This window comes from Vipera ursinii (assembly GCF_947247035.1).
Source record: "Vipera ursinii genome assembly, chromosome: 10".
Classification (NCBI taxonomy): domain Eukaryota; kingdom Metazoa; phylum Chordata; class Lepidosauria; order Squamata; family Viperidae; genus Vipera; species Vipera ursinii.
Genome location: NC_139520.1, coordinates 18727456 through 18871083, shown reverse-complemented (window position 1 = coordinate 18871083; position 143628 = coordinate 18727456). Strand labels below are relative to the sequence as shown.

General features: G+C 41.2%; 4 protein-coding genes and 1 long non-coding RNA gene across 21 annotated transcripts in view; 3 read left to right on the top strand and 2 right to left on the bottom strand.

The window, feature by feature from the left end:
* Positions 1-19199, top strand: part of RPGRIP1L (RPGRIP1 like) — a 52901-nt gene extending 33702 nt beyond the window's left edge. For 6 of the 7 annotated variants that reach the window (XM_083370371.1, XM_083370373.1, XM_083370370.1 and 3 more), the window contains 4 exons: positions 7597-7780; positions 12352-12436; positions 17247-17380; positions 18975-19199. In XM_083370371.1, coding sequence (XP_083226497.1) covers positions 7597-7780; positions 12352-12436; positions 17247-17380; positions 18975-19138 — 567 coding nt within the window. In that variant the 3' untranslated portion in view covers positions 19139-19199. Of the gene's footprint in view, positions 1-7596; positions 7781-12351; positions 12437-17246; positions 17381-18974 lie in introns of those variants that run through there. The other variant, XR_014493396.1, reaches the window with a different exon arrangement.
* A 20103-nt stretch (positions 19200-39302) lies between these two features.
* On the top strand, positions 39303-52895 carry AKTIP (AKT interacting protein). 3 transcript variants are annotated; one of them, XM_083370333.1, is made up of 10 exons: positions 39303-39493; positions 44247-44364; positions 44881-45086; positions 47401-47465; positions 47555-47655; positions 50016-50104; positions 50201-50299; positions 50645-50752; positions 51678-51738; positions 52442-52895. In XM_083370333.1, exons 2-10 carry the CDS (start codon positions 44323-44325, stop codon positions 52547-52549), a joined length of 879 nt encoding a protein of 292 aa, XP_083226459.1. In that variant the 5' UTR covers positions 39303-39493; positions 44247-44322; the 3' UTR covers positions 52550-52895. The 3 variants fall into 3 exon arrangements, with proteins under 3 accessions (XP_083226459.1, XP_083226457.1, XP_083226458.1); XM_083370331.1 differs by having other exon boundaries at positions 52439-52895; XM_083370332.1 differs by lacking the exon at positions 39303-39493 and adding an exon at positions 39632-39720 and having other exon boundaries at positions 52439-52895.
* Positions 52896-53115: 220 nt separating this feature from the next.
* RBL2 (RB transcriptional corepressor like 2) lies at positions 53116-73989 on the bottom strand. 2 transcript variants are annotated; one of them, XM_083370329.1, is made up of 23 exons: positions 73631-73989; positions 70701-70831; positions 69841-70041; positions 68996-69060; positions 67269-67397; positions 66486-66646; positions 66328-66392; positions 65951-66167; positions 65021-65187; positions 64511-64620; positions 64100-64203; positions 63399-63536; positions 62869-63033; positions 62592-62703; positions 61640-61918; positions 61167-61435; positions 60292-60468; positions 60122-60193; positions 59255-59357; positions 58220-58425; positions 57042-57206; positions 54201-56492; positions 53116-53898 (listed from the first exon to the last, which is right to left on the bottom strand). In XM_083370329.1, exons 1-22 carry the CDS (start codon positions 73934-73936, stop codon positions 56322-56324), a joined length of 3513 nt encoding a protein of 1170 aa, XP_083226455.1. In that variant the 5' UTR covers positions 73937-73989; the 3' UTR covers positions 53116-53898; positions 54201-56321. The 2 variants fall into 2 exon arrangements, with proteins under 2 accessions (XP_083226455.1, XP_083226456.1); XM_083370330.1 differs by having other exon boundaries at positions 65951-66137.
* Positions 73990-75396: 1407 nt separating this feature from the next.
* CHD9 (chromodomain helicase DNA binding protein 9) lies at positions 75397-124153 on the bottom strand. 8 transcript variants are annotated; one of them, XM_083370783.1, is made up of 42 exons: positions 123919-124153; positions 118424-118521; positions 116824-116912; positions 114221-115797; positions 106281-106615; positions 103337-103448; positions 103050-103196; positions 102819-102887; positions 102669-102724; positions 102039-102156; positions 101626-101712; positions 101006-101143; positions 100430-100551; positions 99957-100200; positions 99059-99235; positions 98017-98160; positions 96627-96882; positions 96015-96225; positions 95164-95359; positions 94897-95064; positions 93780-93959; positions 93185-93295; positions 92616-92812; positions 91927-92126; positions 91627-91786; positions 90784-90873; positions 90469-90572; positions 90268-90385; positions 89126-89183; positions 88122-88164; positions 87790-88009; positions 87483-87685; positions 85841-86752; positions 84049-84212; positions 83232-83522; positions 82100-82268; positions 80849-80988; positions 80252-80473; positions 79774-79902; positions 79244-79348; positions 78655-78888; positions 78290-78563 (listed from the first exon to the last, which is right to left on the bottom strand). In XM_083370783.1, exons 4-42 carry the CDS (start codon positions 115628-115630, stop codon positions 78537-78539), a joined length of 8067 nt encoding a protein of 2688 aa, XP_083226909.1. In that variant the 5' UTR covers positions 115631-115797; positions 116824-116912; positions 118424-118521; positions 123919-124153; the 3' UTR covers positions 78290-78536. The 8 variants fall into 8 exon arrangements, with proteins under 8 accessions (XP_083226905.1, XP_083226906.1, XP_083226907.1 ...); XM_083370779.1 differs by having other exon boundaries at positions 75397-78888; XM_083370780.1 differs by having other exon boundaries at positions 75397-78888; positions 82100-82241.
* A 16489-nt stretch (positions 124154-140642) lies between these two features.
* LOC310645297 overlaps positions 140643-143628 on the top strand; it is a 13881-nt gene continuing 10895 nt past the window's right edge. The window contains exon 1 of the long non-coding RNA XR_014493467.1: positions 140643-141117. This is a non-coding gene — a long non-coding RNA (uncharacterized lncRNA). The remainder of the gene's footprint in view (positions 141118-143628) is intronic.

Below are 143628 nucleotides of genomic sequence, written 5' to 3'. Positions count from 1 at the left end.
TTTAATAGGTGGAACTGCCTTATGATTAACGGCGTCTTCCGTGCCATCCATTTCTTGAAAGCCGTAACAATAGGAGCCAAACAGGAAAATTACTCATTCTTAGGCAGCCTTGCAAAAAAATCCTGGGGATCGTTGTGCTCCGTTATATCGAGAGTGATTTAAAAAGACTTAAAATACCTCACAGGTTCAGAAAGATTCACATGGGACGATCTTTCTGACTTTTTCCCATACAAGGGAAGTTTGTGGGACACTGCCAGGAGGAGAAGAGATGGGGGGGGGGGACAAAAACATGTCTGATCAGGTATCTGTCATGACAGATAGTCCTCAGCTTACGGCGACAATTGAGCCCAGTGGTTACGTTGCTAAGTGAGAAATTTGTCAAGTGAGTTTTACGACCTTTTCTTGTCACGCACGTTAACCGAATCGCTGCAGCTGTTAGACGAGTGACACGGTCGTTGAGCCAATTCAGTTTGGCTGGTCAGAAGCTCGCAAGAGCTGGTCCTGCTGACCCCTGGGGCGCTGCTGCCGTCATAAAGGCGAGTCGGTGGCCAAGCGACCGAATTCGGATCCCGTGACCGCGGAGCTGCTGCAGTGGTCCTTAAGTGTGGGAAAATGGTCATCGGTCACTTTTTCAGTGCCGTCGTCACTTAGAATGGTCACTACATGAATTGTTGTAAGTTGAGGACTATAGACATGATAGCAGTCTTCCAGTATCTGAGGGGCTGCCACAAAGAAGTGTGGGGGGGTCACGTTATTCACCAAAGCATCAGAGGGAAGGATGAGAAACAATGGTTGGAAACTGACCAGAGAGAGAAGCAACCTGGAACTAAAGAGAAACTTCCTAACAGTGAGGACAATTGACCGGTGGAACAGCTTGCCACCAGAAATAGTGGGTGTCTCCATCACTGGAGATTTTTAAGAAGAGACTAGACCAGGGGTCAGCAACCTCAGCTCTTTTATGACTCGTGGACTTCAACTCCCAGAATTCCTGAGCTATGCTGGCTCAGGAATTCTGGGAGTTGAAGTCCACGAGTCATAAAAGAGCCGAGGTTGCCGACCCCTGGACTAGACAGTCACATGTCTGAGATGGTGCAGGTTCTCCTGCTTTAGCAAGGGACTGGACTAGAAGACCTCCAAAGTCCTGTCCTATCCTATCCTATCCTATCCTATCCTATCCTATCCTATCCTATCCTATCCTATTTCTATTTCTATTTCTATTATTTAGTTGACTTGCTGCAATATCAGGGCAAGCCGATGTACACACAGGCATTAAATTAACAGTCAGGCCTGAGGTTTCTCTCTTATTGCAACCAATGAGGATAACATACGGTTATGAAGAAAGAACTCAGGCAAATCCCTGAGTATTTAAGCAACTGGTGGAAGAAAGACTGCCTTACAGGAAGGTAAATCCCCTGAACTCAGGGGACTTGCCTCAGATTAGTGGGAATAATCCAGCCAAAGTTAACTACTTGTAAATCCCATTGATTCTAGTGTGTCAATATGAAAAATGGGCTTCAGCGCTCCACTTGAAATCAATAAGATTTAAGTATTCTTAACTCAGGCTCAACGGGGCAAGAAGCTAAATTAAGAGAACTAACCGTACAACGAAGCAAGGAAAGGCAACTGCTCCTGACTAATGTTAACAGTGCTTTCTACAATCAGGAATTCTAACGTTCAGGTTGTGACTATTCGCTCAGTGCCAAGAAATATATTATTTGTGGCTAAGACCTCTCGACACATAGACCGTTATCCCAAGGTGGCATTCTTTCTCCGTGCAAACATCTACAAACATTGTTAACATCTAAAATGTTGAAACCTTCTTAAACTCTCCCAACCATCCTCGCTTTATGGATGTTGAGTTTGTATCAAGAAGAGTCACAAATTAGACTGGCCTGTTGTTTGCATCGGACCATACAGCGCATCAAATGCAAGGTTTCTCAACCTTGGCAACTCTTTAAGGTGTACGGATTTCAACTCCCAGAATTCTCCAGCCAGCCAAGGTTGAGCCACATAGATCTAACGTAAGACGTAGCCATATAGCCCACTTAAAGGGACATGGGGAGAAGCCCAATGCGATCGAAAGGAAAAAAATCCTGCAAATAGACCAAAAAACTGCCATTTGCCATCAGTACGTCTAAGATAAAGGAGTCCATGTGGCTGATTCAAGCAGCCCATGAGGTTGGACAATCTTCTGGTTCTGCTATTTTACGCTGATGACCAAGCAGATATTTTTCCCAAGGAAAGGAATAATTCGCTTTCCCATTTTCCTCTTTGCTGTTTTGACAATTTGTGTCAATTTGGAGCAATTCCTTAATGGGGAAAAAAAAGTGTCATATCTGAACATGAGCAACGAAGGTGACCGAAACATAATGAATGGAAGAAATCAAAGGGTTTTTTTTTGTTTAATGCTCAATTGGCATCAGCTTTCCAGATCTCTTAAAAACCCTGGGAAGGAGAGAACTAACAAGGATCCCTATGTAAGTTAACTATATTCTGTCACTTTAACGTAGACTGTGATTGAGGAGCTCTGATAAAAACCTTTCACAATGATTCGAATCCAAGTCCGAATTATGTGTTCTCTTCACTTTCCTCTGTCTGGGGAGAAATCTAGACTTCTTGCAAGCAGAATGTCTGTTTTTTTCCAAGGAATTGCTGCCAAGTTTTGGGAAGGTTTGGATTTATATTCCGTCGGCTTCTGCTAAGCTCAGCTTTGATTTCAGCATCCAGTTAATTTGGTAATAATAATTTTGCTCCAATCTAACGGATGCTCTTAGTCCTAGTTCTCAGAGTGCTGGGAAAAATATTAATAAACCCCCCAAATATTGAAAGATTCTTCTGCTAATTTTATCATGAAACTGAAATAACCCACCCCAGATGCTCTTAGTCCTAGTTCTCAGAGTGCTGGAAAAAATATTAATAAACCCCCCAAATATTGAAAGATTCTTCTGCTAATTTTATCATGAAACTGAAATAACCCACCCCGGATGCTCTTAGTCCTAGTTCTCAGAGTGCTGGAAAAAATATTAATAAACCCCCCAAATATTGAAAGATTCTTCTGCTAATTTTCTCACGATTCTCAAATAACCCACCCCATTGTTTGAGCCATTGACGATTACGCCTTTCCTTTAAGGAAGGAAAAAAAAAACAGGTTACAAATTAGAGCACCAGGTATTACTTCTTAGATCATAAAAGAAGAAACCTTAACGTGTTTTCCTCCAGAATTTAGCTTTACAATCGCTCTTTCTTCCTCCCCACCCTCTCTCTCTCTTATACATACACACACGCACACTATCTCTTTTTGTCCGTTATGTATAATTAATCGTAGATTATTTCATTTCGTTTACAACATTTATGAGCTCCACTTCGTCAGCACGAAAGGCTTGTCCCCTTCTTTTTCTTTCCCAAAGTGGCGTAATTAGTGTTAGCATCTTTTTCTAGCAGGCTACATAAAGTTTAGTGGCTGGATTAAATCATGTCATTAACATAATGTGCTACACAATTTGCCCCTATCTCCCTGCGTTTCCACTACATCAAAGCGCCAGCGAGTGCCAATGTAATTGGCTCTTGCTAGCTTGTCAGCTTGATTCAAGATGACGACTACTGCTTTTGCTTAAAAAAAAGAGAGCTTCTAGGCATGATAATTAATGGAAGGAGGAGGGGTGGGTGGGGAGAATCAGAAAAATGTAAAACTTTGGACAGTTCTTTATGAATATTTCATACGTGTGAATATAATCGGAAGTTAGCATTATCAATTTGATGTATAATACATTGATTAAAAGCCTTGTTACAGTCTCCCGAGCTAGGCGTGGGGCATTTGAGAATTTGCACGGGCGTTCAGAAAGGCTAAAAATACAGCCGAAATAAAATTAAACAATGCTTGTTCTCATCTCTCCACATCTCCCCGAGATTATTTGAGAACAATATAGCTTTCAATTATCACAATAAAATTTTACTGCTGTCAGCTCTCGAGTTATCTTCAAATGTGCCCGCGGGCAGAGTCTTAGCAAAACCAATTTATTCTGCGGTGGCCTCATTCTCCTCTAGGTGTGTTTACATCTTTTCCACTTCGTTATATATAGTCTCTCTTTTTCTTTTCTTTTTAGCACTAATAGCATTTTAGTGAAAACTGTCATCATCATTTTCTTTAAACGAGGTTCTAAAAGTTCATAATTAATGTTGACATCCAGCTTTAAAAAAAAAAAAACAGCTTCCAAAGTCCAGGTGGATGTATCTCTGCTATCCAGGAACATATATGGGAATTTTTTCCCCTCCCACAGTATAGCAAGTAAAATTCTAGGATCGGGGAATTGAAAAGCTTTTCTCGATGTATCTGGGGCTTAGGCTATAGGCGGGAGAATAAGATCACTCTAGAAAAGTAAAGCAATAATAACCATCGTTTATTATTTGGTTTGACGCACAGTCAGCCAGATGTCCAGGCTGGATTTGGCTTTTTTGTCCACCTCTTGAGTCCTTCCCATGCTCCTGGGATAGGCATTTATTTTATTTTTTTATTTATTTTTATTACATTTATATCCCGCCCTTCTCCGAAGACTCAGGGCGGCTTACAAGCTTAGCAGTAGCCTTCATTCTATGTATATGCCTGCTTGTTAGGGCTTTCACACACACACCCCCAAGCGGCATTATTACAAAGTCAGCTTAATTGCCCCCAACAATCTGGGTCCTCCTTTTACCTACCTCGGAAGGATGGAAGGCTGAGTCAACCTTGAGCCTGGTGGGACTCCAACCTGCACTAATTGCAGGCAGCTGGTGTTACTTAAGGAGGCATTAGCCCACTGCGCCACCAAGGCAGTGTTAGAGGTCCCGTCGCGGGATGGGAGCTGTTCCAAGGAAAGCCGCCTTTTGCAATTGACTAATGGCGGATTTGTCAATGCCGATGTGATTCAAGTTGGTGCTCCAGCTGGTTTGGGATTGCACCAAAGGCACCTATATGGCTGTTGGGTCTTACCTTTGCTTTCTTTTGTCCCAGTCGTTCTATTTCTGTTTGCAGGTCTTTGTATTTTGCTACCTTCTCCAGTCCCTTCTCTTCTGTTCTGTCTCCAGGGTGCTGCCGTGTCCACCATCCAGACTTTTTTTGTCTTTCTTATCGAGAAGTCTGGATGACCTTGGGACCAGTCCCTTTCAGCCAACCCACCTCACAGGTTTGTTGTTTGTCAGGGTCTGGTAGCCACCAAAAGAAGTCAAGATGGCGGATGGGAAGTCTTTCTGCTTCCCCCCCCCTCTTTAATATGTGTTCTATCCTGTTATTGCATATATTTGTTTATATTTGGACGGCATTTGTAAACCGGCGCCTATACCCGAGCTGTTTTTGACGGCCGAGTTAAGTATTCGGCAGGGAATTACTCTGAATTTCACTTTAAAAAAATACTTCCTATATATACATGCGACGGGAAGCGAAAGAGGCTGTTTCTAAAGTGAAATTAGACAATGGAGGCAATTTCATTTTTTATGCATGTGAATGTAGGGTGCTTGAGGTTATTAGTTGAAACGAGTAACCTTTCCAAGCCTTCCGCCTCTTTTCGAATTTGAATATGAAAAGCATATTCAAGTCAAAGACCATCACTTTAATGACATTTGGCAGTCATTTGATTTATTAGGTTTTTACGAAAAGAAAATTCCTTTAAATATTTCATCATACTATGCTAATCCTGGTAATATTGCCAGCTGAAGCTGTGTACCTGCATTAGTGGAGACAGAACGGTGTGGAATATTTGCTGTCATCCTGGTAAAATTTCCATGAATCTACTGAATAATAAAACAATCTTATTGAAATATTCAGATTTGAGTTTTTAGTTAAGGTGTCTTAGGATACATAATAAAAGAAAATGCCTTTTGAAAACAGTGGGAGCAAGATGGCTTCATCCAATATTGAAGGAGGTTGACAGCAAGGATATTGTTGTGTAGAAAGGATATGTATTTATTTACCGGGGAAATCCTGGGGTGTTTTCAACGGCTTAATTATAGAATATTCTTCCGAAAAATGTCAGTTGCTATGTCTCACTTGAAAGATTGCATGAATGTTTGGTTTGAAGATAAGCCCAGCATTATGGGTTTTTGTTTTTGTTTTTTTACGTTGTTTAATTTGGTGACTATTAGTGCAAGGTGGGTGATGGAGATAGGAGCCATCAGATTGCATGTGGGAGATAATTGACTTTCAAGTCAAACAGGAACCATCATGAGAGAGTTGAGAAGAACTTGACAGCTGAGAACCTCCAAGGTGTTCAGTTTGTTTCTTGAAGAGACAAATCTCACCCTTCAAGTGTTCTTCAGCCTAACCTCATTTTGAAATCGCACAGGTTGTGCGTCCTTTGAAAACCACCAACTTAATGCAGGAGAGGTTCCTTGCGCGCTTGTCTTTTAATATTTAACACGGAGTGCCTTCCACCTCATGGACAGTGTTATTTTGAGCGATAACACGTTAAGTGGATAGTGCAATCAACACGCACTTTTTTTTTACACCATCAGAGATTTCCTTTTAATCTTCAAAAAAAAATGAAGACATCTTGTAAATGCACGCTCATGTATTAAAGATGGTGATTTTTTTACTACACCCAGAAAAGCTAGCGGTTTCAAGGGCAATCATGTTACATGATGATCCGAGAAGATCTACTTTGTAGTGTGAAAGGTGTGGTGGTTACACCAGAGAGTAGTTCCCCCGGACATAGGTTGGTTTCATGTTTAGTGGATGTACCATTTAGCAAATGGCGGAAAGAAGTGTAAATGGCGGATCCAAATGGAGGGAAGAAGTGTAAAGGGAGGTAATAATTAAAGAAGAAAAAATAATTATTTATTATAGGTCACATAAAACATAAGTTGGTTGCCTCTTGGAAGGACTGTAGGATTTCCCAAATCAAGACTCCTTTGCAGCTCTGTCACCCAAGACCTTCTGTGTGACATGTCTACTTGTGGAACATTGATGGTGACGATGATGTTATCCATTCAGTTGTGTATGACACTTGACAATTCTGAATCAGAATCAGAAGAGAGCTGGAAGGGACCTTGAAGATCTTCTAGTCCAGCCTCCTGCTCAAGCACTTATACCATTTAAGACATGTGGCTTAAAAATCTCAGGTGATGGAGCACCCACGATTTCTAGGGGCAAGCTGTTCCACTGGTTAATTGTTCTCACTGTCAGGAAGTTTCTCCTTAATTCCAGGTTGCTTCTCTCCTTGATCTGTTTCCATCCATTGTTTTTTTGTCCTGCCTTCTGGTGCTTTGGAGAATAACTTGACTACCTCTTCTTTGTGGCAGCCTCTCAAATACTGGAATACTGCTATCATGTCCCCCCTAGTCCTTCTTTTCTCTAGACTGGCCAGGTCTAGAGAGACCTTCTGTGGGGCCAAGTCTCTCCCCATCTTCCGATCTTGCACTGCTTCTTTGAGTTGTTCTATGCTCTGGCTGGTGTCAGCTTGGATGGTGTCCTGCCTCCGTGTTCTTTGACGGCCTGGTTTCCTTTGACCGCTATCTCTTCCAAACGTAATTGCTTTCTTCGGTGAATCCCGCAACATGACATGGCCCAAGTAAGCGAGACTGTGGTGCATTTCAAGCTGAAAGGTCCTGTGGTTTGTCTTTAACCAGACTGCTGAAAGAATCCGAATCGAAATAGTGTCGCTCAGCCTCACGGACCGCCAGATTTTGATGGATGAGATGATCCAGCGGCTTTTCATAGAGTCCAAGTTCTCCAGTTTCAAAACAGCTGAAACTCCTGTGGCGCTTCCAAAACCCAGAAGCAGGCAGCGGGTGTATTATAACTACAGCCATGGTAGGAATTCATTTAATATTTATTTCATTTCATCTTTCTAAATCACTGGTTTTGTGTGTCTCTTCTTCTTCTTCTTCTTCTTCTTCTTCTTCTTCTTCTTCTTCTTCTTCTTCTTCTTCTTCTTCTTCTTCTTCTTCTTCTTCTTCTTCTCCTTCTCCTTCTCCTTCTCCTTCTCCTTCTTCCATCCGTAATAGATTTTATTCATTTTGGCCAGTATCCTCCCGTCCCTGATAACCAATCAATGTCCTCCAAAAAAAATCGCAACAAGTATAAACTGTAGAGATAACTTGGTATCCACATTAGGGGAAAATAAGCAGTGGGAATTTGCAAATCAATGGCTCCAGTTTGAAGGCCAATGTGATTTTTCATAAGGGATTAAATGTCCCTTCTTGTAGATTGTGACATTTTAGATACTGTTGATTAGGACAGGAAGAAGCAGAAAGAATCTAGTGGTGGAGATGGCTTCTTTCAGGTCCCTTAGCATATAGCCCAAAGGAATATGTTACAACAAGATGGATTTTGAAATAGGATATTTCTGGTCAATATAAACATAAAAAATAAGATAGCAAAACACGAATTGGATAAAATCGGGGCTACTTAAAATGTCCGCAATTGCATGAGTACCAGTGCATAATTCCTGGTGTTTATTTATTTTGCTCATTAGCTTATTTATGGACCAAACCTGGATGCAATATTCCAGGTGTGGTCTTACTAAGGATTTATAAAGTGGTATTAATACCTCACATGATTTTGATTCTATGCCTCTGTTTATACAACCAAGGATTCTTGCATACAAGCATATTACAAATCAGTTCTCTAACCACCTGAACTTTCTCTTGGGAAATAATTTTTCTGCCTTTGCCACGAAGTTAGCAGAGAGAACTCTTTTCTTTGCTGTTCCTAGGATATTACTTAAATAACTGGTCATCTAATATTTCCTCTGTGCCCGCTCTCCTTGTAAAGAAACGTCATTCCACAGAAAGTGCCCTAATGAATTTGGTGTTTCATAATGTCGGCAAGAAAGCCAATAATCTAATAGTAATGAAGTCAGAAACGTGCGTGTTTACTATAGCTTTACTCCATTTCTTATTCAGGCCTAATTAGATTTGGGTATGTAGAATATTTGAGGTTAATTGAATATTTTCTTTAATAAAACTGAGATTTACATGGTGGGGAAAGGAAGTGTACTTTGAGCTTAGGGAGAAACTAGCAGCCCCACGGATTTTGTATGAAAAAAATAATCATGATAAACTCAGGTGTAATTTGAGAAGTCATTATTTCTTGGTAAATAAATGCCTTTTTTATTGGATTCTTTTATTATATTTATGTCTCAAGCATTGTGGCTGGCTTTTTGAGAAACTGCTGTTTCCATCTTAGCTGAGACAAAGAGATCTTGTGAAATTCTGCCTTAATAAGCAACCTTTCATATAAGAACTGAGTATCGTTGGGTCCCTAGCCATTTGCTTTTCCTTTCTAATCTATAGATAGAAGGAGGAGAGAAGTCACAGTTAATAAATTAAATGCTCTTAGTAAATCATAATACTATAATGGGCCCAAGCTTGTCTGTTAATTAGGGACATTATTTTGCATATAGCTTTATTCATGTTAAAAAAAATCTGTCTAAAGAATTATGCAAAGAAGATGGACAGTGGGCTTCAGAAAGGAACATTTGGATATTTTCCCAAAATTGAAGAACTGCAGTTTCCAAGCTCTCCTATCATTGACACAAGAAGAGATAGAACATCAAAACTTGGAAGTTGGGACATATGGTAGGACTTGCCTCTGACAGTTACTTAACCATAAAATCATATAGGCGGATGGTTTATGACACTAGTGGTGTGAGCTTAGTTGTTTTCTTGGAGACGTTTCATTATCCAAGTAGGTGACATCATCAGTCCTTAGAAGGTGCTTCTAGCACTGATGATGTCACCTAGTTGGGTGATGAAATGTCTGCAAGAAAACAACCAACCTCAAGAGAGAGCACCAAGGACTTCCCATAGAAGAATGCTATTACCTGCTTGCCTACATTGCCATTTGCCTCTAGATAAGTAAATTGGTAGTATTTTCCTATCCAGATAGCATAAAATCTGAATCTTATTTCTCCTTTCCCCGCCAAGTCCTTCTACTTATAACCTGTTGACATATCAAATAGTACTTCAGAATAAAATATATTTTTTTAGAAAAGAAACAAATATTTGAGAAGGCATTAATTAGCACACAGACACTATACTAATCATTTTCAGCCTGAACTCAACAAGACTTTTAATTCTCAAGAGTCAAATATTAAGGGTGTAAGCAAGTTTGTTCACTAAGGTGACAGATATAAAGAGCGACACACAAATGGAGATGCTTAATTTCACCTTGAAAAATATTATTCCCTCCCTCCTTCCCCTGGTCCCTCAATCTCGTTTTCTCTCACTGCCTCTTTGGACTAAACCACCCTAATTGAAATGAGAAAGATTAACTTCACTTGATAGATACCGATAACAAGGAAATAGCATTTATATTTCATAGAGCTGAAAGAATATTGCCTCAACTACGCTGAGAAAGCAGGAAAAACAGCCTAGAAACAAGATTAATGATTGTGGGCCTAAAGAATGTTATCTTGGCTGTGTATAAACCTGCTTGCAAATTGACAATCGGGCAAGAAGCGTAAGATTAATGAAATATTCCCAAACTTTTCTTTTTCTTTTCGAGACTTACATAGAGTTAATCAGAAGCCTTGAGCTTTGAGGAACGAATAGTGACTGAGTACTCTTTGGATTCAGAGTAGTATGATGGAAGAAACATTCTTTCCACATACAGGTAGTCCTTGACTTAACGACCATGACTGAGCCCAAAATTTCTGTTGCTAAGTGAGACCATTCTTAAGTGAAATTTTGCCCCATTTTTACGACTCTTCTTACCACAGGCGTTAAGGGAATCTTGGCAGTCGTAAAATGAGTAACCCAGTTGTTAAGTGAATCTGGCTTCCCCCATCGACTTTGCTTGTCAGAAGGTTGCAAAAGGGGAATCAACGCGATTCCCCGGGACGCTGCAACAGTTGTAAGTACATGTCAGTTGCCAAGCATCCGAATTTTGATCACGTGACATGGGGATGTCGCAATGGTTGTAAGTGTGAAAAAAGGTCACTTTTTTATTGCCGTTGTAATTGTCACTAAATGAACTGCTGTGATTCAAGGACCGCCTGTATAGACTACAGGAATTATGTCAAGTTTATTTCTAGGATTTGATTCAGAAAAAAAAATGATAAGACCACAAACCTTGTTTGGACCGATTTTGGCACAACTGGTTATCCGGGAGGCGTAGCAGCTTTTGCAAGAAATCCAGTTTGACTGTTGTTAGTGACTGAGACCTCAGTTCCCACGACCACCCCTGAGAGTATGTGTGTTCCATCTTCTCTGTTCCAGCTGAGGAGCTCCAAGCTGGAGAAGAGTAAAGGATAAGTAAGGAATGGACAGTGTGGGGAATTCTGGGAGTTGAAATCCACACCTCTTAAAGTTGCCAAAGTGGGACAGCCCGTTCGCACCAGTTCGGCAGAATCAGTAGCTAATTTTTTGTTGCCCAGGCCTAGAATAGACTTCTGGGAGCGGCATCCAGACAGAGAACTGGTTGTTCACATATTTGAGTCCCACCACTGGACGTGGCCCTCAACCACCAAAACATCGCCTGCTGCTCTGCCTAAATCGAAATGGCTATTGCTCGACTTGCAGAAGCCTAAGCTGAGAGCGTTGGACATCATTTTTTGATGATGTGCATTGCTAGAACATCCAAGCCTTGGGCACCAAATAAATGCAAGGCCAAGACCAAACTCAACCCCAGCTCAACCTTTCTGGTAGCTTATTTATCAGTCAAGGTAGCTGCAGTCTATGTCTCTCTTTTTTTTCCTCATTTTTATTCACTTGATTTCAAAAAGAGGGTTCAAAAGAGTCTGGAAGATCTTTTAAAAGTCTGATACTCTCACCTGAGGGCAGGTGGTCTTCACTCAATATCTCACATCAAGAACAGTCCAGCAAAGGGGTCCGCGGTTGAAATAATCTTTTTTCTCCCTTCAACTGAACAGCGGGTCCCTTTGAGCATTATCAAAACCACGAGGAAAGACCTCCGTGTTGAGGATTCAGAGCCATCTGGGTTTTTGTGCTTTTTTTGTTTTTTGGTTTTTTTTTAATAATTCCACCTTTTCTGGAAATATTTGTCTCTGTCTGAGAATAAAGCCTGCTCATCTGCCCTCCACATTCTGCCTTCTAGAATTGGCTTCCAGTCTTTATTCCCGTTTTATGTTGCGCATCTTGTACCAGATGGGAACTCTATGTGCGTACAAGTCATTGCAGAAGAATGCTTGGCCTTGTGCTATCGTTTCTTTCTAAAAACAAAAACCCCCCAAAAAAGGTGAATGTGAATCAGGGCAGCATTTTATTTCAGGGGGTTTCAATCAACACCGAGGGATTATTTGAGGTTGCTGAAATCAACACGTAGGATCAGCCTGTGCAAAAGACGTCATGTGTCGTAAATGCATTTATTTAGTTGCTGGCACTTAATGACTTAACCGTCCTTTCTGTTCGATTTTGCAGTAATATATGTCGATCAAGCCAAGCACAAAGCAAGGTGGGATTATCTCAAGGCTGTACTTTGTGGATCTGAGCCCAGGCATGGAAGGTAAGGTTTTGAGAAGACACTTTGATTTATATTCCTTAGTAATAATTAATAAATGGAATGGAATGGAAGGTAAATGGAATGGAATGGAATGGAATGGAATAGGAGTTGGAAGGGACCTTGGAGGTCTTCTAGTCTAACCCCCTGCTTAGGCAGGAAACCCTATAACAGGGGTAGGCTGGCTCAGGAATTCTGGGACTTGAAGTCCAGGAGTCATAAAAGAGCCAAGGTTGCCTACCCCTGCCCTAGACCATTTCAGACAAATGGCTGTCCAGTCTCTTCTTAAAAACCTCCAGTGTTGGAGCATTCATCACTTCTGGAGGCAGGTTGTTCCACTGGTTAGTTGTTCTGTCAGGAAATTTCTCCTTAGTTCTAGGTTGCTTCTCTCCTTGATGAGTTTCCATCCGTTGCTTCTTGTCCTGCCTTCTGGTGCTTTGGAGAATAGCTTGACTCCCTCTTCTTTGGGGCAGCCCCTGAGATATGGGAACCCTGCTATCATGTCACCCCTAGTCTTTCTTTACTAAACTAGACATACCCAATTCCTGAAAAAATTTCATCATACGTTTCAGCCTCCAGGCCCCTAATCATCTTTGTTGCTCTTCGCTGCACTCTTTCTAGAGTCTCAACATCTTTTTTAACTGCAATAGCAGGAAAGGAAAAAGGAGCCAGTGAGGTCATAAATACTTGGGAAAACGTGACTTTTGCTTCCGATACTCCAGCAGCAACATGATCAACGTGTTATTTCTATCCGGGTACTTGACAGTAGCGTGGATGCAAGCAAGCTGTTCTCAAAAAATGTCATTCTAATGCCCGTGATTCTTCTGAGGAAATGTAAATCCACCCTTCACGGTATCTGAATGCGGCTTACACTTTTCAAAAGCAAAGAACTGTTTTCCTTTTTCACGTCCACCCAGCGTGCGTTGTCTGTATGTGGAGAGAGGAATTCATTTCAATTTCAAAATCTCTGCTATTTTGATCATAGCTGGAGCAGTTGCTGGCTTAGTTGGTTTCAGAACCGCTGATTAGCTTTATGCACCCTCAGATTGTCCATGTGTTCACAGATAAGCAGCTTCAACTAACGGGATATTAGCTGGCAATAAGGCAATAAGCTTACCTTTCCTCCATTTTATTTCCAAACTGAGCTTCATATGGTGGCTGGCACGTAGGTTTTTTTTTTAATGGAATCCAACAGGAAGTGCCATAAAGTCATCCCTTAAGAGCGGGCATGTCTCACATCTAAAGCACTTTGAAGTTCAGAAAGATTATTTTTTCTTTCCCCCCCCCACACACTTTTCTCATTTCAGCAAACAAGCAAAGGACTTCCAGATTTACTGCATACATTAGTCAGATGAATAACATGCCAGGCCTAGTAAAACTCCAAATAAAGTTGAAGATATCCCGGTAGTCCTATAATCCATGGCACAGATGATTGATTTATATGACAAATTCAAGCCTAATGACTAAGCGAAATCTTCTGCTTAATATTCTTTGCAGTTAAGCCTGTCTTTATGTAGAAGCCAGCTAAAAATGTCTGGGTCAGTCTAAAATGGACAATTTTTTTGATTCTGGACATCCTTACTCATAATATCCTGCCAACATTATGCATCTTTTTTTTAAATAACAGGGGAGGACATCCATATTTAATTTGTGCATGGTGCACCAAACATATTTCTATAGACCATTTTCCCCAATTGTCCGTTCTCAAGAACCATTGCCAATCGAAGAAGTTACTCATACGAATGGATCCATGGTTGGATTCATTAAGTTAGACCAATGTTATTATTTATATCACGCCATTATTATTTTTACAAACAACTCAAGGCAGGGAACGTATCCAACACAATTTCCTCCTCCCATTTTCCGCACAACAACCCTGTGTGATGAGTTGGGCTGAGAGAGAGGGACTGTGTCACAGTTGGCTTCCATGCCTAAGGCAGGACTAGAACTCAACATCTCCTGGTGACTGGCCCAAAGTCACCCAGCCAGCTTTGATGGCTCAGGCAGGACTAGAACTCGCTGTCTCCTGCTTTCTAGCCTGGTGCCTTAACCAATTATAGCATCTTCTCCTGGTTTGCCCCTCACAACTTGTCCCCACGTGTGGACCACTTGAAGATGTGAATCGTCCCTTGCTCCCTCGTCCGATTCGAGAGCCTTCTTTGAAGCCCAGCCATCAAGAGAGATGGGAAATGCATATTATTGTTCTCAACTACACAGATGCCGCGGATTGTGAGGTTGGCGGCTTTGCTCCGCTGGCACATGTTTCCTATCACAAGGCCCTGTATAATAATATCAGAAGATTTCTTCCCTCCCCCCCCCCACCCTTTCATTTGAAACAGGAACCAAACTTTAAAGTTTAGGAAACCAAACAACCCGGGATAAAAATATCGCTCTAAATTGGCCACGTATGTGGGGAAAGGAAATTTCAGGGATAACTAAAATTACAGTAAGTTGCACTGCACCAAAGACAGTGAGAATTAAAGTTATGCTTAGGTTGCAGATTGAATTTCCCAGGTGCCCGCAGAGATTTCCATCTTCTGGTCAATGGGGAAAAGTGATTTAATAAAGAGCAACCGGGTTGCCGTTCTAAACATTGTCCCAATTGCAGGTGTGAAGTATTTTTTTTAACTCTCCAGATGTGCTGTAGAATATACCATATGAATGCAGTGCGTTTGTTGGATTTGGAAATTGCCCATTTCCCTCGCAGAGCAACTGCAACTTCCCTCATTCTGCAACTGAAATATAGGCTGAATTTGTGCACTCAGTCCCAAAAATAATGAGAAGGCTGGAGGCAGTTTCTAAAGAAAAGAAACAACCATGGGTTGTTCAGCTGGTTTGTAAATCAGCTCTTCTGTCAATAACCAGAAGAAATGGACATAATAAGTAAATAAATTAAGGAGTTAGTCACAATTCTGAATTCACTCCTAATAATAAGCTCTCGACAAAACCATTCAGGATTCTTCAGCCAACTCTGGTTTGCTTTCAATATTTTAAGCAGTTATTTTATCCTGATTAAACTAAAGACAACGTTGTGGCTTAATATCCTGCAAGAATCAAATCACAAGGTGATGAATAATAAACCACAATGTTAATGCACTTACGTTAACGCCTATAGATCTGGGTTAAGGAGGGCTTTGTATGTTGCCCCAACTTACGTAAAAAGATTCTTGCTGTTGCCAATAACGTGATCTTTTGGGCCAGCTGGGAAGCTAAATTAAAGATTTTCGAAGCCACATCTGCTCTACCCAGAATGGTGTTAATTTGCATCAACGTCGATGTTTTCTTTGTTTGGTTTGGTTCGAGAAAGGAACATGCGCAATGTGCTTCACAATCTGCAAAGCTAATTTTCTGCGGTCTGGCTAAACTTTTCCGAGTGTAGTGGCTTCGCTGAGGCGCCAAGGAAAGTCGTCCTTGCCACTCGCCTTTGTACTTTGTGTCATTCCACACTGCCAAGTAAACAAACAAGGCCGACGTATTGTTTAATGTTTATTCGTCGAACGAAAATTACGAATTTGAACCAGCAAGATGAAAAAAATTAAAATGTGGCGGGAGGAACGACAGGCGCGGGAGTGTACTTACGCACGGCCCCATTTTGGAATTTGTTTCTTGGTCTGTTGTGTTGTTTTTTTTAAGAGGGGTAGCATTGTTTTAAATTGGTTCTCCCCAAAAAGGGTTTCCTTCCATTCTTCATCTAAACATAAGCAAGCACGCGTTCCAAAATAATATTTCATCCCAGAACGTTTTGTACATGAATTAATAGTTTCATTGGCAGAACGTCAAATGCCAGAGCCCACCACAAGCAATATTTACGGCTCAAGGACATTCTCCTATATTATATATTGGAAACTTCTGAAATAGCACATTTTATCCTAGTTTTTTTTAAAAAAATGCTTATGGATGGGACAGATTAAAGAGTTTCCTTTTTCTGTTTGAAGGAGAAGCCAGAATGCTGCAAGACCCCTTTTCCCAGGCCCCGTCTACCATTCCACAAAGTATCTTAGATAGGAATGCTAACTTATAAAATAAGAATAATACATTGTTTCTGGTCTTGCGTGATACCCTGTTCCCCCCCCCTTGATGATCCTTTTCCTCCTTCCTCCCTACAATTTTTTTTGTTTCTTTGTTTATTTCCAAGGGCCTAGTTCTGGGTCTGTTAAACAGAGCTAGGAATTGTAAACTAACCAGACTCATTGATTGAGATGGGCAGCTAGAGGGAGGGAAGGAAGGAAGGAAGGAAGGAAGGAAGGAAGGAAGGAAGGAAGGAAGGAAGGAAGGAAGGAAGGAAGGAAGGAAGGCACTATGAGGCAGGGGCACCCTTAATTCAGCTCTGAGCAGTTTCCCACGATCATAAGAGCCAAATGTGTTGAGAGCATAAATGAATGTAGCTACCAGCACTCTGATGCTACGTAGCACATTGTTGATGCTCTGTTGGAAGATGATCTAAGTACTAAATTGCCCCTTATGTTAGCCAAATGCATCATTAAAGCAGCCGCTTCCCTTCCGAACAAAAAGCAACTCCTTTCTCTTGATCCATAGGGATGTTCCCGGTCCATATCAGAGCCTCCCCCAAAGACCCCAAAGGACCTTCTTGGCCCAGAAGGTGCTGTTGAGAACAAATCAACCATGCTCTTCTCTTGACTCCTGTGGCCGGTTAAGGCTGGGACTGGATCCCCTCCTGGCCCTGAACTGCGAGGGATCCAAATCTATTTCAACCTCATTGAACCCAGCTGAGGTTTCATCTAACTTTTTAAAATCCCAATGCAATGTCAGAAATAATTCTCCTCCTTCCCCCCCCTTCTTTTTTCGTCTTCTCCAGTATACGATTTACAGTGGTCAGCGACCCACCGGAGGATCAGCAGGATCTGGAATGTGAAGATATTGGCTATGCTTACGTGAATTTAAGCCAGATCTTCCAGCAAAGGCAAGACCTTATTGACCGGGACATTGATGGTAAGTCCAGGGTGGTTCTTCTGACACCAGTGTCTCCAGCTTCCCAATTCACAAACCCTTAAGGATATTAAGTACCTAAGATCTAATATTATGGATGTCTGTGCTCAGTCATCCAGGTTATAGTTATCCCAAAGATGCTTTTTTTCACGAGGCAGCTGGACTTTCTAGTTTTTCTTTGAAGACGTTTCGCTTCTTCAGCTCCGACAGGATGGTGGGGTCAGAGTGAAAGAAGCTTCTTGGACGAGAAGCAAAATGTCTTCAAAGAAAAACTAGAAAGTACAGTTGTCTCCATAAAAAGCATCTTTGGCATAATATTACGGAAGGTGTCCACACATCCTTAAGCAAAAAAAGGCATTAAGAATCGTTGACGGTTGATAGTTGGTTGGTCCTACCTTGAAAGAAAACATCAAGACGCCTTAATTCAAATGTGGGTTTTCTTGACCAACTTCCTTCTAAGGCGTCTCAAGTACAGGTCATTCTCAGTTTACAACTGAGTTTGTTTCGTGACTGTTCGAAGTTACAGCGGCACTGGACAAAATGGCTTCCGACAGCTTCCTACGAGCAAAGTCAAGTGGGGGAATTCGCTTAACGACTTCATGACTAAATCTAAAGAAACTGGTAGATCAAGGATCTTGTTAGTTCCAAGCAACTAGTCAGAATGATTCTTTCTCGTCAGTACCAGAAGAACAAAAGTAACTTTCGAAAAAGACTAATCATGTACATGTAGTCCTCAACTTATGACCCCAATTGAGCCCAAACTTTATGTTGCTAAGTGAGTTTTTAAAGTGAGTTTTCCCCATTTTACAACCTTTCTTGCCACTGTTGTTAAGTGAATCAGTGCAGTTGCTGCATTAGTATCATGGTTGCTAAGCGGATCTGGCTTCTCCGTTGACTTTGATTGACCAAAGGTCGCAAAAGCAAGTCATGTGACCCGGGGACATTCAGTGCCAAAGGACCAAAAAGTTCAGAAAATTGGGCACGATTCGTTTTAACGACCCCACGGCTTAAGCAACGGGGGATTCTGTCCCCAGTGGTTGTGATTGTCCGTGGAGGAGCTATCCCGTCACGTGAGAGAGTCAGATGGAAGCTGCCTTCCGAGACAATCGAAACGAATGAGCTAAAACATTAATCTCAGTTTCAGAAGGAAACCCTTTTTTTTAACCGATGTCCTTTCAAAGATTTTTTTTTTTTTGCTTTTCGAAAGAGAGAGAGGGAAAGGGTTTCCCCAGAAAACCCGGCAGCTTGGCTTTGGGTCTCAACCCCGTCACCTCCTAAACAGACCACCGACGCTCCATGGTTTGGCCTGGGATCCACGTTGCTCAGGGTGGGCCATCGTTTCAGCCTCTCTCCCCAAGAGCAGGTCCCGATGCTCCTTAGAAACGTGGAGCTGAAGGCTTGCAGACATTAAATCAATCTTCCTCTGCCTCCCTCTCGCTCCATTTTTTTAATTTTTAATTTTTATTTTTTTGTAAGCCTGTCCCAAGTCCTTTTTCGGTGCCCGGCTGAAGCTACTCAGAGATGCAGAAGTGAAGATGTCCGTCAACCTGCTTCTTGATGGGTCATTCTCTTTTCTGCCGCTTTTTCCCTTCTCTAGTCTTCCGTTCGCAAGACAACAGAGCGGTGATCGGGAAGCTGAGAGTGACGGTCGAAGCCTTGGCAGCCCTCAATTCGGTCTGGAAGAAACGCACCAACGCTCAGGAACCTGGAGGCCTGGGCCTGTCCGATGGAAAGCAAGAGAAGAGAGTACCTTATATTTAAATGTATCGTTTGTATGTAAAGCCTGCCGGGTTTTGCAGTGTAAAGTTTGTATATTTTTGTCTTCTCGGTTTGAATTTATGTTTTTCGATTTCTTTCCGTCTGTCCCCAGCCCAGGGCTATCATTCCAGCCCATCAGCCTGTAAATAATTAATATCTACATGATTGAACGATGGACGTTTTTGTTAATTGGATATATGTATATACAGAGAGAGAGACTTTTGTCGTGTGTGTGTGTGTGTGTAAATATATTCCACATACAAAAGTCATGAAAAATCAAGTAATTATATAATACTACTACTACTAATAACAATACACTTAAGCCTCAGAAAACTGATTAAAAATACCTCTATGTTATCCCTAATCACCCCACTAAATGGAATGCATGCAATTAGCCTCATTAAGAATTTTATACTGCAAAGCTTTTATTAGAAGCAATATATGAAAATTACTTGGATAAATGTGTTAATCTGCCTCTTTAAAATGCTAATATCCATTTTATGCACATTAAGTCTCAGTATGCGTTTTCTTTGATGCATGCCATTTCTATCAATTAAATACAAAGAATGAGGCTAGTCCCCAGATTTATTAAATTACTGCAAGCTTTTATGAAAAAGAGAGAGAGAGAGAGAGAAAGAAACACACAACTTTTGCCCTTCTGCTAACAGTTGAGATTATCAAGTTTGGGTGTGTGTGTGTCCCATAAATGGTGCTTATGGATGTGTACGTGGGTGTCTAGAAAGGGAAGGTCATCTGTAAGCAAAAGAGAATTACATATATATCAACCATGTATTAAAGTGTTTTATACTTCAGGCTTAGCTCCTCCTCCCCTTCTCTGCTTGGTCTGCGTTCTCCCATTTAGATCATATTTATGTACATGATACAAAGTAGTCCTCGACTTACGACTGTTCATTTAGTGACCATTCAAAGTTACAACGGCACTGAAAAAAACTGACTTAGACCATTTTTCAGAGTTACGGCCGTTGCCGTCTACCCAGGGTCAGGTGATCCAAATTCTGATGCTTGGCAGCTGGCTCATATTTATGACGCTTGCAGTGTCCCTCTGGATCATGTGATTCCCCTTTTGCAAACTTCTGACAAGCAAAGTCAACGGGGCAAGCCGGATTCGCTTAACGACCCTATTACTAATAACTTGCAGCTATTCGCTGAACGACGGTGACAAGTAAGGTCAGTAAAACGGGGCCAAAAATTCACTTAACGGCTGTCTCACTTAGCAGCAGAAATTTGGGAGGTAGATTGGGGACTACCTGCTTAGCCTGGAAATTTACAACTTTCCAGTCACGTTGATGAAAGATTTAAACGAAATTTGCAAGGAACAGGTAACATTTTAAAAAAAAACCTCACAGGAAAATAAGAGTCGGAAGGAGCTACTGTTAACACTGGGTCCAAAGCCCTCTGCTCACTTCTGTGAAAGAGAAGTGTATTATTTCCATAAGCAATTTGTTTGTTTGTGTGTGTGTTTGTGCGTGTGCGTGTGTGTGTGTGTGCATGCATTATTTTCAATTCTTTAACTGGGGATTTTGTCTGGGAAGAGCGCCCCCCGCCGTTTGCAAAACAGGCGATCTTTCCTTTTTTGTGAGCATATGTAAAGTATTCGGGAAGATAAGTAATTTATTAAAATCCACCTAATTTGCCATGATATATTAAATCTCTGCTTCAGTGATCACAGACCATTTCATTTAGAGAATTAGGCATTCCCTCTTTGTGTGATTAAAGGTCTGGAAAATGAGTTCTTTGCTGCTATTTGTGAACACTCCGAGCCTGCTAATGGCGAGGAGATGGAATAGATTATGAGACAATTCATTACCGTTCAGCAGAAAGAGCGAGCAGGGGAGGGGAGGCAGACAAAATATGGTGGGGGGGGCGTTTAAAAAGAAAGAAAAGAAAAGCACAAGGGTGAAGATCTGCATATAGTTTGAACCATCCGGGCCCAGAGTTAGTCCTCAACTCCCAACTCTTCGTTTACTGGCCAAAGTTACAACGGCACTGGAAAAAGTGACTTACGGCTGGTTTCCATGCAACCGTTGCAGGTTCCCTGCGGTCACGTGATCAGAATTTGGGCACTTGGAAACTGACATGTTATGGTGACAGTTGCCCTGCCCCGGGGTCACGCGATCACCATTTTGTAACCTTGCCAGCTGGCTTCCAACAAGCAAAGCCAATGGGGGAAGCCAGATTCATTTAACAACTGCACAATTCACTTAACAACAGTGGCCAAAAGGGTTGTGAAATGGGGCACAACTCATTCAACTGCCGTCTTGCGTAAAAATGGAAAATTTGGGCTCAGTTGGGGTAGTAAGGACTCCCTGTAATAATGGCTTCAGTTATGTGTCTTCCTAGAGTGGGTTTTGAAGCAGCAACCTTGCAGGATTAATTTGTGGATGTATATCAAGAGGCCAATATCTTGTTAATTAAGTTGGAACAATTAAGCAGCAGAACAACTTGCCTCCAGAAGTTGTGGAGGCTCCATCACTGGAGGTTTTTATGAAGAGACTGGACCATCATTTGTCTGAAATGGTACAGGGTTTCCTGCTTCAGCAGGGGTTGGACTAGAAGACCTCCAAGGTCCCTTCCAGCCCTGTTGTTTTGATTTAAGCTTGTCTGCTACCCATCTCACCAAAGATGACTTGAATATCTTGGCCACAAAAACTCCAGAATTCTGCCTTTGGAATTTTTTACTCCCTCTTTCTCACTCATAAGGGATTGTTGAGTATCTCAGAGGATTAAACTTTGCAAGTTCCCACAAATATTTGCACCGTCAAGAGACATTCTAGAAACCTCAGATGCCGACTCTGCAAGGTCTCTTCCATTCTTCTCAAACAGACAGACGTTGGTGTTCTCGCTCTGGATTCATCTCACTGCCGTTGGCCCATATTTCCTCGTATTCTTTGGCTTCCCACCACACTATTGTCATTAAGGCTCCTTCTTATACATTACGATAATTAAAACCAGTTCGATTTGACACCAAGATTAACCCCGAGCTTTTCAGAAAGGCAGTTGTGGTATTTCAACAGGAGGTTTTGATTATTTGCCTAATATTTTGCAACCTCCAAAGAAAATACTTTCCAAGAAAAAGAAATTAATCAGGACACTTAGACCTATTCCCAACTGTGGATCAAACTCTGTGATGCGGCTATGCAGTTGAAGGTTCAAGGCAGAGGTGCCCAACCTTGGCAACGTGAAGACTTGTGGCCTTCAACTCCCAGAAATCCCCAGCAACCATGCTCCACATGTTTTGTTGGAGGTTGTCAAGTTGCTGAGGTTGAGAAACTCTTCTGAGGTCTTCTGCTGCCGCAACAGTCCGACTTTTCAAGTTGATAAGACTTCTTGATAACCAATGAAAATGCTGGATGGGTACAGCAAATATTCTAGTCTACTGTTTACATTGTGGTAATTAATAGCTCCCAGCTGTATCATGTCAAATGAGAGAGAGATGAGGACTCACAATTTTTTTCTCATTACCAAATGTGTTTTGTTTTTTGTTCAGTTTGCCGCAGCACCTTCTCATTTATATTAGTTTGCTGCTATTCTGCTTTTATAAGGGCGTTGGCTCAGTGGGTTAGGACACTGAGAAGATCGGCAGTTTGGCGGGTCGAATCCCGAATGCCGCATATCAGAGTGAGCGCCTGTTACTCGTGCCAGCTTCTGCCAACCTAGCAGTTCAAAAGCATGTAAAAATGCAAGTAGAAAAATAGGGTGGGAAGGTAACAGCGTTCTGTGCGCCTTTGGCATCTAGTCATGCCGGCCACATGACCACGGAGACGTCCTCGGACAAAAGGCTCTTCGGCTTTGAAACGGAGACGAGCACCGGCCCCTAGAGTCGGAAACGACTAGCACGCATGTGCGGGGGAACCTTTACCTTTACCTTATTTTGCTTTTACTTCTTAAGGGTGCCTTTGGAAATTGGTGCAAGGGAATGACGTTTATGTCATTGCTCTCAAGTTAGGCATGTCTAACTTGGTGAAACGCCCTGGAGGAAAAAAGGGGGATTTAAAACACAAAACCTACAAATATTTTGTCACGTGCACAGAAAGAATTGACTTCCTAACTCATCCGAAGTCCACCGGGCTGGGAAAATGGTTAAATTTCATTCTGTGTGAACCAGGATTTCTACAGCCACACATTTTCATATTGGGAAAAAATGTCACTATTGTGAGCAGTTCAACCTCAGCACTTTGAAATATAAAACACTGTACATTTGAACAACCATCTTCACAAGATTGATTAGGAGGAGGAGGAGGAGAAGAAGAAGAAGAAGAGGAGGGGGAGGAGGAGGGGGAGGAGGCTATTTGGTTGCGTCTGACTCTGCCAGGTCCCTCCTCATCTTCTGATCTCGCAGTACTTCTTTGAGTTGTTCTATGTTCTGGTTGGTGTCAGCTTTGAAAGCGTGCAAAACCCATTTTCTTTGGCAGCCTGGTTTCCTTTGACCTGCTAACTCTTCCAACTATAACCGCTTTCCCCAGTGAGTTCCTCCACATGACATGGCCAAAGTAAGTGAGATGTAGTTTCGTGATTTTTTGCCTTCCGCTGAACTGTCTGCTGTTATGTTCTCCAATTTTCTGTACAATAGCACAAATATTGTCCCTTCTGGCAAACTGTTGACCATTGTGATTTAAGAATGAGAAGATAAGAGGCAAGGGAGAAGATAAGAATTCTTCTGCGGCATGAATTGGGCATAGGTTTGGGTGATGGGCTGGCAACCCAGGAGTCCCGCCACAGTGTGCTGTTACTAACCGCCTGCCCTTATGTGTACACACTTGAAAATAAACCACAATCTACTCCGATTTATTACAAAGCCGCACAAAAGGGCAGCATGCAAGTTAAGTTTTACAAACTCTGGGCAGAAGTCAATTCTGCTGAATCTGCAGCCAAGGACTTTCTGCCCTTTAAAACCATCAACGGGGGAAGTAAGGATCCCCAAGCTGCTTGTAGACCTTTAAACCTTCTGCATTTCAGAAATGTTTCCCAGCAGAGGTCCATGTTTTGTGTGAACACGCGCGAAGCACTTGGAAGCTCTCTTCGATGGGGTTTGGCACTGGATAAGCCCTAAATTAGATTGTATTTGTTCTTTGAAAATACCCACAAATGTTTGCCTAATTAAACAGAAGCATTATCATACGGATTTATTAGCTTACACTAAGTATAGATTAAGCAAAACCATTCCAGCTTGATTTGCAACCGAGGCAGCAGAGATTTAATCCGAAGCATGCACTATAAACATATGTTAATTTTCCTTTTTTTATAAAAAAAGAAGAAGATATAAATTAAAGCTGGATTCCAATAGAAGGTTTTGATTTGGGGGTGGCTTTAACCCAGGGGTCTTTCGTCCTTGACAGGAGAATGAAGGATAGGGAACTGTGTTTACATATTCTTCACTTTGTAGAAAGCACTTTTTGGATTGGATTCTGATATGTAGCCTTAGCTTTTCAGAAAGCCCCAAAAACCCAAATGAAGGGGATTTTTTTTAAAAAAAATATTATTTAATATATATATATGCGTGTTTCTCTTTTACTTCTTCCCTCCAACGGTTTACCATCTCTAAATCAATGGTAAAATTAACTGTAGACAACGCCTAAATGAGCTAAATAAAGGAAAAAAGAGCTTGAAAGTTTCTTAACCATTTTAAGAGGTGGGGACCTCAACTCCCAGAATTCCTCAAGTAGCCATTAATTATCATATAATAATATAATAAAATCGATTATAATCAGAATAACTTGGCTAAATCAAGCCAAATCTTTAATAGGTGATAGACCAGCTTATACCTACATCTATGCCTTTTTTGAAGGGACGCGGTGGCTCAGTGGGTTAGGACGTTGAGCTTGTCGATCAGAAGGTCGGCAGTTTGGCGGGTTGAATCCCGAGTGCCGCGTAACAGAGTGAGCGCCTGTTACTTGTCCCAGCTCCTGCCAACCTAGCAGTTCGAAAGCATGTAAAAATGCAAGTAGAAAAATAGGGACCACTCCGGTGGGAAGGTAACAGCGTTCCGTGCGCCTTTGGCGTCTAGTCATGCCAGCCTCATGACCACGGAGACATCCTGGCACAAACTCTGGCTCTTCTGCTTTGAAACAGAGATGAGCACCGGCCCCTAGAGTCGGAAACGACTAGCACGCATGTGCGGGGGAACCTTTACCTTTACCTTTATGCCTTTTTTATGGCAACAAAATGGAAGTGGGTGGGGTTTTGTTTTCCAGTCCATCTTTCCCGTTCTCAGATTTCCTCTTGGTCTCCTTTCCTATACAGACTAGGCTCATTCTGATTATCTTTAAGCCTGAACAAGATCCACCAGATAGGAGAGTTTTACATTCCTTTCCACGACCTCCTTCCAGCCTCCAATCTTTTTCTTAACTATTTTTTCCCTTTCTTAGTTGCCAATTTATGAGATCAATGTTATTTCTGGCTCAAACGCCTGTAATGTCAAATAAAAACGAACCCTGGAAGCCCTCGACAATCCACGTATGGCTTTGGACTTGTCACAATCTCTAATTTGAAATTCAGGTATTAAGAAAATTGGATCCTTTTTCGAAAAGAAAGGAAAAGAGGGACTTAATAAGCATTTTCATAATTAATCAGCAGGTTCTTTGCAAAGAAGAATGTAATGAACTTCTGGACGACAATAGCCTTAGATCTATGTATGCAAATGCTAAGAGTTTTGAGCCCAAAATTTCTCTCGCTTCTTTGTGACTTGTTAATAATATGCAAGTTGGAAAACTCCCCAAAGAAGGGAGAAGGAAAAAAGCACTAATGAAGCAAATATCTTTTCCAAATATTTATTTTATTTTATAGCATTCTAAATAAGACAATCCCGGGCACCAAATCTTTATTTGGACCCACAACCTCAAGACCACCCATTGTTGCTAAACTGGCATTTTTAATGAGGGATATTTAATCATAAATGCTTGGAGAATAAGCTTATTCACTATATTTAATTGTAATTACAAGCAGATGAAATGAGTTTTTCTTTTTCTTTTCCTTGGCTCCAACTCTTACCTTTCGGAACACAGCCCCCATCAGCCACCGATGGTCAAATATGTTCCTCTACTTGGAAAAATAACTCAACTAAACGTTTTGAGCAAGCTTTATTCAAAGAATTTTTGTAGTTTGTGATTTCTCTTACCATCCTTCCCCACACGAGGGACAAAGGTTTATTTCCTTTTATGGATTCACATTATTTCAGCCATTTCAATATTAGAATCTTGGTCATCATAATCCCGATCAGCACAACCGGTGCTTTTGTTAAACCAGGTTGAATCCTGAAGCTTTTGAAATTGCTCCTCAAGCATAGAGCAGTTTTCTTTGAATCCATAAAGAGAAACGTGTTGCCTCGTTTTATAGAAGCGCTTAATGACCGCCTTGACCCAGTTGTCTGGTTGTGAAGTGGGAACACCAGAGAAACCAGGAAGGCCCCAAAAGAGACTTCTGTTTATTCAGCTCCTTTTGGTAGCCTAGATGGACCCAAGGAGTCAACGAAGAGTGAACTACATCAAGGCTTCTTCTGCATGGCTGAGGCATGCGTCACGCTATTCAATTCAGCATCAAGGTTTCCATCAGGATGCACAGCCAAGAACACACAATTGCTTGCCAACCCCTGGTCAGCATTATGGGAAACGTTGTGAGATTATGCTCTGGAGTCCCATGCTAAGTAGGACTGGCACCAGTCCCTGTTTTCTACAAGTCTTCACATTCCTCCCAAACCAGATGCAGCGGATGGATTATTTGACAAACAGTCTGAGAACAAGAACATCTTGCTACAAGATGTCTTAGTAACTCTGAAAGGACAATGTAAGAGAATAACAGAAGAGTTGGAAGGGACTTTGAAGATCTTCTAGTCCAATTCCCTGCTCAAGCAGGAAACCCTACATCAGCCCAGATAAATGGTTGTCCAATCTCTTCTTGAAAACCCCCAGTGATGGAGCACCCACAACCTTTGGAGGCAAGCCATCAATTATTTGTTCTCACTGTCAGGAAATTCCTCCTTAGTTCTAGGTTGCTTTTCTCCTTGATTAGTTTCCATCCGTTGCTTCTTGCCCTGCCTTCAGGTGCTTTGGAGAATAGGTTGACCCCCCTCTTCTTTGTGGCAGCCCCTGAGATATTAGAAGACTGCTATCATGTCATCCCTCATCCTCCTTTTCATTAAACTAGACATACCCAGTTCCTGCAACCAGTCTTCCTATATTTTAGCCTCCAATTCATAATCAACTTTGTTGCTCTTATGCCCACTGAAGTCAGTTGCATGATTGGACCTACTCCTGGATAACAACACTTTCCCAGCGCTTTCTACCCCAGGGCAAGGCAATGCACATGTCATGTCTGCCTCCAATTTATCCCTTCAACAACATACCTGGGAAGTATGCTGGGCTGAGAGCAAGTGGCTGAGTTCACACAACAGCCTAGACAGAGATTCAACATGTTGTGAGAATACAGCCACTGGCTTAACATGTTGGATGAAGCAGCCATTAAACCATGTTTTATTTGCTTTGGGTAAGGCCTGATAGATGAACATTGTACAATGGAGTTTTGTTAACTCAGATTTATGATGAAAAGCATGATTTCATGGCTGAGAATGTTTTTTAACTGAAGCCTCTCTAGTTTTAGCTTCGCATCAATATCTAAATATTCCAATGGAGAAGGATGCACATGAGAGGAAGGGGAAAGAGAATGATCTTTATTTGAATGTCACTCTACAATCTTTACTTTCCTATTTAATGAAACTCAGGGCGGTGGTTTTACCTCTTCATTTTTTAAAACCAGCAAAAGCTGAAAGGTTATACTCAGGCCGCTGAGAATAAGCCTTGTAACGGCATGACTTATTTCTGAGTGGACATGTAATAAAAATGGCTCGTGTAAATAAAAAAATGGAGTGCAGTGCCGGTGGTGACAATAAAGACAGGAAGATAGAAAGAAAGAGAGAGGTCATTTACAAATTTAGATCTTGGCAAGTTTTTGTTTTTGTTTTCTTGATCGCACATGAAATATGTAATGCACTGCTCTAAAGAATTAGCGCATGGCTCCATCTACAGTCTGGAATCAAATGCATGCACAGATCCCTTGTAGTCTGCTTGAAATTCCCAAATCAATATCTTGTCTATCTGTCTCTCATCATCTGTCATGTATCTGTCTTTCCATCCATCCATCCATCCATCCATCCATCCATCCATCCATCCATCTATCCATCCATCCATCCATCTCTGTCTATCTATCTATCATCTATCTATCTATCTATCTATCTATCTATCTATCTATCTATCTATCTATCTATCTATCTATCTATCTCATCTAGAAATAAGTCTTATCGCTCGTTTTCCAGGAAGTCCGTTGAACTCAAGGTGGCTTATGAGCAAGTAAGCGCTGCTATTTATTGCCCAACAAAGCAGCTTTCTCTTACCCTGATTTTTTTTTTTTCCATCCAGAGGGCTGAGAAAACTCTCTGAAGGATTCGTTTGGAAAGAAAGAAGGGAGAAGCATCAAGTTGCCCACAGCTAACGCTGACTTCAGATGAGGTTGATTCTGCAGACTCTCCAGAGGGCGAATAACTTTCTGAAAATTATGATCTTCCTGACCTCACAAAATTGATTCAATAGAAGAGAATATTTGTAGCTCGGGGTTGAAATGAGGGGTCCATGGTGCTGACTGAGCTTTGTGTTTTTCTTGCAAATATTTCAGGACCCAAGAAGGTAACATCATCCGTGCCGGAAGGCATTGGGCTTTCCTCTCTTTTTCCACGCACATGGCTTGCCCTGCCAGTGTTGACGGGAATCAAGGTTTCTTGATTACGCTGTTGTTTATCCAAATTGGTAGTTTGTTGTTCTGTTGTTTTTTTTAACATACCCACACACATCTCTGTCTAGAACTAAAGGGGATTCTCTTTGCAGGGAACATTAGTTTAGGAAAGGACTTTTCAAAATATTTATTTGAAGATGCAAAAACTCCCCTTCACCATAATTTATAGTTTACATAGGAATAAAATTACAATACTATAATTCTCTCTCTCACACACACACACACACAAACACATATTTTGATTTGTATCTCCTGGCATCTTTATTAAACACGATTTGCTTTTGAAATTAATAGCTATATTTCTATCTGTGGACCACCGACTGTATGTATACATTCATCTCCTGTCTATCTCATCTTTCTAATATGCAGTGTTGCAGATCTTCAAACTCCCATCATTTTTAAAAAAAAAAATAGGTAGGGCTTATTACAGGTGGAGAACTTTTAAAATCAAATTAAGCCACAGAGAAGATAGAGGCCTAAAGTCCTACAGTGATTTCAAAAATGAAAATGAAACATCCCCCCTGTACATTTTCAAAGTACAATAACACAAGTTGTAAAATTACCCCTGATTAATATCAAACACACGTTTTAGGCGAGGCGATTTGATTATAATTTGATTACCTGACCTTGTAATTAAAGTTTATCAGGGTGTCCTGAGCCTCTCTATATGTAATAGCTTATTTCAGCCCAGTAGGAAAAGCGACAGGAAATCTTAAGTCTCCAGTTTTGCATTTAAATAGGTGGAAAAATGTAGTAATAACGTGACAAACAGGTCTGAGTTTTTTTGATCATTAATCGTGCTAAGCAATATTCATAAATTCAATTTTGAAGAAGTTGGATACTTTTTTCTCCCCCTTTTATTAGTTTCGGGGTTATTAAATGAGATTGTTTCTGACTAATATATTTCTCGACTCAAACGGTAGCTCCCAGCTGTTATTCAAATCAAATAACATGCCCCTTACTTGTGCCTAGCACTCATAAATGCCAAGTTGTGATACATTTCTTGGTGATGGTCACGAATATTAAAGGAGGCAATAAAGCTTCTAATATCTCATAAGTAAGCTGATTTTTCTAAAGGACTGGAATCAGCCGCTGCGGGAAAGGCTGGAGGCATGGGGGACTTCTGGACTACAAGGCCACAAAGTCTTTCTCTTTTTCTTTCTTTTCTTTCTCTCTTTTTCCTTTCTTCCTTCTTCTTCCTTCTCCTCTTCCTCCTCCTCCCTTTCTTCCTTCCTCTCATTCCTCCTCTTCCCCTCCTCCCATTTTTGCTTTTATCTCTGAACAACAGTTTAGCTTACCATGATTTAACAATAGGAAAATAATTTCAATGTTTGAACAGGAGGGAACAACTACAGTAGATTCTAACTTCAGACTGAAGGGAAAAAAAGGAACAACAAAATAGACATGAAGACGGGTTTGGACAACGGGTGAAAAGCGTCACAGGGTGCAAGTGTTGTGTGAACCTCAGCCAAATATGGCTTGTTCCATAAACCATATTTAAAAACCTCATTGTGCAACATGTAGTTTCATCCAAGACAGGAGGAGGAGGAAGAGAAGATGATCATCTCCCTTCTTTGCATAGGGTTTGAGATATATTGAGATAAATTTATCCAGCTGATTTCTATGGGACAATTGTAGAGAGGGAGTCTATGCAGCTGAGTTTTTTTTAAAATTTATTTATTTGTAAAACCCATTGGCCACCCATCTTAATAAAGGGCAGCTCTTGACAGCTTGCAATCTTAAAGAGCTGGACCGCTGGGTTGTGTTTCTCAACACCGGCCCCGCCATCCTTAGTCACCTTGGCAAAGATGTGAGCACGGCTGGCTGGGCAGCCCCGGCTTTGTGGAACCAACTGCCGGTGGAGCTCCGGACGGCATCGGACCTCCGAACTTTCCGTCGTGGTCTGAAGACCCATTTGTTTGAATTGGCCGGTCTGGCCTGATGGGGGAGCTGGGTTTTAAATTGTCATTTTAGAGTGCATTATTGTTTTTTATTGGGCACTGATTTAATCTTTGTTTTAACTTTTGTATAGTATTGTATTTTTATTTATATGCCCTGTGAACCGCCCTGAGTCCCCAGGGAGAAGGGCGGTATATAAATTAAATAAAACAAAACATAAAACAATCTGTTGCAAGTCTACGTAACTTAAAGTTCCAAGGTTGAGAAACACCCGTTGGGTTCTTAGCCTTTGTGAACATCAACGCAAACCAAGACTGGAGGAGAAGGCTACCTCCACCACACACCCAGGTCCTCGGAGACTGCAAATAACGATTCGTGAGACATTTTCCCTCTCCTGTTATTTCACTTTATTTAGTTATTCAATTTACCTGTCACCCATCTCACAGCTGAGCGAGTCAGCGTCATTAAAAAAAAAAGGCAACATGAAACAATTAAAAATTTAAAGCCCTTTTATGACTTTTCCTGCCACGTTTGTTAAGTGAAGTTGTTAAATTAGTCACCCGGTTGTTAAGCGAATCTGGCTCCTCCATTGACTTTGCTCGACAGAAGGTCGCAAAAGGGGATCACATGACACCCCCCCCCGGGATGCTGCAACGCTTGCAAATGGGAGGCAGTTGTCCAGTATCCAAATGTAATTCATGTGACCGTGGGGATGCTGCAATGGTCGAAAATAAGTGCAAAAAACGGCCATAAGTCACTTTTTTTCCCCAGGGCCCTGGTAACTTCGGTCACTAAATGAACTGTTGTAAGTCGTAAGGACGACGCATACCATTATGGTGAGGAAAGGCACAACTAAACAGCCAGCTGGAAGTTGGAATTTGGTGTTCCTGGGCGAAGAGCTGCTTTTTAGACCTTCTGCTTAGGACTGGGCGTAAATTGGGTGCCTCTTTGCAACAAAAGCCTTTAAATGGGTCCCTTCTCCCCCCTAAAAAAGCTGCCTCACCCCCCAATTCCTTCAGTCTGCAGCGTCTCTTTTGTTTTCTTCTCCACTTCTTCATAAAAGATGTTGCTGATGGAAATGCGGAGCTGAGGGAGCTTAACCGTTATGTGCAATGACCTTTACTTTTCTTATTAATATATTATTGCCAGATCTGTACGGCTCGCGAAGGCAGTTTGAAAATTCAGATGAAATGCCAACACGCCGTGGCGTCTTTCATCCAGGCCCTTCTCCCACCCACCCATCGACACTCCCCGTCACCCGGCTCGGGCATCTAGTGGTGGCAAACCTGGCGAATTAATATGTATCCTTTCTGTCTCTCTTTTCTCCCTCCCTCTCTCTCTCTCTCTCTCCTTTCTCTTTTATTGACTCGGCGAGATTTGCCCAGGCAACTTGATCAAGAGTAACATTATCAAGAGCTTTGCAAGGCGCGCTTCTTTGTCATTTCCACACCCGTGTCGGCTCCACACTCGTCACTGTCAATCAAACCGCAATAAGACGCAGATGAGTTGCTCATTTGGTTTAATAAAATCTCCCTGCTTATTTGCAGTGCAGTCATTATGCCACATAATTGCCGCACCGCCGAGGTGAACAGCAGCCAGTTGCCTGGGGATATGGGGCGGGGGGGGGGAGAAATCTGCGATATGAAGGCGTTTGCTCCTGTTGTATCCCTCCCTAGTCACTCATATCCCTAAAATTAATATTGTATTTGAATCTGCTCCCCCCACACACACACGTACATAGACACCCGTGCCGATGCAGGCTAACATTGTTATTACTTATTATTTGGACGTGAAGTCATTTATTTTGAATTGCCTTGGCAAGTCTGCCAAGCTCAATTGCATTCAGGAGGGCTCGGTGCCATTTTTAATGGCCGTTGGAAAGCAAGAATCCAGAATTAGGGAAAGAATTCTGTTCAGAGGTTAACCTGCCATGCGGTACCTAAGCTGGAGAAAATCAAAGCATTGGGCCTCTGTTATTGTGCTTCCATGGACACCATCTTAGGCTGAGTGGTCACTGGAGTTTGCAAAAGGAAACAAACTAAGATAATTCCTTTGCTTGAGAAGGGAACTTAAAGGTGCAATGTTGAAAAGAACAGGTGTCCAAGATGGTTGAGTAGGGAAATTAATTCACTGGTCTACAAAACTTGGTTTAAGTCAGGTTTGCACCATCTGCTAAGGAGTGCACCAAGGAATTCTCGAATCAAACCTTGGTTCATGGAAACAAGCCTAGCATACTGACAGAAGCTAATATTCAACATATTAACATTTTTAGTGTTGAGTTATGGATGTCCCAGTGTAAAAAGGACAGGTGGAAATTGGAGCCAGTTTCTGAGTAGGACTACTAAGATGGTGAAACATCTGGAGAACAAACCCAATGAGGAATAACAAAAGATTTGGCCTATCTCGTCAACCCCAAAAATGACCAATTATAACAATTTTCAAATATCTAAAGCAGGCATGTCAAACTCGCGACGTCACGTGATGTCGCGCGACATATCGGAACTTTTTCCCATTGCCGAAAATGGGATGGGCGCGGTTTCTCCATGATGCTCCGGCCCGCGGGCCGGCAGTTTGACACCCCTGATCTAAAGGATTATCCCATCAAAAGGCAAGACCAGATCCAATACATTAACACTGCAAGTAAGAAGCTGGGTCAACCATAAGGAGAACAGCTAGATCAAGTTGACATATGAAGCAGTCCATTCTCCTTTGTTGGAGAGTCTTCAACCAGAGGTTGGATGGTCATGTCAGAAACTCATATTGACAGAAGAGAATATTTGTAGCTCGGGATTGAACTGTGAGGTCCTTGGTGCTCTGTAAGTTTGTTTTCTTCAGATGTTTCATTGCCAAACTAGACAATTACCAGAGGTAGGTAACATCTGATGATGTTACCTAGCATGGTAATGAAACTTCTGCAAGAAACAACCAAGCTCAGAGAGCTCCAGGAACCCCACATGAAACATTGAGTCTTGCACTGAGCAAAGAGAATGAACTAGATGCCTTCTACTTTAAGATACCTTGCAACTGATTCTTTGCAAACAATTCCCACTGAAATCCAAATTACAGGAGTACCCTCACACTTTTAAATGTGACTTTTGGATACCTCGCCCTCTGACCTTCTTCCCCGAAAGGAATACTGAGCAAAAAACAACAACTCTAATTTGATCTAAATTTCATTAGCAAAGTAATCCAAGCAATGACATACTGGAGAGCATTTTATTCTTGCTTTTAACTTTAGCTTGCAAAGAGGAATGCTGCATTTGAAGTGTCGTAATATTAGAGCACAAGCATTTTGAAGAGAGGAGGGGGAGGGAGGAAGGGAGGGAGGGGAGAGAGAGAGAGGGAAAGATGCTTCTTTATCATGAGATGAATATTATTTTTGTCCATAACAAATGTATGCAAATTGACCTGATAGACTGAAACTCAAATGATTAAGTGATTCATATTTCTTTAATTGGGATGAAGCCCCTTGTGGCTGCTTCAAACACAATCTTTTTCCAGACTTGGTTTTCCCCCCCTCCTATCTGTGTGAGAGCTGCTGAAACAAAGTCTATATGAGTCGTTTTTTTACAGGGGTTCTGTTCTAACCATTTTGTTTTCTTGAAGGAAACTCTTGCTTGTTCATCAAATCTTCATGCAGCATTTCTGCATCACACTGACTGCCTCGGGCAGTGTAACCTTTATTTTTTTTTTTTTTTTTGCCCATTCAGATTAGCAAGAGGATGTCTGCCGAGAGCAAAATAAATATTAAACCCACTCTGAAAAGTTCCATCCAGAACCTTGATTTTTTTTTTTAACAAAGAAGCTGATGCTTTTTTTTCCTGCAAAACTTCTCATACTTTATAGGGTTTGTCAACTGATTCGGAGGCATCTTTGCTAATTAAGCAGAGGAGTTTAATAGATTAATTCATTGGCCGACATCTACATATCTGGTAACCTACAAACAGGACCGGTGCTTGGAGTCATATAACTGAGTTATTGTAAGCCGTAAGCCGGAGGTTCACTGAGTTTGAGGATAACATATTTTGCCTGTAAGACAGCGTGGTTTGGAAAAAGTTGATTGGGTGATGCACATTCACAGCTAGTTTTGATCTCTTCCTCCTCCTCCTCCTTCTCCTTCTTCTCCTCCTCCTCTCTGTTTCTGATAGTAGCCGACATACCAGCAGATGGGCTGGGCTCTGAATATCTCCACATTCACACAGCATGTTGTTATCCACTAAGAGCCTCCACTTGAGCATGTTGGTTTTACATTTAGGCACTCCAACCCTCAGCCTATCCAGGGTCCTCCAAGTAGTATGAGAATTCAGATCCTTCAGCCAGATCCTCCTTTAATGTTATTCCTTGCTCGATGGTCTCCATCTTTGAATTCAATTTTGTTTTCGTGTACCCTCAAGAATGTCTGTTGGTGCCATGAAGCTGTTCCTAGCTCTTGGCTTGGGGGACATGTCCATTCAGAGGATGTTGGGGATCATTCTCTTGGTTTAGTTCTCTCTCGTTGACTTGGGGAATCAACCACACAACACAAACCGTGCTAGCGTGAGGAGACAGTGGGATTTTTTACTAGAGTTTTGCATGCACAAGAAGAAGCAAAGGAATGGAAGAATGCATGTCTTCTCTGCTTTCTCTGTTTTTTTTTAAAGGTCCTGTTAGCCCTTGACTTACAGTTGTTTGCTTAGCGACCGCTGAAAGTTATGACACTGAAAAAAAAGTGATTTACAAATAGTTTTTGCATGTTGCAGCATCCCCATGTTATTTTAAGATCCAAATTTGAGCACTTGGCAACCGAGCATGTATTTACAACAGACGCCCGAAATTTACATTGCTAAGCGTGATAATCGTTAGGTGAGTTTTGCCCCATTTTATGAGCTTTCCTGCCATAGCTATTAAGTGAAGCACTGCAGTTGTTAAATTAGTAACACTGTTAAGTGAATCTGCCTTCCCCCTTGACTTTGCTTGTCAGAGGATCGCGAAAGGGGATCACATGACCCCGTCATAAATATGAATCAGTTGCTAAGCATCCAAATTTTGATTACGTGACCATGGGGATGCTGCAACAATCATAAGCGTGAAAAACAGTCATAAGTCACATTTTTCAGTGCCTTGTAACTTCGAACTATCACTAAATGAACGTTTGTAATCAAGGAGTACCTGTGTTTGGAAGGACTACCCTTCCAAATCAAACCAAACTGGGTTCTTTGAATTGGTTTGACAATGGAATGTGATCCAAAGGGATATGCCAAATACATGCCTTTATCAAACTGAGCCTATTTTAGGTAAAGATCGGCTGCTTTAACGGAGGCAATTATTTTCTGCCAAGGAAAAACCGGTGGAGGCCTCCATCTAGTGGTGTCTTTTATTTCCCATCACATATCAGAAAGTAATCAGGCTGGGATCTCGCAACTGGTACCCACCAGAGATCCGGGGCCTATAAGAGTAATGATTGGCAAGGCAATAAGTCTACTGATTTGTGGCAGTGGTCTACTGATGCAGTCTGAACGATAATGTGGTTTGATTAGCATGAGCTTAAATGTGTTTTTTGCCAATCCAAGCATGCATAAACTGTAAGCTGTGATACAGTGTTGTGTCAACCAGGTTATTCAGCTTGTTCTAAAAATCTTGATTAAAGCACCTTATTGTTTAGGGCAATGTTTTTTTTTAACTTTGGCAACTTGAAGACATGTGGACTTCAGTTCCCAGAATTCCCCAGCCAGCTTTGCTAGATGAGGAATTCTGGGAGTTGAAACCAACACATCTTGAATTTGTCAAGGTTGAAAAAAATACAGGTTTAGGGCAAAGAGCGACCTATAACAGCAGAAATGTAATTATGCAGCACCACATCACTAAGAAAGGCGGAAGAAAAGCACCTTTTTATGTCTTTCTTCATAACAGCTACCCAAAAAGCTTCATACTCCGACATCAGTCACCCAGACCCCGTCGCACCACACAGTCAGCCATAGCATGGAAACAAACCTTATCATGCGCCAGTTGCGACCCTACCTGGACCCGGATGCCCTACGCACAGTCACTCATGCGCTCGTGACCTCCCGTTTAGACTACTGCAACGCTCTCTACGACCACCCGGAGGCTTCAGCTGGTGCAGAATGCGGCCGCGCGAGTCGTGATGGGGGTCTCCCGATACTCCCATGTAACACCTCTACTCCGCGAGCTGCATTGGCTTCCGGTTGCCCTTCGGGTGAGATTCAAGGTGCTGGTGATGACCTATAAAGCCCTAAATGGCTTGGGTCCGGGATATTTGAGGGAACACCTGCTGCCAGCATCAAGCTCCCTTCGTCCAGGGAGGGTCTTCTCAGGGTGCCACCGGTAAGAGATTGCCGGCGGACGACACCCAGGGATAGGGCCTTCTCAGTGGGCGCACCTGCCCTTTGGAACCAGCTGCCCGTGGAGCTTAGCACTGCCCCCCGACCTCTGTTCATTCCGCCGGGACCTGAAGACCTGGCTCTTCGAGCTCTCTGGCCCAGGCTGAGAATTTTTTAATTTTTAATTTTAACTGGGTTTTTATTTTTCTCATGGTTTCATTTAATCTTTTTTAATTTGTTTTAACTTTTGTATTGATTTTCTTTTAAATATCCTGTAAACCGCCCTGAGTCCTTCGGGAAAGGGTGGTATATAAATTTAAATAATAAATAAATAAATAAATAAATAAATAAATAAATAAATAAATAAATATGTCAAAGGAGTGTCAGAAGTGGCGGCCAGAATTCTTTTAACTTCTGGGAATAATGGCGACCCACAAACCAACATCAACACTCTGACAAGAGCTGTCCAGAACCAAAGACAAAGTACAGAAACGAGAGAATAACCACGTAATCTGCAAGATCAAATGCAACAACTGCAACCCATTCTACGTTGGACAAACAGGACAACCGAGGCCAAGAAGCCACAAAGACTGACCAGCGGTCAATTGACGTGACCACAAATCCCTGATCTCGACTCACATCGACACCGAACGTTAGTTCGACGGAACAAAAATCGTTGGTCCTGTTACTACACCCATGCATGCGAATTTGTCGAAAGGCGATATTCAACGAACGACGGATCAACAAACACATCGATCTGCAACCAGCCTACAGGTCTGTGAGAAGCCGGATCAATTGAGCAACCAACCAATGACAGCGTTGACCAGCAGCCAGCTCGCATGACCTCCAGGCAGGAGGACCTCGGCACCAGGTGACCCTCACCTGGCGCAACCAGTCACATGACCAACTGACCCCCTAAGACCTATACAGGTATTCTTCGACTTACAATTCATTTAGTGACCATGGAAAGGTACGACGGCACTGATAAGTGGCTTAGGGCCATTTTTTTCACACTTTACAACCGTTGCAGTCACCTGATCAAAAGTTCAGACGCTTGGCAACTGACTTGTATTTACGACAGTTGCAGGGTTGCGCGATCCCCTTTTGCAACCTTCTCACTAGCCAAGTCAACAGGGGAAGCCCTATTGACTTCACAACCCTGTTACTAGCTCAACAGCTGCAGTGATTCACTTAAGAACCGTAGAGAGGTCGTAAAATGGGGCTTAACAACTGACTTAACAACCATCTCGCTTAGCAATGAAAAATTTGGCCTCAATTGTGGCCATTAAGTCCAGAACAGACCCTTATTAGACATTAATGTGCTAGCCAGAATATCGTTCCCCTCAGAATCATCAGCACTTGAACACAGAAACGTTCTTTCTTCTTGGGGCCTGGTCTGGCATTTTCATTTTTTCCCCCTTAACCGTTTCTTCTTTCTTCCCCAGAGGTTCTTATAAACCAGGGGTCTTCAAACTCGGCCCTTTTATGACTCATGGACTTCAACTCCCAGAATTCCTCAGCCAGCCATGCTGGCTGAGGAATTCTGGGAGTTGAAGTCCATGAGTCATAAAAGGGCCGAGTTTGAAGATTCCTGTTATAAACTGTTGAGTTTCATCGGCCTGGCTCCTGTTTTATCGGCCGTGAAGAATAATTCTGAATAAATTGTGGCCGTAAGTCGGGGACCGCCTGCACACACAGAAGAGAACCGGGCCAAGACGCCACAAGCGCCGAGGCGGCTCCCCGGCCTGCTGAAGAAACGTTCCGAAGTTAAAGAACGAGCCACCCTCACCCTCCACCGCCCCGGCTGCAGACATTTTCCCGCTATTTCGGAACGGGAATTAATTTGGAGGGGAGGGAATCCTTCAGGCGTGAGGAATAGGCTCCGCCAACCAGCGCCAAGGACGGTGGGATATGTAGTTCCATCCCGTCCGCCGAGTGAGGCAAAGCAGCTCCTCCTCTTCTGGTCCACCAATCAACGTCTCGCTCTGTTCAGCCCGAACGCTTTCATTGGCTAATCAGCCCTCTCTCCCTCCCCCCCAGCCTCTGGTAAGTCATTTCCCCGCGGTGGCACGATTGGTGGCCTTCTCTCCAAATGGGCGGCTGCGCCATCCAATGCGGATGCCCCGGTGGGCGCCGCCCCTTAGCAACGGGGGCCGCGGCCTCCCCAAGCGCTGGTGGAGGCTGCCGCGGAAGTCACAAAAGCGGCTGTGACGAGGGGCGGGGCTGAAGCAGGCGCTGGCCAATCGCCGCGTCCCCTCCCCGCCAAAGAGCCTCGGCCGAGGTCATCGGGAGCAGTCCAGATGGGGGTGGCGAGGCAGGCAGGGCGCCAGCGGGGCCGGTCGAGGTGAGTGTCGCGCCGCGACGGCGGCGATTTGGGGGAGGCCAGGCCGCGAGCGGGCGGGCGGGCGGGCGCCGGGGCGGCCTACGCATGCGCGCTCCGGCTTGCGCGACGGCGGCCGGCGAGGGCCAAACTTCCCTGGCCCTTCCCTCGGGAGCGGGCGCGCGTTCGTTGGCGCTGACAGCCGGCCTGCGCGGATGCGGCTCCGAGGCTCTGCGCCCCCCGGGCTGAAGGTGCGCGGAGGGTCCCCGCCGGGGGGCTCGGCGGCGGGCGGGCGGGCGGCGGGGGGAGAAGCGCCGGGCCCGGCTCGGCTGGCCGGCGTCTGGCAGGCTGCCCTTCGCCGGGTCGGGTTGCTGGCGTCCAGCTTCACCTGGCGGACTTCCAGGGCGGGCGGGGTGGAGGAGCGGCGGCGGCCGCAGGGCCTGTCTGCATGGGCAGCCCCGGAGGGCGACCCGGCACGGTCCGCGCCTGGCAGGCGGCGGTTCGCCCGGTGAAGCGCTGCCTGGCAAGGGAGGAGAAGGGCGGGAGTGGGGGGGAAGGGGTTCACCTGTTGAGCGTCTGCCTGCCCTGAGGGTGAGGCTCCTGCTGAGCCTTCAGACGTTCGCCAGGCGAAGCTGCTGCTTCTCTCCCTTGACGAGAGCTGCTTGCCCCCCCCTCTCTCTCTCGTGTGTGTGTGTGTGTGTGTGTGTGTGTGTGTATGTATATGTATATGTATGTGTGTGTGTATATATATCTATATCTGTCTCATGTATATGTATATGCATGTATATATAGTGTGTGTGCATATATATACATACATAATATACATGTAGGCCTTGGCGTGTATATATATATATACACACACACATACATACATATATATTTAAAAATTTACACAAATATGAGCTGTCACCGGTGTGACTACTGCCTGTCGATGGCCTTCAGGATAGGCTGACACAGGAAATAAAGATTTGTCCCATGTTTGGGGCCTAGCAAGGTAATCTAAAAAATAGTTAACAAGCATTTGTCATACATTTTATATATATATATATATATATATATATATATATATATATATATATATATATGTATGTATGTATGTATGTATGTATGTATATATATATATATATATATATATATATATATATATATATGTATGTATGTATGTATGTATGTATGTATGTATGTATATGTGCATATATATATAAGATACACACACACATATACCCACACACAGAGAAATACCCACACAGAGGATAAAAATATAATAGATATAAATAACATAATAACCACCCAGCATATGTGTGTGTGTCTGTGTATGTATATGATGTGTATGTATTTATACACAACAACAACCTTGTTAGGTGGGTTAGGCTGAGGGAGAGAAACTCGCCCAAAGCCACACCGCCCAATCTACAGGGAATGTATTATTATAATATGGTTATGACCTATTATTATGTTTCGGGGCATAGTCAGCCAAAATATTATGAGTAAACTGTAGCTAGGTTTACAATCTCAGGCTGCTGAAAACTTGGGAATTGAAGTCCTGACCCAGGACCTAAGACCTAGTAAGGTAGTGCCTAAGGGTATAAGAAGTTCTAAAAAAAGAGGTGTGTGTGTGTTTGTGTGTGGGGGGGGGGGTTGGGGGGGTTGTAGGTCCAATAAATTCAATTTTTTCAAATATTGAAGGAGTCCTTTAGCTAGCGCCTAGAGGACTGTAATCATGATGGGTATAACAGATTATTATGTCATAGTTGGTCACACAATCAGCCAGATATTTAGTCTGGATTTGGTGTTTTTTTTTTCCACCGAGGGAGCGTTGTTATATTTTTACCCACTTTCTAAATTAATTTTGATTTTATTTATTAAGAAAATGCATAGGGCTGCCCAACTCACTCACCCTACCAACAACCCTGTGAGGTGGGCTGAGCCGAGAGAGAGAGAGAGAGAGAGAGAGAGAGAGAGAGAGAGAGAGAGAGAGAGAGCGAGCAGCTGATCCAAAATCACCCAACTGGCTTTCGTGTTGACCGTCTCTTGGTTTCTAGCCAGCACCTTCATCAGTGTATTGTATGTTTGCCATCCGTTATAGAAGGCAGGCAGGTTATTACGACCTTCCGTGGCTAAAGGTGACTTCAGAAAAGGACCGTCTTTTTCCTTCCTATTAGTATAAAGAGGAAGTGTCAAATGTCACTTGAAGTTCAGAATGCCTTTCTTTTCCTTTGGTTTATATGTACAAGTTAGTCAGTCACTGGGTTTTAATCGTCTGTGGTTTATGGCCCTCCATTGTGACCTAGCCATGGTTAAAACATTATTTATGTATTACCTTTGTATAACAGGTGGCAAACTTGAGATTAGAAACAAACAAAAAGATGCTGTGACATTAAACATTCAGCTAAACCAGCCTTTAACCATAGTTCCTACTTTAAATCATATAATCTCCAGCTAATTGGGCTGATAGAATAGATATTTCTGGGACTGGCTCTGGTTAAAAACGAGTGAGAACTGGTGCAAAGGGAGATGATTTCTTCAGAAGGTTTATCAAAGGCTTCGCCCCCATAGGCTTTTAGGGTTATACAGGTAGTCCTCAACTTATGGCCCCAATTGAGCCTGAAATTTATGTTTCTAAGTGAGACAGTTAAGTGAGTTCTGGGAATTGCTGCAGTTTCTTAAGTTAGTTAACCTGGTTGTTAAATGAATCTGGCTTCCTCATGGACTTTGCTTGTCAGAAGGTCGCAAAAGGGGATCGCATGACCCCGGGACACTGCGACCGTCATAAATATGAGTCAGTTGCCAAAGTGTCTGAATTTTGATCACGTGTCCAGCGGTTGCATGTATAAAAAAGAGTCTTAAGTCACTATTTTCAGTGCTGTTATAACCTTGAATGGTCCCTAAATCAGGGTTAGGCAACCTTGGCTCTTTTATGACTCGTGGACTTCAACTCCCAGAATTCCTGAGCCAGCATGGAAACACTCCCTGTCCCCTCGGCATGGCTGGCTTGGGAATTCTGGGAATTGCAGTCCACGAGTCATAAAAGAGCCCAGGTTGCCTACTCCTGCCCTAAATGAACTGTTGTAAGTCGAGGGTTTACCTGTATGGAGAGAGGGAGAAGGGTAAAAATTCCCGCTTAAGCATTATGGGAAACGACTTTTTTCGGCTTGAAGCTTCCTGTAAAACTGCGTCTTCCCGCAGCCAGCAGAAGAATTTCACATGTAGGAATGGATTACTAGCACGTAAAATCCAGTACATGCTTTGGTAAAGGTGCAGAGTTGATGAGATTGTATAAAGTTCAGCAACAGTTATTTTTTTATTTTCTCCCAGTGAATTTCCTGTAGGAATCTGGTTGGTTGTAGCGGAAAACCAAATAGATCTTTGGAATTTGGCCTTGCCCGGCTCTCCTTAAATCACTTCCTGATTTCTTGACTAACCGTGTTTATGACGGCTTCTCTGGATTCTTCTGCAAAGCCGTTCCTGGTTCTTGGCTGCCCCTGACATTGTCTATGACGTGGTAGGCCTTATGGACAGGAATTCTGTCTGCTAAGGCAAGGACTTTTCTTGGACATAAAGAATAAGCTCACTGCTTAATCATAACCCTAGACTTGTAGTTCTGCATCTCTCTTTTTACAATAGATTTCCCCCCCCTCCTATTTCTGAACTCTTTCCTTGTTCTCTGTCGACTGCTTCATCCAGCACATTTCTGCTTCTATTTTGTGCGGCCGTCTTAAATTGGATTGAAGTCGTGCACCTCCTTAAATTTCTTAATCAGATAATTTGAGGATGGAGGAACAAAAGTATCCACAGCCTTTCAGTGGCCATAGGAGCCACAGGAAGTTGTTAGGTGTTCAGAAAAAGGTGCGCTGGCATTTACAATGGAGTGGGCAGACTAGTCTAACCTGCTGTTTGTTCCTTAGCTGGCCTATTTTTGTTTCACGCGTTCTTTGGGTGAGATCACATCTCCTGAAGACGGTATTGGGTCCCTGATTTCTGAATAACACAAATACATTCCTGGGAGAGGGCGGGGAAAACTTATTAAAGATAATTAAGAACACGCTAGCCACAACAACAAAAATTAGCCTCAACCAAATCTGCTGGAATCTGATTTCAGAAACCAGGATGTTAATGACTCTGTGATACTTCGAGTTCAGTCCATCCTGTAAACTAAGCAAAATCCTTGTAGCGTTTTTGCCATTCTGATACCCCCTTTTTTTTACAACATTTTATAAATGGAGCTTCCTGTGACTCATGCAGGGAAGCATTGCCTTAGCATGCCAACCTCTAGCTAAGAACATCTGGAATTTCTCTGTAGCTTTCAGTTTAGCTCTGTTATTTTTTTTTTAAATGATGGGAATCAATTCTGGAAAAAAAACATCCATGAAAAGAAAAATGCTGGGCATTGGATACTGATCCTACCTTTCCTGTAGTGTTATATACAGGCAGTCCTTGACTTATGGCCATGAATTATCTCCTTGACTTTATGTCTTTATCTCCTGTTCCAGACTGTTGCAAGGGTCCTTCCTTAGCTGGCCAATTTTTTCCAGCAGCAACCTTGTTTCCAGCATATTTGTTATATTTCCAAAAAGGGATTTGGAATATGAGTTTGCCAAGAAAGCTAGTTGAGTTCTATTAATTCATAATCATAGGTTTGATGAGGTTTGCTCTGTGTGAAATATTGGAGAGTTAAAAGAGTTAAAACATATAAATAGGTAGGCAATTACACTAAGAATACCTCTCTTGATTAGAGCAAGGGGGAGCCGAGTCATTAACTTCACTTTCCTATTTCCAGGTCAGAAAGTAACTGTAGAAAATCGGACACTTGGGAAGTATAGTACAATTCCATCTGGTGTTTTGGGCTACACGTTATGAACCCTTTCTGGAGCATGTCTGCAAATTCTACGCGCAAGGTAGAGTATGTGCTATTTTTTGTTGTTGTTGGTTTCACCTGTCCTGAGCGATAAACTTCACTAATTTTAAAAACTGTAATTCCCGTGTAATTAAGTAGAAGCATAATAATAAAAAAATAAGACTCTTCAATCCTATAATCCCAGAATGACCTTAAAGGAGAATTTGCCTATTTGTGCTTTTCCCATCCTTTACAAGAGGGGTCTTCAGACTTGGCCCTTTTATGACTTGTGGACTGCTTTAGAACTAGGCAAGAGTTATTTTTTTTAAAGGATCTGAGAAAGCAGATAGATTGATAGTGACATTCTTATTAAAAGTCAACTCGGGGTGTCTTGTTTAGTTAACAGGCCTATATTTGGCTGTAGTTATTGAATTTGTTTGATCTAAGTCTTAGAATCGTTGGGACAAGCTGGATGCAAATCTGCTTAATCGCTACGGGAGTGAGTTTGAATGGGGTTTACTCCTGCTTTCTGGGTGCAAGTGGAGTTCAGCTTTTCTGCTTTGCCTCCCTCCTGCAGAAACCGGAAACGGAAGAGAAGACTCTGGTTGGTGAGCTGAAGACTAGTCCTCCACGCTCCGCTCCCAAGAAACAGCTGCCTTCTATTCCCAAAAATGTCATGCCAATCAACAAGCCTGCTTCTCCTGCCCTGTCAGCTCAGTCTACGAATGGAACCCACGCCTCCTATGGACCTTTCTATTTGGAATATTCCCTGCTGGCAGAATAGTACGTCCGTCTTTCAAGGCAGCGTGCGGTTGTTGCTTGGTGGCTTAATTTGTAATAGGATCATTTTGTCTGGGAAGAAACACCCCATTGCTGAGTTTGCCTGTTGCAGTCGCTTTAATAGTGGGTGAATCAGGGCAATCCCGGGCCTTGATCTTCTCGAGCTGATGGGCAGATCTCTGAAGAGTTGGAAGACTTTCACGGAGCTCTTGAAAAGCCAGGGATCTGATAGATCAGCGATTGCTAATACTGTACTTTATTTTAGGGGTCCTCATCCGCTAGTTCAAGACCGACAAAAGGAAAATTTCTCGTGCTGCCCTTAGCTTCCCAAGATGCAGTTGGATAATGGTTAGGTTGAATCTCTGTTTTGCATTCTGCGGGGTTGTGATCAAAAAAGATGGAAGTGAGACAAGGCAAATGAGAGAGAGTGTCCTAGGCAGATCAAATCTGGCTCGGATCTCACTGCTCTCCCACCACCTCTGTTGGAAGGGCTGCAGGATAGTTCATAGTTTAGGGAAGGTTGCCCAGGATTGGTGAGAGTTGGGCAGCATACAATTTTAATAATAATAACCAACTCTCTTTAGCCTCCAGTGGGCAGAAGTCAACTTCAGAAATGTCTCCTTTGAAAGTTGTATAGCAAATTTCCTTCATGTGTTAGATTTAACTTCCAGAATTCAGGGCAGCACAGGGAGAGGTCGGACTAGCTCAAAATTATGTTCTCCAGGAAGGGAAGGAGCGCGTGATCCGACTGGGAAAATCTCTTATAATTAAGGAAAATCCACATGGTCTTTTCTTTGATCATCTGCTAATCTATATCCTAAGTATGTGATTGAAAAAGAGAAGGAATTGATCAGCAGAAGTTCAAATCCCTTCTGAAAGGCGATTTCTGAATATGCCGCTAACAAAGAATGCATCAGGGTAATTTCCCCCCATGACATAAGTTCTTATACTTTTTATATAAATGAGTTTATTTTAAGATGGGCTGCCATGTAACAACAAACTAGGTGAAGGCTGCCCTCTGCTTTTGTTGTGTCTTTGTTGCTGCCATTGTTGGCTTAAGAAAGACTGCAAGTTGGCCCATTTTAAGAAATTTGTTTCCAGGTCAATGTATTCTTGGCTTAGCTTACAAAATTACTCATTAACCTATCTGAAAATTACGAGTTTGCCTATTGAGTCAATGTGAATCTATACAGGCCTTGACCCTTTGTGGTCAGTGAAAAAACTAAGTTTCTCAACTAGCTTTGTTCAGGCGAACAGACGTGCATTTTAGCTAATCAGAATCTTATTTATGGAATCTTTTTGTCTCCTTGGTCTGGCAAACTGTGCCCCTCCCGCTCCTGTTACTCGATGGCTGGGTCAGATTCTGCTGCTGTGCTGGGAACAGATCTCCCTCTTGTTCTCACAAATGCCCTCGTCAAGAAAGCATTGGGCGTCCTCTTCTCCAGCTGCAACAGGATTACGTGATGTAATCTGCTCCCAAAAGTTTAAAAAAAGAAATCAGAAATGTCATAAGTCATCCTTCTGTATCAGGCAAAGGGGTTACAAAGGACTTTGAAATTTGTTTGTCTCCTGCAACCGTTCTTGTTACGCATCTGGTGTTTCATGCAAAATATTATGGGCTGGGCAGGAAAACAAGATTTTCTCCTCTGTTCTCAGCTAAACGACAAAGGACCCCCTTTGTCTACAGAGTAGCTATGCTAAAACTCTTGTTCCTTCATGGAACTCAAGCTTGACCAGTATTGTCCATCAGAAGCAGACCTGGTTAGTCTTCAACAAGCCTGCAGGCTTTAGGAAAAAACATCTATTTATTTTTCTCTGTGGTCATTTTCATCCCTTATTCCCTTGCTGAACTTCAGATTTTCTTGGCACACCTGCTTTTTATGTTCACTTTGCTAGTCCTCAAAGCCAGACTCACAAAGTTTTACTATCTATCTGTTAATGCTTTGGGTAACTGGGCCCCTAGTGTTGAAAGTATATCCTGGTTAATAGTGCCCTCTGTAAATTTCTATAGCGGTGTTTTCTCAGCATTGGCACCTTGAAAATATGTGGACTTCAACTCCCAGAATTCCCCCAACCAGCCTTGGGGATGTTGAAGTCCTGGGAGTTGAAATCCACACATTTTCACATTGCCAGCATTGAGAAATACCGCTCTAGATTTGCTTGTAGCAGATGAGCAGAATGTAACATCTCTGCCTTTGGCTTCTAGGAAGAAATTTCTTAAAGGGAAGTGCAAATAGTGGCTTTATTCCCATGAAGGTGTAGTTGAAAAAAATTCTTTTGAACGCCCTCCAAATCCTAATTGTGCTTTTTATTTCAGTACTTTAGTTGTGAAGCAAAAGCTGCCGGGAGTCTATGTTCAACCTTCTTACCAGTCCGCATTAAGTAAGTCTGACATTCCTGATCTGTTTCCCGCCATACAGTGTTATTTCAGTGGCTCATTTTCCTAACTTTTTTTGTTTGTTTTTTAACAGTGTGGTTTGGAGTAATATTCATAAGATCCGGGCTATACGAGGACGGTGTGTTTAAGTTTACAATCTACATCCCTGACAATTATCCTGATGGAGAATGCCCAGTAAGTAGCCCCTGTGGGATGAATCCTGAATATTACTTGAACGTGTCCCTGACCAGCCTCAAGATTCGTCTCAGTTGAAAGCACAGGAAGAATCCTTGTGTTTATTGTGTTCTTTATTGACGGACAGTACCCTATCCTACTCTTCAGCCAAAGAAATGTCAAAATCGGCTTACCTCTGGCTCCTGAAAAGAACACCTCTGTGTTTCCGTGCTGAATGACACAGCCTAAAAGGAAAAAGGGATGCGGAGGGAAGAGGAGGAAAAATTAGGTGGCTTGGAGAGTAAAGTCTGGTAACAATTCTTAAAATGTAATCACGACTTCTAAAGAAGCGGACTGGGAACTTTGTGGAGACTGGAGATGTGACAAGGGTATCACTTGTGCGCCAATAAATGTTGTTGGGTGGCATCTGAAGAAGGGAAAGTCTGGTGGAGCTGATCTTTCAGTAGAATAGATAAATAGGAGATAAGCAGTAGCCTTTCCAAGCTATAACTTTGTTTAGGAAGCAGGCGAATAAACTACCTGCCACAAATGTTTTCCTGTTTATAAAGCACTTGGCAATGCTCAGTAAGGGAGTGGGCTACACATACTCTACCTTACCTAAATAAATAATTAGATATTAGAGACACAGAGATAATGGCTTATCTAAGCTAGGCCAATTTTGTAAATTGGTGGCCGAGGTGGGATTTGAACCCGGGATCCTGTACATGAGCTGATGAATATCGTTAAGGTTAGGCTGCTATCCTATTGAAATCCTTAAGATTCCCAAGCCAGAAACTTACTAGTTAATCCTTGCTGAGACTTAAAAAAGCATTCTCAGTTCAGGAATTTGTTCTGCATGCTAGCCTCAAAGTATTCATATAAAAATCTGTCCTTGTTTACTTGGCGCCTTCTCCATCTTAGGGTGGGCAAAAGGACAAATGTTATTTTTCTGCATTTAATTATTAAAGAGTCAAAAATCCTGGTGGATTTATTGCAGTCTGGCAAAAGATTCTGATATTCTCTGTCTTTTATCGTCAGATGGCATGAATTTTAAAACTCATAGTTACCTGTAACAATTCTGGCTTTTCCAGTGGGGCCCAAGTCCAAACCCATTAATAAGAATATTTTGAAGTCACCCACAACAGATGGTAGCCATTTACCTTTCTTCTTGCATCGCGTAACAATGAAATGCATTATAGTTTTTTCCCCTTAGTTCCTGAGCTTACAGCAGTGCCTTGTTTACCATTTCTGGGTTGACTCTGGCAGATCTCGAGGGACCAAGAAATCCAGCCAAACTTGGAGACGTTTATGGCAGCAAAGTTATTGTCAAAATATCTTTCGCTTCCTGGAACTTCTTTGCTGGGAAAATTAAATACCTTTTAATTTAGAACAATACTGGGCGAGAACCAAGCCATATGTAAAACATGAATAACTTAAAAAATATAATTAGAAGAGTTTGGGACAATAACACATCTAAACTTTTTTTAAAAAAATACGGTATAATACTGTAACTCAACTCGTGACCGAATTATTGCATAGTCATCTTGTGGAGCTAAACCTTTAAAGGTACTGAGTTTTTAAAAATGTTTTCTGTCCTGTCGGCCTATCAATCATCTATCTCTACCCCTCGTCTGTCTGTCTGTCTGTCTCTGTCTACCTACCTACCTACCTAACCTGCCTACCATCTATCTGAAAAGAAGTCTTATCCCTCATTTTCCAGGAAATGAGGAATAAGACTTATTTTGGCTTATCATGCTGCCCATCTCGCCCAAGACGACTCTAAACTATTCCTGCCTCTCTTCTCCACACCCTAAGGAAAATCCGGGATACATTCCCAAACTCTTAAGAACTCCTCAAGTTTGCGTTTACTCACAAACCACAAAAAATAAAATGTGAATTTGATTGCAATCTGTTCAGAGTGCATTTGTCTAGGAAACTAATGCCTGACTTGGTTGCCGTTTAGTGAAAGGCAGCACAATAGCCTGCTGAGAAATTTTAGTCTCTAGGGTTGACATTGATTGATTGGTTATTCATGCCATCAAGCTGTTCTTGACTCTTAGTAAGCACATGGACAGATTTTCTCTTTGATGAAGGTTGACGGTTCCACTAACCTGGCCTTTCAAATCTTCCAACAGCACATTTCTTAAAGGCTCAAAAAAAAAAAAACAGTCCAAAAGGGCTCTTAACAGCCAGTGTGCAACATGACCCTTGCACCTAATAATTGTTTATTGTGTCATGCACACAAGAATCTTTCCTCTGATGAAGGAAGGAAATGTTTTTTTGGGAAAAAAAAAAGCTGGCTCCTTTCAATGGACTTCGTAAACCAATCTGCATGTTCGGCATCTGTGTTCTTCTCTCCCCCCCCCCTGCCCCCCTTTCAGCGCTTGATTTTTGATCTGCCCATTTTCCATCCGCTGGTGGATCCTGTCTCAGGTGAACTGGACGTGAAAAGAGCATTTGCCAAATGGAGGTGAGAGCGATGGGCTGGGTCTAGAAGCTCGGTATTGAACAGAGAGAGATGGGCCTCTGACGAGGCCTCTCACCTGCCTTTCTCTTTCTGCCAAAGGCGCAATCATAACCACATATGGCAAATACTGATGTACGCGCGCAGAGTTTTCTACAAGATTGACACAACCAACCCTCTCAACCCTGAATCTGCTGTGCTGTAAGTTCCTTTTTCTTGAGGGGAAGGGAAGGTTAGAAACTTTTCCGAAAGCTGCAGTCCATCGTATAAATTGTTTTGGAGTAGACATGTAAAATGCCTTAAGCCAAATGTCACTGGTTTATTTTCACTAACCATGATAATGTATAGTTATGCCTTTTTTATCCTGTCAAACGGGACATTCAGATTTCTAGGTATTCTGTTTATATAAAACAAATTTTGTGGCGGGTAAAATGTAGCAGTAAATCTGCTTATGGTTTTTTGTTTTTTTAAAAAAGACACTTGGTGGAAAGCTTCTGTTCCTTCCAGGAGCATTCTAAGTTGCATTCTTCCTCTTTCTCTTCTTAGGTATGAAAAAGATATTCAACTCTTCAAGAGCAAAGTGGTTGACAGTGTAAAATTATGCAGCAGTCACTTATTTGATCCCCCCAAAATTGAAGACCCCCATGCAATCAGGTAGCTTAATAGTGGCTATCAAGTCCCATGATGTCATTTTGGACCAAGTACAGAGAGCTCCATAGGGATGCGGTGGCTCAGTGGGTTAGGATACTGAGCTTGTCAATCAGAAGGCCGGCAGTTTGGCGGGTCGAATCCCGAGTGCCGCGTAACAGTGAGCGCCTGTTACTCATCCCAGCTTCTGCCAACCTAGCAGTTTGAAAGCACGTAAAAATGCAAGTAGAAAAATAGGGACCACTCCGGTGGGAAGGTAACAGTGTTCCATGCACCTCTGGCGTCTAGTCATGCCAGCCACATGACCACGGAGACGTCCTTGGACAAGCGCTGGCTCTTCGGCTTTGAAATGGAGATGAGCACCGGCCCCTAGAGTCGGAAACAACTAGCATGCATGTGCGGGGGAACCTTTACCCTTACAGAGAGCTCCAATTTAGCGATAGCCTCAGTGACTGTTCAGCTACGGTGGTGATGGAAAATGTTGGGATCTATCCTTGCATTTATGACCTCCACAGATCTGTAAAGCCATGGAAGCTGAACTAGGACTGTAAGGAGTTAAGGTTTCACGTAGTGACTACTTCACTTAATGGCCAAGTTACTAATTCCATTTTGCCGCTAAAAGAGAACTTCCTGTGTTTCTCTTAATCCTATGTAGATTTAGGCTTTCTAGTGTTTACAAGCCCATGCAAACTGGAGGGTTTCCCCCCCCAGTAAATTACATTCATAGATGTCCTGTGTGGCACCCAAAAAAATATTGCCAAGTTTTTAATTCTTAAGACATTGTAAATGTCCAGTAGATGTGCTTAGGACTGTGGTTATTTAACTTCATGTTTTACCTCTGCTGGGCTACTGTACTTCCATTAAATAGATGTTCTGTCTTTAGCTTTGGGAACTTGGGAAGCCCGGGTGACATTTTGCTTGCTTCTTGCAGCTTTTCTCCCTGGAATCCAGCTATACACAATGAAGTGAGAGAGAAGATGTTGACTCAGAAGGTATGGGAGATATATCTTAATTTATAGAAATGGTTAAAAAGTAATGGGGAGAAATAAGTCCTATTGCATTGAAAGAAACTTGAGGCAAGCTCCTTATTCTGAAAGATAACCAAGCAGAAAGTTCCTTGTGTAGCCTTGTTGTGAGATAAGAGACATTGTTGGGTGGGGGGTGGGGGTTGTACATCTTTGCACAGCGGGTAGGATGAAACAATGGCTAGAAAAGCACATGGCTGCACACTGCTTAAACCAGGGGTGTCCCAACTTTGGCAACTTCAAGACTTGTGGACTCGCAACTCCCAGAATTCCACAGCCAGCTATGAATTGAAGTCCACAGCTCCTGAAGTTGGCTATGGAATTCTGGGAATTGAAATCCGCAGCTCTTAAAAGTTGGCTGTGGAATTCTGGGAGTTGAAGCCCACAAGTCTTAAAAGTTGCCAAGGTTGTGCATCCCTCGTTTAAACCATATTGTGATACTGTAGCTGCAGAGAAGTTAAAGCATTTAACTCTTTTAGGACCCAGCTGCATTCTGGATTTCTCAACCGAGCAAGGACGGGCGAGTCTCTTTCGGGGTGTGGGTGGTGTATGTTTCTTTAGAAGACAAAAGAACGGAGAAAGGAGACTCGCCAAAGACAACAAAATGACACAAGTTCTCAAGAAAAGCTGCTTTTTCCCCCCCCTTCTTTTTTATGTTCCCTCCTAGAAGAAAGGAGATGACCAGCAAGGCAAGAATATGCAAGTCTCCGGCCTGTCCTGGGTGAAGCCGGGCTCCGTTCAACCTTTCAGCAAAGATGACAAGACTCTTCCTACTTAGCTACCGAAAAGGATGGAAACACTCCCAACAACTTTTGACCGGAAGGAGGAGCGTAAACAGAGCCCGACAGCGAAAACTGTGGTTCTCCTCCTCGACTTTGGATTAGTAAAGAGTAAATGCTAGCGATGACTAAAGTAGCCCTGTTCAGTGGGGTTACTTGGGCTCTTCTTGATGTTTTACGTGCGTTTTAATTGCAGCCGGCAAGTAGGTTTTTATAAGGCCGGGCTTCTGTACGGAAGTCCGTTGCGTGTGGGTAACGAATGGCTCAGGAGTCAAATGTAGCTTGAGGTTCTCAATGGGTTCCTTTTTAAAGTTTTTTGTTTTTTAAATGTAAAGAATCAGGCCAGAAAAAACTCATTCCAGAGATAAATCTGTCTTTGTGTAAACTAATATAAGCAGAGTAAAATACTATATTTAAAAACTTTTAAATGCATTGGTTTCTATTGTAAATATATTAGGATATGGAGTTTGTAAATACTTGGTTCCAATCCCTTCTAGCCCTTTTAGGGGCAGAAAGGCTGAGACTGATTATGTATGATGTGTACCGATTTTTTTTTGGGGGGGGGGGTTCCTTTTCTCCTTTACAGATGTTGCCATTACTGGCTGCTTCTAACATAACTTGCCCCATAATCTTTAGGGCTACAACCAAATTGCCTGCAAGAATCATACAGGAGGAAAGATTTTACTGCAAAAAGGGAGACTTAAGTAGAGAACTCTTCCATTGTGATAGTTGCATGCATCTTAACTCAAATAGCCTTAAGATGTGTCAAAGTAATATTAGAGGCAGCCCTAAATAGTACATTAGTCAGGAAAGGTGAGGGTTTTTTTTTAATGAAAAAAGAATCAAAATCCTTTAGAGTTCTTGGTTTTAATAAAATCTTAAAGAGAACCTAGCGTAGGTTGACTTAGGAATCATGCTTGAGATGGCTTGACTAATGTGTTAATAGTGACATCTTAAAAAAAAAATAAAGACCAATCATGGCAGAAAGTCTGTGTTGTAGTTCTCTTCTTTGGATAAAATATTTGCAAATTAAGTACGATTTCTTTGGAATTCTGATTTTACAATTAGAGTTAAGCCTCAAGTTAACGGGCCATTTAACAGAAAAGGGCTTCTATTATGCCCCCCATTCTGTTAAATCAGGAAATACACCATCTGTATAATGGTATTTTGAATCCAAACTCTACTAAATGCAGGAAAGATTTCACAGTGTTTAACAATGGCTTAATCTACGGGACACAATTGGGTTCCCCCCCCCCTTTTGAGAAGCTATGATAGCAAGAAGCAGAGCTGCCGATAGTGCCTGAAGGCTGAGTTAGCAGGGTTTGTTTTTTCTTTTTTGAAATCAGACCTTTGGTGTTGTTGTTTTTTATAATTCCATTTATATCCCGCCCTTCTCCGAAGACTCAGGGCGGCTTACAAGCTTAGCAGTAGCCTTCATTCTGTGTATATGCCTGCTTATTAGGGCTTTCGCTCCCCCCCCAAGTGGCATTATTACAAAGTCAGCTTAATTGCCCCCAACAATCTGGGTCCTCATTTTACCTACCTTGGAAGGATGGAAGACTGAGTCAACCTTGAGCCTGGTGGGATGCGAACCTGCACTAATTGCAGGCAGCTGGTGTTACTTAAGGAGGCATCAGCCCACTGCTCCACCAAGGCTCTTTTGTTCCTTTATAAAACTTATCACACAAACGGACAGAACTTGCCTGCACCAAAACATGCCCTGTTTCATGACCCTGTCCCTACCTTATGTCTAGTCCATCATTTCATGAAGCTAAAATCCCTCTTCCAATGTTTACATTTAGATCCTCTTGGAGCAATTTTAAGAGCAGCACAGCATATCTCTTCTAAATGCAATCCAGGCCATAAAGCTCTGCACAATAACGGCAATGCTCAATAGGATCGTATCAGTCTTCAAAGAGATTGTCCAATTGCCCGAACACCCATTTTGCACTTCTCTACACACTCACTTGATCCTTTATGGCAGGAGTGTCAAACTCAATTTCATTGAAGGCCGCATCAGCATTGCGGTTGCCCTCAGGGGGCCGGGTGGGTATGGCCAGGGTGGGTGTGGCCTACAGGGTGGGCGTGGTTAGAGTGCGTATGGCCTACTGGGTGGGCGTGGCCAGCTCTACATCGTTCGCATCAAGGGTGCCTATGGGGGCCTGGGCAGGAGTGGGACAGATCTGAGGGTCTCTGGCAGAAGGAGGGTCTCTGGGCCAGGGCCAAGGCAGTGGGGGCCGTTCCCTCACTGTTTCCAGGATGGCTTCGTGGGCCGCATGAAACCACTTCGCGGGCCGGATCTGGCCCCCGGGCCTTGTGTTTGACATGTCTGCTTTATGGGGTAAAAAAAAATGGATTTTTTCAGCATGTATTAGAAACCACATGAAAGCCGCCGTCCAGTGGCAGAGCACACATTCTTTGAATGCAGAGAGTCTTGGGTTTAATCCACGGCACCCCTAAGAAGGCTAGGAAATGGTTTTATTGCATGCTAGTGAACCACTGTGATCACAGATAAGACAGCTAGGCTAGATGGGGGCCGGTTCAATAACAGGTTTTTTTCCATGTTGTACATCATTCTTCCTGACCTCCATTTAAAGCAGTTAAACACTGCAATGGACCAAAAAGCTACACCGATAATCCAGGATGGCCAATCTTTCCCTCATTTTGAAAAAAAGACCAGTGGGAAGACACAACCAACTGCCACGATAAAGCAAAGAAGCTGGGAAGGCCAACAGTCCTGTCTTAAAATATTCATACACGAGAGTTCAGTATGACTTCTGTGCACTTCCAGAATAAATATAATTCAAGCAGTTTAACACAGCTTTTCATCTTAGGGTTTGCTATTTAATATATATATATATATATATATATATATATATATATATATATATATATATATATATATATATTTAAAAGTGCCACTGCCAAGGTTGCAAAACTAATTTGCATTTCAAAATGTTTTGGGAACTAGTGAAGTGCTACCTGCTGATAGAAGATGACTTGAAACATTGCAGAGCTAAAATACAACGAAAGTGTAGTATATATACATAATATTTCCATATCACCTGAAGGGCATAGAAGGAGAGGAGCGGAGAGGAGAAGGAAAGGGGGGGAAGGCTTAAATCCTCCCCTCCATTTCAATTTCTCATCTGTCTCCAGTGTGCTTTAACTACTGCCTGACAAATGGGCTAGAATCTTCACTCCTAATTTAAAAGGAGGTTCACAGCAGTTCTAAACTGGGTCAGGTCATTAATTACAGAACTGATTCTATCACTGCTGACTGCCTCATTTCCAAATCCGTAGTTAAAATACTGCCGATTCTAAACATGACACTGGATGAGATCCAACTAGCTAAAAAAAAATAAAAAAAAAGAAATCTTAATGGGCTAACGTAAAAATGTACTGGTCTTCCAGTTCTGAGTTTAAAACCAACCCCTTCTACCAAATAAATTAAAAAGGATGTAAACAGCATCCATCAATGCTTTATGGGATACATCCAAGCAAAGCTGGTGTGACTCGCAGTGTGACTGGCAGGAAATCCTCCTCCTTCTCAAACTTTCCGATTGTCTTTGAGCAGAAGACGTCAGTGGTATATATTATATATATAAGCAGAAGATTCCTCTTTTTTGATGTCAGGAGCATCAGATTTTTTTTTAAAAAGTACTTCATTTCTGCCCCCAAAGTGCCTTGGAGATGTGGAAATCACAGCTTCTACTATTACTGGTCAAAGCCCCGATAGCAATAAAAAAAATTCTCGGTGAGTCTTTGACATCAGTGAGAGCCCCTGTCGTTTGCCACATCTTGCAACCTTCTCAGAAGCGCTGTGTGGTTTTCCGGGCACATGCGCTTGGCTGGTGATTCCGCCCCCTCCTCTAAGACGATGCCCCTCTTTTTTGTGGAGGTCTCGCCAGTTCTAATCATGCTGTTAATCTCTTCGAGTCTCTGAAACATGCAACGAGCAAGAAAAACTGGTCATTTTCCTCCCCATTCTCCTGAAAATCCAGCTGCAAATAACAATCTCCTCGTCGCTCGTTTAAGCCTCTGACATCGTGTTGAACTTCAGTACTTGTAATCCCCATTAAGCAACATGGCTGAGGTTGCTTCAGGTCCCTACTCTGTAAATTAATATTTCAAGATTACATCTCAAATCCCCACAGTTCAAATAATACCGTTTTTGTCTCAATCATTGGACTCATTTCTAAAGAGGCTCCAATCAACACTCACCTTGACAAATACAGCTTTGGAAAAATATTAAATACTTGAATAATACGATTGAGAAACAAAACTTTGCATTTTGTCTTCCAAATATTTTCTCTGTGTGTGTCATATAATGACATTCATTGGCAATCTAGTCAGCCATGAATATTTAAAACGAAAAAGGATATACAGTTTGCTAAATCATGTAGTTACTGATTTATTAAAACGACATATAAGTTTTCGAAACAGTTACTGGGTAATAGCACCACTGAGTGATCAAACGGCAGCTCTTACCTTAGATGGGCTGCTGCTAAAATAGTAGAATATTTTCTCACGTCGAGAGGTTGCACATTCATTTTTGTGGGGGGAAATGTAAATTGGGTGGTTTTGAGACAGTTGGATTCTGCGTGGAGAGCCACTTCTCACAAACGGATATGGAGACAATGGAGGAACATCAGTCTGATGCAAACAGCAATAAAACATGTGTACAGTTAACAAGCAAGCACAAAAAAGAGAGAGTGGAATGCATTTGGCAACTTAAAAGCACCACAACACATCCTCTTGATTTTTATATTAATGGCCCTGAGTGTTCTGTACCAGCCTGCTACCGGCCCTGCAGAAAAAGCAGGGAAAACCCCTCCACAAACGGCAAGAGGCTGGAATACGCTTGCCAAATTTATTGCAACAAAAACAAACAAGACACAAACCAAGAAACAGAAGCTTAAAGAAACATGAACCATCCCAGCGGTTGCCTTCAGCAAACCAGCCCTCCCAGACATTCCCCTTATATAGAGTTCAGGGTGTGGCTTCTCTCTGCCTCCTTCCGAGAAGCCCCATTGCCTTCCTCTGTTTACTCCTAATTGACTGCCTCCTGCGTCGGGCGTCCTTGAACAGGGCCAGCTGTGGGTCATCTTCATCCACGCTGTCAGGCTTACACAGCTGGGTCTGCGTCGTGACCAGGTGGGAGGGGCCTGGCTGAGGGCTATCATCAGCAAGATCTTCAACCCCCTCAGCAAGGTCTTCAACACCCCCCTCCTCCTGAGTCGTCCGACCCAACTGCCGAACCCACAGGCTGACCCTGAATCACAACACTGAGCAATTTGGATATTCTATAGTAGGAGAACCGTAACAAGTTTTCAGAGTTATCAGTTTTAAAAATTTAGCCTACAGGATACAAGAATCCCCTGTGTCAAATACAAGATGGTTCCATTTTTTTTGTAAAGGCAGATGATTTGGCTTTATTCATCTTTAAGATTTATTTGCAACACTTAGGTTTAAGAGAATCCTCTTCTTTTAATTTCCAGTTTCTGCCCAGATCACAAGTCAATATGCACATGCCCAAAAATTAGTGGTTTTTTTTTTTTAAAAAGCAAAATATTATAATGGCAGGACAACCTGAGTAACTCCAGCTGTTAATCAGACAAGTAGTAGCTTAGCTATTGCCAAGAAGGAAGGCAAAAAGGGCTACTCACTCCATTGGCTGAGGAGTACTTCAGGGCAAAGTCTTTGATCCGGTCTGTGTAGACATTATTATAAAACTGAATCAGGTCTCCACGCTCCTCTTCTTCAGTGTCACTGCTGGCTCCCGTGAGTCGTGTGGGGGTAGGAGGGGCGCTGCTAGGCTGCGGGACAGGCAGGGTGCTACTCGACCTCATGACTGGGCTGGAATCTCGGCTTTCTGCAAAGACAGATCGAAATGCACCGAGTCAGTTTTATGAAACCACTGTTTATTCTGGCCTTTTTTTCTCTTTTTGTCTAGCATTTAAGACACCAGGTGAGAAAGTGGTAAGACTCTAAGTCTTTGGGCCAATCTCCAGGAGTTTAGGAGTTCTACTCCCTCCCTAGCTATGAAAGCCAGCTGGGTGACTTTGGGCCAATCACTAGCTGAGTTCTTGTCCCCCTTAGGCATGAAATCTGGCCAGGTGACTTTGGCCAATCACCGGGAGATTGTGAATTCTAGTCCAGCCTTAGGCATGAAAGCAGGCTTGGTGCCTTTGGGCCAGTCAACCTCTCTGTCCAACTCCCTCACAGGGTTGTTGCGGTGGAGAAAATAGGAGGGAGGGGTGTGGGATACGTTCGCCAGGAGGTATTTGGAAAAAATAATAAAGGTGGGATACAAAGAAAGAAATGAACAAGAAGTATTCTTCTTTCTTAAAAAATATCTTGCAGGGATTTATCGTCTTTCTGCTAACTCTTCCGTCAGCGATGTCCTGATGAGGCTGGGCTCCCTTTTGCTCGCGGCCTTTGTCTGAAATGGATGTGCTGTGTTCCTGAAAGCTCAGCAAACAAGGCCCCTTTTTCCAAATGTACTTTTGAGATAACATCTGTAACCCAGGAACTGAGGTGTTTTGACTTAAGCACTAAATCCACACTTGATATACCATCTTGGGCCACAAAACTGTTACACTGTTTAGCCAGGTACAAAGTCTGATGAGTAACTTGCCAGAATTTTTCACCCAGGTTCGCTTATTGCTCCTTCTAGTGTTCTACTAACTACACTCGCTTACTTCGGTCCTTATTTTTCTCCACCGGGGAAGTCTGTGGATTGTTGGTCTCGCTGGTGCCAGAATTCCTTCGTCTTCTGCCTTTAATCAACACACTACGGTACACCTTAAAAAAAAAGAAAAGAAAAAAGGCAAAATTATTTCAGAAGAGAAAATGGCCTCGCTGGATAAAAAATAAGCTTTCCACGGGAGAGTTGTTCTTGGGATACTTTTCAAGGACAGCGCCAAGCCCCGCTAGATGGAACCCCTGCAAGTCTAAGTGGCACCACCAATCTGAGATGTCTTGCAGGATCCTTTTACGGAAGGCTCTTTTTTTCATTAGGTAGGACATATCTGAAGGGACACGGTGGCTCAGTGGGTTAGGACGCTGAGCTTGTCGATCAGAAGGTTGGCAGTTTGGCGGGTCAAATCCCGAGTGCCACGTAGCAGAGTGAGCGCCTGTTACTCGTCCCAGCTTCTGCCAACCTAGCAGTTCGAAAGCACGTCAAAATGCAAGGAGAAAAATAGGGACCACTCCGGTGGGAAGGTAACAGCGTTCCGTGCGCCTTTGGCGTCTAGTCATGCCGGCCACATGACCACGGAGACGTCCTCGGACAAGCGCTGGCTCTTCGGCTTTGAAACGGAGATGAGCACCGGCCCCTAGAGTCGGAATCGACTAGCACGCATGTGCGGGGGAACCTTTACCTTTAGGACATATCTGACCTCCTTTTAACAGAACTGGGTGCTAATCTTGAACACTATGCCAATATCTGGAATTTTCCGCCTTAAGGCTGAAAGTACTTGGACTGAAACAGCTGACTGAAGAAGGAAACAAAATCAGTAAAACCACTGGATGCAGCATGAATACAGGAACAAAGAAAACGTTCTCACGTGGCTTTTGGCCTGTGGCTGCATACGGTAGTGGCGCATGATGTTCTGAAACGACGTGTCTTCCTTTGTAACCTGGAGTGCAAAGGCGTCCATTAGCTGGCACGTCAGCACTTTAGTTAGCGCTAGATATTTTTTACCTGACAAGTTAAATGGGATTTGCGAAGCTTTACCTTGGCAATGACATAAATGGCACACATTAACAGCTGATCTAGATGTCGGTCCATCATGAGCTCCGCGCATTGCACCAGTGAAAATTCAAAGCAGGTCCAGATTTTCTTCCTTAGCTCATCGGAAATATCCAGCCTGATGCAGAGATCCCGCAAACGAACACTTGCCAAATAAAACACCTGTTGAAGCCAGGAAATACTGTCAGGGCCAGAAGACATAACTATTCATTCGTAGAACGATGTTTTTCACCTCGGAGTGAAAAAGTAAATTATGAAAACGCTTCACAGAAGTTCAGCATTCAAGAAGAGACAAGGAGATGAGTTTTCCTTGGAAAACATCATAAAGTGACATGTCCTTTGATTTATTTTTACCAGTACAAGAGAATATTTGCAGCTCAGATTGAACTGTGGGGTCCTTGGTGCTCTCGGAGCTTGGTTGTTTCCTTGCAGACGTTTTATGACCAAACTAGGTAACATCATCAGGGCTAGAAGGGAATTGGGGTTGGAGGAGGAGGAGGAGGAGGACTGTGGGGTCCTTCGTGCTCTCCAAACTAGGTAACATCATCATTATGTTGGTGGGCATGGTCTTGGTGGTTCCTTGATTGGGCTTAAGGTGTTTATTTTTATTTATTATTTTACTACCTCAACTTTATTGTATTTCATAAATAACTCAAGGCGGCAAACCTACTTAATCCTCCTTCCTCTTCTCCCCACAGCAACAACCCTGTCAGGTGGGTTGGGCCAAGAGAGAGTGAGTAGCCCAAAGCCACCCAGCTGGTTTTTATGCCTCAGGCAGGACTAGAACTCACCGTCTCCTGGTTTCTAGGCCAGCACCTGAACCACTAGAGCAAACGGTCTCTTTTCCAGGGGCGAGATACCTTTCTAAAGAAGAGGGAGAGCGAGCCTGCTTTTCGGCACCGGCTGCCACCGCTGCTGATCTGCTGCTTTTGCCGCCGTTCTCCAGGATGGGCAGCCTGCTGGAGCTGGCCTTGCAACTGAAGGGTGGCGCCGGTCATCTGCTGAGAACTCAGTGTGCCCGCCAGGGCCTGCGCGCTGAGAGGCGGGATGGAACTGGTCAGGGATTGAGCCTGTCCACCCACGACCTGGACCGGAATGAAGGTTATGCTGCCATTTTCATTGGCAATGCCTGACAAAAGAAGTGGTTAAAATACATATATATATATGGAGAGAGAGAGAGAAAGAAGGAACAGATTAGCTGATTGGTATTTCCCCCCTTTGGACAGGAAAACTCCCCAACTTATTTTACATTGGAAGACTAGATGTCTCGGGGGTCCTCCCTTAGCCACCAGCTCTACCGTGGCTGAAGGAGCCGTGCATCGCTCTGGCTCACCTTGCACTGGTATGGTAACCGTCTGCCCGTTATTGGCAGTCACGGTGGCGGTTGCCACGGTTACCAAAGTCTGTCCAGGCACCGGAGTGACAGGGATGGTTTCAGAGGAGACGTTCTGTACAGGCAGGGTGCTGATCACAGGCGGCTGACAGAGCCTCACAGGAGTCCGGGGGGGCTCCCCGGGAGCGTCGCTGTTGTCGACAAACAGCCTCCTCCTAGTCGGATTGCTGGTGGGAGAGCCGTACCGTTCATGGAGGGGGGCTGGAGAAAAGGAAACGCCTGCAGAGGTTCCAAAAGGAAAGATGCCACAACATCAAAAAGATGGGTGGTGTTTGTTTTTTTTTACAGGTGGGCCTCGCTTAATAATCACTTGTTTTACAGCTATTCAAATTCAAATTACAGTGACCATGGAACAGCTACTCCCCCCCTTTCAGCCGCCCCCCCCCAGGTGGTCCTTGGGCCGCATGTCAAGGAAGCCAATTGAGGACCTCTTGCGGCATTCTGCAGTCGTATGACTGCCATTTGTGGTGTTTTTCTGACGATTTCTGGCAATATATATATATATATATATATATATATATATATATATATATATATATATATATATATATATATATATATATATATATATATATATATATATATATATGTATGTATGTATGAATGGGTTAGCTCAACCACCACTGTGAAAAAAGCCCCCAAATTACTTCTGGTTATGCACGGTTAGGGTTAGGGCCACGTAGGTGCCTCGATTTACAACTGTGAGGATTCACAACTGTAATCTGGGGCTCAGTTGTAAGTCAAGGACTACCTGTATTAATAATGCACATTTTTCTCAAAACAGGATAATTTTAAAGATAAGCTTGTCATGTTTCTACACATTGGGATTCACCCTTCAGAATTTGCCATTTCGGCTCCGCTGCTTCTCTTCTGTCAATCTGGAAAGGCTTACCTTTTCCCTGTGTTCCACTTTCAGCGCGAACTTCACTTAATCTCCTCGGAGTTAAAGGGGAACCGGCCACGCTGTTCCCATTCGATCTTTCAAAGTATTGAGGTGGCATTACCTGAAAGCGCAAAATATTTTGTCACGATATTATAGGTATTTAATTAGGTATTGCTGCCTAAGAATTCCCACTGCTCCAAGTCTTTTGGACATTTCTAGTTTTTGGTTTTTTTAAAATCTTTGTACTACTGACAAAGAAGCCAAAGAAAAGAACCTTGTCTTTTACCTCTTCACAGGTAGGAACTTTATTTTCATTTTCTTTTATTTTGTCCCAGAGCGGAGATTCCATTTTCCACGCCAGACTCTCCAAAATCTGTTCTTCAATGTGATTGAGATGCTTAACCACCTCCCTGGAAAGGCCGTCTTCTGCTCTGATTAGGATCTCTATCACCTGATCAATATATCAAGTCAAATCTTTATTATGGACAAGGATCAGCATGAGGATGCCAGTCAGTTAAAAAGCAGAGAAAATACACCAGTCCATCGTGAGAAAAAGCTCCAAGAAAGAAGTGCACAAAAAAGACAAGGGAATGTAAAAGAAAAGGCCTGAACGTTAGATGGTTATAGGGTTAATATTTTCCCTGACCGTTAGTAGACCAGGTAGCATGTCTATTGGCAGTGTGAAATAAACTCATCGTAAACTCCATCCTGGCTCCTGATTTCTTGCGCCGGACTTATGCCCCTCTGTTTCCACTGCCTGTGTCTTCCACAGCAATTACGCTAATTTGCTAAGGGCACTTGACTCAAAGGATTTACCTTATAAAATTGGAAGGCAGGAACCTCAAATACATCCGTGATGAATGGGAAACAGTCCACTGCCTTGTAGGAGTAAATAATTATTTCAAGGCAGCAGGCCATGAGAGACTTGTGAAAGACATCATGCTCCAAGATGGCCTAGAAAAAGAGGACAATTTCAGTACAAAAATCAAGATATTTCTTGCTTGCTAACATCACTGTGTGACTAAATCGCCAAGCATAGTTTTAAAATGCACGTGCAATGCTATCTGTCCACTAAGAAATGTCTACAAAGCGGCCTTAAGTGGAAGGGGACAATGAAAAGGCTTAGTAAAATGTCCTGATTACATATTATGGTGTTCTAAACCTTCTGATGATCAGGGTGGAACTTTTCCAAGTTTCTTTTTCTGCATGTTTTTCAGCTGTGGGCTCCTCTGCTTTTATCTGATGGTTCCCTAAGCAGAATCTCTTACTCTCATCTCCATCACAGTTGGTTAAATCACAGTGGCCCTCTTGACACTAACCCTTTGTCAAATTATTGTGTTCGTTGATTTTTCTGTGGAAAGCAGTGGATAAACTGAAGGCTCAATGCATTAAATTGGTGTAGTTAGGTATCAGATTCTGGGCAGTTTTGCATCTTAACTCAGGTGTTCTATGTTGCATTTTCCTGTAGATTCTTTGTTTAAAGAGAACATTTATGCAAATCACTGGACATTACGTACAGATAAGTCAGCTTCCTCCAGTCTTCTCTTTTCCTGTTTTATGACAGATTCCAAAACCTTATAATAAAGGACCTCAGCGAGACGGAAGTGTTTACCAACAAGATCTGAAATAATTGTGTAATATAAAATAAGCACTGTTTTCCCATAATAAAACAAAACAGAATTCCTATTATATATTATCTCTCTCACACACATATATATAGGAAGCTGCCCAGAGTTACTCTTTTGTAAGGTGGGTGGCCAAATGTAATAAATTATAATAAATGATAATTCTTATACTGTCCTTAGATGTAAGAATATACCAAGCAAAAATGTTAAACTAAATACTTAATTTAATTCTAAATCTGGAGTCTTTTTGGGAACACAAAACATAGCAAAAGTGCTTTTACAGATAGTAGATCACATCCTCACCTTTGGAGAAATTCCCAGACTCTCCACAAGAGGGCACCTTTTGTAAATAAACTTCATACATTTCTTTCACTCTATTAGCAATTGACAGAGAAGGATCCTTGGAACACGCCCTGTCAACGAAGAAGTGAATTACGTAGATTTGCCATTTTTGAAAGCAAAATGTCTTTGTGTGTAGTTTTATACGGGAGGTTTTTAAAAAGAATGGCATTATATTATCCAAGCACTTATCACAAAAAGAAACTGAAACCTGTGCTTAAAGTGTCGAAGGTTTAACATCATAGGATGACGCATTCTTCACAAAATTGATTTGTTTATTATGCATTGAACAACTCTAGAGAATAGATGCCACTTTGGGTTTTTTTTTTAAAAAAAAGCACATAGAATCACAGGGAATTCTTAAAAGAGTGTCACTTCACCAGCTGAAGCCTGAGAAATTTCAGCCAACTGCCCAAATTTGAACCATCCTATAGCCAGCGATTTGCAAAGTGCATGGAGGGCGATTCTACCGACCTCAGAATTTGCTCCAGATTCTCACTAGGGGCGTTCTTCAGCCCTGCCAACATTGTGTGAAGCCGTGTCAAGCAGTGGGTCGCGATGGAAATGGGGCTCAAGTAGGGATCGCTATCCTTGATGTATTTTCGGCCAGTAAGAGGCGTAGATATTCTAAAAGATTTTGTCTGATCAAAAGATACAAAGATGAAAGATGTTTCAAGAAAGCTCCTGTACTTTCAACCAAAATTTGGATTCAGAAAATCACCTACATTAACTCCAACAAGGCTTATTCCTGGTTATTGCCTTCTTAGGACTGAAATCTGCCTCTTCTTCTAACCCAATAGTCTCCCTATTAATATATTTATACAGAAACAATGCCCCTATAAAATGCACAAGAAAAAAGAACAAGTTCAGGATCAGAGCTAAACTAATGGCACTTTTGGGTAATCTGGGGTGAGACGGGGCACTATGACTGCTTTAAAGAGACACAGCAATTAACTGATAGACCAGTAGCTCTTAATCAGGATATAAGCCTGAGGGGTAAGTGAGATATATGCTAAGTGAGATATATGCTAAGCTAATTAAACTTTGAGGGGTCTCTTAGCCGTTTTCCTGCAGACATTTCATTACCCAACTAGGTAACAACAATACGATGATACCTAGTTTGGATAATGAAACCTCTGCGAGAAAACCAACAATCTGAGAGCACCAAGGACTCGTCATTTCAACCCTGAGCTACAAATATTTTCCTTTACTGGTAATTAAACTTTAAATTTTAATAACCTACATTTAGAATATTGAATGTCAACAGATAAACAACTTCCTTGGAATAAGTGAGCTTTTTCATTTTGTCCCCTTGGATGGGACCTAGATTCTGTGTTGGATGAAACTTGAAATAAGGCTGAGCATCATGGAGTTAACTTCAAACCAGACCGTGTTTATACTCACCCGTTCAAAGTGCTCCTGCAGGTTATATTTCATTTGTACCCTTTCGGCTGTTTCCATCTCCGAAGCTGTGTTTAAACATCTTCGCAAGGTTCCAATTTCCTCGTCTGCATCTTCTCCAAGAAAGATCCGCTCATCTAGATTTCCAACTGACAATATGTATTCCTCATAGGCTTTGTTGATAGCCTTACTGGAATGAAGAATGGAAGAAAGCCGAGGGCTGATCGGAGTATAAATGTTTGCAAACAATTGCTAAAAGCTTTCATAAAGTTACGGAACCCAATGGCAAGAGACTGAGAGTTATAGAAGCTATAGACTAGTGGATCCTTTGTACCCAGAAAATCCTGAAATTACTAGTATCGTTGTTTTATGGTACTTACAAGTTTTCTGTAAAGTTTCCAGGATCCAAAAAACCTGTCAGGTTCTCCTCTTTTCCCTTTAGAATCTACAAAAAGGAAGGAAGGAATTGAAGTTAACCATAAATAATGGAGCTGTAGCGATTCTGAAGATCAGTTAGAATTGTTATCCAATGACATACCTTTTTCTCAAAGAGTTTTTTCACATAGGGCTTCCAAAAATGTTCTTTTATTCCCTTGGCTTCCAAAACCAAGCCATCGTGCAAGGAGCAGAGTTTTTCAATGATGCATGGGGCTTCAGACGAGAGCTTAAAATCCTTACTGTGAAAATCTTCAGGCAGCCCTTTGTAATGGTTAAAGTGGGAAGGGGATGAGAGAAAGTGAATTGGGAAAGGAAAAAAAAACCCAACCCACACACAATCAATTTCCTGTTGTATGTAAGATCTGTTGTTCTTTTAAAAATATGAAAAACTGGTCAAGGAGAGAAGCAACCTGGAATTAAGGAGAAACTTCCTGACAGTGAGGACAATCAACCAGTGGAACAGAAGTTGCCTCCAGTAATCATGGGCGCTGCATCACTGCAGATTTTTAAGAGGAGAGTAGACAATCACCTGTCTGAGATGGTGTAGGTTCTCCTGCTTGAGCAGGAGGCTGGACTAGAAGACCTTCAAGGTCCCTTCCAGCTCTATTCTATCCTGCCCTGCCCTATCCTATTCTTTCTTCAATTTTCATTAGGTCAATTTTGTTTTCTCTTAAGTCTGAATACGAATAATTTTGCTCTATGGCATTCTACATTTTTCTATGATAAATTTTTAATAAATGACTGGATAACACAAGAAAGCAAATGGGCGAACCCTTTAGCACAATATTTATACAACATTTTGCTAACCACATTTTAAGGTTTAAGTTCATTAAAAATAAATAATACTCGGGGAGCAGCATAATAAAAAGGTAATTAAATTTACCCTTAAAACCTGGATTCAGAATCTCCTTACGGTTAGGGCACTGCAAAGAATTCCCATAGACTAGATCAAGGACGCACAGTAAGAGATGGTATGAATTTACCAAATCATCACTGATCATAGGGAAATTGCCTGTGAGAGTCAATATGGAAACACATTATAGTATTCAGCAGAAATTGGTTTTTAATCTAAACTAATAAATTTGCATACCACAGATGCACATTTTTTTTAACAATAATCAGATGAAATCTTGAGAGCGTATGCTTACAAAAATCAAAATTAAATCAATTCTTTAGTTTGTGGTTTGTTTGAAACCTGTTGTAAAAATATATTAAAATGCTAGGATGAGTATTATGATGCAATGCACAAATACTGTTATGCGCTGACCTCGATAGAGCGAGGGGAAAGCAGTAATACGGTAAATTTGAACAAAGCCATATTCTGTAACAATTCTTTTCTTTTAGCATCAGAAGCTTGAAATGAAGTCTTTCACTTCTTAAGTGAGCCTGTTTCCATTCAAAATAAGTAGTCAAACTAGAGTATCACATCTATTTAATACTGGTTTCAAACAGCCTGGGTTCTAAGTTTAGACAAGCTGAAGATAATGATATATTATTTAAAAGGGGAAAGAAGAATACAGAATTGATCGTCAACACTGCTAAAAACTGGTTTATGGGATGTTACTGGTTGTCCTACCGTGTGCCTTCGTGGGGAAAGCAGGCAAAGCATCTGCAGATTTTCCACGCAGAAAAAAGGAACCTGTGATATCTTCCTTTAAGCTAGAAAGCCTGTCACTCAAACAAGCCCAAACTTGCCCTTTGAAGTGTGGTTGCTACGATAAAGAGGGCAGAAACCACTTCCCCCAACTAAAACAAATAGAAACAAATTGAGCCCGTGTGTATCACATTTTGAATTCCTGGTCTTACAAGTAGCATAAGTCACTTTTCTCATGTTAAGGCACTGCTTATTTATAAGGTGGGCTTGTGTTGTTTTTGTGTTGTGTTGCATTCACAGAAGAAAAAAAAAGTTAGTTCTACGCTTCTCACTGACAGAACCTCTACAGTAAATTTTTGTGTATGCCTTCAAGTCAGTGCTGGCTTCTGGCAGCCTCTTTAATATTACTGGGATTTCTTTCTTAACTGAGGGAAAGGATTTTTCTAACTGTCCATTGATGCGTTGTGTTTCACCCAATTGGAACATCATATTTTACTGGTAGTAACTTTAACAAAACCTTATTTAAGTGTTCCCCCTCCACCCCAAAGATATTTAAATAAAAAGCTTGAAATTGTAGAGAGATGTTTTTCATGCTTAAAACCTCTAGGAAACTGCTTTGCAGCATTATGTGACATGCTTCTTTTCTAATACTTACCACTACAAACTTAGGAAAAAGTCTGCAGAATATTTATTTTGCATACGAAGGTATGTAAAGTGCAAGTTTGTCAACGTAACAATTTGCAATGGGTATAAAGCCTGTTCTATAAAACCATAGAAACATTTTATACCAAAGAAATTTCATGATGATAATAAAAATAAAACTGATGTGCTCGTTTTAACACTAAAATGATTTTTTACTAATTTATCAAATCTATGTATCTGTCCTATTCCAAAAGATGTTTTATCCCAATCTTTTTGAAAGCAAGGCAGAAAAATAATGGGCTGGTTGCTACCCTGCATCAGAGCAAATGCATTACTGTTCTTACATTCTGATTAATGAAAAAAAACATTCTTACCTTTTGCATAAACAAAAAGCACCCAGCAAAACTGGAAAACTTCAGAGACAGTGCAAGGTTGTCTCCTTTTTAGAAATGTAACCATGAAAAAGAAAGAAGTGTATTATGTTTCAATTATCTAATAAAACATTTTAAAATGTACACCCCAGAAGATGCTTATATACATTCGGGCTGGACCACGGAAGTAGCATACATACATATTTCCTCTTTAATCTGAGAGCCTGGAACCTTTAGGCTAAAAAAAAATGAACTATTTGTGCAGATATTGTAGCTCTTGCATTTATTAAATAAAGCAATAGTAATAGGCCATTAATGAGCATGTAGTCATCAGTTACAAGCCTAGTAGAGTAACAGCAGAGTGATCAGCGGAAATACAAACTAGCACAGATTAATTCAGCAAGGACATTTCCTAAGGAAACAGTTATAAAGGAGACAAACTATGAATTGCAATATAGTACAAATACCCCAAATCAGAAATAAATGATTTAAAGTTGAAACAAAGTCTTAAAACTATAATGTTTGGAATATGTCAAGGAAACATATGTTACAGGTGGTCCTCCACTTATGACCTATGACTCTGGAATTATGGTCATAAATCATAGAGGTCCTTAAGCTAGAACACCCACACACTCTTGGCTCTGCCTACTGTGGTGGTTACAAAGAGTATGGAGTACTTAAGGGGTGGGGGAGGCCCTGGGTTGCTGCATGAATGGCCATAAGTCGAAAGGTATCTGCACTTAAATCAGTCTGGAGTAGTTAATAAAGACTAAGAACTCGCTTGTGCTCAAAGAATAAGAAATGAAATCTCCTCAGTGGAATCTGGAGTGATCAACTTGAACACCTACCTTTGTTTTCTCCCTCTCTGCTGTCGTGGTTGGTCATCTTGAGGGTACTTGAAAATGTCCTGAAAAATGGGTTCATACTTCTTAAAAATTACAGCAGAAACTGTAAAGTTTCTTTCTAATCTCGTGGTACGTTCTCTGAACTGGGAGGGTAGGTCTGCCATATCTTCCCATTTCTTCATCTTGTTAAAAAATTCTATCAAACTGAAGACATTGGCAATTATCAGAAATTTAAACTTAAGAAATGTTTACATTCCAAAACATTTTGTAGAACACCGATTCTAATTTATCTGTCTCCCCATATCTATTACTTCTGGGGAACAAGAATAAGAGTAGAGATAGTCCTCGACTTCCAACATATCAGTTAGTGACCGTTTGAAATAATAGTACTGAAAAAAGTGAGTTATGACCATTTTTCATACTTACGACGGTTGCAGCATCCCCATGGTCATGTGATCAAAAGTCAGACGCTTGGCAACTGACTCATACTTATGATGGTTGCCGTGTCCCGGGACCATGTGATCCCCTTTTGTGACCTTCTGAGAAGCAAAGTCAAAGGAGGAGCCAATGAATCACTGCAGTGATTCACTTAACAACGATGGCAAGAAAGATCATAAAATGGGGCAAGATTCACTTAACTGTCTCACTTAGCAACAGAAATATTGGGCTCAATTGCAGTCGTAAGTCGAGGACTATCTGTATGCAATTAAGATGCTCTCTAACCATCAGGAAGTATCTCTTAAGGTATGACAAGATTTCACTAGTAACCATAGCAATTTACACGTTAAAATCAAAATATAATGTTCTGCAGCAGACTTTCTAAACTGGACAATCTCAGCACTTCATAGCATTTTAGAAGTTACCTTTGTCCTGAACAGCGCAGTATCCTGATTAAAGACACATAATTTCCTTCAACAGTCCCTCTGCTAACTGTTGGGACGGCTTTCCTGCAAGCCACATATAACGAACATGCTAACCAGTGAAGATCATTTCCCTGTTAATTGAAAACAGTAAAATAAGTTCACCCATCTCCGAAATCATACAATTGCAAGAAATTTGTTCCTGGCTGGGAATTAGCTATGTAAGCTAATTAGTTAGCTACTAACTTAGGTATTATGAACATTTTTAAAAAGTTTGCTCAGTTTAAAACAGTTATCATGTTCTATGCTATTGGAAGAAGCAGCTGATCCAAGGAAACAAGTGATTAACATCTTGGCTCTGCATAAACTGGAGCAGGACTTTGTGACCTCCAGTTTACATATTCAGAAAGGATTTACAAGACTCACATTCACATGTGTCTAGATTACTTTTGCAACAAGCAATCTGGTTTAAATCTGTTCCAATAGAACTAATAGCCACTGGATTTCTCTAAACTCTACAATTATATTTCAAAGGAAATATTTATCCCTTTGAATTTTATGATTGCTTAAGTATAGGCTTTTTTGTTTAAAATGTTTTTCCAGCATGTAGTGCGTTATTACTCTCTTACCACTGAAAATGTCTACGCTATATCAAAATAACTTCAGGTTCAGAATAATAAGTCTGGATTAATTAACAATGTACTAAGCTAAAAACAGTATACAGGTAGTTCTCGAGTTATGACAACTGAGCCCAAAATTTATGTTGCTAAGTGAAACCATTTGTTAACTGAGTTTTGCCCCATTTTACAACTTTTCTTGTCACAGTTGTTAAGTGAATCATTGTGTTAGTTAAGTTAGTAACCAGGTTGTTAAGTCAATGGCTTCCCCATTGATTTTGCTGGTCAGAAAGTCGCCAAAGGGGGTCATGTGACCCCGGGACACTAAGACTGTCATAAATATGAACCAGTTGCTAAGCATTTGAATTTTGATCATGTGACCATGGAGATGCTGCCACGGTCATAGGTGCGAAAAATGGTTCTAAGCCACTTTTTCAGTGACTTTGAACAGTCACTATATGAACTGTTTTAAGTCGAGGACTACCTGTATATTCTATAAGACACAGATGGAGATTTCAAGGTTACAGAATGATAGGCCATGAATTCAGGCAGCCATTCCTGCTGGTAAATTGCAGTGGAAATTCAGCCAACTCAATTCAATTCAAAAAACAAAGCATTCACACTAGTCTACCAAGAAATGTATTACTTTTAGTTTGTTTATCAAGTGGCCAAATATATAGATCTATTTACCAAACAATACTATAATTTAATCATGATACATATCCTGTCAGCCTAATTCACCAAGCAGAGATAAAAAAAACTTGTCTTTCATATAGATTCAATATTTAATTAGGCAAAAACAGGCAACCAGCTTATTTCTGATCAGGTGCATCTTTTGGCAATTTAAAAAATTAAATACTGTATTTAAAATTACAGTATTCTGAACACATAACTGCAGACTATGTGCCTCCACAACTGAGTGCACGAACGATGTATAACTGATTTGTAACTATACCAAAGCTGTTATGTAAGCTTTAAACCCTCAGGCTAAAATCCATCATTCTCACTGCTCACTGATTACATGTTTTTTGTACATCCTTCTTTCAGCACTGAAGGCCTCTTATTTTGTTCATTACTCTTGTCTCTTCGATGCTTTACTACTGTCTATCAGATGTATTGGTGGTACAATTTGCTAAAGGGAGCATTTATTTATTTCAATTTACAATAAATGATATGATTTAAGCAACATCTCCGAGAACATAATAATAAAACTCATAAAAATAAAACAAATCCAGGTGGATCAATCATCCCCTTGAGATGCAACACGACCAACTCCAGACATCCTAGGAGTTCTAGCCCCGCCTTAGCTATCAAAGCCAGTCAGATGACTTTGGCTAGTCACCAGGAGACTAGGAGTTCTAGTTCCACCTCAGGCAGGAAACCCAGCCGGGTGACTCTGGGCCAATCACCAGGAGACTGGGAGTTCTAGCTCCGCCTTAGCTAGCAAAGCCAGCCGGGTGACTCTGGGCCAATCACCAGGAGACTGGGAGTTCTAGCTCCGCCTTAGCTAGCAAAGCCAGCCGGGTGACTTTGGGCCAATCACCAGGAGACTGGGAGTTCTAGCTCCGCCTTAGCTAGCAAAGCCAGCCGGGTGACTTTGGGAAAATCACCAGGAGACTGGGAGTTCTAGCTCTGCCTTAGCTAGCAAAGCCAGCCGGGTGACTCTGGGCCAATCACCAGGAGACTGGGAGTTCTAGCTCCGCCTTAGCTAGCAAAGCCAGCCGGGTGACTTTGGGCCAATCACCAGGAGACTGGGAGTTCTAGCTCCGCCTTAGCTAGCAAAGCCAGCCGGGTGACTTTGGGAAAATCACCAGGAGACTGGGAGTTCTAGCTCCGCCTTAGCTAGCAAAGCCAGCCGGGTGACTTTGGGCCAATCACCAGGAGACTGGGAGTTCTAGCTCCGCCTTAGCTAGCAAAGCCAGCCGGGTGACTTTGGGCCAATCACCAGGAGACTGGGAGTTCTAGCCCTGTCTTAGCTAGCAAAGCCAGCTGGGTGACTTTGGGCCAGTCCCTCTCTCTTTCTCTCTCAGCCCAACCCACCTCAAGGGTTTGTTGTTGTGGGGAAAATAGGAAGAGGAAAGCGTGTTGGCTACGTTTGCTGCCTTGAGTTACTTGCAAAAGTAGTAAAGACAGGATAGAAGTAAATGAAATAAAACGCAATTTTGCCAGCCAATGGCAGGCGTTGCCTTGGAGGCATCCCGCAGGGCCCCCCCTCCTCACCAGGAGGGAAGGGCGCTGCGAGGCTTTGCTGCCCCCTGGCGGCGGCGTTCCGTCGGCCAGCCCACCGCGCAGGCCCGGCCCCGCCCCTGGCCCCACCTCCAGGGTGTAGTTCCTCCTCATACTCTGGTAGCTGAGCCAGGCCTCGGCTCGGGCGCGCTCGTCCATGTTGAGGCTGCTGCACAGCTCCTCGTAACGCTGCCGGGTGGCTCGCTCCGCCTCGGCCGCCGCCGCCTCCTCCTCCTCTTCCGCCTCCTCTTCTTCCTCCTCGGCCTTTTTTTCCTCAGCGTCGCGGGCAGCGGCGACGGCCAAGGCCGGCGCCTCCGCCTCAGTTGCGGGAGAGGCCGCGGAGACGGGAGCGCCCCCTCCGGCTGCGGCCTGGCCGCTCTCCTCGCCGCCCAGCATCGCCTCTGAGGGGAAAAGGAGACGAGACAGGAGGATGGAGGGGAAGGGCTCGCGCGGCCAGGCCCGCACTGCGCCTGCGCCGCGGCTTGTTTGTGCGCGTAGGGGCAGCTCGGTCCCTGCCTGCCTCCTTCGTCGCCTCCGCCGGCCCCGCCCCTCGCGGCGTCTCCCATTAGGTGGGAGGTGAGGCGTCCGAGCCAATCAGCGGGGTCCTGTGCAGTGGCGTTAGCTCTTCGGAGGCGGGGCGTGGGAGACTCCGGAGTCTCTTGACCTTTCGGGTCGAGCCTGCTCTCGCGGGGAGTTCTGGGAGTTGAAGTCCACACGTTCGAAACGCTGCTCAGTGTAGTTTTATTTATTTATTTATTTATTTGATTTGATTTGATTTGATTTGTATACCGCCCTTCTCCCGAAGGACTCAGGGCGGTGAACAGGGACATAAATACCAAAATACCCAAAATACAGAAATTAAAAACCGTAGTGCCCAAATGCAGAAAATAAATTACATTAAAACAATAATTAAAACAAAACCCATCAGACCTGTTCAAGGATGCTTTGAAATAAAGCAGCGGGCTGGACTAGAAGGACTTCCCAGGTCCCTTCCAGCTGTTCCGTTCAGTTCTAAACACCTGGCTGCAAAACTTCATCGTGACTGAGTGTAGCCTGCAAGGTTGGCTACACCTGCGTCAAAAGCTGCTGGAATCTCAGGCCCTGCAGAACAAGGCTAAATCCACCCCACCCCCGCATGGCTGAAACGATGCTATTATATTTAGGCCTATTAAACGTTAAAAGTATTACTGATGATGTCCTCTACCTGGTGTACTGCTTTAATACAAAGATGGAGATATTTTGCCCCTATGGGATGCAGTCATGTAATGGATGGTACAGCTGCCTATTTATCTATCTACAGTAGGAAACTTACATGTTACATCTGTCTCGCTCTTCTTCTGAAATTATGCCCCAGGGGGGAGGTTTTGCATGAAAGGATCCTTGAGCAGCATCATGATGTCCGCTGCAGTTTAATTTAATACAAGTGCTAAAGCTGCTTTTCCTAACGTGCAACATTCACTAAATGTTCAGTCTTCCAAGTCCCTAACTTGGGAATTTTTCAGCCCCAGTGGATGTGGCCAATGGAAAGGGCAGTTATCCTGGGAGTTGTAAAATCTAGACATTAAGAGTAAAAAAAATAAATCAGATGTTGCCCAACTGATTTTTATGATCACATAATTATTTTCAATATATTTCTGGAAGTTTTTAGCTAAGTGTTCCCTCTAGCTAAATCTCAAGTATGTAACTAGAAACTCACAGAACATACACATTTTGAAGTGACGTGTCATGAATTTGCAAGCATGATTTGTCAAGAACCTCCTTCAAAATTAATGCAGAATTGTCTCATTGTCAATTTTTGTTGTGTGACAAGTAAGGTGTCACAAAAAGGTATTTTCAATGTAGTGAGACCAACATCGTGGGTTGTCAAAGAATATGTTTAATAAAAAATAATTAAACTTCCATTTGCTCTATAGAACATCATAGAAAGTAATTCAATAAATTACAAATAACTTTTAAGACGCTTGTTCAACTACAAGAAAGCAAATTCAGACTACACAAAACACAACTGGCAAATATTGCAAAATGTTCAAGAAAAATAAAACAGGACTAAGACGGATCATGAAGCCTGAAACAAGGAATAGGAATACAAGGCAATAACAACTAAAGTTATTTTAGTCACTACCAACATACACTTCTTCACCATCCTGGATGTTTGTACTGAAATTTCAGTATTGTAATTTTAATGAAGATTCTTACAATTCGTTGTGCAGCCACACTTGCATATTGTTTTAGCTGACAAGAGTACGTATTTCTCTTCTTTCAACTGATATTGATTTAAAAACAATCTTTACTTCATATTCAAATCTGTTGTACCAGCCATACTGCTGAAACTGTAAAATTGCCTTATTATAGATAAAGATCACTAGACTGGTAAGTAAATTCACTTCACCATAATTAGGAAAATACTTTATTTCATAAATTTATTAAAAATTATGCTTAGGGTTTTCTTTTGGGGGGTCAGGTATGTTGGGGGGATGGTACAAAGTGGTATTGTTGAAATACTCATTGACTAAGTCAACAATTGTGTTTGGAAAACTTTGGCTATATTGTGGATACATACAAGAAACAAAAGTGCTATATTACAAAGGGCAAAATATTAAATATGTAGTAATCATGATGAAAAATTGCTACCCCTTTCCTCGTGACATGTTTTGACTATTGCTAAGACACTGTATGAAGGACCAGACAAGTACTATTCTGAGGAGGAAATACAATAACCAGCACAATTCAAATGATACTTTTATAATTGTGTAAATTACATGTAATACTGCCTTCTACCCAAGGGAGTTACAATTTTGCATGTACAAATTTTATTTTTATTGATAAAGATTTGGTAAAAAAAACAACACAGTCTTGTTTACTGTACAAGCAAGCAAATAGAACCATATCAAAATACAGCTTTTGTTAAATTATTCCCTTTTGAAGAGGTTTGTCATTGACTATACTGCCGGTACGTTTTATCCATTCCATCAACATTTTTGCCTATTTTGGACCGCAAATGAGATTAACACAATCCCACACTTCATCTCAGTCAGTTCCACCATGTGGTGTGAATCTATGATTCTACCATGTCAGAGTAATAGCAGCTTCAGCAAAAAATAATAATAATAATAATAAATCCTATCACACTTCAAATGTTAAGATTAATTCTACTAGTAAGATTCTAAGGATTTATATTAAAACAGACGCTTTTAAACACTGTTTATATCATGGTTCCATGGTATTCTTTCCTCACATTATAATTAAAAGTGCTTTAAAAGTTACAGGGCAACTCAGCATTATTAAAATTATCCAATATACCCTAAAACTTGATTTTGGGGGATATGTATATATACACACACACACGAACACACACACACGCACAGATATATATATATCTGTATATGTGTGTGTATGTGTGTGTGTATATACATATATATATATATAAATCTGTAAAAGTGAGATATTTTTAAAATGTCTACATTTTCCCTTACCATTATGAACTAGTAACTACAAGAGGTTACATGACAAACACGAAATAGAAACCTGGACAAACAGAGCAAACAGTGTAACTTTGCAAGGATCTAATCCTTATATGCGAAGTATGCAGTGTTTAGTGTGGCACTTCTGAGTCATTTCAACATGTGGATACAGCTCCTCAACAACATGAATGCTGTAGATGGAGCGAAACTTAAAATCAGTACCCATGGTGCTGAAGACAGGAAAGGGATAATTTAAATAAAAGCTTTCCCTTTGCTAATAGGAAAAAGAGTGCAACTGGTAATGATAACTTCCCTTGCCAAATTTAACACACATAGGATGCTTTTTAAAAAGCGAAGCATATAGGAAAACAAGCAGAAAAAATCAATGTAAACTTTCTAAACTAACTCAGCTGAGGTAACAAGTAGCCAATTTAATTGGCTGAATGGGAAACTTTTTATTTCAAACACAGTTGTACCTGAACTGGGAACATCAACAGTGCATTATAACACCAGATCATTTCCATATAATTAAAGCAATGGATGGTGATGTAGATTCTACAGCTTTCATGACATTCATTAGCTGCCCAAATTATTGCTGAGTTTTGATCTGTAAATTATAAGTGTCAAGGAGGCTGTAAAACTATATTCAGATTAAATCAATAATGCGCATAAAGAACTGTGTTCACCGCAAATATATTAAATATACAGCTCTTACTAAGCTTTCTTTTAAAAAAATCCCCCCCCCGCCCAAAATTATAATGCCTTTTCCTGTAATTTTTGTTTTTGTTTTTACACCATTGTGTATTTGATAGTACACAGAATTTCAGGAACTAAGGAACCTCAAGAAATATTACATGCAAAATGGTTTTTTTGAAAGCAGTTTGCACTCCTAAACAATACTGAAATGTTCGGTCAGTAAATTACTGATGCACTCACGCAACACTGTGTTATTTACAACAAAATAACGAAAGAACAAATTGAAAACCAGTTTATAATTTAAGTGCAGTCTGGGGGAAATCAGTCTTCATCGCTGGAGTCTGACTCCTCCTCCTCCTCCTCCTCCGAGGAGATACTGTCACACCCGGAAGAAGCGTCTGCTTTCTCCGAAGCTTCGTCTGTGCTGTTTCCGTTGCGAGAGCTCGGCTCCGTTTCCCCCTTGCCTTCTTCATCTGCAACCCTGGAATTCTCTTCTTTTTCTCCCAGAGGCTTCGTGAAGCCTGTGCCATGATTTTCACTGTTCTGTACATCAAAAATATTCGACTGGGACAAAGCTGGGATGTGGAGATTAAGGCCTGGCGTGAGAAGCATTCCTGGGTAAAGTATATTGGACAACAGTAAAGGGTTAAGAGCTAAGGAGCTGGCCGTGGTGCTGGCCGCCGAGGATGTCGAAGGAGAACCCGACACGGAGTTTTCTCCGCCATTATGTGCATGTGGGCTTTCTGTCCTCTCTCTCTTTCCATCCAGCTCTCTGGGGTCCTGTCCTTTCTTCTCCTCGGAAGCAGATTCAGTAGACTTGGTTAGGAGTCCTCGCATCCCTAGCAAATTTGGTAAACCAGCCATTCCTGAAAGCAACATGGGAAAGACAGCGGCCATGTTTTTCGCATCACCCGCTGTGTTCAGACCAGCAGAAATCCCCATTAAACCCGTGGTCACCTGTAACGACTGAAAATTTTGTAGGTTTTGCTGCAAGGCCTGCAGGGTTGAGAGATCCACCCCCGGGAGCAGCCCGTTGGTCAGCAAAGGGGTGACTGGGACGTTTGCTGTCGACGTAGCTGCAGCCGCTGCCTTGGCAATTTCGCTTTTAGGCCGTCTTCCTCTTCTGCTGACTTCTTCTCGAACGACGGGTCCTGTGAGAATACGGTCAAACATGCTTTCTGGAAGAAATCCCTGGTGGGAAGAGAAAAAATGAGTAATTTTATGCTGTGAAATTGTCTGCTCTGCATCACGATTCAGTGCAATTAAATGCAACACTACCATGAATTAAAACAAGCAACACGAAGCTAATACAAAGTCACATCTATTATCTCGGTAATCTTTGAGGAAAGTCAATGTCATTTCCATGTACTTCAATTTAAGACCTAAAAGCGCTTTTTATGTCTGTTTGTTGCTTTTGTCAGCAGACCAAGTGAGGCCCAGAATTTTTATCAAACTCCTAAAAAAAACCCCCAAAACCAAGGATTTACAATGCTTCCGTTAATCTTCTACTTTAGCTGCTGAAACACCTATTAATTATTATACTCACCGACTGCTTAACAACGTCTGCCCATTCAGGAGCTACACCATATTCAGAATTTTCTTTCAGGAATCTGCAGAGGTCTTTCAGAGGTGGAGCAAAGGCACCACCTACCTAAATCAGAAACAAGGAGGATATTTCTCAGTTTACTTGCATTACATACAGGGAGTCCTTGACTTACAACAGTCCATTTAGTGAGCGTTCGAAGTTACAACAGCACTGAAAAAAGTGATTTATGACCCTTTTTTCACACTTACAATGCAGCATCCCGGCGACAAGTGATCACCTTCTGCTACCTTCTGACAAACAGTCAATGTGTAAACCAGACTCACTTACCAACTGCAGGGATTCACTTACCAACTGTGGCAAGAAAGGTCATAAAATGGAGCAAAACTCACTTAACAAATGTCTCACTTAGCAAAAGAAATTTGGGGGCTCAATTTTGGCCTAAGTCGAGGACTATCTATATTTAGTTGAACAAAGAGCCTAACAACTATTTGTGGTCTATGGTAAAATAGTTACTCTAGCAAAGCTATTACCTTTCTTGCATTTCTTCGGTTTATCAACTGAACACGTTCTTCCCCAGTAAGGCTATTGATGTCCAGTTTATTAGGATTGCGGCAACGGTGCCTTTTTTGTTTCGGTCTTCCTTCGTGAAGCTGCATTTTCTGTTATTCAAGATTTTTTTTTAAAAAAAAATGGTAATAAAAAAGAGTCACTAAATGCTCTTCAATCTGTTTTCAAGTATTTCCAGGCTGCAGGATGGAACTAAATCACATTGAATCCACTGGAACTTCAATTCAGAATATTTATGCAGCATAACATATTTGATATTGCATTTCATAAGTTAAATAGTTCCAAACTATGCAAAATCCAATTATGTCTATACATGCCCACAATTAAAAATCTACATTAAAAGATGTGACTCACACAGAAGGCAGGGTAAATTCTCAAGACCACCATCAGAGGTGGAAAAAAAACCCCACTGTTTTCCATTACACCAATAAAACTACTCACAGGGATAAAGGCTCCTAAATCTTCGACGTAGTCAGGATGTTCATTAAGCCATTTTTCCAAATCTTTTCTCTTAGGGGCATCGTCACCCGCAAGCCTTGTGCCATCTTTTAAATTAATAACTGGAACGGGGCTTTCTGCATCACACAGGCCTTGCGATGGTGGAAATGGAAGAGGGGGCATTAGGCCTAGACCAACCTGAGGGGTACCAACACCATGACAAACCTGCAAGAAAATAGAAAGGTGCCTTGTGAGGAAAGGCAACTACTGTAATTACACATTCGGCTTTTAGTTCTGTAAAAAATCTCCTCTCTCTCTCTCTCTCTCTCTCTCTCTCTCTCTCACACACACACACACACACACACACACACAGACAAACACCAAGTTGAGGATGAGGCTGGCTGAGGAATTCTGGGAATTGAAGTCCACAAGTCATAAAAGGGCCAAGTTTGAAGACCCCCGTTCTAAGGGTTAATGCCAAAATTAATATGACATATTAGTTTTGCTGCATATTACTAAATTCCTTCTTGTTGGCCTTATGATGCCAAAGCCCTCATTAATATTTCAATTTGCTTCAAATACCAGCCCAGATTTACTCACATGGTTAGGCGTTTTGCTTTTATTTAAAAATAAGATATCAACTCCTTCCACATTTTTTCTTCTTCCTCTCCTCTTTTTCACTGCAGGCTGATCACCGGCAATTACTCCATTTGCACAAGCTATCGACTGGTTAGAGGTTCCTAATGAAATTGAACATAAAATTATCAGCTGAAAGAAAACAAAAACGATCAAACCTCTAGACAGAATCTAGGACAGCAACAATACGCCTTGGTCGGGCTCTACAATTGATTTGTCAAGTGGCTGCCTAAAATATAGAAATGTGAGTGTTGCATTTTTCTGCAAATTATTTTATCAGCCCAGCCTTTTCCCAGAGTGATCTGACTGCTGCAGGGCTACTAATGAAGCAAGACTATAAATCTAAAAGTTAAAATTAACGTTTTCAGAAATTACTTGTAGAATCAACTTTTTATTTTTCCAGTTGCTTTCTGGGGTGCCAGGCTTGGCATAACACTAAAAATAATAATATCTGACTAGCTGTTATGGGATAGATTGATTCAGTGCCTCTTATCCCTGGTTTTTATGGGGGGAGGGGGACATGGGAGGGTGGAGATACATGTCAACAATTTTAGCTACACAAAGGATTTTTTCATCACCGTCAATACTTGGCTGTCCTGGTGGTGTGGCTTCTATGCCAGTTATGTTACAAGCATGCTGACTCATATAGCGCTACGAACACTGGTAGTTACATCAAAAAAAACAGCCAGTGCAGGAAAAAGTAACCTTGCTGTGACCCATTTTTAAAACTTGTAAGGAAGTACAAGGCAGAGAAAGAAAAGCTAGTGCCTGGCCACATGAAAGAAACTGAGAAAGTTCAAAGAAAGGTTAGCCCTGACACCAAAGTAGCACTGATAGGCACCGAGATAATAAACCCATTAGCTGGCTACATGTAACAACACTGGAGAGCCCATGACACCAGTCACCTCCACTTTGGCATTTTCTCTCTCTCTCTCCCCCTGTGTGTGTGTGTGTGTGTGTGTGTGTGTGTGTGTGTGTGTAAGAACATGCAGCACTTTATATTGCCTGAAACACTCTATGAAAAACCAGTGAATCTGTGGGACTTTCCAAAATGCTATGAAGTCTTTGAAGCTATCAGAGACTATGACTCAGCGGAGCTTTCTGAAGCGTCCCTTCCCCATCTGATAAAAGCCATCCTATTAAACTACTGTAAAAATGGCAATAAAAAGTTACAGGCACCATTTCCTGCAATTTCCTGACCGCGTTGGTCCTTACCCGACTCTGACAAAGACTTTGGAAAATTGGCAAGGCTCGTCTCTGAAGCATTCTGGAGCTCGTGTAGCCTGGCGAGGTACTGTTGCTGTCCTAATAGGCCATCTTCGCTTTCAAATGGCCTTTTCTGAGGAAGGCCCTGCTTCTGAAAAATTAATTTCAAACCACCTTCCTGTTAAGCAAATGTCAAGAGTTAGCCGATTTCCTTGGGAAGAAAAAAGGATTTTTCTCTGTTTAGGATTTACATGCAGAATTTCTTCCAGGCCCCTCCACATCCCCACAGGACAACACAGGTAGTCCTCGACTTAAAACTATTCGGTTTAGTGACCGTTCAAAGTTACAACATCACCGAAAAGACTTAGGACTGTTGCAGCCTCCTCAGGGTCGCGTGATCAAAATTCAGTCGCTTGGCTACCGACTCACATTTATGACGGTCGCAGTGTCCCGGAGACACGTGATTACCTTTTGTAGACCTTTGACAAGCCAAGTCAATGGGGAAGCCAGATTCACTTAGCACCTGCAGTGACTCGCTTAACAACTGCCTCGCTTAGGAACATAGATTTTGGGCTCAGTTATGGTCATAAGTCGAGGACGACCCGTATTAACCATTGCACTTAGCCAGTTTCAGTATCAAATGCATTAGGTAACTTTTATAGATATGCATCGAAAATGGAAATCCATAGCAATCCAGAGACCAAGCTGGAAGAGGTTGAATTAATTAATGAGTGTGTTACCTGCTAACTCGAGTGTACAAACCTAAGGAGCTACGGAAATTATTCTGATGGCTTGCTAAGGGTACTTGAAATTATAATTAATCGAAAACTCCCCCCCCTTTTTTTAAAAAAAGGTAATTCTAAAATAAAAGATGCCATACTTTGGAAAGTAACTACAGGGCCAGAAAAAGCATTGAGAAAGACTGCAAAAGAGCAAGAAACGATGCTAGGTCTTGAAAACGAGATTCTCAAAAGAGAAAGAGAGAGAGAGGAAAAAAAAATAATTCCAAAATTGCTGCTTCAAAACACCCGCAAGTATTTAGGCCAAGGAAGTAAGATTGAGAGCAGGCAGCCACTTATAGATAAAGCATGCTGCACACCGCAATCGCAATCAGGTCCTAAGGCGATAAAAATAAACATACGTCATTGATTTTCACTGTAAACTCCTTTTCCTGCACATGCTTCTTCACCTTTGACATCTGTGGTGATTGGTCGCTTTCTTCTTTAATGTCTGCGCTTGGGGGGGTCGGGAGGCCGGGCTCGTTGTAGTCAACAGCAGCGGCTGCCGCCGTCGCCACCCCTGGGCTGTCTAGAAGCTTGGTGGTGTAGAAGGAAGCCACAGGGTTGGTCTCGTAATTTCTCCTTGCTAAAGGCCATTTACCTTTCAGGACCGTTTGGCAAATGCTATCCAGGCGGTTAATCATAACCCGATCCTAAAAGAAACAGGAGGCTGCTTAGGAATGTCATCTTCCCCTCTCTCAGGACTAGCGTGACTTGCAAACCATCAGCGCGTTAACAGCACACAGAAAAGATGCCTCTGAACAGTTTAGATCCGGAAGGAATTCTTTCCCGTTTTACACTCCTTACTCTAGCACTGATGATGTTACTAGTTAGGGTCAGGAAACGTCTGCAAGGAAACACCAAGAACCCCTCATTCCAACCCTGAGCTGCAAATATTCCCCTTCATTTCCTGCTTTACCCCAAAACTACCCAGAGAGAAATTACAGACTGTACTCAGTCAAAGGGACGAAAGCACGCACCTTACTAATAACCGTTTGTCTGAAATGTTACAGGTCTTCTCGCTTCAGGAAGCGGTTGGGCTAGAAGACCTCCAAGGTTCCTTCCGCTATTTTTTTATTTTTATTTTTTTTTTGAACTACGACATGATTTTTAACCTGAAGTGGAAAAATGTTTCAATTTTCATTTCATGGCAGTTAAGCATTTGGCTACAACTTTTACCTTGGGCCAGTAGGAAGCAGCTAACATGTATCCACCTTGTAAGAGACAATTAGAATTTGGTGTTCCGTTATTCATTTGGAAACTGTCCTGGGTTTCATCCTGCATGGTGCTTATGGAAGCTACGCTTTCTTCATCGTACACTTTCAGGTGAGCCGTTCCTTCGCCTGGAGGAAATGTTTAAGATAATCAGTAACAACAGTACACTCCAAACCTATGCAGAGGTTTGACGGGCACCATTGTACAACACGCTTCCTCGCCCTCCCTGCCCACCAAATTCTGAAGGACATACAAATAGTCCTCAATGTCTACGGAGGCGCTCAGTCATCCAGGCCATGGTTCTCCAAAAAGGTGCTTTTTTCCAAAAGGCAACTGGACTTCCTTACTATTTTCCTTGGAAACGTTTCACTTCTCATCCAAGAAGCTTCTTCAGAACTTTGGATAAAGCACCCTTTGGGATAGATAGCCCTCGATTTAATTAACATTGGTTCAGCAACCAGCCAAAATTACGTCGGCACTGAACGAGTAGCATTTTTCAATGGTAGCACCAGGGACAGGGCCTCTCCTTGGCCAAGGCATCCCTCGCGCTCCTTACCCGACGCTCCATCTGCTTAACAACCTGTGAGATGGCTTGACAACCAGGAGTGCAGTCACTGAGTGGTCGCAAAGCAAGGTGCCAATGGCCACCTTGCTCAATGACCGAGATTCTGGTGCCAACTGAGGTCATAAGTCGAGGGCTATTGGTAAACGCATTTTGCTTGACAGATGAGAGAAATTAAGTTAGAAGGAATTGGCTTGAGATGCAGGACAACAATAATACTGGTTTTTAAATCATAGGACAAATAATGCCTGCTCCGCTATACACCATGTCACAATTGCAAGAAGAAAAAAAATGAGAATCTGTTCACCAAGCACATAAAAATGAGCACAGGAACATTAAAAAGTTGTACCTAAACAATTAAAGGAGATTAAATTGCACTGATGAATGTTTCATGCTAGCCACAAAACGTTCTACCAATTTCTTTTGCAAGCCATCTAGGAAAGCAGAATGTGGCTTAATGGCATAAATTTCTGGTGATCGTATCAGAAAAATCTTAGCTCCATACTGGATGGAACTGTAAGAAATGATTAACTAGCTATTGATATATTGTCTTTGTAAATACATAATTACCTAACCTTTTTTTTTTTTTTGCTCTATAAACGTTATTCTTAAAGAGTAAAAAAAATAATAATTCCGGAGTAATCTGGAACTTATTTTCCCATCCACAAACACTATGGAAGATTACAGTGCAGATACATTTTCTGACTGTGCAGCTTTCCCGGATTCACACTGCAACTTTTAAAGATGGGTTTCTATATCCATATTGAAAATGTACCAATTTTCATGCGAATTAAAAGAACAACCTTACATCAAAAGAGAGGTCAGCATGGAACAAATCTGAGAATGAGCAAATGACATATTGAAAATATTCTGTACAAATAGGGAGACATTGGGCAAAGAGAAAAGGGAGGCCCGTAATGCAGAAAGTTGTTGTCTGTATGGAGTACAAGACTAATGACAGACCGAACTCTCATTCTCTTCTGACTATAGACGACTTCATCAGATATTTTCCTTGTTCTTCAAGCAAGATTAATTTCCCCCCAGCCAGTCTGGTTAGATAATTTCTTTGTCCTTCTAAAACACATTACCTATGACTCAAAAGACCACGCTTCGTCTGAAAATCTGTGAAAAGGTAGTTTATGTCTTTCTCTGAATCAGCTTTTGAGGGCTTTTTTTTTTTTTAAAGGCACTTACGTCTCTTTTGTGCCTCCTCTTCATCACTGTCACTCTCTTCCGATGAAGAGGAAGAAGAGGAGGAAGAGGAGGAAGAGGAGGAAGAGGAGGAGGAGGACGATGACGCTGAAGAACAAGATGAAGAAGATGAAGAGCTGGATCCTGATCTGGAACGAGAGCAAGAGGAAGAAGACGACGATGAAGACGAAGAGGGTCTGGAAGAACAAGACGATCTATCTGAATCGGAGTCTGAATCAGAGCTAGAGGCCGATCCTCTCTTCCCAGATCTTGGCTTTTTGGAAGCAGCGTTTAGCGTTAAGGGTTCCGTCCTGGCTGCAACCATGCGCCTGTCGCTATCTGCCTTCGGAACAGGCTTGTGGTCTGCAGCCTGGAAGGGTGAGCCATTCTTTGGACTCGGCGGTTCGGCCTTCACTCCCATCGGCATGTTTTCGGGAGACGCAGACTCTTCGTCGGAAGAATGAGGTTCTTTGTGGTTTTCATCATGAGGTTTTGCGTCCTCAAGCACGTTCCCTTTCACGTCAGGCAGCCTGGCTTGAGGCACGAGAGGAGACGCAGACAACGCCGCCTGGTACTGCTGTAAGAGCGGAGTAGGAGTCCTCGAAAGCGCTACTTTACTGTGGCTGTAGTTCCTCTGAGCTGACATAAAGGAAAGTTCAGGATCGCGGAGGATGTGGTAATCCGTCCTGCTAACGCCGTGTTTCGCAGCGCCAACCAATAAATCCCAGTCATGGGTCCCACATTCCCACCAAACGGGCAAGTCTGGATTTGGCTGACAAAGTTTTAATCGCTCACAGAGCTGAGGATGGCGGACAGCTTGCTCTCGTACCTTTCTCAGGAGCTCAATACGGTATAAGGTTCGAGATGCACGTTCTTCTGTTATTGGCTGAAGGAAAAGATTGGAATCCACAAAGTCTGCACAGGAAACACACCAAGAATTAGACTCGTAACAGGATCTTCTAAGTTCCCTTGGAACCTTGGACATTAAATATGTTTTTTTTATTTATTAGGAAAATATTACTTATCCATCCAACCCACCCACCCCTCCGATCTTTTTTTCTTTCACTGAAGACTTAATGCTATCTTCTAAGGTTAAAAAAAAATCTAGGATCTAGCATTTGCTTTGGGGGAAGAATTTCTAAACATTGCAATATATTAAAATATGCATTTCATGATGTAGGTCAGGGGTGTCAAACTCAATTTCATTGAGGGCCGCATCAGCATTGCGGTTGCCCTCAGGGGGCCAGGTGGGTATGGCCAGGGTGGGCGTGGCCTACTGGGTGGGCGTGGCTAGAGTGCGTATGGCCTACTGGGTGGGCATGGCAGCTCTACATCGTTCGCATCAAGGGGGCCTATGGGGGCCTGGGCAGGAGTGGGACAGATCTGGGGGTCTTTGGCAGAAGGAGGGTCTCTGGGCCAGAGCCAGGGCAGTGGGGGCCGTTCCCTCACTGTTTCCAGGATGGCTTTGCAGGCCACATGAAACCACTTTGCGGGTCGGATCTGGCCCCCGGGCCTTGAGTTTGACATGTCTGATGTAGGTTTTCTCTCTTAGGGCAACTTTTCAAGCATGTGTTTTATGTTTTTACTGCTCCTAAATCAGTTTTATTTTCTTTTTTTTGGGGGGGAGCAATTATAAGCAACTCACCATCTTTTGAAGGGAGGCGACAAACTCTTCTGCACATGGCCATGAATGCGTACAGATATTTCTCTAAGCTTTCGTCCGTTTTTTTATGTAGCCTCGCCATTGCTCTAAATTTTGTCCAGTCAAACTGGGCTCTGTCTGGATCAAATACTACACCAAAAGTAGACACCACTCTGTAGAAGTCAGCTTCTTCTCTTCTCGTCCATCTATATGGAAGGGCAAAGGGGAAAATTGATCACAAACAAACCATATTTCCAGAACACCATGAAGGAGTCAGATTTTTTTGTTATCTGCAAAATTCAGAGTCTACCTTTGTTGTCTTTCAATTTTGGCAGCCACTTTTGGATTTAAAACAGCTTCTTCAAAGGCAGATGGCATCACACATGCCTGGACAGAAAACGGTGCTTGAATTGGCTGGCTTTGCCTGTTCTTGCTGGTACGTTGATATGCTGTTATGAGGCGACGCAACCGTGTTGTTAAGGCAGACTGAGTTGGCCAGTAAAGCTTGTCTCCTTCAATCAACTGACCATCTGTAATTGACAGAGACGACTGTAATAATTGGTACTGTATCAAACAAAGTGGAAGGTTGTATTTCAGAAGTGCAATTGTTGAAGAAGAAAGTTAAAACTATGAGATTTTTACCTCCGTCTCCTATTACAAGATCCCCAGGCGATGAGGCATCATCCTAAGAAATAACATTTAGAATGCAAAATGAACAGAAGCACCATTCACTTACAATATATGCCGCATTTTGAAGTTGACTCAACCCACCAAAAAAAAGCACCAGTAACTTAAGTTAACTAGGGACGATGGACAACTCTCATTTAAACATAAACTCATGAATTCTCTTTACAAAACCCATGATTTCTCTATACAAAGTAAGAAAAAAAAGCATCATATGAAATGAATGCAATTGTAAATAATAGAGCAATGAATGTAAATATTTACAGGGCTTATAGGCTGCTCCAATCAGAACTGGTGTGAATATTGGGGAAAATATTGTCCTGGGGGGGGGGAAGCATTCTTCCTTGATTTATTGGGGAGGCAGATGTTATGGGCAGAAAGCTCACCTACAGATGTTCAGACCCTGAACTATGCTGAGCTTTAAATGTGCAACCAGTGTCTGGATTTGCACCTGAAAGGCCACTGGTAACCAGTAGAGCTTTCACACCATTGGTGTTATATGGGAGTAATGAGAGGAGTCCATAGCTACTGGGACTGCTGTACTGGATCAGCTGTAGCTCTGCATACTCTTCAAGTGCAGCACCAAAGTGGTCACACTGGAACAGACCAGTCGAGAGGCGATTATGGCCTGAGTGACTGTGAGCAAAATCTCCCGTTCTAGGATAGGTCACAACTGGCACATCAGATGAAGCAATGAGAATGGCCTCCTAGCCATTAATAGCCACTCAAGTAGGAGTTGTGAGTCCAATAGGAGTTATAAGCCAGTTCAGGACTGGGGGGACGGGCGGCATGACCCCATCCAGAATTAAATTAGGAGTTTCCTTGGAGTCAGATGCCTTGCAAACGCAGAGTCATTCTATCTTGCTTGGATTAAGCCTTAACCTGATCCTCCCCATCCAGATCCAAACAAATTTACCCAAACTGTAAAGAAACAAATGAATGATGAACTGCAAATGTGTTACCTCCATATCGTCTTTAAACAAGGCTGGGGCTGGTTTGTATTCTGGGTCTTCTACATCCCTAAGAAACACGTTCAACACAGAAGTGTAAATGATATGAAACTGAAGAACTATCTTTTAGTTACTAAAAAAATGAGAATGATAAAATGAGTTTATTTGCAGGGAAAAGCAAAGTATTACCTAAAAAGTTTGATTCTAATAATCTGATTCCTTTGATCTTGAAATTGTTCTTTGAAAAAGACCACTTGCTGAAGTTACATGTAAAATGTTCAAATTATCATAATTATCAGATTATGGTCTTAAAGCCTTCTGTTTTGCGAAGTATATCATAACTTGATGACACAGTACTAGATGAATCAACATAATTGTTAATATAATGTTTATGGATTTGCAGGGCTGATTATGTGTCATCAAGTCATTTTTGACTCCTAGCGACCACCTAGATTGCAGGGATCACCCAGACAGAGATACAGAGAACTACTCAATGATAATTCCTTAAAATAACCGGCTATTGAATTGCTTTTTCATTTAACGGCGTATTGTTAGTTTCCCATTAATCTCCTGCTTACACAAATATTTATAGAGCATGATAAACGAGAGAAAGCTTGACTCCTAAGGACCATGCAGATACCTTCATACAGTTTCTTGGAAACCATAATTTGCTGTTGTCTTCTTCCAATAACTTTTTTTCAACTCCTTAATCTATAGTCTACGGCTTGACTAGGCTCAAATGATCCTATTTCATTAGGCAAACTTGCTTTCTGGAAAGGAGTGTAATGCTGAGATAGATGGAAGTAAAGGAAGGAGGACGAGCAGAAACAAAGTGGTTTTACAGTGCTGATGGGTGCACAGCTGGAGGACTTGAAAGATCAGGTGAGCGACAAATTGTCATGGACAAAATCTATGGTTGCCAACAGCAGACAATACCTTAAGAACACATGCCCAATCAATAGCTAAAAGCTTTGGTATCTTCCAGGAAAGTAATCTAGCCTGTTTTCCCCCCACAAAAATCTAGCTATCTTTTCTTATAGGTCCTAAAGGATTTGTCTCAGCAGAGTTAAAATCAGATTAATTACTAAACGGATAGTATTTGCATGGCCACTAAAATGGCAACTGGCTTTCAAACGTGGTTTAAAACTTCATACCCATCCATATAGTCATTCGCTCTCTGCTCAGCTGCCACAGCCTTATCATCCGGTTTCCCCACTCTTTCCAAGAAGCAAAGGGCGGCGTCTGCTCGAATTGTGTTGTATTTTTCATAACCTGGAAAGAAATGTATTCTGAATATAAACTCAAAAGACAAACTTCACCAAAAAGGAAAAAGAGACAATATCCTCATGGCTTACCATGTTTAAAAACACCTATCAATAGAGATTTATCTGCTTCTATATCCCACCATTCAGCTGGCACTTCAGAGTGGTCTGGTTCTGGGATCCAAATATCAATTTCACTGAAAGGTTTACCCAGAAAGCAGGTGTTAAGTCTTCCCATCATGAGATATAAAATTTTCCCCCAATACAGAAATGTGACAACATATATAAATATCTAACTTTTAAATTAAAAGCATCAAAAATTCTGTTAAAACTCATCTTAATTCAAAAGCTACTAACATTACTTAATTTTGACCAAGAAGTAAAAGAAACAATCTCAGTATCATTTACCTGGCATCAACTCCTTCAAAAACTTTTTGGAATTCATTACCAATGACTTCTTGCTTCAAGTAATACAGCATTCTAACTCGAAGTAAAACCCTAAGCATGCACATAAAGATAAATATAAAGCCATTTGTTACATTCAGATTGCTTTCATTTGAAACAGTTCTTAATTTAAAATATGTATTAGGTATGTCTAACCATATCCTACGATCACTTATCAACTAATACCACAAACGTCTGATTTATTTTCCTTGGCAAGATTCTAGATTGCCTTTCTTTAAAAAAAAATCCTTAAAAATAATTATGTATTTTTTTCCCTTTGTGTGTTTCACCTAAACTTAGCTGAACAGACACATAAAGTCAAGATATTTTGAGACATCCCCAAAAGCCTACAGGGAGAAGCTAAACCAACTGTGCTTCACTAAATCCAGAAAAATGAATGGTCCACTTTTGAAAATATATAAATACAAGAGCTTCTGGCTACATAATGCTCTCTGCTAATGTTTTAAGATAATACATGGCTGTTATGAAAAATTATCAGCTGCTTCCAAACTGAGAGCTGAAAACAGGTCTTGAATGAGTAGAATATTTCTCCCAAAAGATACAAGTCTATCCTTCTTCTCTCTCGCCTTCTCTTAGATACTAGTGCCATTTCAAGATATACCTGCACAAGCAGAAGCTACTGACTCAACAAAATCATTACCATTAACACTTATTTCATTAAAAATGTCCACATTATTTAACTCACTAGGTTTAGTAAAAGGATTGTTTGTATTTCTAGAAAATGTATTTTAAAATCACATTCACAATTACTTTTGATAATAACCCAAGGCTTACAGTGACACTTACTTATTACAGTGGTGTTTTATGTGCTTTTTATACCCATCATCTTGCAACAAATGTTCTGGATTGTACTTGCGAAGCCACTCAGCTTTATGAATATCAAATGTGCTTGTTTGGGTCTTAACTTTTTTTCCCTTTCTGCCCCTGGGAACAGGGGCTGACAAACCTAGGCCAAACAAGAATAGAAGGCGGGAACTTATATTTTTATCATGGTTTATATAAGAATCATGTTTGAGTAACAAATTCTTCTTTTTAAAATGAGCTTTTTGTTCCCTTGCTCGCTGACATCCTTAAAAAAAGACTTACCTAAGTGATTCTGTAATTCTCGAGTCTGTCCGTTCTCAGTCGGCGTAATAAGATCCCAAATAAAACTTTTAATCTTTTCATCTCCTCTATAATGGACGAGGCAATATGCTAGGAGGGCTCGGCAAATTATCTCCACATCTTGTTCGTTTAGCTGTCGCTTGAAGCGCCCGTGAGATAAAATTTCTCTCCAACGACCCCACCTATTTCATTTTAAGTTTGAACATTTGAAACAAAAGTGACATACGTCAGACGACTTTTTATGCGTTAATGCCCAGTGTTCTTAATTAAATGCGTAGTCTGGATTCTTTCATTTCTATCCATAGATGACAGGATTGGCAATTCAAGTTGTCAATCATTCATTAGGATGCCATTAAGGATGCAAAGATCTGAATAACTGTTATGTGCAACACTTTAAACTATTTAAATTCTATGCATTCTACTCTGCCATTATTAACTGGACTTTTTTTTTTACTATGACCAAGGACAATATAGTTTGAATTCAGTATTTGCTGAAAGATAAGGTTTTGTGATCAGTACAATCTACTCTTACAAAACTTTACATTATTTTGTTAAATTACATTATTGGAACCACAAACGCCAGAAAAAAAGAATGTAAAGTGAGAGAATGCTCTTTTTAAAAGATGCATTTTTCTTTCACTATTCCAGAGTAAAAGAAAAAAAAATCTTACCCATAAACTAAGAGGTTTTTTTCCACCCTAAAGCATTCTGTTCTTCCATATCCACTGGAGCGATCACAAGGTCTTCTAAGTTTTGGTTTATCCTCTCCTTCACTTTCGATGTCAGACAACTCGGCAAGTTCATCTTTTGTAGCATTAAATGGCTTTGTTTGCTTCCTAATTCTTGGGGTGTCAATAACCAAGCTATTCTGAATAATATAAATAAAGGTGTGTTTCAAATATCTCTGCGGATTAAGACAGACAGGTTCCTACAGCTCAAATTTCCAAAGCCTTATGGTTATATAAAGAGTACTACAAGAGCCTATATAAACCAGGATAAAAGTGTATTTAATCCATGCCTTTCCCTTAAAACTGTCTAGCTCTTCAAAAATTCCATAAAGTCCAGTGTCTTTCAGGTGGTTATATCAACAAAACATGTACATAATTCTAGCAGCAGACCATATTCTAGTCAGAATTTTTTATCCATAAAAATTGCTCAAAGTTATTATAAATTGTTTTAAAAAAAATTAGCCATGGTCACAGCAAAAAAACTGGTAAATTTTTATTGAAAATGTACTTACTCTACCACTGAGGGCATCTATGTCTATTTCAGCTTTTTTGGCCCATTTCTGCCAGAAGTTGGGATCATCTAATGAAATATCTGTTCTGTTTCCAGATGCAACAAAACTAGCCTGAAATAACAAACAGTAAAGCACCATAATAGAGCAATTCTTTTTAAGGTATGACGAATTAGGTAACAGTGTACCTTAATAGCAGGAAAGAACCCCATTTGCAGGATCAGATACGTTATCAATTGTTAGTTACATATGATAAAAATGTATATAAGTGTTCTGTAGTTCAGATTCAAATTAGCCACACAGATTTATTTAGAGGTAACATCTCAATTTTTGAACATAAAGCTTTTCCCATTCTGAACTCAACTCCAGGGGTCTGAAAACCAAACAGACAGCTCCAAGCATTTTGGACAGGTTAAGCTCAACAAACATAAAGAGAGGGTTCTTGAGCTCAAATACTAACAACATATTCAAAACAACCCATTCTGTACTCAAAGCAATTCAAAACAAAACATTTTGTACATCTTTAAGAACTCTCAGAATTTGCTCAGTGCCCTGTGGAAAAGGCACAATTTATATGTGCCGAACAGTTTCTAACTACCTTAGCGAATGTGGAACCCCTTCCTTCAGATTCAATTGTGATTGTTTTTGTGCGGCGCTGCAAGATTTGATCAATGTCTTCTTCACAGAACTTAGAGCCTTCATCCTCTTCATCCATGATAGCGCCATACGCACCTCTTCGAAGCAAGTCCTCAATTTCCTTTTTAGAAAGTTGCTGGATCTAAGGAAGTAGGATTTGGATACATTTTAAAAAAAGCAAGAAAAATAATTTTGTTTACTTATGGTCTTGCATAAAAATAACACTTTTTGTTTGATCACATACGTAATTTAATGGGCGAAAAAACAATTTCTTTATATCTTTATCGGAAATGTTCCAAAAACATTATATGATTCTGGTTTATTTTAATATGGGCAGTCCTTGACTTATGACTACAACGGAGCTTAAATTTTTTGTTGCTAAGTAAGAAAGTTGTTTAAGTGAGCTTTGCACCTTTCTTGCGACGGTTCTTAAGTAAATCACTGCAGTTAAGTTAGTTAACCCGGTTGTTAAGTGAATCTGGTTTCCCCGTGGACTTTGCTTGTCAGAAGGTCACAGAAGGGAATCACGTGACCCCAGGAAATTGCAACCGTCGTAAACCTGAGTCAGTTGTCAGGTGTCTGAATTTTGATCACGTGACCCTGGGGATGTTGCAATGGTTGTAAGTGTGAAAAACGGTCGTCACTTTTTTCAGTGCCGCTGTAACTTCGAACGGCCACTAAACAAGCTGTTGTAAGCCGAGGACTTATCAGGATTGGGCTTTTTCAGCCAGGCAACTACAAATAAAACCAACCCCCGTTTTCTTATTTAAAATGGATGCACGGTTTTAAGAATCCCCAGGCTGTATTTTGTAGGCTCTCCTTTTTAAGTCAGACCCCTAAGGGCAGAATGCAACATCCCAACAAACAAGACAGTCAAGTATCTAAACGAAGCTTTTGTTGCAACACGAATAGGGCTTCGAGATTGTAATGGAAGCAAAAGAGCAAGAAATGGTGCAAAGTTTCACGAGATGCTTCGCTTTTAAAGGTTTCCTTTGGAAATTGGTTGTGGGGGGGGCTTTTTTTTCTTTCCCGTTTTATGCTTCTAGCTTTTTTTTTAAAAGGAAACCAAGGGTACGTACACCGCCCACACTGTTTTCTCTGCCGCTCATGCTCTGCAAGACAGCTTTATCTAAACCGAGCTTCAGGCTCGCTCGGTCAAACATCTCCCTTTCGTAGGAGTTTCTTGTTATCAGCCTGTAGACTTTCACCGCCTTGTTCTGACCAATCCTATGACAGCGCGCTTGAGCCTAGGGAGACAAGGACAGCGATCCATCACAAAGAGGCGGTCATAATGAATTCATTCAATTTCCGGGAGCACGATCGAAATTGACATTTTGACGTTCTACCTGCAAATCGTTCTGAGGATTCCAGTCTGAATCGAAAATGATACAAGTATCGGCGGCTGTTAAATTTATGCCTAAGCCGCCAGCTCTGGTACAGAGAAGGAAAACAAACCGATCGGAATCCGGCTTGCTAAATCGATCGATGGCAGCCTGACGTAAGTTTCCCCTCACTCTTCCATCGATTCGCTCGTACAGATACCTTTGAAGTGTAAAAAAAAGAGGGGTCAAAGAGGCCGTCTATGTCACACTTGAACAGCCCTCTCAGAAGGGGAGGGATACGACATCATCTATCTGCAGCCTACAACGCAGTCCTTTCAACAGTTCCATTTGCACCACTCGGGTGACTCTGAGGACACAGATAAACCTCCAGGTAGCATTAACGACTCGCTAAAAGAAGGCAAATGACCAGCTGTCTGCAAGGAGTATAAATCCTCCCATTCCCCCACCATCCAGTCAGAGCTGAAGAAGCTTCTGGGATGAGAAGCGAAACTTCTTCAAAGAAAAACAAGGAATCCCAGTTTGCCTCGTGAAAAAGCATCTTAGGGATAACTATGACCTGGATGATGGAGAATCTCCCTAGACATGTAAAAAAAAAGGAAGCAATTTAAAGAAAGCCCTCTTAGCACTAGAGTTAGAATTCAATGGATCAAATAGCTAATAGTTGATATCTAAATATCAGTAGGCTTGTCAATTCAAGCTCCGAGGGTTGAAATCCACACACCTTCAAGCTGTCAAGGTTGAGAAACACAAGCATTAAAGTTAAATCCACAGCCAAGAATTCATGTACAACTCAGCACATTAACCAAGTACTTAAGGCGAACTCAACATGGGTATTTGCAATAGGGAAAGCTCACCTTTTATGTATTAGGTAATCTTCCAGGATATCAAGACAGCGGACCATCTGAGAGAAGATAAGCACCTTGTGGCCTCCTGCTTTCATTTTTGGAAGAAGCTTATCAATGAGGACTAGTTTCCCAGCAGACTGGATCATTGCTTGCAGGTGAAAATCAGGAGCCGTCAGACTATAGGTTTCCCTAAATTCTCCTAAGATTTTTTCCTCAGCCCCTGTTCAGGAAAAGCAGAAAAAAACAACAATTTGCATTATTCTTTTGTTTCCAAGTACAGAAATATTATACAATTCTGGGTCTGAACTGCATCAGAAGCATTACGTCAGAAATTCTCCAGAATTAGCATAATGAAATATTTACTGCCGTTCACCATCCTTGGACACTTTTATGAATGCTCCTCATACAAATTCTCAGGTGAAATGACAGCTGTTACTCAACTGAGAAACATATTAATGTTAAACAAAGCAACATTGTTCTAAGTGTGTTGTAAACAAACGGATTCTCAAGGAGGCTTTAAGGAACTGATCCTAATTGTAAAGTCAGTGATGATGGCCTCGCTATGAATGAGGCCTAAAGTAAATAAAAAAGGGTGTTTTTTTAAAAAAAAAATATACCTACCTTTGATAAGATATGGGTGATTGCAGCATTTCCTGAGTTCCATCATGGTATTAACTAAGTTAGGCACATTAGCTTGCCCTGCCCCCTTGGACAAAAATGCAAAGTTTTTCTCTAAAATAGCTCGATAATATTTCTTCTGGATATTTGTTAACTCCACTTCAATAATAGTCTCTTGCTTGGGAGCCAATTTCTTCTCTACATCTTCTTTCAGTCTTCTTAGCATCATTGGTTTCAGGATAGCCTGCAGTTTCTGCACCTATAGGAAACATAACAACTAACTAAACGCCAAATAACTAGAATTTACAAGCTATTCCATCACTATGCAAGGCTGCTAAAGGCTGCTTGATACTTTTTGATAAGAGTCGCAGACTCCCCATTTTATAATTTTTTTTTAAAAAAACTATTAGTTGTAGAAAATATGAGTTTTGAAGGAAGTACAAGTCCCATAACTGCCATCTATGGATAACACAGCACAGGAAAAAAAAGAGAGCTAAAGATTCAGGCAATTAGTTCCACATACAGGCAGTCCTTGACTTACAGCAGTTCATTTAGTGACCCTTCAAAGTTACAACAGCACTGAAAAGTGATTTATGACTATTTTTCACACTCGCAATTGCAGCATCCGCCTGGTCATGGGATCAAAATTGGGGCGCTTGGCAACTGACTCATATTTATGACGGTTGCAGTGTCCTGGGTGGTCATGTGATCCCCTATTGTGACGGTCTGACAAGCAAAGTCAATGGGGAAATCCAAATTTGCTTAACGACCATGCCACTAAGTTAATAACTGCAGTGATCTGCTTAATGATTGTGGCAAGAATGGTCGTAAAATGGGTCGTACAATTCACTTATCAAATGTCTCACTTAGCAACAAGAATTTTTGGGCTCAATTGTGGTCATAACTTGAGGACTACCTGTACTGTAAGAGCCTGCAAAATTCTTGGCAAATCACTGAAAGTGAAAGGAAATCTGGAAATTGTAGGTTGCAAGGTTTTGTCTTTTAAAGAAAAAAAAAGTAAAAGCCAACTTTTCTAGATTTGTTTTCTAGATTTGTTCCATCTATGGGTGGAGCTGATGTAGCTTTTTGAACCCAAGGCAATATATTTATTTGCAACAAACTATGTAAGAAAGTAGGATTCTGCACATATAAAAAACTCACATTTTCTATCTGTGATTTTTTTTCTGCCCAAATCTCTTTGTATTTGTACAACTGAAATTAAACAAGAACCCAAAGAAATTAAAGTAGCTAAATTCCTGAATAACCGTGACATTCCATAAAGGCTGCTGGGGAGGCCATGAAATAAATTAATTGACTGGCCTGTATTGAAATGGGTAACTTGATCATATTCTAGTTTCTGAATGTGTATGAACGTAACACAAAATATTCATACCTGTTCCTCTGTTTTAAGGTCTCCAAATTCCTGCATGAATGTAGATTCAGCTGGGAAGCGCAGAGGTTCAAGGAAGTGAAGAAGGCTGAATAATTCTTCTACGGTGTTTTGCAGTGGAGTGCCGGTCAATAGCACCTTATGCTCCTAAAGATGTACGGAAAATACATTTGACAAGAAGTTATAAACCATCTTTCAATGTAACCGGAATGACAAGAGAAAAATGCAGAATAAGCCTATACCATTCCAGACAAATGGCTGTCCAGTCTCTTCTTAAAGAGCCTTAGTGATGGAGCACCTACAACTTCGGGAAGGAAACTGTTCCACTGATTAATTGTTCTCACTGTCAGGAAATTTCTCCTTAGTTCTAGGTTGCTTCTCTCCTTGGTTAGTTTCCATCCATTGCTTCTTGTCCTGCCTTTGGGTGCTTTGGAGAATAGCTTGACTCCCTCTTCTTTGTGGCCAACCCCTTAGATATTGGAACATTGCTATACTGTCACCCCTAGTCTTTCCTGCAATTGTTCTTCCTTTTTGGCCTCACATGCCAATTGATAAAATAGTTATTTTGGTAACTTTTTTTAATCTTTTAAGTAATTTTATTTAGCACTAATGATCACAAAATACATTTTGAGCAATAAAATAAATAGCATGTAATAGAAAAAAAGATGGCTTAATGAGTTCAAAGGTCAAGAGAATCTAGCTATATTGCAAACACAGAGTTTCATGCAATATATTATATTCAAGTTATAGAGAGGTAAAGTTATAAAATAAAGTTAAGCAAGTAGAAACACACATCCCTTCCTGATGTGTAAGCTGCAAAGTAACAATAAATCTTTTAAGGGTGCGTAAATTCAACTTCATGAGCATTCCATCTCCCACAGGACACAGTTTTGGAAAGAAGAAAAGGTGAGCAACAATAACACAACCAACTCAAGTTAAGAATCAAATATATTCCTTTATTTGGAGTTTAGCATTCTACTTTCTGTGGGTATTCATCTTTCTTGACATGAGTCATATCTCATTACATTAAAAAATGAATACTCACAAGATTCATGAGTTTGAGTCCCTCCAGGAGTTTGCAGTTTCTATTCTTCAATCGGTGTGCTTCATCAATAATAACACAACGCCATTCAATTGCGTTGAGCTCAGGACAGCCCCCAAGAATCATTTCAAAAGTGGTGATTATGGCCTGGAACTTGTAGGTGTCCCTAATGATGCGGCCCTAGGAGAATATAAATGAAAGCAAAAGACAGTTTGCAACCTTATTGCGAACTTCCCATTTTTCATTGCATCTGCTTGTGAAGTTAATGGCATGATGAGCAGGGATACTTTTTAAAATAGGCTGCCCTATAACAAAGAATTCAAAAGGAAGTTGGTATAATAAATTGTCAGGTACTTAAGAGCGAGGACTTGGCAGTATAAGGAAACAACAGCCAACGACTTAATAGCTGGCCAATCAACAACTAAAAAGCCATACACAACGAAGCACCACATAATACTGCCCTAAGCACACATTCTGGTTGTTCCCCGAGGATGGGCTCCAGTATGAGTCCGAAAGTTCAGAAGACTAAAACCTCTGGTCCGGCCGAGCGACCCAGATTGGATCCTATAAAAAATTATCTCCATTAAAGTGCATCTAAATTCTCAAGATGTCAACTATCTTTGTAATATATTTGGGAAGCATAATCTGATATCTTTAAATAAAATTCTACAGGTTTTCAGTACATTCCTATATTTCTCGAGTGCATAAAAATCACCTATGTCACATTAAAACGAAACCAAAAAAATTGCTCCAAACTGGGCAATTTTAAGACTTGTGGATTTTAACTCCTAGAATTCTGGGAGTTGAAGTCCACAAGTCCGGCTTGGACACCCCACGCTATGCAATACCTATATGTCAACTCGCCATGTTTGCTACGCAGAATTCAGTGCAGAAAAAATACCTGTGAATCCCTGAAGTACATCTCATACCGCTGTATCATTTGCCTACTAATCATGCTTCCGTGATAGACCACAACATTAAGATCGGTCCAGGTCCGGAACTCTCTCTCCCAGTTGGTTATGGTCGAAAGCGGAGCAATGATCAAGAAGGGTCCTTTGATCCCATTCAGAAGGATTTCACAGAGGAATGTGATCGACTGGATGGTTTTGCCAAGGCCCATTTCATCTGCTAAAATGCAGTTTTGTCTGAAAAACACAAGTACACCTGTTGGTAGGGCCATTAGGAGGAATATATGCAGAATACAGAATAACACAGTTGGGAGAGACCTTGCAGGTCTTCTGGGCCTAACTCTCTGCTCAAGCAGGAGACTCTGTACAATTCCAGATAAATGGCTCTCCAATCTCTTCCTAAAAACCTCCCGGGATGGAGCACCCACAAGCTGTTGAGGCAAGCATTGGTTTAGAGAGAACATACCTATTATACCAATTGAAAAGAAGCCAGTTGACACCTTCCAACTGGTATTCCCTGAGTTGGTTGCCATTTTTATATTCCCTGGACTGTTCTATTTTCTTCCATGAATTAGGAGGAGGGCGATCCTTGGAAATAAAATACGAAATCTTTGAAATTATCCACTTGAAGAAAAACAGCAAAGAACGGCTACAAAGGGCTACGAAGAATATATCCCTGTAAATCTGGGACCCTGTAAACTAGCTTCTGAAATACAGTTGCTGAAATATGCATATTTATAAGAATAACTTGTAAGAAATTAACCTGAGTTTTTGTTTTCATCATGCAGAGGGGGGGAGGGGGGCAGAGGGTAGCCATCAGGCTTCCAGGGTCTTACAATCCAATCCAATCCAATCTAATCTAATCCAATTCAATCAAACCCATTCCTTGTCTTATCCTCATTGTCAGAGATCAGACAAGAGATCTCTATATTTTATTTATATGAAGGAGCCGAGATGAGATTTTCCTACTCAAAGGAACCTCATGATACTATTTCTAGTAATATTTCTCAGTAGAATGGTTAGTTATTTCTAGTTATCTTACCAATCGTCTTGAATCAAGCCTTAAAGCTTGCAGCTGTTCAAATTCTTCTATTTTTCCTTGGTCTACGTCTTCTTTCAATTCCCATGTGCTGTCTTCATATGGCAAGGAGCACCACTTTACTAAATAGTAAGTAACGTGCTGCGGTGGCGGCGCGGGGGGGGGGGAGAGAAAAAGTACTTGGGTTATCCACTCAGCCATCAGGAGTCTCATGTATAATTACTGAGTATAAATCTTCATTAGATTCATGCACTGCGCTTCCTTTCCCCATCGTTTTTCTTTCCTACCGCTCCGTTCTTGATGTTCTGAATATTGAATTTGTCATTTACCTATTTGTTCTGTCCTACATTTTATTTCTATAGCTCAGAACTAACAATCTGAAAATAAATATATATGGGTCATGTCAGCGGTGGGATTCAAATAGGTCAACAACCGGTTCTCTGTGTGGATGCCGCTTCCAGAAGTCCATTCCGGTCCTGGGCAACAAAAAAACGAGCTACCGGCTCTGCCGAAGTGGTGCGAACCGGCTGAATCCCACCACTGGGTCATATACATATCGGTGTATGTGTGCTTTAGTTTCAGAGCCCCTGGTTTATATATGACTTTTTATTTTCAAGTTATACCTCTCCAGTGTCTTTATCTTCACAAAAGGAGACTTCTAAAACCCGGTCTACTTCAGTATAATCAGGATTAAAAGGTTCTTCCTCCATCTAAAAATTAAAATATGTATATTTTAGATACCTGAACAAGCTAACACAGTGACGAGCTTGAAATACAGACCGTGATGCATTGTAATTGATTCATATTACTGGCTGTACCTAAATTATTAATAGCAGGCCTTGAAAAAATTGTTCTCTTTCCTTTTAAAAAAGAAAAATCCATTTATAGCATTTGACTACTAAAAATGAACAAGGCAAACATATTCTTTGCAAAACAACACCCAAACTACAACATGACAAACAGCAAATTGTATAAAGCCCTAGTAATCAATAATTAGTTTAGCAAGATTTCTGTGTAGATTTTTATACATACTCACATCTGCAAAAAAATGGGCTCTCTGTGCTTGCCTCAGCTTGAAACGTTTGATTTTCTGCTGGATTCTTTTGTCCTTTAAAAGCTGTTGCTCTGTGGCCCATTCACAGTGGAGGTAGGAACTAGCATTACAAAATGGTGCGGTACGTATTATTGCAAGCATAGGTTTTTATATAGGCTTTTATGACATTAGACAACTTGTGCAATGAAAAGTGAACTTCAGTTTTTGTTAGAATTACATTCTAGAGATTTTATTTAGAGCATCTATTTCCTTGAAGTCAGGAATAAAGTCAAAGTGCATACATAAAATAGCATACCCTTATTATTTTAGAATTAGATCTCTACAACAAGCTATGGATCTGACTCATAAGCAGGAATAAAATATTCTCCTTCTACTTGCTAATTGCAGCAGAGACAGTTCTACATGGGCAAAGGGATTTCAGAACCAAGGACAATGCTGTTCTAAGGTTGTCTGACTTTTTTTTTTAAAAAAATGTTTTTACAAACTCAAGTAGAAAGTTATGCTATTAATTTGGATAAACACTCCAAAATGTAGAACTTCATACAGTCTTATGAATTTAATTAGATATGATGATGTAGTTAACCAAAATAGCATTTTAACTACAATACTTACTAGTTTTTGTATTTAACAAAAAATTCTTCGGCTTCCACTGACCCAGTCCCTGGAATCTGAAAATATACATCATACCCTGTTTAATATGCATTGATACACTTTATTTTAATTGTGAATTAAAAACTCATGAATACCTCCATTTTTACTCACTTCTTTTTTTACAATTCTGGAAGATAAAATTTTATCTACAATCGCCGCATCTTCTTCACTTGGATTCTCCTGTTTAGATGAAAATATGAGCTACATTTTAATCATCTAAGAATTTTTCCCATACAATTTCACGCTACAAAGATGCTTTGATGAAATATATCTGTAATCATTGCTAGCTAGGTAGGAAAACCCCCAAAACTTGCCTCTTAAACCCGATACGATTTTACTTACTACAAATAACTGTAAAGGTTGCTCAGCAGGCAAAGGGGCAGAATTTTTTTTTATTTTTACAGAAACCTTGGTTTCTTCCTCAGATTGCTTTCCTTCACCTTCTTCGGCATATTTCTTCCTTTTAACTTGCCGATTAGATCTTCTCTTCTACAATAGAATGACATGACCTTAATCAATCGTTTGCAATCTTTTTCTTTCTCTCTATCTTTTTTTTAAGGATTAGGGTAAGACAGGTTGACGACCCTATGTTAATAGCTATAAAAAAAAAGATCGCTTTTTTAAAATACCTGTGAACTTTCGTCTTTGAAGGGTTGCTGAGTGGTCTGTTTAGCATCGGACAATTCGTCTGAGGAGTCATTTTTTCGCTTCTGTTTTTTACCCAGTGTAATAATAAGCTTGCTGTTTTGAGACAAAAGACACTGTTACCAGTGCAGAAAACTCAAGCCAGGATGGGAATATGAAACATCAAGTCACATACAAACTTTTCTTACTGTTATCAAAATTAGAGTGCTTGGTGAGTTTAATCATTGAAAGTAGAAGTATTATTTTGTGGAGAACAAATAGAAGCACTAAATATTTTACATATAAAAGATACTGAAATGAAAATAAATGTAACGCACATACATTGTATACGAATATTTACTCACAATCTAGAGTTAGCACAGCATAACATTTCAGGTTGACAAGTTTGGATTTCAGATAATCAAGAAACACAGAAATGATTTCATTACTAGCAACTGATGATGACTCCATGAATGTAGGAGAAAATTATATTCTAATGCAACAGCATTAATTATATCTCTGCGTTTATAGTGAAAAGGTTACAGAAAAGAGAGCAATATTAATCTCATCCCATCTTGCTTTTAATCAAAGGGCCACAGAGACATATAATTTTCCATATTTAAAATCCGACAAGCACTGCTTTTCACTGCATTTTTAAAATATTCACAATGTGATTACAATCCAACCCCAATTTAGATAAAGAGATGTCCTTAGATGCATACTTTACATATTACAGATTGGATAATTACACACCATGTAGAACTGAAAACTGCTTTAGAACAGACTTTTCTGTTGATCCAAAGCCCTGCTGCCCAAACAATTTGGGCTTATTTTATATACTGTAAATGAATATATGATATTCATTTGTTGCAACTAATACTGTAGTTGCAGCAAATGAATATCATATACAGTATAATGTATTTTTATATTCTCTCTCTCTCTCTCTCTCTCTTTCACACACACACACACACACACACACACACACACACCACGGCTAAGCAATGGAAGTTAATTAAAAATCATGATACGTAACTGGCTCAATTTCAGACGCACTACATTAGAAGGAAGAAATGCTGTCTTAAATAAATGTGACCTTCCATGTCTGAGTTAATAAAGTGCAGGTAATATTAGAGTTAAGCAACAATTCATCAAGCTTACAAATTTTGCCAATTAACATTAAATGATATCTAGACACAGAGTACCCAAAATCAAACATGCAAGCAAAGAAACAAAAGGCACGATCCAATTCTATTTTCTAACCTGACGAGCGTGAAGGTTTTAAGGAGAGAATCTTATACAAAAGACCTTAAGCCTGAATTGCACTGAATTGTCCCAAATGTACATCTCCTGTGGGAGGGAGTATTCATGTAGTCATCCAACCATATGTCCCAAGAATCATGTATCTCTCCAACTTTTAATTTGCAACACAGAGTGCTCTCATTTGGAAATTATACCATAATTGGATGCTGAATCAAATAACATGTGACATATATGTAAGGTTATAAGGCTAAGTATTGCTAATTTAAAATACGTGAATAATTAGCATTTGTAACTTCAGGAATCAAGGTGATGTTTTTAACCAAGTGAGACCCGTAAAGATTTTGAATTGCTGTAGTGTCAAAGAACAAAACACTAATTAGAATTTAAACAGATTGCACAAATAATCTTTAACTTCCCTTTTTGCAGGGGGAGGGGGAACTATGGCTCTTTTATGATCTGTGATCTTCAACTAGCTGAGCCTGAGCATGCTGACTCGGGAATTCTGGGAGTTGAAATTCCCAGATCGTAAAAGGGCCACAGTCCTCTCCCCCCCCCGCAGTAGTGAATCAGCTTCAGCAGTGGGCACGAGCTGGAGGCAACTGGGAATTGGGTTTTGTGCTACTGGTAAGCAGGCTGCATGGATGTGCCTTTCGAGTAGTTCATGAAATCCATTTAAACAACAAAGTAAACAATTAATCAGCAGACAAATCCATACCTGAAAACATGCTTTAAGCCGTATCCTTTATCCTTCCCTTTCTTTTTTTTAATAAAATAAACGTCCCCTTAATCATCAAACTACAGCTGGTGCAGTCAGACCATTCTGGCAAGCTTCCATATTGCACATGATTCATCCTGCCAACTTCATGACTCATAATTCTGAAAGCCACCTAAGATTACATAGATCAAATCCATGTCTGTGTGCCTCAAACAAACATGGACGCGCCTACCCAAAGCAGAGACACTCGTGTTACCTTGCAAAAATGGACTAAGATTGGTTCAAGTCCACTTTTAGCCATAGAGTTTGCTGGGTGATTTTGAATCAACCATTTTTTTCTCAACTCAATTTACCTCTGTAACCTGATTGTTTTTAGATAAAATTGATGGTGCTTCGGGGTGTTTAATGTATGCTATGTTACCTCCAGGAATAACATGCAATATAAATCCATAACCACACACACACACACACACACACACACACACACACACACACACACACAAATCACATAAGCTAGAATTTTTTTTTAAAAAAAGTGTATTGATTAATACCTGATTAATACCTACCTCTCTCTCTTACTAGATTGAGATATGGACAAAACTAAATTTGAGTGACAAACATGTCAATTATATTAGTAGTTCAAACACATTCTGTGGTGACTTATTTGATCTTGGGATATGTTTTTTTTGCATACAACACCATAGAGAACATTTATTTATTAGTCGATTTATATCCTTCTCTAATTGGCCAGACTCTGGATAGTTCAAAACTGGGCTACAGGCTCAGTCTACATAACGTTTGTAGAATATATCTACTTTTTAAACTGCTGACATAATTTTTCATTGTTATTTGAAATCTGCAACATTGTCTTGGTTGTGTCATCACCACCACCACCGCCGCCTGAATTAAAGTCCAAATGAAAAAAAAAAAAGGTACAGGGATACGGCATAAAGGAAAAATATGAGCCAACTTACCCGATTTTTGCTCTTTCTTTAGTTTTAGAAGAACCAGTTTTGGGCCTTTTGCTTTCTCTGTCTTTTGGTTTGGATTTAGCCTTTCTCCCCTTTTTTTCTTCTTTCCCCTCTGCTGAAACACTTGGGAAATTTTCCGGGCTCATGACACGCGGGATGTTTCTCTCCCCTCTCTCTTTTGCTTTGGCGATTGCCTCGGAGATGATGCGGTTGGCTTTTTCTTGCTTACTTTCCGACTCCACTTTTTTCTTCTGTTTCTTTTCAAGCACTGACTTCACCTGGGTATTCTGCAACTTAGTGTAGACCCCGGAACCGTCTGCTTTCTTGGCAGAGGGGGGCTGCATGGGGAAAAAAAAAAAAATAGGTTACTCATCTCAGATAAAGCAACCGAGGCAACTCAAAATCTCAGAGCAAGCAAGTAAGTCAACAGGAACTGCTCCCAAATACAGGTAGTCCTCGACTTACGACCACAACGGAGCCCAACATTTCTGTTGTTAAGTGAGACATTTGGTAAGTAAGCTTTTGCCCCGTTTTACGACCTTTCTTGCCACAGCTGTTAAGTGAATCGGACACCCCCATTGACTTTGCCTGTCAAAAGGTTGCAAAAGGTGATCCCACGACCTTGGGACCCCGCAATGGTCATAAGTACGAGTCAGTTGCCAAGCAGCTGAATTTCGATCCCATGACCATGGGGATGTCACAAAGGTCGTTGAGCGTGAAAAACAGCCGTAAGGCTCTAAATGAACTGTCGTTAAGTCAAGGACTGCCTGCACATGGTTCCAGCACTGAATAAAAATTCTACACACGTTTAACCCGGAATAAATGCTTTCTAAGGGACATGCTTGCTTCCAAGTTTAGAAGCGCAGCTCGACAAAGCTGTTTGCAGTGGAGGTGAGGAAAAGCCGTGGATTGTTTTGACACCTCCAAAGCTTTCCAAACCTGAATCCGCCAAGAAGGGAAGAGTGGTTAGGAATATATCATCTCTTTTCTGACGGCTCTTTTTAAAGCCTCCTTCTCTCATTCACTGTATTAAGAGGGAAAAAAACCTCTATAGCAGAAAGGCCCAATTCTGGGGCCTTTTAAAGGAATACAGGATTTTCAGCAGTGAAAGAATATTTTGTTCTTATTTTCCTTCATGCAGTGGATCTGGAATTGCTTCTAGAGGTTAGACATTCGATACTTTCATGCAGATTCAATAAAAAAAGGAAATGCTTGAATCATCTCACAAATTTGCTAAAAATCATTTTTTATTGATCGTTTAATTATGATAAAAAAAAATCATAAAAACGGAAATCATATTCCTGAAGGAAAAAAAATCCAATACTCTTGACTTCTCTGTAACACTTAGAAGAAAGGATACCTAGCTTCATTTACAAGAAAACTGCTTCATATTAGGCCCGATTTATTTTGTGCAATTAAAAACAAAAACAAGCATCAACATGTTAAAAAACAGATAACATGTTTAAGTACTTTCTCCTCCGTTGCAATTGGTAGTCATACTTAAATATAAAAAGATAGCATACTTACAAACCGTTAAATCAAAACAATGACGCATATTTTGGGTTTTACAATTCTTGACTTTTGAATCTAAAAATTCTGTTGCATAAAATGTGCACTAGGCTGGGGGATTAGTGAGCATGCACAGATTCAGAGCACAACAGAGGATCACCAGCCTTCCAGACAAGGGTTTCCAGTCTTCAATCACAAATGTGGGTGGGCCAGTATAGCATTCCTGCTGCAACTGCATTTATCCATATTCTCCATTTTAATTTCTGTTTCCTTCTTTTCTGCTCTGTTTCCCCTGAGTCATAAATTTACCTCTGCAGGCCCAACTCATATTTTCATCACTGTGCATACAAATATTTTAAATAGATTTTTTTGTATAACTGCTTCTTATTATTCTCATTACCTTCTCTCTTGAATTTTTAAACGGAATAAGGTTTCTTAAAGGCACTTTTTTTCCCCTATCTGAACAAGCAGAATAGTGTAAAGAACTCCATGGAAAGGAGCAATGTAGTACATTCTCCACTGCTCTGCGCAGAGTAAAGTTGGATGTCAAATGATGTACTGATGAAGCATCAAGAAAAATCATACTTACATAACACGCAAGTTAACGTCATAACAAAATCTGTACGTAAAGCATTGTTTTACAGTCAGAGACACAAGGCATTTGTGTAGAATAGACTTTCACTGCAACGCTACGCCTTTTCACACTAAGATGATCCCAATCAATCAGTTATGAAAATACCCTTTGTTTAAAATTTCATGTATAGCTGATTCACAGGAAACAGTTCAACAGTCCCTTTTGTTTGACCGTTGTTTCTAAACGTACTCAGATTGAAATTCCTGATTGCAGCATAAACAATTACAGCAGCTTTTCTGAGACTGCATGGAAAGACAGTTTTAAAAAGCACAATGCAAGGAATGGAAAGAATTTCCTATCCAAACCCGGGGGGGGGGGGGGAGGGAAGAAGGAAAAAGAGAGAGAGAGAGACAGATAAAGAGATACGGTAATAATTATGTTGTGTTCTCACCCATAAATGTGCCTCTCACTACAGCAAGGGGGAAAGTCAGGAATTTCCAAGTACATTTTCAGGACAATTCTACTTTGCTTCCCTGGATACATTTTTTTTTCTAGAAGAGCCTCATCAAAGCCCTAACCCACAGTGCTGCGGCACCAGGAAGAAAAAGCAGGGCTTAGGATAGCTCAGTAAAATGCCATCTCAAGGCCAGCAAGATACCACAAATCACCAAGATTCGAGAAAACAGCAACAAGCTCAAGATGGCGATACAGGCACGACTCCCGTAGCAGCAGCAGCCAGTAATAAGGAAGATTATTCAATCCCATTAGCCTTTTAGCCCAAAGAACCCCTCCTCCTCCCACTCATTCAAGCTTTCACTTACCCTTCCTCTTGGCCTCTTCACTGAAGACATTTTTGGCATGGACAAAGGTTGCCCTCTGGTTTTTCACCACCCGAGGAGGTAGGTAGCGTTCAAGAGAACAGCATTGAAAGAAGATTGCTAAATGGCCTATTTAAGGCAGCCCAAAGCCAAGGCAGACGCAGCCTTCCGCAAATACACATTATGATTTATCAACATATTTCTTCCCGGACTGGCATTAAGTCTCCTTCCTCTGCTAGACAAGTACACCCTCGGCCGCTCCGGGACGGCTTGGCTTTCAAAAATAGCTGCCAAGCGGAGAGCTAGCTTCCCACAAAACACCAAAAGAAATGAATGCACAAAGCATCAAAATGCATCGGCGGAGTGAATATTAGAGATGTCGTTAAAAATACTGACTCCTTCTGCGGAAGTAGGCCAGCAGATGGTGCTACCAGTTATTATTCCATTAGACTCTGCAATTTAACCCTCAATGGACCGTTCTTCCCTACATGTGGCAGAAGAGTTAACTCTTAATTCTTCCACCTTCTGCAACAGCTCAAATAACACTTTTATGGGTGACGTACTCGAGGAGTGTTTAAAACCTGACAAATAACTTTTTTTCCAAAAGAATCCTGTCACGGTTTTGCCAAATGAATTATTTTTGTAACTGTTGTCAGAAGCTCGGGAACGGCACAAAGATTTTAACATGATGCGTTCAGAAAGAATAGGAACGGTTTATACAGGATTACCTTGAACTGGTGTTTAAACTCAGTGCCTTATACCTTGTCTAAACTAGAACTAATCTTCTATCTTCTTTTCATTCTATGATATTTGGGGGGATAAATTAGGTAATCAAGAATATTTCCTAAAACATCATCCTCACATTTTTGTCAAGAAAGGAAACAAAATATTTATAATTATCTTAGTGGCAAAAAGAGTCTGAAGCTATGAATGTATTTAAATATTAAAAGCAAAAGGTTTTTTAAAATTATTTTGGGCTTGATCAATATTATGTCTTATTAATATGCAATTGAATTAAGCATCATTAATAGCATCTATTTGCTGATTTGTTGTTGTTGTTATTAGCTGCGAAGTCGTGTCCGACCCATCCCAACCCCATGGACCACGTTCCTCCAGGCCTTCCTGTCCTCTTCCATCTTCTGGAGTCCATTTAGGCTCACGCCTACTGCTTCAGTGACTCCATCCAGCCACCTCCTTCTCTGTCGTCCCCTTCTTCTCTTGCCCTCAACCTTTCCCAGCATTAGGCTCTTCTCCAGTGCTTTACTGGTTTTATTTACACATAACTCAAACCTAGAATTTATGAAGGTTGGCTTAGAATAAATAAATGAACCCCTTTCCTCTGCAAACAAACCAGGAAAACTCCAGGTTTAGTTAGCATAATTTGTTACATCCTAACTACCTAAAAATCAAATCCAATGAACAAACCACAGGTTCGGATTCCAACTTGCTGGAGTAAGCACAAGCCAGAGATTCCAATTTAGATAACACTAAATGTCGGTTTTACACATCGGAATATTGTGGACAAGGATCATATAACATTTCTGATGAGCATCGAAATCCTTTCTTGTTTAGCCCAAAGTAATAATATGAAAGCAGTTATGCTCTTGCTTACAGTCTTGGAAATCTTCCACAAAACATGGCATTGTCTACTTTGAAGAAATATTTCTTCCATAATACTTAGGATAGCAAAGCCACATTTAAATATGAAATCTCAAAGATGAAAAGAGTGGAAAATAAATGGCAAGATCATACCACAGAGAGAAGATCACAAAGCCCAATGCAGAAGAAATGCTGTAAATAGTATTTAAATAGTTATACACACTATTTATGAAACCAGTGGAACTATTGAAGTTAACATATTTTCCTTAAATGGTTGCAGTGACAAAGAATAAGGCTAATGAACTGACCAAATTACATAGAAATACATAAAAAAATAAACTTTTCAAGTTCCCAATTGTGGATGCTGAATTTGTTGAATTAAGAATGTACAACAATCTTAACAAATTCATTCTTTTTAAAAATAAGACAGTTCTTTCTATTCATTGCTTATTAAATACTTCCAGAGAATAACAAAATACATTCAGATTCAGAGAATTCTGAATTATTCTCAAGCAAAAGTTTAATGAATTTTAACAGGATTTTCTTTCACGTAATTGTTTCAGGATTGTGGTAGAAAACAGGTTCAAGGAATAAGAGAGACAAGACAAATTCAGAAAAAAGGGGGAATCAGAAATAATTAAGGGATCATATCTGATGGTTATCTCAGCTGAACCCATAATTGGCATACAGTCTCAAGAGGGCTGCCTGTCCTGGCCTATTGATTCTCATGAACTAATTTTGAAATTAGTCATGTGCAGATTAAAACACAGTGCAATATATAGGCTTTATATACCTCGGTCAAATTTCATTTAGTGGGAATTTTAACAAACAAAGCTACCAGTCAGCATTACTTCATTAAGTAAGGGACAAATGACTGACTTCAACTGGACTCATGATAAACGATGGCTTGTTATGAAGGAAATATACTACAATAACAGGCTCACATACTCCCCCTTTCTCTTCTCCAGTGAGCACAAGTTCTTCTACACGACAAACTATTTCCAACTTTAAGGATGGTTTGAGACTTAAGCTGGCTTGTTTCAATACATCATAATTAAGATTCAATACAGTTCAAAGTTCTGTTGTAGTCCAAAATTATGATTAATAAAAATTAGTACTATTCACATTAGAGAAAGAAAAGCAAAAAAAAAGGAGGTGAGAAAGAAGAACCCAAGGTTTGTTAGGAATTGCTCTCAACACTTCCTGGGCATCCTTCAGCTATGTGGACTTCACCTATTAGAATCCTCAGCAATTACCATGTTGGATGGGACATCTGGCAGTTCACACATCTGACGTATGTTTTTTACATCACTGTGCAAAAATTGTTTTTATATCACTGCACCTCTGTTTCAGAAAATTATTCTTCAACAGAATGGTTAAATCTCAATTCAGAGGCAACTTTGACTTGTGCTTAATCTGACTTTGAACCCAAAGCATTACTCCTTAGCTAAACTGTCATGAACCACGAATTCCAATTTACTACGCTCCCTTTTCCCACTGCTTCCTGGAATCCACTTCCTGTTTATACTTTGCTTTAAGGAGGAACAGAGGACGCCAAGAGCACGAAAACTACTGTTAATGACTTTGCTTTCAGTTACCGAGTTTCCTGGCAGTGCAAAGCAGCTTAGCTAGGATCATATTTCAATTCTGGCTGCCAGTTCAGGACAAGAAAACTTTCTCCTAATGCATAATTGGTGACAGAGAGAACCAATGTCCTGAGAATTCAAAAAGTGATATATTCATAAAAATCCATGTCAATGTTTTTGCAATATATTTATACTGGAATGGCTAACTTGTATGTATCAAGAGACTTTGGAAGTCGGTATCTGTTCACTTTTGAGCAAAGTAATATTATGCAAATTATGCAAATTTATTTCTCTCTCCCCTAGCTATCCTAGACCTTTCTCTACATATCTTCACAATAGCAACCTGCTACTAAAAAAATTACACACATTTTAAAATTCTTGACATATAAAGACTTATATTACTAATGGATAACTTAAGTCCCATTAATTTCAAGTTTGACCTAGTCTGGATCCTATATATTCTTAGTGATTTATAGGCCATCTTGTCCATCCTTCTTTTGCAAGACGTTTTAAGCATTCATACTACATTCGTATATGATTTTATCTAGAGGCATTGTTTGCTTAATATTTTTATTCAAGTCTTTAAAAAGTACATGCATTAAGACAGTAATATTTCACACACTAATTAAATCATTAGCTCTGCTTATCTGATATTCAAAAGAAATCAATATAGATGCTAATGCCTGCTCAACAGTTATTTCATAATTAGAATACTTTTAATTTGTAATGGCCATCAAAGGAAGAGAAAAGCTATATAATTTAAGACTTCTAAAAAAATCATACCCCTGATTTTTAGTGACAAAGCATTGCCTCTAGGACAAGACTTCAGTCATGTCCTCAAGATATCCTGTGGCTTATTTCAAAGTAAAACTGTGTATACAATACTCCATCTGTATAATAAGATACTACCCAGGATTATATTCTGTCTAAAAATGAACTATTGATACTAAAGGAAGTATTTATTTATTTTATTAAATTGCACGAGTAACTGACTGAAAATCAACATAAAGCAGGCTAAACATTCTAAGATCAACCGGAATACTGGAAAGACAGCATTTCAGTCAATTCATCCACACGTACAATCTTTTGATTCTTATGTGTTAGCTAATATTATGGTTAAAAAACTGTATGCACAAAATTAAAAAAGCATGTACCTGAACAAAAGTATTTTTTTAAAGAGACTTGCTTGGGAGGCATCTAAAAACTTGTAATATATATGATTATAATATGAATTTGTTGTATTATTTATTTGTTTACATCCCAAAGCTCAACAGTTGGCAAAACTGAAAGTACAAATAGTAACTACAGTCTGTCAAGTCACATAGATCAAATTTAAAAATGTGTGTTGTCTTTTGCAAAATATAGAAGAAAACTACAGTTTCTGAAATGGACATTCATTTTAATTTCCACCAAAAATAATTGAAATCTTGTTTAACAAATCCCTTCTGTAGATTTACACGTGCATAAGTATCTTTCAAGATACAGTAGTTACTAATTAATTCTGATCTTGTTAGTTAATGTTGGCCAACGCATAGTAAAGAATAAACTAGTCAAGGCACAACACTGCTCTACAACAGTCCCAAAGGTGTTTTTTCCAAAAGGCAACTGCACTTTGTTCTCCCTGAAGACGTTTCGCTTCTCATCCAAGATGCTTCTTCAGTTCTTTCAGCTCAAGCACTTCAGTGATCCTGGGGTCTTTCAATCAGAACTGAAGAAGTTTCTTGGATGAGAAGTGAAACGTCTTCAAGGAAAACAAAGGAAGTCCAGCTGCCTTTTGAAAAAGCACCTTTGGAACAACCATGACCTGGATGACTGAGAATCTCTCCATAGGCCCTCTACAACAGTATTGCTACTTACCTGGGCTTGAGCAGTGACGTTCGTCTGCTCTGCCTGATGTAGATGAGAACCAGGAGGATACCAAGGATGGTTGCAATTCTGAGCCTGAGCCTGAAGAAGGTTTGTTTGTGGGACAATGCGTTGTTCCAGCTGATGTTCTAAATCATTACTTGGGGTGTCCTGAACAAATGCAGTTTCATCAAACTGGGGAAGGAGATCTTCCTGCAGAAGCGCTTCTGGGTCCAGCTCTGTAAATGACTCACTTTGAGACGCCACCTGATGGAGCAAATTCTCATCCAAAGACGAGAAACCATTACCCTCTATAGGAACACTGAAGTGGCTTAGCTGAGGACCCGAACCAGGAGGGGTAGAAAAATTAATGTTCACCGCTGATAGTTTTGAACTGCTGAAGTTGCCCTGAGGTTGTGCTGAATGCAATACGTGGAAATTATTTGAAGTCAGTGATGTACTTGAATTAAGGAGGCTGTCTGAATCTTCTTGTTTGGTCCCTCTTCGAGTTGCGAAGGCATCGCTTCCCGAAAAGTCAGAGAGAGGATGACCTTGCTGGCTAACAGAAAGAGTTGCAGAAGATTGAAGAAGACTGGAAGGAGAGATCTGGTTGCTATGATAGGAAAAAGGAGGAGAAAACTGCGTGTTAATAGAGCATGACGTTATCGTAGGAGATGGCCCGTCATAGTTTCCTTCTTGATTTCCACAAAAGTGGGGTGAGTTATTCCTAGTCTGAGAAAAGGATGGCATAGAGATAGACTGTTGTGATTTTGATACATCAACAGCTTGGGATGGATGGGGAACATTAGTTCTATGTGAAACAGATGCATTCACCTCCATGAAACCATCAGGCTGATTCCGAGTGTTCTCTCCTGCATTTATGCTTTGCTGCAACTGCAATGAGGCACATGGATGATGATGCTCACTGGCCTGAAATAAGGCAAAACTGTGGTGTGCTACAAAGCTTTTAGTTTGCTGCATAGACTGCGTAGGTCCTTGATGGAACGGAGATCCATTCTGATTAGGAACACTGCTCGAAGTCTGGTGCCCCCACATCGGACTCCCATCTGCTACATCAGGAAATAATCCATTAGTTTGATTTTGTGGATGGACAGGAGAGCAACTGAACTCAGAATGTGGGGATAAAACGTTTTCAACTGGACTACTGAAGGACTGACTTACTTGAAGTTTCAGAGAATCATACTGGTTTAGATGTTCATAATCGTTCATCTTTTGCTGGGCTTGCGTCTCCTGCACGTGGTTCAAAGAATCAATCTGCAAAGGCTCAAACTCTGCACCCAAGTTCAACTCATCAACCAGAGAAACAGGCCCAGTTTGTACAAAGGCATCATCTGACAAGCCTTCCAAGGTATCACTAAAAAGATTGGCATCATCAAAAAAATCCATCATAGGGTCTGTCATCTTGACACAGTTGTGTGACTATGCTACTACCACAAATGGAGTTAGCGAGGCTCGCAGCAGCACACACCAACAAAATATTTTTTTTCAGTGGGAAGCACTTCATCTAAGCCATGTTGACATCCACCAGCATTTTTGTAGAAATAAAATCTTGAAGTGTTTTAAATATCCTAGGTAAGAAAGGAAAAAAGCAGTTAACAATTTGGAATATCTTTTAATTCCCATGTATTATATTTTTAATCATTATATCTATTATATATCAAAGCAAAGAAAGCAAGCTCAGTTGATTTCCCCAAATTCCCAGAAAATGTAGCTGTTGATGGGATAAAAATATATTTTTTAGGGACCTGGAAAATAAATGTCCGTGTGGTTTAAGGAATGTATTTGCAATGTACATAACAATTCATACAACTGAGTAATATATTGCTTTACCTTTACTTATCATGCTTGATTTCAGTATTTTGCCCCAGTTCATTCTTTTCCACAGTGATGTTATATGTAACTGAAATACAGTCACTAGAAAATATGTTCAAGGAGAGTAGGTTCGTACACAATACTAAGTCATAATAGTTATTTGGTTTTAGCTTTGTGTGTTGTATTAATTCACTCAGAATACAAACACATTAACACTGTAATTGAAATTCCATCATAAACACTTTCTGATATCTTCTTACTGATATGTTTCTAAATATATTTTTATATATGAATATATGTATTTTTCTTCTTTGCCCTTTCGCTGCTTTGGCGGTCGAGGGAGATACAATGTTTTGGCTTTTGCTCTTCTGGCAGCCTCAACCATTGTTAATTGATGTTGAAACAGTGTGTGTTTGATGTTGTCTCTCCATCATCTTCTGGGTCTGCCTTGTGTTCTCTGACCTTCTCCTCTTTTTATATATGCCTCCTATGGTATGGAATCCCACAACATCCTCTCCAGGTGAGCAAACTACTCTATTTGCTGTTTTTGTATGTAGTTTGGTTAAGATTGGTTCTATTGCCAATTCTTCCTCTTATGGTCTCATTTTTTATTTTATCCCTTCTGGTCATTCCAGTAACTTTCCTCAAATATGTATTTATAAATGTAAAAATTAGATAAAATTATAACATTGCCCAGCTTCAAACATGGATTAAAACTTTAATAAGTGAAGAATTTAATTATAAATTTCATAAATAGATAATAAGAAAAAAAACATCCTTACCCATTAATACATAGCACATTTTGTTACAAAAGTTTTACTTAGTCCTGGGAAATATTTGGTCCCTGATATAATTTGGTAGCATTACAGATCTGAAAGAGAAATATTTTTAAACAATTTAGTTCCAGCATACCTTTTTTTGAGCCCTGCAAATTTGCTGGTATGAAAAATGTTAGGCGGAAAATACAAAATCTGGATAGGAGATTGAGGCATCAAGGTACTGCACACTTCTGCAAATACAGACAATTCTGAAGTATTAGTTCTAGTATCATGTTTTATCATATAGCACTGGTGGAAAAGCTATTACTTTAACCTTATTAAAAGCACATGTCCCAGTACTACCAATCTTAAATAGTTCTTAATTAGAGCACATTTTAATTAAACAAAGCAAACATTGCTTCCAGCAAAACTATCTTAACACCATGGGCCAAAGAAGATTTAAGGCACAATTTAACTTTTAACACAGATTTAGAGCTCCCATTAGAGTTGTTTGATTGATCTCTCACTCTAGCTTTAAGGCCAGGTTGTGGAGCTACTATAAATTCTGGTAAAAAAGCATCCATTGGCTAATGCTAAACTCAGTATAATCTAATACTACACAACAAGCCAGTGTTGAAAACTGGATGGAATGTGAAAGAATCTCTAAGCAATAGCATAGGCAGGGCTCAGAAGCCAATGATATCTGATCAAGGCATATCCACTAGATCAGTGTTTCTCAACCTCAGCCACTTGGCTGGCTGGGGGCATTCTGGGAGTTGAAGTCCATGCATCTTAAAGTGGCTGAGGTTGAGAAACACTGCACTAGATCATTCTTTTCCAGCAAAACTTTTCATGATTTAATTGTGCACCCAACAGCTTAAATCGGGAAGGCACCTCCCATCCAAAGTTCTGCAGACATTACTCCCTTGCTTCATGCCTCTGCTGTTCCAAATCATTTTCCTAGTCCCCAAGAACAGAGTCTAAGGGGCTGCAACAAGAATTATGGAGAAGGAACTCTGAATAACCCACGCTATTCTCATTTTGTTTTATTCTCTCCAATAGCATATGTCATGATCTGATCTTAATCTTAATAAAACTTCAGATAAAATATTAATATTTTACCAGGTAATTAAATGATTTATTAATTAGATAATTAATAGATTATCTGAATCTTAAATAAATATACTCGGGAGATAAATCTGTTTTGGTGCAGGAGGGATTTGTTTTCAATCCCCCCAGAGACAATTTTCAGAATTGTCCCAGAATAAGGCCTCTATCAAAACTAGATTTTGCAGCTGGAGGGATCATAGAATTGGTGTACCACGGTTTGAGATATCTCAAGTCTATAGCGCTTTTTTGTCAAAGGTGAACATTGATAAACATCGCACTGATCCCTTATAAGCTCTGCCCCTCTGAGGAGGCAGTATTTGGCCAACTGCTTAAAGGAGGTAACTGAAGACAAAGAGCAAATCTATTGCATTTTGTGACAAACAAAATCTGTACACGTGACAGTTATTGACATAACCAAAGTAACTCATAAGTCCTCTCAGTAGGATTTAAGTCAATTATCCAGTGAACAGATATTTCATAAATAGGTTCTGGAGCAGAACACAAAAACTCTTACCATTTGGTACACAAATTGATTCCCTTTTGCAGGTTGCACTGACACACCAGTGTTGACTGAAAAAACTTTCTTCTAGCAATATTATTGGGACAGCAGAACTGAAAAGACGAGGAAAAAAAAGCATTAATAAGGCAGAACTGCCACAGACCCAGCTTTAAATGAGTTAAACTGCTCCGATAAACTGGAATCTGCAGTATGTTAATGCTATAAGAAAAAGTTCTTTTGTTTTGTTTGCATTTACTTTTACACTTGCAATAGTTTTATACTCTTGATATGGTCAAATGACTACATCAAAAAAGTTTCTACTAGTAGTACTGTAGTAAATAAATAGTTACACCTGTTATAAGGCATGCAAAAAGCATATCCTAGATATATCATTTACTATTAAGTTCAAAAGAAGTTAAGATAATAACATTTTTCACTAGGGTAGACACTATAGACTCTACTATGGAACACATTACAATGGGAGTTTTGGGACAGAAAAAAAACACTAAACCTTCATTGAACATTTAAAATATAAAATTTATTCATTCAAGATATAGCGATGACAATCTATCAGACAGGACTGAAGAGAAATTAAGACTAATTCATAGAGAACAAGAATACAAAGGTTACCAGGATATACTACTAAAACCATCCCACTTGTCTGTTTGTAACCTTTAATTGGGCAAAACAGGCCATTATAGGTCAACAATTTTTCAATCAACATGCCTCAAATGGGCTAACTTAAAGAATCCGCCCAGAATCCATTACTCCCATGGGATTAAATTTTGGTGAAGTTGGGGCCTATTTAGTGCCACTGTGTGCTCATCCATGGTCAGGAGACTCATTTCAAACTCTCCCCGCCAGTTACCCACTAGGAAAGTTAATGGGGAAGCTGGCAGGAAATTGGTGGTTACCCCCACTCCCACTGCTTTTTTGCCTGCCTAGGTCATTCTGTTTCTCTATTTACTGTTAGTTAAAGCAACCGTGATGAAGAAATGTTGATAAGGAGGATGAAAGTGAGGTACACAGGGAATAGATGGCAAGGATTATTTCTAAAAATTACTAGTATAATAGTAGATTACAGATCCTAGACAGTCATTGTGTTTAGGCTCTCCAAATCATCTGTATTGTATGTTTTTATTCTATACTTTCCCAATTCGTGTTTGTTAAAAAGGATCTGAAAACCGTCACTTACTAGCATTTCTGACCTAAACATTTTTCAATACAGTATATCTGACTAAAAGATCACAATAATGTACATATTATTTATTATTAAAAAAATCACAGACAAAATAGAGCAGTCACACTGCTTATAGTACAAGTATTATATTTTATAATATATCCAATGCTGGAAGTTTTGAGAAAATAGGTTAGTCCAATAGGCAAACTTAGTAGGGGCATGCAACATTTCCCAACTTCAAAACAGGCTGTCCTGATCTTATTGGAAGTGCTTCAATCATTCCAGAATTATACAACAACAGTTTTGAAATGGAAACACAACCATTTCAAGTTTGAAACATGTCCAATAGGACACTTGGCAAGAATGGAACAGCTGTTTCAAACTTTTTGAAATTGGAACAGATTACTTCAAACTCAAAATGCATTAATTTTGAGCTTGAATGTTTGTATTATATTTAATGACATGGTAAATATGCTAACTACTTCACAGCACACTGATCAATCAAATGAAAATTCACCAAGACTATGATAATGGCAAGCTGCAATGAATTTAAAGAGGACTTGTTTGACCTTTTTTTACCAACTGCAAACTAATTTGCATTTATTAATGAAATAGCAACAGTCTTGTATTAATAGGAACTAAAGCAAAACTATGCAACTTTGACTTTAAAATGGTGAGTCTGCCTACATTATGCTCTATTTCCCAGAGATCTTTTAACTTCTACAACTTACAGAACACTAACCGTGGTTTAGAAAAGGACCAACTTTTTCACTGTATATGACAACTTACAAGGAAAAAGTAATTTAATATGAAACTGACATGTGCACACACACAAACCAGCAGCCTCCCAATTATTTAGTGATGCACAAGACTATATAGGTTTTCTCTTGTTCTAATAGTTCTGCAGCCTTTCAGAGTAGCCTTTAGTTTGGCTCTGCAGTCTCTGGTCTATTGCGGGTATGGCCACAGCCATCACTAGATAGCTTTGAAGGGTACAGTAATTAGAAGATTATTATTCATACTTTAAACAATCATTTTTAAGAAATCATCTCCCAGTTAAAGTAAGTGCATATATAGCCAAATATCCAACTTCCAGATAAGCTAAAATTATAAAGCATAAAAGGTTGCATCAGACAAAATAAAAGGCCACAATATGATCAGACGTCTTAGAAAACATATATATTTATCAGAGCTCTGTAAAAGCACTAAACAACTGTAGATTCATTTGCTCATTTAAAACATGAACAGTGTACAGGTTACCATATGCAAGCAACTGTAAAATGGAGATATACATGAAGTACATTATATCATTTTCAGTAAAAATATTGGAAATATGAATCATAACAATTTCACTATTTCCATACAATGTTCTTGAGCAAATGTCAGATTTTACATTTTTAATACATTATCAGCCATAGTTACCATTATGTAAAAAAAAAAACCAACCCTGCACATTGAGAGATGACAGAATTAAATCCTACATATTCCAACTGGTTCACTTTGATACATCTTCTGTAAGTTAAAGCATACCCTCTCATTTTCTGTGTGTACCACCCAACTTTTACAAAACTATATCCTAGTCACTTCTCTGATGCTTCTCTCGCAAACTGGACCAAAATAAATCTCTTCAGTCTCTTATTTTTGCTTAACTATATTAAACAATTATGGAAAAAAAAACTTAATTCCCCTTTTGATTTCTGCAAGCAAGATACAGCACCAACATGCAAGCATGATGTATACTATAGCTCTTTTTTTCCTCAACATTTGCCTTTGTCTTCTGTTTAGATAATTCACTGAATCAATTTGTGGCACCCACATCTGTATTCCATTAACTGCTGGCTTTTTCTATCTATACTGACAACAATAGAGAAATGGGGAACAAGTCACAATGAAGGAAAAAGCTATCCTACTGTAGTAGTAAAGGTCCTGGACTTAAGACTGGGGAAACCCAGGATCAAGTTCCCCTTCAACCAGTTCACTGGTGATGTTAAGCAAAATGTCTCCAAAGTCCTGTTGACTCCTGAAAAAGCACCTTTGGGACAACCATGACCTGGATGAGTGAGAAACTCCATAGACATTTGGGGCCCGTCATAATCTCTCATCCAACATCCCTCATAGGGTTCTTTCTGTGGGGATAAAATTAAGGAAGATCTACATATAAGATACCTTGACCTGTCCGAGGAAAGTGCAACAGGGAAAGAACAAAAAATTGCAGTAGTGCAATTTGATTTAAAAATAATAAACTTGAACAAACTATTATAGCATCAGATATGCTAACATTTATAGTACAACACAGCCCCCCCCATCATATTCTGTTTCAAAGACTGCAGACCGCACACATCTGCTGCCTTTCCTTCTGCAGAGGAATTACATCTGGTTTGATCTGAGTTTAGTTCAAATATGGTTTGGTGACCATTCCAACTCTAGTTGGCATTCAACACAGGACTAAGATTACTACTGCTGCTGCTTTTTCACAAACTTCCTAGCAAGCTGGCACAGAGTCTTTTCTCCTTTCAGCCATAAGGGTAACCCCACCCATTGCAGTGCAACTATCTGTTATTTTATGTAGACACCTTCTCTGCTTCCACCTTAAAAAACTGAGCATATATTGGGGGTCAGCTGTTTCTCCTGCTCCTATTGGTCTGGAGGGAAAAGGACCTCACAGTACATCTTCAGAAGAGGCACTGCTCTACATGCCTGCTCGGCAACTGTGCTTCAACTATAACTTCTCTCTCTCTTAGACCAGCACAAGCCTTCATTGCAGAGCAGAATACGATCTTCTGCATTGGCTTGAGTGCCCCCCACTCCCAAACATCATTTCAAGACTCTACAGTATTTCATGACTCTACAAGTCACGATAGGAGGAATATTGAGGCGATGCTCATTGCAAACTGCAAGTGAAGTGATGCTCCTTCCAAAATTAAGCACCTGCTGGGTCAGGTCTTCTTCTGTGCACGTGACTCTGGATCTACAGTGAAGAAGTCATGAACACCGGGCAAGCAACAAGTATGGCATGAAGCTGTCGTCCACAGCACACCCGCCTCGTACAAATTCTTTCCATGGCACCTGAACGTGCTTCTTTCTCTTGAAACAAATTGCTTTTCGCCTTCTGCCCTATGCACAGGAGCCCCCAAATGCAGAGATCCTTGCAGCCCGAGGGTTACAGCTAGGACTACCCCACCCACCTTCTAGAGGAAAACCCTCCTACCAACTCGCCAGCCATGGGGCTGAAGAGTCAAGGCAGCCTCGTGCAAGAAGAACAAACCGGGGTTGAGAAAAGAAAGCCCTCCCCAACTGCCATCACCCCCACCCACCCACCCAACGCCCAACATGGATCCCCTTGACCATGTTTGGTGGCAGCGCCCCCCCCCCAGCCTCCTCTTTCCTCCTCCCCCCCAACCATGGCCAGCAACTTAGGAAGGGCCAGACCAGGGGTCGGCAACCTCGGCTCTTTTATGACTCGTGGACTTCAACTCCCAGAATTCCTGAGCCAGCATAGCTGGCTCAGGAATTCTGGGAGTTGAAGTCCACGAGTCATAAAAGAGCCGAGGTTGCCGACCCCTGGGCCAGACCCTCCCCCCCCCTTTCCTTTTAAGAGGGTCTGGGGAAAACCCCAGATCTGAGAAGTTGGGGAGGGGGGGTGGAAGAGGGGGACCCAAAGTGATGAAGAAAAAAAAAAGCAGCTAGCATCCGTCCCCCGCCCCTCTTGCCCCCCCCGCCCCCTCCCCGCAACATTTTCTGCCGGCTGGCATCGCCGGCTGGGCCACCTGGACAGGAAGTCCGAGGCTGGACCTGGGGCGGGGGGGCGGTGAGGCAGAGAGGAGCCCCCACCCCTCGGGCAGGGAAGCGCGCGTGCGCGGGTGTCAGTCGCGCGGCGGCCGCCCTGCCGCTGCTCTCCCACGTGGGCGCGGGGTGGGGGAGGGGAGGGCAAGCGACGGAGGGCGGCCGCCTCCCACGGACGGGAGAGAGGGAGGAGGAGGAGGAGGAGGAGGAAGGCTTCCCCGAGGTACGAGGCCCACCCACCTGCCCCCTTCTGAGGGGAAGCCTCGCAGGGCATGCCGGCGGCGGAGGCGTGACAGGCCAGGCCCCGGGGGCGGGAAGAGGGTCCCCGCGACGAGACCGGGCGGCGGCTGCTCCTGAGGGAGAGCGGGCGGGGGCGGCGTCGGGACCCCCGCCTCAGGGCGCCTTGACAGCTCGTGAGGGAGAGGCGCGCGCGCGCGCGGCGGCGCCGGCCACTCCCCTTCGCCTCAGGGAAGCCCCGCCGCCCGTCTGATCTCCCTTCCCTTCCCCGCCCGGGGCTTCCCGCCCACCCGGCTCGGCCCCGGCTTACCGGCGGGCGAGGGCAGCGGCGCGGCTGGCGAAGGCCCTGCCCGAGGCGGAGGTGGCGCGGCGGCGGCGGCGGTGGCTGAGGGAAGGGGGCGGAGCCTCCGGGGTGGGCGCGGCGTGGCCCCGGCCCGGCCCCGCCCACCCGTCCTGCCGCGGCCTGCTCTGGCGGCTGCCAGCAGGGCCCTCTCCCCTCCCTGCCGCCCCCTCGGCCCGCGCCTGCGCGGCCCTCTCCCCTGCACGCGGGCCTGGAGCGCGGGGAGGGGGAGAGAGAGAGAGAGAGAGGCTTTAACGGCCGCGCCAGCCAACCCGCGCAGGGCACACATGCTTTTTCGGGCGAAGGGGGCGGGCCCGTCACGAAGTGGTCTGCGGGGCTGGAGAAGACGGGAGGGTGGTGGTATTTGCATATTTGTTAGGCGCTCGAGGATTGGTCGGAAGAGGGAGGTCCGCGCCCGACGGGAGGAGGAGGAGGAGGCGGAGGGAAGCTACAGAGTCGCTGGGCGAGGGCGCTCTGCGGAGAAGTTGGACTTCTACTCCCAGCATGCGCAGCGAGGCGCGCTGTGGAGTCTGGGAGTTGAAGTCCATCGGGTGGAGGCGTGGCAGGTAGAAGAGGCAGAGCGAAGGAAGGTGGGCGACCTGTTTGTTGTAGCCGTCCGGCTTTTTGCACCTTTTCTCTTTTTTGGCACTCTTGACACACTCCCCCGTTTTTATTATCTTGAAGTTATATTCCTCCTTTAATGCTGTGTTTGGGGAAATTGTGCTTCCTCTGCCAACGTACTTGGCTTATAAGCCATGATGAACAAACCACGATGGCTAGCTTTGCACAGCCTGCTAATCCAAAGCAAACCGTGGCTTGCTTGGGCATGGTGGCTAATAAATACGCTGACCGTCTTTTCTTGGAAAAAATGAAGGGCAAACCTGAAAAAGGGGCGAATCCGAAATAGGCTCCTAACAGATAATGCATTTAAACTGTTTATGCTTAAACCAGATTGCGCTTTGCTAAGGAAAGTTCCAGAGCAAAAGCAAGAGGGGGAAATGCGTAGCCTAGTAATAAAAAAAATACCAGAAATCAGCAGATGTAAATTTATTTTGGAAAAACAATTCCGCTTCTGTATTTACAGGAACAGGTTGGTTCTTTGCTCCAAACCAGTTTGTACCACTTAAGCCACTGCCATGTGCCTGAGCCACCTTTTAAGGCTACATGCATTTCCAGCAAGCCCAGTGAGTGGTGGTTTCAAATCCTACTTAATGGCTGAGCATGTGAAACGCGCCACATGCCGCTTGCTCAGGATATTGTTGCTTAATACAAAGGATACATCAAGCCCATCTCTTTGTCCTGGAAGAAACTGGACAGCCATTTTCCAGAATGGTACAGGGTCTCCTGCCTGGGCAGGGTGTTGGACTAGAAGACCTCCCAGGTCCCTTCCAACTCTCATTATTCTGTATACTAGCTAGTGAACCTTGCAGCTAAAATATACAAGATCCCACAAGACCTAATCTGCAATTCGTCCTAGGATATTTCCTTGCCAGCTTGCCTGGTTCTCCTCTTATCTTCTCAGTGCTAGCTGTGACAAGTAAGGGCAGGATTTCTCTTTTTTCACACTGATACAGTTGCTTTATTAATGACAGTGGATGTTTCTAGAAGATGCATTTCCAGTTGTAAAGGCTGAATAACCAAGAAGTAAGGGACCAGAAGGGGCCATCCTGGTACCACTAAGCTGGACACTATAAAGGATGACCCCGGGATGAGCATGGCAGATCTGAAGGAGGTGGTGGGAGACAGAGGGGCGTGGCTTGACCATAGAGTGGCCGAGGGTCAGATATGACTGAATGGCAGACAAAGGTGACAGTGGACCAGACAGGAGAGGTGATCTTGCTTGAGTATTTACAGGTGGTCCTCAACTTATGACAATACCTGGGACTGGAGCTTCCTTCGCTAAGCATGGATAAGGGAATGGTGCCTGGTTTTACGGTCTTTTTTGCCACGGTCATTAAGTGAATTGCAGTCATTAAGTAAATCTGGTTCGCCCCAATTGACTTTGCTTGAAGAAAACCCGCTGTGAAGATTGCATATGGCGATGGCATGGACCCTGGGATGCTGCAACCCTTGAAAATATGTGCACTGGTTTCCAAACAGCTGAATTTTGATCATGTGGTGATCACAAATGTGAGGACCAGTAGAACGTATTGTGTGAGGATGAGTGTTAGGTGAGAATTGCATGCATTCTTGGAAACTGGATTCTCCAAATCTAGGGGCCGGTGCTCATCTCTGTTTCAAAGCCAAAGAGCCAGCACTTGTCCGAGGATGTCTCTGTGGTCATGTGGCCGGCATGACTAAATGCCAAAGGCGCACGAAACGCTGTCACCTTCCCACCGGAGTGGTCCCTATTTTTCTACTTGCATTTTTTACGTGCATATGTATGTATGTATGGTCTGGTCTGACGGGTTTTATTTTAATTATTGTTTTAATGTAACTTATCTTCTGCATTTGGGCATTAGGGTTTAATTTGTTTTCAATTTCTGTATTTGTGCATTTTGATATTTATGTCACTGTTCACCGCCCTGAGTCCTTGGGGAGAAGGGTGGTATACAAATCAAATAAATAAATAAATAAATAAATAAATAAATATACATGTATATATATATATATATATATATATATATATATATATATATATATATATATATATATATATATATATATTTGTATGTATATATATGTGTATATATATATATGTGTGTGTATACCTCAGAAAACAAATATATATATACGTATACACACACATACACATACAGAAGATTAATTTTGCATTTGAATATTAGTAAAGTGTATTACCCCCATCCTTTGAAACATAAACCAAAAGCTTTGCCCGTCAGTTTAATGATTTTATCTTCGTATTGCGCTTTTATCTCAGAAGTCTTATTTTTTGCATTAGGCATCCAAAAACAAACACAGATGCATTCTGGATAGCCAGCTGAAAAGGTCAGCTCTGAAGAGAGAGAGAAAAAAACAAAGCTTGGAAATAAATGGAGCTTTCAGTGGTAAATTCAGACTATTAGACCTGTTCAGTTCCCTGTATAAATGCTGCATTTCTGTGGGGGAAAAACCCCTCTGGACATCGTAGTTGAAGGAGAAGGTGGCAGAAGTACAAGGATTTTTGGGGAGGATAATTTGTCTGTTATTTTTATAGAAGCAATTCACCCATTCTACCTGATGTAAGAGAGCTTGCCTTGAATTATTTTTGATGGAATTTGCTTGGGTTTACATTCTTCTTTTTGTATGATGATCGTTGTAGGATAGCAGTGTGTACGCCAGGAAATAAATCCAGACTCCACCTCCCTATGTTACGTGTGAATCCTGAAACTCAACGCTGCAGGTTTTACGCACCTGATCAAAATTATAGGCAATTAATCCAGGCAACAATAACCAGGCCTACAGCATAATACATATTTACCTGGGAACTCAACTTCCAAGTAGACATGTTAATTAAGCCATGTGCTTTTTCCATTCTAACATCCCAATTATGTGGAAATAAATTCTAATTAAATTAAGCTTTATTTTCACAGAAATTAATTTAGGACTTAGAAGCGCCAATGATTTTTTTTCCCTCTGCCAAGATTCTTAACGTTTCGTCCAACAGATGTTTTTGCTTCGGCGGCACCAAGTGCGGATGAAATACCAATGTAGGAAAAAGTATGTTGCGTTAAATGAAATGCTATAGAATACTTAAGCCTGATGCTCTTGTGAGTAAAGAGCTGAACACAGGTAGTGCTTGGGCTTTCAACCATTTATTTAGCCACCGTTCGAAGTTCAAACAGCATTGAAAAAAGGCGACAGCTGGTCCTTGAACTCACCACTACAAGAGCACCCACATGGTCAGGGGATCAAAATCTGAGCATTGGCAACTGGCTTGTGTTTATGACGGTTGAAGCATCCTGGAGTCACAGGATCACCAAAGGGGATCTTCCCAGGAGTCTCCCATGAGCAAAGTCAGTGGATTTGCTTAAGAGATTTGCTTAATGATTGCACTTAACAACTGTAGCCAAAAAGGTAAGATGAGGTGCATTCAAACAACTGCATCACTTAGCGACAGTCCCAGCTGAGGTAAGTCGAGAACTACCAAGGCCTTGGCATGATGTATGAATCCAGCCAGGGTGGCCTTTATTCCTCCATCCTTTCGCTGTCAAGAGTGCAGAGAAGAGCAACAAAGATAATTAGGGGACTGAAGGCTAAACCATATGAGGAATGGTTGTGGGAACTGGGTACGTCTAGTGAGGAAGGACTAGGGGACAGATGATAGCAAACGTTCCAGTATCTCAGGGGCTGCCCCAGAGAAGAGAGGGGTCAACCTCTTCTCCAAAATGCCTGAAGGCAGGAGAAGAAGCAACGGATGGAAACTAATCAAGGAGAGAAGCAAACTAGAACTAAGGAGAAACTTCCTGCCAGTGAGAACAATTAATCAATGGAACAACTTGCCTCCAGAAGTGGTGAATGCTCCAACAATGGAGGCTTTTAAGAAGAGATTGGACAGCCATTTGTCTGAAATGATAAGGGTTTCCTGTTTGAGCAGGGGGTTAGACTAGAAGACCTATAAGGTCCCTTCCAACTCGGTTATTCTGTTAAGAATCAAGGATTTATTTATTTATTTATTTATTTATTTATTTATTTATTTATTTATTTATTTATTTATTTATTTATTTATTTGCTAGCTACAGAAGGCAACCCAATCTTCTGTCTACTAAAAAATAAGTCCTGCTGGGTTTAATGGAATTTAACACCAGGTAACTGTGCATGTAGAAGTGTTATGTTTGCAGTGCTGTATTCCTAACACAATTCACAGCTTGCTCTGCCAATATATGAGGAAAGGCTGTTAGGCCTAGGAGAGTGTGGAATTTATTACTAAGCTTGTTTTCTGAGTAGCCGCTTATTCTGCAGTGCTTCACTACTTGGATTTGATTCCTTCATGCAGGGACAATTTTTAAAGGACTTGGCTCCTGTCAGAGGTGATGAGGGAGTTTAGCTTCACCTGTTGAGTGCTTTTTCTTCATAGGTGTGTGTGTGTATGTGTGTGTAGAGGGAGAGGGAGAGAGAGAGAGAGAGAGAGGAATATATATATATAAGGCTGAAAACAGGAAATAAAAATTTGCCCCATGTTTGGGGCCTACCAAGGTAATCTAAGAGTTAACATATGACACATACTTCTCCCCTTGCAAAAAAGGCTAACAAAGCGAGAGAGAACCTGTGGCTCAAGAAGTAAAAACACTGCCTAACGTGCAAGCAGCCCAGGTTCGAATCTCAGAAGGGTATGACTGACTGATGAGGACTAATGAGTCCGAAATGCATATCAGCCTCCCTGAATTCTTTGTTAGTAATTTAAACACACACACACACACACACACACACACACACACACACATATATATATATATATATATATATATATATATATATATATATATATATATGTGTAGATCTAGAGTCTCGGGTTTCTTCCCGCGTTCCTTTCATCTTCAGAAAGTTGTGGCGACGTTTCGACGAAATCTCATCCATCATCTTCAGGCTGGAGTGTTCTTCTTGCTGCTTCCAGGAGCAATGCGTGATCTGGCTGTTCCTTTCCTTCCAACTGCCGGTGGGGCTGTGTTCTTCCAACCGGCAGTTGGAAGGAAAGGAACAGCCAGATCACGCAATGCTCCTGGAAGCAGCAAGAAGAACACTCCAGCCTGAAGATGACGGATGAGATTTCGTCGAAACGTCGCCACAACTTTCTGAAGATGAAAGGAATGCGGGAAGAAACCCGAGACTCTAGATCTACACATACAGACACCCGCGAGAATCTACGAAAACATATATATATATATATATATATATATATATATATATATATATATATATGTATGTATGTATGTAAAAGGGGAGAATTTACTGCATATATATATGCAGTAAATTCTCCCCTTTTACATACATACATATGTGTGTGTACATGTATGTATAAATATATACATATACATACGTATGCACATACAAGTGTGTGTGTGTGTGTGTACTGTAGGATCCATCCTGGCTGGGTGCTGAAAAAAAAAATTCTCCCCTTTTACACACAGACAACACACACACACACACACACACACATATACTCTCTTGTACACTATTTTTTTCTTTTTTGCTGTTAGTGTTGAATGTATGGCTTTGTTTTGTTTCTGTTTATTTCTGTGTTTACTTCTTATCATAAGACAATAAATAGTACATAAAACAAAGAAGCGATGAGGGGGAAGACAGCAGGTAACAGGCAATCCTTGACCTAAGACTGCCGTTGGGACAGAATTTCCATTGCTTGTTAAATGAGCCTGGTTTCTTACAACCTTAAGCGGTCCTTAAGCAAATCCCCCCCGCCTTGATTTGGCTGGTCGCAAGCCGGCTGGGACGGTCGTAAATCGTGGTCAGGAGACCGCTGCAACCGGCAGGAATGTTTTTAAGGTTGCAATATATTTTCGGAAGAGTTTGCCGCCCAGAGTCGTTTGCTGAGCGGGGCAGCTACAGAAATCGAATCAATCAATACATGCCGGCTGCCGAGTGTCCCCATTTTGACCCTGTGCCCCTGGGGATGCTGCGACAGTTGTAAGCCCCAGAACCGTTCCCTTTTTTCAGTACTGTCATAACCTCCAACAGCCGCTAAGCGAGGACTACCTCTACCCCATTGGACGGAAACCTTGCTTAAAAATTTAGCCTCAGCTCCATGATCTTTGCATTTCTAGAAGATTCAACACAAACACAGTTTTCTCTCCCTCCCCCCCACTGCCCCCCCCTCGAGAGTTTCAAGGAAGGGAAGAGAGCTTCAGCCTGCCGTTGACTCCTCATCGTCAGGCAAACCTGCGTGGGAAGGAAGGCTTAAAATAAAAGCTGTGGGAAACACTGGAGTGTAAAAAGCTCGCCTGCCATCCCCGGGGACTGGCGACCTGCACGAGCAACGTCTATTAAAAGAGAGAGAGAGAGAGAGAGAGACAGTGCAAAGCTGGCCAGGAGGCGAAATTAAAAGGGGGGGTTTTCCCAGGAAGAAAACCCCAGGCCGTAGCAAGGCAACGCAGGTAGACATAGGGCTTTGTTTCTTGCCTGCGAGGAAGAAAGCCTCAAAAGAGTCGCCAGAGCTCTGCCGGAGGGTTTCCGTTCACACGATTCACGAAGCCGAGTTTGGCTTAACCAGCTTTGCCACGTGGCCCGTCATCGGCCGGCTTCACCCAGCATCCCAAACTATAATCTCTTGTCCCTTGAGTCCCGTACAACACACGCCCAACCACCAATAAGCTTTGGATCCATAGCTTGTGCGAACCCAGCTGAGCTGCATGATTCTGTTTAATGCAACAGGCTGCAGCGAGGCTACTGTAGTTCCCCGACTTAACAGCAATTTGCTTAGTGACAACGGCACCAAAAAACGCAGCTTACCATCGTTTTTCAAACTTACGACCGTTGCGTGTGGTTTACATTCGGATGCTGGACAACTGACTCACATTTATGACGGTCGCAGTGTCCTGGGGTCGCGTGATCCACTTTTGCAACCTTCTGACAAGCCAGGTCAATGGGGGAAGCCAGATCCACTTAACAACTACTGTGATTCACTGAAGTCCATGAGTCATAAAAGAGCCGAGGTTGCCTACCCCTGCACTAAACCATAGGCAAAACCTTAAAAAAAAAAAAAGCAGTCTCCGGGTTCCTAAAGTATTCTAAACTACCAACAAACCAGACCGCGGCGAGATTCAGCCTATCGTGCGGACTTTGTTTCTGTTAGGAATTTCACCAACACCACCACCTGTTTTTATAACAATAAGCAAAACGCAATCCTGAATCTCATTCTGGATTTATTTTTATTTTCATTTTCATTTGGCAGCCATGAAAATAATGTAGCGTAGAGCTACATTTTGGGATTTCTAATGTCGTTCTGTTGTTTTTTGTTGCTGTTGTTTCCTGAGACATAAATACAGAGGAACAGATTATGGGGTAAATTCAATTGTCTGGGCCCAAATTAGATAATTTCCAAACATTACGGCCTTAATGCTTGGCTTATGGGAAACAGCATACGCCAGTCGGTTGAACGATGTGGGCATCCAGGTAAATGTTGTTGTTTATTTCTCTTGAAACAGGAGAGCCACTTTCAGCAGCAGAGAATATGAATTTTTCTTGGAAATGATTTCTTTGAGAAACCTTTTGACTGTTTCACCTCCTCTCCGTATATACATCACAAGAACTAAAATGGTGATTGTCAATGGAGATTCTCAGTCCTGGGCAAGGTTGTCCCAAAGAAGTTTTTCTTGTTTTTTTTTCTCTGAAAGCGTTTCACTTCTCATCTGAAGGAGCTTCTTGGACGAGAAGTGAAACATTTTCAATGAAAAGAAACCAGGGAAGTACAGTTGTATTTTGGAAAGACATCTTTGGGTTAAATTGTTATTTGAAGCACCAAACTCGCCGTATCAACGATAGCTAGGTACATTATGCTCAGCCATGGTTAACCACAATGGCTTGCAAAAAACAAGGGCTGGATTCAGACAACACACCTAATGTAACCAAACTCTATTCATGGCTTACTTTAAGGCAACGTTTCTCAACCTTGGCAGTCCTTCCCCCGACTCCCTTTTTTTTGGCTCACTTTTTAACCTTTTCCCCTTTGGCATTTCCTCTCCTCCCTTTTTTGTAATTATTTTGTACTTTATTTTTTTAAAATTTATTAAAGTTGTATTTTTTTAAAGAAACAAAACAAATAGAAACTAAATACAATTGGCTGCAAAACTCCATTCTGAGATCCTGGCGCCCCCTTGTGGTCCAACTGCACATTTTATGAACCTGATTTGCATGGCCCCTCCCCCTGCTTCCCCTCCCCCATATCTGCTGATTTCTCCCTGCCTGCAAAACAGGTTTGCACCTGACTTTATGCATCTCGAGGTTGGTGAATAGACTGCAAATGACTGAGTTCACAGCCTGCTGCTACAAACCATAGTTTTTGCATAAAAGCACACTGCGCTAAGCTAAAGCCTAACCAGACTTCGCCTTGGTGTGCTGATGAAATGCTACGTATTAAGACAGTATTGTGCATTTGACCCTTGAAAGCTGCTTATTGTTTGAAATTTGCTGATGTGTTCGTCTCTGTGCTTAGCATATGTTTGCATAATTCTCCATCTCACGCATCCAGTTCAAAAGAGGGAGCTGCTTTTTGCAAACACAATTTCTATGCAACACCAAATGGTGCTTTCAGAATGTTTCTGGAATCCGTTTAATGTCTCTTTGAAAATTTAGGATTTTTTTTCTTTGGGCTAAACCACCATTCATGTGGACCAAGGCTTATGTCCATAACCTGGAGAAATTTGGGGTAAAAACCATATTCACCACCATTATTCACCACCAATCCTGTTGAGGATTTTACCTGACCAGCCATGATTAAACAATGCCATTGTTGATTGCAAGATATGAACTGGAATGGTCCTTCCACAATGGAGTCAGAAGAACAGACCTCTTCTGAAGATTTTTAAAAATATAAAAATACACATTAAAAAGAAACGCTGTTCTCTTTTGATGTTTCAGCAGCAGAAATAAGATTTGATGCCTTGGTGATCAGCTATTTTAGTATTCACCACCAGAGGGCGTGCTTGCATTGCTTCCTTAAGTATTTTTCCTGGTGGAAATTCAAGGTCCAGATTTAAATTATAATCTGAGTTTCTATAGAAAACATCTTGTGCAAAGAGACAATGTCTCCTTAATGTTAAAGGAATCAGAATAGCTATGAACATTGCTGAGACATTGTTGAGTTGAAGCACTGGAAAACAAAGCAGGAGGGAAGGAAAAAAAGAGCCTGCAAAGTGAAATAGGATAGTAAGAAACTTTTAAAAATATAATGAGCAAACGCTATGATATGGGAAATAAGTAAAACTAGCCAGAGTTCTTTAAATGAATGGAATCAAAGAGGATGCAAATTGATATCTGTGTGAAAGCAAATTCTTCTATAGAATGTAAGATTTATTTGGAAATTTATTTATTTATTCTTATTTAACATATGCAGCAAGATGAAAAGAGAAACTACATATACACGGAAAGGTGTACATTTATAAGATGTATTTAATAATAATAATAAGTTGGAAGGGACCTTGGAGGTCATCTAGTCCGACCCCCTGCTCAGGCAGAAACCCTATACCATTTCAGGCAAATGGCTGTCCAGTCTCTTCTTAAAAACCTCCAGTGTTGGAGCATTCACCACCTCTGGAGGCAGGTTGTTCCACTGGTTAATTGTTCTAACTGTCAGGAAGTTTCTCCTTGGTTCTAGGTTGCTTCTCTCCTTGACTAGTTTCCATCCGTTGCTTCTTGTCCTGCTTTCAGGTGCTTTGGAGAATAGCTTGGCTCCCTCTTCTTTGTGGCAGCCCCTGAGATATTGGAACACTGCTATCATGTCACCCCTCACCCTTCTCTTCATTAAACTACACATACCCAATTCCAGCAACCGTTCCTTACATGTTTTAGCCTCCAGTCCCCCAATCATCTTTGTTGCTCTTCTCTGTACCCTTTCTAGAGTCTTGACATCTTTTTTACATTGTGGTGACCAAAGCTGGATGCAGTATTCCAGGTGTGGCCTTACCAAGGCATTGCAAAGTGGTATTAGTACTTCACGTGATCTTGATTCCATCCCTCTGTTAATGCAGCCTAGCACTGTGTTTCCTTAAGTATTTTATGGATTTTTCAGATATATACCAGCTCCTCTTAAAATGCTGTATTAAAAAGAGCAGCTTTCTCCCAACCTGACCTCTTCTAAAGGCGGTAGAGTGCCCGACCCATTATCCCCAGCCAGCAGCAAAAGAAAGTTGGCATGGCAGCAGTACTGCCTGAAGTGGGCCCTCACACGAATAGATAGAACCTTGCTTGATGGTTTCAACCCAGTTTGCATTAGGAGAAACCTAAAACACGGAGCCTTTGCTTCCCTCCTCCTTGCTCAATCCACCTGGCAACAGGTGTCTTCCCAACAGTAGCTCTGGGTCACCTGGATATTTCTGGTAAAGGAAAAGGTATCAGCAGCTGGCCTTTTAATTTAACACTCCCAAGCGGTTGGTTTGTGTTCACACGTTCTTCTTCTAACCCAGGGGTAGGCAACCTTGGCTCTTTTATGACTCGTGGACTTCAACTCCCAGAATTCCTGAGCCAGCAAGGCTGGCTCAGGATTTCTGGGAGTTGAAGTCCACGAGTCATAAAAGAGCCAAGGTTGCCTACCCCTGGTCAAAGCCTTACACAGGCCTCCAGTTTGGTACAGCTGGTTCATTTAGTGATGTTCAAAGTTACAACAGCACTGAAAAAGTGACTTTTGAGCATTTTTTTACACTTATGATCTTTGCAGCATCCCTCTGGTCACGTGATCCAAATTCAGATGCTCATATTTATGACGGTTGCAGCGTCCTGGGTGTGTGTGTGTGTCACGCAATCCCCTTTTACGACCTTCTGACAAGCAAAGCCAATGGGGAAGCCAGCTTCACTTAACAGCCGTGTCACTAACTTCCCAACTGCGGTGATTCACTTAACAACTGTGGCCAGAAAGGTTGTCGGTGGGTGGGGGAGAAACTCGCTGAACAGCCGTCTTGCTTAGCAAGAGAAATTTTGTAATCCAGGAAAGCTGAAAGTCGCTCACTTTGCTCCAAACCTACAGGTTGCTGAGGCCATTTTGCTCCTGTTTCCTTTTGCAACGGCACCCGGTTGTCAAGATGAGTCATTGGAACAATTAGTAACCCGTATCGGAAGCTTATTTTCCTGGCTAGCAACATGCAAATGGCAGCAAAGAAATTGTTGCTCACACCCACCCACCCACCCCTCTCTCCCTCCCTTTCTTTGCTGCCTCCCTGCCCAACTTTTAAAGTTGACCATAGAAAATGCAATTTATTTCCCGGGTTATCACAGGCCTCTCCTTGGAGACTTGGAAATGCAGAACGGAAGGAAAAAAAGTGAGTTGTGTTGCTAAGGAAACAGGCTGGCCCGAGCCGGCTGGAGCTGGCTGTTGCTATGAGAAGGGTTTGCAACGCATTGCCACCCCAAAGACTGTTTCCTAGGTATAACCACAAATAATATTCTGCCAAAAGTAGCTGTAGAACGGAGAGGAGAGAAGGAAGAAGCTAGAGATGTATGACTTCAACCTGTTGATTTCTAGAGAGGTTGGGGTCTGCCTGGAGAATCCCGGAAGGCGTGATTCTCACAATTCGAGGTGAAGACCAGGGGCAGAAGTCAACAGAAAGACACACGGACTGATTGGATGGACAGCATGTTGGGAAAGATAATGAAGCTCATCGCTAAGTATGGGTTAGAGCAGCATTTCTCATGGTTGGCAACTTTAGGATGGGTGGAGATGATGGCTGGGGAAATCTGGGAGTTGATGTCCACCCATCCTAAGGTTACCAAGGTTGAGAAACCCTGCGTTAGGGCATGAAATGGTAACTAGGTGTGGTAACTATCTATATCTATATCTATCTATCTCATCTATCTATCTCATCTATCATCTATCTATCTATCTATCTATCTATCTATCTATCTATCTATCTATCTATCTATCTATCTATCTATCATCTAGTCTATCACCTCCTTTCCACAACAGACACAGCCTTGATGTTTTTCAAAACTCTTTAATTCTTTTTTAGTTTTGATTGGATTGGATTTCAGATTGTTGAGCGTGCTTGTCTGAGAACAGAGTAAAACAGCTTCCTGTAAGAAACTCCACACAAGAAGAATATAGAAATAACATCTTGTTCCATAGATCTAGTGATATCAAGAATATAACTAATCACAAAACAGGTCCATGAAACAAGGGGTTAAAAACTGCTGTTTCATAAATTTGAATTCATTTTAGGATAAATTCAGTGGTCTGGAAACACATACTTGTAGGATAAAGCAATGATGTATATTTAATAATGCAAATAATGACATTCAGCAATCCTACACTGAGGTAAATTGGCCTCAGGAAATGGATGGTCCTCACCAATTTGCATAACCGGCCTTCGGATAAAAATAAAAGAAAGAGAAAAGTTGTGCTGCAACTCCAAGTAAGGCAATCAGCTGCAGCAGTGGGATTTTCTCTAACCACCTGTGAGGAATTAATTCTGCCAAACAGTCAAGCCCTTCCTGGTTATGATAAATATACTTTCATAAAAGAAATGTTTGAACCACGGATTGCATGGAAAGAAATCATAGCAAATATTGACAAGGCCGGTCAATGTGTTACTATGGCAACAAGGATTCCTTCACTGGATCCACCAGTCCTAGGCCAACCTCAAAGGGCATTGGAAAGTTAACAGTCAACATCACTCTTTGGGAATCACTGGGCCAGAACGTGTGTTGTCGGCAAGAATGCTTCTTTGCTTTGTAGGAGAGGCAAAGCCTTGTAGCCCTCTCTGAACAAGGGCTGATTGGCAGCACCTAAAGGTTGTCAAAGAAACCCAAACATCCTTCAGCTCCGTGGTTCCCAGCTAGAAAGGCTATTTAGCTCTGGAGAAGAAGCTCTGCAGATGCCCTCAGCTTTCAGATTCTGCCATTTCTGAACTTCACTAACCTGAAGAAGGAAAGTTGGTGCTGGCTGATTGAGACTCTGAAGAGTAGGATGGGTTGCACAGTTGGCAAGAGCATCAAAGTGGTGGAGGCAGCTGATAATTCTGGAGAGCAGCCTAATGCCAAAGAGAACGACCAAGCTGTGGATTCAGAAGTAAAGTCAGATTCCACCCAAGGCTCCTCCGCTAAAGATAAGACCCATTCAAGCTGAAGCATGGAAGCTGTCGTCTCCAAAACAAGGTGATGAAGCAAATACATTTGTTAATCTGCATCCGAGATGACAAAAACCTTCTATTCTTGCCAACTTGAGTCAATGACTTAATTACTAAGGATGTTTGAGGAATCTTTCTGAAATTCACTTTATATTTCCACATGTGTGCATGTGTCACTTTGACTCAGAGTAAGTAGTCAAAGAATATTTGGCTACTATAAAAATGAATTAATTTCGGTACCAGGTTTACCTTGAAAAATGAAATTTAGAATTGTGCGGAAGTTCCTGAACAGAGAGAAGACATGAAGAAATTCCCAACAAATGTTGATGTTCCTCCTTGAGCAGAAGATACAAAGTTTTCCAAGGGATTTTCCAAAATGACTAGAGTCCTATCTCAAGATGGTTTCATGTATCTCACAATTATTCCAATTAAGGTTTTTACTTAAAACTTAATTTAAAAGAGAATGGAGTTATTTGTTTTAGGAGAACCTAATTAAGGAACTTTGAGAGAAGTTAAAGGACTGTTGGTTATATTAGGGCAAATAATTCAGCTAGTGCAATCTTCTGGATTGGGTTTGATAACTGACTTGAAAAGGTGCATATCAAATATAAATTACTATCTTTCATCAAGGATGGAAAGTACTTTGACGTTCTTTCTCAAGTTCCATGTGTGCCAGTTGTAAAATTAGAAGTATATTTCTTCAGAGAAACAATGTGTTATTTTGGAAAACCAATTTAGTCTTTGTTTTCTTTTTTTCCTAAGTGTTATGATTCAATTATGTCTTTAATGAAATGTATATATGTGGACGAGAAGGTTGCTAATCTTTAATATTGTGCTTAAATAGTTTGGGTGAATCTCTACCTTGTGTTGCTCTGAATTGCTTCAAACTTTGAAACTAAATCATGTTCAATAGCTAAATGTCTGTTTGGCTTTTTAATTAATGCACATCTACCATCCCTTGTTAATAATAAAAAAACCCTTGCAAATATCGATTATCAGGACCTTTTCCTAGTTCAGGAAAAGCTAGATATGATTTGGCAAGTCTAGAACAGTGTTTTTCAACCTTGGCAACTTTAAGATTTACGGACTTCAACTCACAAAATTCCACAGCTGGCCTTGCTGGTTGAAATCCTGGCAGAAAAATGGTAAGATCCCAAACTTATTTACATTTCTCTGATAATCTGTTTAGTTTATAGCAAACTGTTTCTACATTGGTCACTAAAGAAGGGTAAAAGTGGGTCAGCCAAGTAGGGATCTCCCAACAGGCAATAGAGATTTAGGCCGAAGCAGATCCAATCAACAAAGAGACCATGGTTGAGTTCACACATCACACAAAACCAACATGGTATGAACAACGTTATGACTTGGCATATAATGGAGACCCAGCCATGATGCGTGGCCAACCTCAGTTTATGACTCAGCATTTTAGCAAAGGCAGACAAAGGTGGCTTCTTACAAAGGGGAGAAACCAATTGCTGTGGAGTCATTTGCAGCTTGTAGCTTTCCTTAATGGTTTCACTGACCATGATTGCCGAAAACAGACCCTGAGGAGATACAACTATAAAAAAGTGTTATGCAACTCTTCAAAGATACCACAGTCAAAAGCAAAGAGATATCCCAAAACTGCCCCTCAAATTCAGTAACCAGCTTTGCTAAACCCAGACTTCCAGCTTTGCTAAAATTTGGAATATATCTCTTGGACAATTTGCCCATACCTGGTTTACTTAATAAAAGTTCAATGTGGTTTAGCAGCATATAAATAAACAGTTTCTCCATGCAGTTTTCTCTAAAGTAGACAAACTATGTTACTTTCCTTTCATAACTGACCAAGAGATCCATTAAGCTAGGGGGCAGCTGGTGACCATCTGCAGTTACTGATCCACCCAAAGGTGGGACACTCCATCTTCTGTTGCATGGTACGTACTGAACTCTTCGGAGAGAAATGCATATTCTGATCAGAAGCAGAAAATGTTTCACAAAAAGAAAAGCTGGTTTTAGACAAAGATGTTCTATCTGGAACTATCTGGTTCTATAAAATTTTGGGTTGTGTGGTGTTTTTTTTCTGAGAAGAAGCAATTGTTTGATAGGTTTCCTCCAATCTCAGAACATTCTCACGATTCCTAGCATACAGCCTTCTGTAACCTTCCCACCCAAGTGGAAGAGTGATGGCGAAGTTTGTGGTCCCTTGCCAAGCGTGGTTCTTCCCACATCTGCTATTTCATCCTTTTTTTTTCTTTTCTTTTTTAATTTTGGTGCATCAAACCTTGTAACCTAAGGTACAACCTTCTACCGCTGATCTGTGGGTTAGCTCTTTTTTTTCTTCAATCCAGGGCACTTTTCAAGATAGTAACTAGAACTTCTCCAATCTCTGATATATAAACAAGTCTGAATTCTTCTGATGAGTAATTTGGTATCATGTAACTGCTCGGAAGTTGGAGAGTTGTTAGATTCCCAGGCAAATGTAACGTCCTGGGCATTCACGCAGCGGCATTCTTCGTGTCAACTGGACAAGTTTTGACAAGTCTCCTAAGTCAGATTCATTTGGCATCCAGCCACTCTTGTGAGTAATGTATTGAACAGTAACTCGTGCGGGACCAAGAGGGAGCTCTTAACTCTACGCATAAACATTGTTGATTCTAAGAGTAAAAATTACCGCACCAAAGAACTGAAGATATATATATGTATGTGTATATGTATATGTATGTGTATATGTATGTTCATTAACTATACACAGACATATTTCTAGGGTATTAGATATCATATTTAACCATTTTAGATGGAGGGAAACTGGAGAAGCCTGTGGGGTCATAAAACCTTAAATTTGAAAAGAAGCATTGAGTTCCTCAAGTCCCACTCCCTGCTATATGTAGGAATCCAGATTAAGCCGTACCAGACAAATAGTTGTATAGCCTCCACTGAACCACATCTAGTGAAAGAGAGTCTACTGTCTCTCTAGGTAACTGATCCTTTTGCCCAAAAGTCGCTTGGTTCAAGAGGACCAACCCAATGTTTCCAGAAAGGCACAAGGAAGGGAAGACTTGAGCAACAGGTGGAAGATCACTAAAGAGAGATACTAGAACTAAGGAGAAATTTCCTGACAGTGAGAACAACTAATCTGTGGAACAGCTTGCCTCTGGAAGTGGTGGGTGTTTCATCACTGGAGGGTTGTTTTTTTTTTCTGCTTTTTTTACAAAAGGCTGGACAGCCATTTGACCAGAATGTTACAGGGCTTCTTGCATGAGCTGGATTAGAAGACCTCCAAGGTCTCTTTCAAGTCTGTTCTGTATTCTGTTCAAAAAATGAATGTTTTGATCATTTTGAACTGGGACACTAGATGGCAGTGATGTAAAAGAAATCAAGGACCCAGAAGCAAGACTTCCAGGAATTGTCAAGCTCTCCAAAGGGGGAGTTAGATCCATCACTTTTCTAAAATTGATTCTATAAGGTAAGTATCAATATCCCACTCTTGTCTTCTCTAGAAGCTCAGTTTTCCCACCAAGGATAAAAAAATACTGTACGTGTGTTGTTATTCTTCCAAGAAGTCCAAGAGGGAGGGATTGTGTGTGTGTGTGTGTGTGTGTGTGTGTGTGTGTGTAAGAGAGAGAGAAATGATTCTAGATTAGAATTAGATTAGAATTCCCTGACCCTCAACAACACAAAATATTTTATTTCCCCTGTCTTAACATTATATACTAGCAAATAGATGTTTTTGTGGCCTTTCTTTAAACTATTACATAAATTATCATAGGGTGTGTGAATAAAATATAAGTCATAAAACATTACTCTTGAATGTATAACTACGGTAATTAGTGGATCTTTTATAATGTATTCATCTATGCATTTGGTAAAAGTTTCTTGATTAAAAAATAATTTTAACAGTGTTGACTGCTGGTTGGATTTGAGTATGTTTATAATAAGAGGTTCCGGAGTCGCTCAGTTTAAAAGCATTCAGTTTATGCAAATAACTTGACAATTTAATTGTTATTTGCATATTAGGCAACTCTAAATCATGTTGCCTGTTTTAAAAATGAGAACTTCCCCCCCCTTTCAGCCTGTAAAAATACTCCCCAAAACTAAGTCCCCTTCCCACCACTAGCCACATGGAGTAAATTAAAAAAACGTAAATCAATTTTAATTTGAATGCATTACTTTCCCCTATTACAGTTGGAAAACAAATTACTTCTAATGTGCAATAATATGGTGTGGCTAGACTATGTCATTAAGAAGCTAAAATTTTCTTGTATGAAATAGATTTATGCTGCAGAGGAAAGGGAAAAAATATGATGACTTATTCATGAGTATTTTTTTAAAATAGAGCTTTCTCCAGATCTCTAACTTTATAAGTGTATTTTGGCTAGAAGGGTTTAAAATAGACCCTTGACTTAGGGCTGTTTGTTTAGCAACCATTTCAAGTTACGACTGTTGCAGAAGCAAAAAATCTAAAGCAACATTTTGATGACTGTAGTTGTGTTTAGCATGTATGCACGTTAATTGATTATGTGTCATCAAGTCATTTTTGGCAACTAGTGACCTTATAGATAGATTTTCTCCATGATGAATGCATAGAAAGAAAGAATGAATGAAAGAAAGAAAAAGAAAGAGCAAGGCAATTAGATTTACATACCACTTCACAATCCTTTACAGCCCCCTCTAAGTGGTTTTACCAAGTCAGCCTGTTGCCCCCAACAGTCTGGGTCCTCATTTTACTGACCTCAGAAAGATGGAAGGCTGAGTCAACCTTGAGCCAGTCAGGATCGAACTGCTGGCAGTGGAATGCACAGTTAGCCTGCAATACTGTATTCTAACCACTGCGCCACCACGGCTCTTATATTATCCATAAGGATAAGCGTGACGATCATTGATCCTCTAAGAGTTCAGATTCAGGACTGTATCGTAAGTCTTTTAAAATTTGCATTAGCCCATTATTTATAGTAAAAAGGTAAAGGTAAAGGGAAGTGGCAGAGAGAAAAAAAGGAAGAAAAAAGTCCCTTAGAATTTGTTGAATGGAGAACTATTACGTCTTGAAACGGGAAAGAAGCTCCTTCAGAGATGAATTATTCACTTCTGAGATGAATTATTCTGTTGGCAACAGGTGGCTGCCCATATGAATGCAGTGGAAACAAAGCTAATAATTCATTTTAGCAGATAAGGGACAAAAGGAATGTTACAGCTTGAGAATATGTGTAATATGGCACCTCAAAGCAATAACCATGTTTATCTCAAATATGCATATGGGTGACATCTGCTAGAGTGTTTGTTCTGCTGAAGAGATTTTATTTGATTTAAGGAACCTGCCTCTAAAGGTCAGATTTAATCGGAGCTTTATGGTTAACAGATTTCAGATGGTATCACCTAGGTGTGAAGTACGGCGTTTTGTTGACAAATATATTAAACAATTAGGGAAATTGCAGGAGTCCAGGGACAGGATGTATTTTTCTGGAACCGGTTAGAATTTCTTCCATCTGCAGGTTGGACTGGGAAAAATTTTTTTCCTACTGCAGCCGCAGTAAGGCAGGTTCCAAAATAGTAACCTTCCCCCCCAAAAAAAAACCCAAGCAGAGTTATTAGATTCCTTAATAATTAATGCATAATGTATGACATGCAATACATTCCACCCAGTGTCCAAAATATTATCTTGCATTATAAGCATTTCAGATGTTGACAGAAGATGGAAACTATGGCTAGTTTCCCACATCACGTCAAACTCAGCCACGATTCATTTTAGTCCTGGCATTTATATATTATTTATAAATTTAAAGGCCACCCAAACTCTACAAGTTTTGTCTGTGTATTGTAAAAGCAAACATTCTGAGGCAGGAAATGCACACTTCCTTAAGCTCTGAAGCAGTCTTAAGCCGGCCTATAAAGGAACACTTCAAAATGGCCCCATCACAACACCCAGGAAATGAAACGAAAGAAAAAAAAATCTTCTCATGTTCCTATTCATTGACCTAAT

What these genes read in the sequence shown, in the direction of transcription:
- AKTIP (XM_083370331.1), top strand. Translation starts at nt 44,323, where the DNA reads ATGAACCCTTTCTGGAGCATGTCTGCAAATTCTACGCGCAAG. An exon ending in TTCTTACCAGTCCGCATTAA is followed by an intron (nt 47,466 to 47,554) that starts GTAAGTCTGACA and finishes GTTTTTTAACAG; the next exon opens with TGTGGTTTGGAGTAATATTC. An exon ending in AACCCTGAATCTGCTGTGCT is followed by an intron (nt 50,300 to 50,644) that starts GTAAGTTCCTTT and finishes TTCTCTTCTTAG; the next exon opens with GTATGAAAAAGATATTCAAC.
- RBL2 (XM_083370329.1), bottom strand. Translation starts at nt 73,936, where the DNA reads ATGCTGGGCGGCGAGGAGAGCGGCCAGGCCGCAGCCGGAGGGGGCGCT. An exon ending in CTGCGCTGTTCAGGACAAAG is followed by an intron (nt 70,042 to 70,700) that starts GTAACTTCTAAA and finishes CAATGTCTTCAG; the next exon opens with TTTGATAGAATTTTTTAACA. An exon ending in GGAGAAAAATAAGGACCGAA is followed by an intron (nt 58,426 to 59,254) that starts GTAAGCGAGTGT and finishes CTGTCTTTGCAG; the next exon opens with AAAGCCGAGATTCCAGCCCA.
- CHD9 (XM_083370779.1), bottom strand. Translation starts at nt 115,630, where the DNA reads ATGACAGACCCTATGATGGATTTTTTTGATGATGCCAATCTTTTTAGT. An exon ending in AAAGAAAGAGCAAAAATCGG is followed by an intron (nt 103,449 to 106,280) that starts GTAAGTTGGCTC and finishes GTCTCAAAACAG; the next exon opens with CAAGCTTATTATTACACTGG. An exon ending in GAGAAAACAGTGTGGGCGGT is followed by an intron (nt 93,960 to 94,896) that starts GTACGTACCCTT and finishes CTACTTCCTTAG; the next exon opens with ATCCAGCAACTTTCTAAAAA.